The sequence below is a fragment of the Falco cherrug genome, chromosome 12, assembly GCF_023634085.1.
Source record: "Falco cherrug isolate bFalChe1 chromosome 12, bFalChe1.pri, whole genome shotgun sequence".
Taxonomy (NCBI): Eukaryota; Metazoa; Chordata; class Aves; order Falconiformes; family Falconidae; genus Falco; species Falco cherrug.
This window is the reverse complement of record NC_073708.1, coordinates 24,247,731-24,364,831: the sequence shown is the minus strand read 5'-3', so window position 1 is coordinate 24,364,831 and position 117,101 is coordinate 24,247,731. Positions and strand designations below refer to the sequence as shown.

General features: G+C 51.7%; 3 protein-coding genes across 3 annotated transcripts; 2 read left to right on the top strand and 1 right to left on the bottom strand.

The window, feature by feature from the left end:
• Positions 1 to 1,342: 1,342 nt before the first annotated feature.
• Positions 1,343 to 101,545, top strand: ZSWIM5 (zinc finger SWIM-type containing 5). The gene is given in 16 exon segments (XM_055725013.1): positions 1,343 to 1,475; positions 1,477 to 1,617; positions 1,619 to 2,042; positions 70,997 to 71,353; positions 80,031 to 80,179; positions 80,807 to 80,957; positions 86,335 to 86,514; positions 88,823 to 88,999; positions 91,300 to 91,446; positions 92,419 to 92,556; positions 93,074 to 93,334; positions 93,763 to 93,898; positions 95,661 to 95,818; positions 98,085 to 98,248; positions 98,549 to 98,630; positions 99,062 to 101,545. Coding segments are annotated over 16 exon segments (3,645 nt in total). The 5' UTR covers positions 1,343 to 1,358; the 3' UTR covers positions 99,925 to 101,545.
• Positions 101,546 to 102,571: 1,026 nt separating this feature from the next.
• UROD (uroporphyrinogen decarboxylase) lies at positions 102,572 to 106,182 on the bottom strand. The gene is made up of 10 exons (XM_005437376.4): positions 105,947 to 106,182; positions 104,959 to 105,071; positions 104,797 to 104,876; positions 104,571 to 104,633; positions 104,288 to 104,485; positions 103,884 to 104,045; positions 103,619 to 103,756; positions 103,376 to 103,476; positions 103,047 to 103,113; positions 102,572 to 102,849 (listed from the first exon to the last, which is right to left on the bottom strand). The coding sequence occupies exons 1-10, from the start codon at positions 106,180 to 106,182 to the stop codon at positions 102,685 to 102,687; spliced, it is 1,323 nt and encodes a 440-aa protein (XP_005437433.2). The 3' UTR covers positions 102,572 to 102,684.
• Positions 106,183 to 106,283: 101 nt separating this feature from the next.
• LOC102050680 (E3 ubiquitin-protein ligase HECTD3) lies at positions 106,284 to 116,536 on the top strand. The gene is made up of 21 exons (XM_055725014.1): positions 106,284 to 106,610; positions 106,701 to 106,861; positions 107,233 to 107,325; positions 107,600 to 107,735; positions 108,155 to 108,270; positions 108,547 to 108,660; positions 109,081 to 109,163; positions 109,545 to 109,710; positions 110,185 to 110,266; positions 111,194 to 111,376; positions 112,055 to 112,107; positions 112,440 to 112,504; positions 112,938 to 113,041; positions 113,375 to 113,494; positions 113,857 to 113,946; positions 114,306 to 114,512; positions 114,931 to 115,060; positions 115,479 to 115,553; positions 115,786 to 115,867; positions 115,990 to 116,061; positions 116,326 to 116,536. Exons 1-21 carry the CDS (start codon positions 106,284 to 106,286, stop codon positions 116,408 to 116,410), a joined length of 2,544 nt encoding a protein of 847 aa, XP_055580989.1. The 3' UTR covers positions 116,411 to 116,536.
• Positions 116,537 to 117,101: the final 565 nt, after the last annotated feature.

Sequence of the window (117,101 nt, the reverse complement as noted above, 5' to 3'; positions counted from 1 at the left end):
CTATTAGCATGTGGCTTATTCTATAAAATGGAGATCTCTCGTTGCTTTAGCTCTGCTGGCTCTCACTACCTGCCTGAGATCTGGCTCCTTCCCTCTGAGTCCTGCGAAGGAGAGACCTTGGGCTTGGATGTACCCCCTGGCATAGCAAAGGTGCATAATTATTTCCTGTTCCCTAATTGCATCGCCCTGTTATTCCAGGAAATGTACTCTTGCTCTGTCAGTAAGAGTAAATAGAAGATCTCTGCAACAAGGGAGTAACTGGTAATGGTCTAGATGTGACTGAACTGCCGATAGAAAGGAAGTGGTCTTAGATTCTCCAAGCACTGAGAATAACAGCAAGAAAAGTGAACCCTGAGATAATGTGAGCTCTGCTCTTCTTTGGAGGTTTGTCACTTAAAATTAGATGGGACAAAAGAAAATTTTGTAAAATCCTGGTAATGGTGTCCCGCTGGACGCAACAGCAAAGCGACCAGCCCAGCAACCGCGCTGGTGAGGAGTCAGTTCTCTGGAATTTGGGGTGCCAACTCAGGCAGTATGTGCTGAAGGACCTGGCTTTAATGCCACCCCACCGAAGAGCACAGCAGAGCTTCGTGGGAGCCAGCCCTGCCTGTGTTGCTTCATCTCCTCTCCCAGAGGCCAAGTGTGCCACAGGACCCGGGTATTTTCTCTGCACCCAGGGATGCTGCAGGCACGTGTGGGATGAGCATCTTTAACCACAGGGCTCTAAAAGAAAAAGCAAACCCCGATGCCCACTGAAGGGTAGGACGCTGCTCTCTGCTCAGCTACCCCGTGTAAACCCGAAGGTGGTGGTGTATGGGTTAGGCCAGGCGCTGAGGCCGAGGACCGCAAGGCTTGCGGCAGCAGCGCTCCCCGGTTGCCACCGGGCAGCGCCGGTGGAGCGGTGCCGTGCCCAGCCCCCCGTGCCCCCTGCCCAGCCCCCCGTGCCCCCTTGCTGCCTCTGACTCAGCACAAGCTCCGTGCGCTCGGCTGGCCCGACACCCCTCGCCCCCCAGCGCCGTCGGGACGGCCGACCGCGGGGCACCCCCGCTCTCCGGGCGCGGGGGTCACAGCGTCCCCCGAATGTCCCTCCCCCCGCCCGGGGACACAGCCGGGAGGGCACCGGGGCGATCCCCAGGGGCTCGCCCCCGCCCGCCCCGCGGAGCCGGTCCCGCGGCAGCCCGGCAGGTGCAGGTCAGAGCCGGGGTCCGGCGGGGGGCGGGCAGGGGGCTGCGGAGCGGCCCGCCCCGGCGGGGGCCGGCTCCCGGCCGGCGGGACCACCCCCTCTAGTCTCCACCCCCGGCCCCCCCCCCCCTCCTCCCCGTCTCTCCTCCCCTCGCCCGGCTCAGTCGGTCGCAGCCATGGCGGAGGGAGGAGAGGGAGAGGAGCTGCTCCGCCCGCCGCTGCCCGCCGGCGCCCCGGGCCCCAAGCGCCTGTGCTCCCGAACCTGCCCGGCGGGGGGCACCGGGGCCGTTCACCCCCCGTCCCGGGGCCGCAGGGGCCGGCGCGGGGCCGGGCGCGGGGGCCAGCGGGGCCCCCCCGGCTCTGGCCGGCTGCTGCCCCGCGGCGGCGGCGGGGACGGCGGGGGCGGCGGGGACGGCGGCGGCGGCGGCGGCGGCGGGGCCGGGGGGGCGGCGGCGGCGGGGCGGGCAGCCTGCTGCAGCCCGAGTCGCTGCTGGACGCGGCGGCCAAGCGGGTGGCGGGGAGCTGGGCCTTCGAGCGGGTGGAGGGCCGCTTCCAGCGCATCCCCGAGCCCGTCCAGCGCCGCATCGTCTACTGGAGCTTCCCCCGCAGCGAGCGGCAGATCTGCATGTACTCCAGCTTCCAGCCCGGCCGCGCCGCCGCCGCATCCCCCGCCAGCGCCGCCGCGGGGGGACCCTCGGCCGCCGCCGCCGCCCCAGCCCCGGCCGGCGAGGAGAGCCCCGCCGCCGGCCCGCCGCCGCCCGCCGCCGCCCCCGCCGCCGCGCCGCAGGGCGAGGGGCTGCCCTTCCGCCGCGGCATCCGCCTGCTGGAGACAGGCGCGGTGGACAACGTGCTGCAAGTCGGTGAGTGCCGGGACGAGGCCCCTGGGGGCTTGGGTCGTCGTGCCCCGCGTCCGCCCCCCCCGCTCCCCCCCCGCCGCCGCCGCCGCCATCCCCTCCGAACACTCCAGCCTTTTGTCTGGCGCGTTGTGGTTTGACAGGAAAATCCTGCCCCGGGGGCAGGGACCGCCTTATCCTCCTCTGGGGAGATGCCGGCTTTAGGTTTGGGGGGGAGGGCTGTGGGGGGGGTGGGCTCCCGGCGACGTGTGCGTGCCCGGTGTCACCGGCGTGGGCACTGTCCGTCCAGTGCGAGTGGGAAAATAAAGCCACCCCCCCTCCCCGGGTGCCCGTGGGGGTTTGCAGGAGGGCGCGCAGCCCCCCCCCCCCCCCTCCGCCCCGGTTTCCCCTCGCCCCGGAACACCCGCCGCGGTCCCGGCCCTTCCACCCGCACACGGGTTTATAAACATAACGCATCTCTCCGGCAGCTCTGAGCGCTTGTCTTTGTCTTCTCCATCAGGGGCTTTCCCCCCCTTGGAAAATCTCGGGGGGGCCCCCGCGCCCCCCTTTCCCCTTGCCACCCCCCCCGCACGGGCACCCGCGGCCGGCGGAGCGCGGCGGGACCGGCCGGGGGCGGGGGGCGCTGGTGGGGCCGGGGGCCGCCGGCCTCTGGCTCCCCGCCGGTGGCGAGGGGCCGTGGGAATGACGGTGGGAATAATGGCATCGTGTGTTGTCTCCACGGGCAGGTTGGCTTTTGTGTGCGCTGGCGGAGGGGGATTGTCACAGAGGAAATGTTGGTGTGTCCCCCCCAGTCCCTGTCCCCATCCGAAATCCCCCCTTATATCTCTATATATTCAAAGAGAAACAAATGGTGGTGTTTTACATAAAATAATCCGCTCCTGGTTGTTGCTGGAAGTGATTGAAATGCGCGTTCCCATTAAAATGACATTAGGCTGGAATTTGTTTTGCAAATGCGAAATGTAAATTCATCTTGTGCCAGGGTATGGCGTGAATGAGTGGAGGGAGGGTGGGTTTTGTTGTAAGGAATGGTTAGTTCGGCTGTGGTTGTTTAAAGAGCCCTCCTTCCTTTTGGGGAAAAAAACCCCTCTGCTTTTAAAAAAAATAAATTAAAAAATCCATTTTTTACAGTTTACATTCAGAAGAGCGTTATCAAAACATTTTTCATTTGAGATGTGGAAATAGGAGAGAGCGGAAGAATTCTCCTTCCGCCTCTGAGGATATGCAGTAAAAATTCCTGCAGCACAAAAGGTTTTTCTCCAAGGATATGATTATATACCCTCTTTTGGGGTGAATTAATATTTTTGCCAGGGCTGTGTTAAGATGATTAAGTATTCTGTTTAAAACACTTGGAAACTCAAAACCAAATTTTTTTTTTTTTTTTTTTGAAGGAGAGGAGAAGCTCTTCAGGAACTTTAAAATTAGGAGGGGAGGGAAGAGAATAGCTGACTGTGGACGATGCTTCGTTGACCTGCCCACCAAGGTGTGGATGCAGTGAGCAGCCGGCCTGGGAGTGGGAGACAGAGTAACGGTTGCCTGAAACCAGGGCTGGTTCTGTATGAAGGCATTTTCTTTCGTCATGAGCTTTTTAAAACGTATTTGGCTTTGAAACGTGGCTCTGACGAGGCTTTAGGCAATGCTGGGTGAGTGCTGGGGTCAGGTATGTGAGGAACAGGCAGGGCAGTCCCATCCCAAAGCGATGGCCAGTACCGGCATCCGGCATCACGCGTGCCCTGTCTCCCTGCGGTTCCCGCTGCTGCTTTGGGTGAGCCAGAGGATGGTCCTGGCTTTGGCGTTTCATATCCCCTGACAAGTCTAAACCATCTCCCCAGCTTTGAAATCGGAGCTCGCGCCCATTGTCCTCCGAACCTTCAGCTTTTTAGATGAAGCAGCATGTTCTGGAAGCACTCGCCGCAAAGTCGGTGGGTGATTTATCTCTTGTTTTTACAGCCCGAGAGGGGCGCGCGGAATGCTCGCCGTGGGAGCTCGCCTCGGAGCAGGGGGGTTTGGGTCTTGGCTGGAGTGCGGCTCTTCTTTGGGCGGCAGCGGGTGGGTGATGCGGGGTCAGACACCTCTGGTTTTGTCCCCCGAGCAGCCCTGTCACAGCAGTCCCTTGCAGCCCTGAGCCAGAGGAGGAAGATTTACATCAAACAAAAGGCTGTGAAGGGCTTCGTGTTTACCCGGGGTGGACGGGAGGCATAGCGGAGATGTCCTCCGCCAACTTTCCACATCCATCCTGCAGATGCTGCTGGAAGGTGAGGTGGAAGAGCTCCAGCCACTGGAGACACAAACACTTTGTGGCTGTGTGTGTGTTTGCAATTAAGATAGGAACTTGGTTGTCAGCTTATATGGGAACCATTATGTCTTGGAAAAAAAGTAAAACCCCAACCCTGGCTTACTTGATGTTCACCAGCGTTAAATCAAAACTACTGTTCCCCTTGAAGGATCTCTTTAATGGACACCGCCAGCTCCCGGCATCACGACCTGGGGTTTGCACAGTTGAGATTTGCTGTTAATAAAGATCAGATGTTTGTACAGTTGAGTTTCTGACTCAGACCTGTGAAAAAATAAGGATGGTACGAATGTGAAATTCCTTCTCTCTGTGGTTGGAAAAATCACTTTGAAAACCTGAAAGCCAAAATCCGAGAGGAATGACCTTCTGGGAGATGGAAGATGGCGTGGAGGTGTGAGGGTTGTGCTTGTGGGGCCAAACTGCTTTGGGCTCCAGCTCCCTTGTGCTTACAAGGCTGGCAGGTCTGAAAAAAACATATATGCCACATTATCAACCTATAATTCCTTCATGCTTAGTAAAACTTAAACGAGGCTTAAACCCTGATCTCACTGGAGTCATTAAATTGATTTTTTTTTTTTTTCCTGCTCAAAGAAAGATCTTGGATGTTGAACACAGGCATCTTTGTCTTCTTAAAAACTGCTTTATTATTATGTGTACAGATCCCGTCTTTGTGTGTGTGTGGTGTGTGGGTTTTTTTTTTCCTTTTAATTTTTAGACAAATGACAAAAGCATGCAGGAAAGGAATGCAGAAATGCCAGGCTTAATATAAAGCATGCAACTGCACTGCATGCCGGGAATCCTAAAGGATACAAAACCTTTAACGACAGCGGTTAATTTTTAACAAGTTCACTTGCATAAATATTTATGAACAAAAGTTTTTACACCATTATCTCTTGGGTTTTTGGAGAGAGAAAAGACCTTTGGTGGATTTTGACAGTTAGCTGTGATCTGGCAGAACAAATTAATGTTTCTCGCCTGTGCTCCTCAGTATGGTATAATACGGTTTGCCTTCGAGTCGTTGTGGCTGCTGATGGGTGGGCAAGTGTCTGTGGCAATTTTAGGTGGGAATTCTCTTTTTTTTCATTGCTTTTATGATTACTCGTGAGAGGAAGCATCGAGCTTTGTGTTGTTCTTTGCATTGCAACCAGCCGCTTAGGAACCTATATGGCATGTGCTGCTTTACCCACAGATAAGCCTTTGTGCCCTGGTGGGGAGGTATGCAGTCCAGCCATAAGTACATAGGCAGAATTTACTTTTGCTGTTAGGGTAACAATGAAGCAGGGCTTTAAAATGCGCTGGCTTTGTAAACACTTGGAGGGAGCCTGGTGGTGTGTGTGTGTTTTTTGGGTTTTTTTTTTTTTAATTTATTTTTTTATTTTCAAGCCTGCTGTTAATTCTGAACACTTTATCTGATGCTTTGCAGGTCAGTCCTGGGTGCCTTCCCATGGTTCCTGGTCTGGTGGTTAAGCTGGGTATCCAGGCATGGGGGATTTTCTGACCCTGCTTCAGCAGCCTTCTGCCTGGGCAGAGGTTAAGCTAGAACTGATACGTGTAAATAATACCTGTAAATGCATTTTAATTGGAGGAGTTCTGATTTGGAAGCCTTTTGTTACACTGTAGATTTCAGCTTCTGTTGTTATATATTTTAATGATTCTTTTTGGAATGCATCTTCAGAAGTAAAACTATCGATGGGTTCCTATGCTCTTAACATGGCTGAAACTACTTCTAGGTTTTTTTCTCTGGAACTACTTTTAGGTTTTTTAGAATTATTTTTTCCCCCCCCTGAAAACGCTTGCTTGTAGGCAAGCATTTGGTTTCCCTCCCCTGTGACCTGGTACGGGGCAGAGTCTAAATTTGTATCCAGTTGTTTTAAAAGTCTAGGTGGCGTGCTGCTTTATAGAGCTGTTTATTTTGGGGAAAACACTTTGATGGGGCTCTCTAGGGCTAGTTGTGGTTGCTTTTGTTTTGTGTAAAGATTGGTCTCCTCCTGGGTCTAGATTTAAGACTGTATCCAGGAGGAGGAGGTTTGGAAGGAGCGTCATGGGTCATGAAGTACTTTTCTGTTATTTTTTTTTTTCCACATTGAAATTTGATGTCCCATGTCAGGGTGCTAACTAAGAGTTTAGTTTTTCTGTACCCTCTTAGTTTTTGGGTGAAGTGGTTGTTGTGCAGCGTGTTTCCAATTTGGTAATTAATTTTTATGTTATTTTTCTTTATGGGTAGATTACTTTGTCCTACCATATTATATTAAAATACTTTAAACCACATAAAAGAGGCCAGCAGAGGTTCACTAGCCCTATCATGATGGAAACTGTTGAACATCTTAAATATACATTAAGGGCTTTATGTTTGTAATTATTTTTTTTTCGTAATCCTTCGTTTTAATTATATATGTTATTAGGCACTAAAACTTATGATCTGTTTATTGCTGTTACCTCATAGGTGAGATTTCTTGAGCTTCTTCTGGGCTGTATTACAGAAACTGGAACTGGAGATGATGAAAACCACCAGAATTTCTTGCTGGTAGTGCAGGGAGAGCTAGGAAGACTTTGACAGCTGGAACTTTAACTTTCTTTTTTAAAAACAGATTTATTTATTGGCTTTTGAGTCTTTTTTTTTTAAGAGTATAAATAGACTTTCTGAAGTTGGGGCACCTTTTTAACTAGGTGGTTAATTACTCCAGGCAAAATGATGCTAGCTTAAAGAGGCTAGAAGACCTGAAAAATAAAGCACAAGAAACAAAATATTTAGTGTTGGCTTTAAGAATAAATAGGTTTGAGGCGTTTTTTGAAGAGAAAGCATGACAAGGCCTGGTTTCTGGCTTGAGCAGGCAATAGGAGTTTGTTCTCAGCTTACCTGTGCTTTATAAAGCTTAGCCCAGGTGAGGAGCTGGCTTCCTCCCCTTCTAGCTCACCCGTCGCTCACAGCAGATTTTAATTTTGCTCACATCTAGAGGGAATCTTTTAGGAAATATTTAACTGTGCTAAAACTGCAGTAACATAAACCACATGTGCCTGCGTGCTTTGTTTCTGAAGCTTTGTGCGAGGGAATGTGCTTTGCTGTTATTTGATGCTCGCTTTGATGTTAGATGTTTTATGATTAGTCCCTCTAACCTCAGATAGGACTTTTGGAAAACTTAAATGAGCTTGTCTATCTGATAGCTTTGTAAAGTCACATTCAGCTGTGAATCGTCTCCTGTGGTGTGTCAGTTTTTAATTTTCTTTGAAAATACAGATATTAAAAAAAAAAAAAATCCAAACCTTGGTAGCATTAGGGTGGAAGAGAGAGTTCATTTCCCCCTGCTGCCCTTGAGGCTGGGAGAGCTGGTGCGGGTGAGGAGCTGAGCAGGGATTTCGGGAGGAGCAGCATCTCTTCATCCTCTCAGGGCAGCCGAGCCTGGGGATTTTCAGTGAGAGGCCAAGGCTTGTTGCTGCAGGGTGATGGCTTGTGCTTAAAGCCGGTGGATTTTCTCCTGGAGATGTAGGGGTGCTGCTGTTTCTCCCGGGGATGTGAGGCTGTGTTCTGTCCCTTTGGGCGCTCTCTGAGGAGCCAACCTCGTGTGATGTACTGGGCAAGGCAGTGGGGAAGGAGCCTCATGTGCTCCCCCATCCCCTCACAGTGCTTGTTTCTTCTGGTGGGGTGGTGGGTAGGTTTGCTGGAGACCTGGGGTGCTGGTTGAACCTGTGTGTGTTCATTGATCTCCCCATCTGTGGCTGGTGTTGGTGACTTTATTTTGCAAGGAGCCAGAGGCAGGGAATAGCTGTCTGAGGGTATCGAAATGAAGTTCTAGTATGTCCTACCTTACATTTGATGCTGTCTGGAAGAGGTTATGTGATGGGGTTGTCATACTCCTGGTCTTCTGGAGATGAGAGGAGGGGAGGAAAGTGGCTCCTCTGAGTAACTGGTTCCTCCCTCTGCTGAGGTTTGGCTTTCTTTGGCATCAGCCTCAATAGAAACCAATCCATTTTCCAGCGAAAACAAGACCTCAAAGATGCCAAACCTTGGGTATGTTAATAAGTGCCATTGGACAAGTCTACTTTCTGGATGGAGCCAGGATGTGGGATGGTGGTGGGGAGCTGTCCCTGTGCACCCACACTGCTGCCAGGGCCCTGGAGGTGCTCTCCTGCATGCTCGGAAGAGCAGGACTGAGCCCCATTTCATTTTTCACCTGGTGTTCACAAGGGTAGGGTTCAACGTACAGGCTTGACCTCTGACTTCTTGTGCCTTTGCAATGGGAGTTGGAAATAGCCCTGATAACATCTCGCGGAGAGATGCTGGTTCTGCAAAACGGCTTCTTGCGGGATGTGGAGGGGGAGAGCATCTTCATGGTTCTACAGTGAAATGCCCCAGGAGTGAAAATTCAATTTTTCAGAGGCTTTTTTTCTTCTTAATCCTGATGTTTAAATATGAATAGACTCCACTTGGTTGGTGTGGTGAGTGTGTTTTATTAAATGCCGAGGATTCACCTGTGCGCGACACCACCACATTTCTCTCCAAACGGATTTTCTAGTGTTGCGTTTTAAGAGCATTTGCTTTTTTGTCTCAAGCTTACGGCTTAGGATTTTGTGCAGGATTGGGGTTAGTCCTTGTAAAACGGTGCATTTAAAGTAATGCACAAATTAATAAAATCCTGGGCTTTTACTTGTCGCATTCTAGGTGCATGTTGCCAGGGATTTTTCCCCCCCCCTTTTTTTTTTTTTGTGTGTGTGTGCATTTCTCACATCATTAAAAACAAAGCCACGAATGTGCTTAGGAGGCAGATCTGCTGGGATGCCAGCTCATAAGAGTTGCATGTGGCTGTGTTGGTCCAGCTTGTCATCTGCAAGTGTCCTGCTGTTGTCGCCCCTGGGTTCAAAATGGGAGGGGGGGGTGCCTGTGTCCCCCTTGCGATGCCCTGCTTATCCCTGGATGCCCGTAATGAGCTGCCTGCACCAACGCCACCCAGCTCGTTTGACTGGGGGCCGCTAATTGTTACTGAGGTTTGCTCAGTGGGATGCGGTGTGGTATCTGCCTGGCTGCTGTCTTTGCACCTGGAGACGGTGCCCGTGCCCTGCAGCTGCTGAGGAGGAGGGATTCCCCGTGGGAACGCCGGAGACTTGGTGTCTGGGACCTTGGCAAGGTCAGGACAGGCTGTGCCTCTGCTCCGGATGCCGTCCAGTAGCTCTGGCCTCCATCCTTCAGCTGATGCCGCCGTGTGGGTGATAGCAAATGGGCAATAGCCATTGCTTGTTACTGGTGTGATGTGTTTTTTTAAAGGCAGGGATCGCAGGGGGTGCCGTGTGCTGCAGCCCTGGCTGTGGCTGTGCGGCTGCCTTGATGAAGATGAGTGCCCTGTCAAAGGGATGGCAGAGCAACAAATGGATTCCCGAGATAAATAAAATTTGCATTAATGAACTACAATGGCTTTGGATGCCAAATTTAAAGAAGTGTGTCTGGAGGATGAAAAATAAATGTATTTTCTGCCTCACTCGCTGGTTCTCGTCTCTTTTGATTTTCTTTATCATCAGAAAGAAATTTTTAATTTTTTTAAAGCCAGTTGTGTTTATTTTGGTTACAGTTCATTGGCTGCTCTGTGTACAGAAGCTTTCTCTTGAAAGTACTGAAACTATATTAAAAGTGCTTTTGGCTGTCATCTTTTATTTTGCTTCTCCTTCATTCTTTTCCCAAAGCTGGGTTGTTGCTGTATCAAATGCTCTGAAACTGTCTGGTAGCATTTTCCCTGCGGTGCTCTGTATAAACTGGAAATAAAAAGGGAAGAAATTGCAGGATTTGGATTTCTGCAGCTTTTTTTTTTTCTTCCCCCTCTGTGTGTGTGTGTGTGTCCATCCCATTGAAGTCTGAGCAGCTGTCTCCATCCGCACAGCCCGCTGATGGCATGCACAGATCTGTTTCTTGTGATTAAAAGGAGAAATAATACCCCAGTGTTCAGAGAGGGGCTGGGGGGTGAGTGGGGGCCTGGGGAGCAGTGCTTCTCCCCTCCTGCCTGCTTGGCCCAGGACTAAGGGCTGGCAGCCTGGCTGCTCTTCCCTGCATCCTTGAGGTTTTACATCCCTGCAAAAGCAGCATCCCAGGCCGATAGCAGTGAGCTGCCCTGCGGCAGCATCTCCACCCGGGGGTGGGGTGGGGTGTGGGTGGGCTTCTCCATCCTGCACCGGTGACCTGCAGAGGCCCCAGGGTTTTTAATCTATTCTAAGGATGTCGAAACATTTCGGTGGCGCTGCAGCCGCTCGCTACCGGCATGCTTTGAAAGATACCCAGCGAGTGTCAAGCATCTGTCTGTGAAGGAGGAGGAAATCCTCTCCCCCCCCCCCCCGCCGTTATTATTTTCTCCCGATTGTCTTCGCTTGGTGTGGATTTGGCTATTATGGGTTTGTAAAATAGAACTATATATGACCTTTTATCTTACAAGAAATAGGTTAAGCCATTTTTAAAGAAAGTGGTGGAGTCAGCAGTGCTGCTAAGGAGCTGCTTTCGCATGGTTGATAGGCTGTGAAGCCGTTCAATGGACTTTGGTTTCAGAGACAATATCTGTTTAAATTAATCTTTGTCAGATACATGCCACTGCAGACAATTCAAATTCCATTTGCTTTCTGATCTCATAACAAAAAAGCACCTTACACTGGTTCTTTTATCGTAAAATTAACTTTTGTCTGTGTGTCCTGGAAACAGGGGTGGCATAAAATCTAGTTAAAAGGCTCTGTTATAGGAGGATTCTGTTTCTTTGTACAAGGCGGACTTTTTTTTTTTTTCCTTCTTTCCCCTGCGTGCATTTAAAAAGAAGACGAGTGTTTGAGATAGATTAGGGAGAATGCCAGCAGATGGACCAATTCTGTTGTTGCTGCTGGCAACCATCTAAGCAGCCATTTTGAACAATGCTGATACCGGGGTACTGATAACACAAAGATGAGGATGGGATAAATATCCAGCTAGTCCCTTTCTCCCCGCCTGCTCCTCCTCCCTCCTTTCACGCCACTGCTGCAGCCCTGTTATTAGAGAACCCGATTGTTTCCAGAGAAATGCTTCATCCTCTTAGCTGGGCTGGTGGATGTCTGGTGTTGCATGTCGCCTTGGTGTATTCCTCATGGTTGGTGGAGACACTGGCAGACTGGCCTCTCCCCGGAGTGCCTGCTGTGTGGGTCCTGAGGGGAATGGGGTGACTGGGTGCTTTGCAGTCTCGATGCTCTGTGCCCTAGTGAGGTGTTTGGTCCTTCCTGTGTAAGTGCAGACGGTTCCTTTCTCCCTTTGTGCACATTTTAAATGCTTAATTATGAAGTGTGATGGCATCTGATGGGTGGATGTAAGGGTTTCAGGAGGTGCACAGTGACCTAAATGAGTTTGGGATATTTATGCCAAAACATAAAGGGGCTGTGATTGCAAATTGAGGGTATCCCCTTTGCCCATACACTGGCCTCCCCTTCTCCCACTCTGTTGTCTGCTGGCTGTTTGGTATCTGGGTCATGTTCATGACCTGGACCTGCTGTTCTTGGAGTTTCTCAAGGTCCAAGATACCTGGTTACACTGCTGGATCTTTAGCACTGGACCTGGTGGCCTTCTGTCTCTCTGTTTTGTTTCCCATTTCTAAGGAAATAACCCTTTCATGGATCAACAAAACCCAAGCAAGCTTCATCGTTTCCCAACAAGCAACAAAAAAACCCTGTTCTGTGTCTGGCAGGAGGAACTGGGCCAGGGTGGGCACGGGGTCATTCTGAGAAACCTGCTGGGCTTTGCCATGAGTTCACTGTAGCGTATGGTCCTGAATGTGTGATCTGCAGAGGGATCTCAGGGGATGCCCTGTAGCCTTGGCCATTTGGTACGGTAGCATCCACAGGGCATGAAGGAGCTCAGTAGAGCTGCGAAGCGTCTTGGATGGGAGAGGTGCCTTTGGGATCCGGGGTTGCTGTAGGAAGAGCAGGGGTGGTGGGTTGGGAGGCAGCAGGTAGCTTTCAGCTGCAGTTGGTGGCTGAACACACTGTGAGAGGAATGGCCTGTCCCCAAGGCCTCTCTAGGTAAGGCTGCCACGTTGTCCACTGCAATCCCTCTGCAGCGTCTGCGCCGTCTGGGAAGTGCGAAGTGGCCGAGGCTGGGGCTGAGCGAGGCAGCAGAGCAGGCACGGCGACAGGAGTGCCGGGCAGTATCGATACCTCTGCCTCTGGGTCTTGGTGAACTGCTTTGGTTCCAAACTGCTTTACTCTGCAGTCTTTAAAACGTTCCTGGGGCTGTGGGGCCACACGTGAAGGTGAGCAGTGATGAGCTGGTGTGTTCTTGCTGCCTTTCATGCACGAGTCTGCAGAGCCCGGGCTGGAACTGCTGTTCACACTGCAGCATCTCCAAGACCTTTGCGCTTGAGGTGATGCTGTTACTGCAGCTTTCTTTCCAGTTAAAACTTCTTTGGGGTTAAAAACTGTAAAGATAAGTTTCAAATAAATCTGTATAGATTAGAATCGAGGAACATATATCTAATTATACACAGTAGATGAAGCTTTACTGTAAAGCAGCAGATGTAAGAAATAAAAAAAGGAGTTAGGCAAGCATTTTATGGTTTCCCTTTTTAATTCGTCCCCTGAGTCTGTTATGTTTTGAGGTAAAACATACTACTTTTTTTGCTGTTGGGAAGTATCCCCCTCTTGAGTCTCACCTCTTTTAAGCCTGCCTTATTTGATCCATAGCTGTGGACTAGCCATATTTAACTTACTCATTAAAACAAGGGGCATCTGGCCTGAAGGTTGAAAAACCAGGCTGTAAACTTCATTTCGGGAATGTTACGGAGTGTTGGGAAGTTGCTGAGGTCAGCTGAGCTCTCTGAAGGCTCGGACTGAGAGATTGGGAGTCTGAGCAGGTTGGCTGTCTCTGAGGACAGCTGGTGCCGTTGACACATGCTTTTAGTGCATCAGGGGGCTCCAGCGCCTGGTGTGGTCTCCAGCCACCACTTCTTGTGGTGGCGCCTGCTGTGTTGCTCAACCTTTTGCATTAGGAGGTAACTTCTGGAGGCAGGAGGATGGGTGAGGAAAGAGTGTCTGTTTTAAGTAGGTACCTTCTTTCAAAGGGGGTGAGAGGGATGATGAAGTGAGCTCTCCTGCCCATTTGGCTCATGATGGGGTTGGCCCTTAAAAACTCCTGCAGGTTTTGATGGAGAGAAGCTGTGACCAATGTGTGACCAAGAGTGATGATGAACTTGGTGGCTTCTGGTGTGCTGCTTCTGTTCACTTACTTCCCATTGTGGAAAATATTACTCACCAGCAGGCCCAAAGCAGGTGCTTGTGAGGGTGGCCAAGAATGAGCAGTGGGTTTTACAGTGCTTTTAAGCTATGCACTCTGAAATGGTGCAGAGTGGAGCTTAGCCCCATTGCTCTTTTCCAGAACCTCCTAGATGGCATGGAAATGTGCATTGCCTCCTCTTCCTAGACGTCTCTCCACCTCTTGCCTCTCTTGAGCTTGGTTCAGTCTACTTTAGCTTCATGGACCCTATCCTACTTTCAGGTTCCTTGGCTAAACCGCCCTCAGGTGTGCTTGGTAGCAGCCAGCTTTTTTGAGCTTGAGGAGCATGTTCAGATGATATTTTATATGATGTTGCTGGTTTCAGGGCCAGGATGCAGCACCTTGCTGTTAAAACCTGCCCACAGCCCTCTGGTGCAAGGACAGCGCTTCTGAAACCATCTCACCAAATGGATGCTGGAGAGCAGCATGAATCCTTGCTTTCTGCTGCTTTAGGGTCGGGGTGGATGAGGAGGTGATTGTCAAGGTCAGGCTGTCCCTATGCAGGTGAGGTGTACTGGGAGCAAATATTTGCTTCCCAGTTTGGAAGTTATTGGTTATTTGGGAAAAGATGGTTTCTGGTCACCTCCTGACTGTGTTGCTGGGGGAATGTGGCAAGAGTGGGTATCTTCAGGTGCATCGCTCTGTCCAGTCACAGCCCTCATGCAGCGCAGACACCCATTATCTTTAAAGTTCATCAGAGTGACATGGTTTGAAAGATTCCCATGCCTTCTGCCTTGCTTAAGCTGGAGGTTATTTGCCAGTGGCTGATGGTGGGCTGCCTTCCCCATTGGATACCTGAGGGGCAGGAGGGGAACTGGAAGCTTGTAAGAACTGGTACTGTGCTTGGTGGGAGACGGGGCAGAGGGAAGTTTTGCTCTGCAGACTTTCTGTCTGTGTTGTGATAAAGATCTGTGGTTACTTAGGCCCTGGAAAATCATAAAAACTTAGAAAAACTGGACAGTGCAAAGGTGAACGATTAGATGTTCCTAGCCATGGCTCAGCTCCTTGACTTTCACTATAGGAAAGAAGTTGGGTGATGTGGGGGAATGACTTCATGGGAATTGTCCAAACTTGGGGCTTTTGCTTGAAAGCACTGTTTTTTCCAGGAGTGTGAGCTGCTGGGTACTGAGGGCTCTTCCTAAAAACACCGTGGCTTTGTTCTTGTTTGCACTCGAGTAATGCATGTAAAATAAAGCTTAGGCAAAAAGGACCAAGCCAAATGAAGTCAGCACAGGGAATCAGAGTTGTGTTCCTCTGGAGACCTGCTCCTGGGTGAACAGAGAGTTAAGATGTCACACGTTCCCTCTGCCGATGGTGGTCATCACCCGGTGAGCCGTGCTGCTGGTGCCACCCAGCTCCTCTGGGGGTTTGCAGAGGGGCTTGGCAGTAATGGCTCCTCCTTGCGTGGGGACACAGTGTCGTGGAGAGCATCCCAAGCGGGAGATTGATGCTTTCCATCGGTGATGGTTTGCTGTCTGCGTTCCCTGTATCTGAAAGAGGCACAAGGCAGTGGTGAGGTTTTCCCTTGTCTGCTGGCCTGGTTTTTGGCTTGTTTCTGGTGGCTCCTAGCTCAGTCCAGAGCCTGTGGTTAAAGCGCTGTGGGAAGGACTCATGCCCAAGAGGGTATTTTTTTTGTTTGGTGTTTTTTTTTTTTCCCCCACACCCACACACTGGTCAGCCACGCTAAGGTTTCCTGGACTGTGAGGTTTGATGAACCATTAACCTAAAAATGCCCTGAGTAGGAAGAAAATGTTTCCAAGGTCTAAAAATCTTGCAAAGCTTCTGAAGTAGGAATGGGAGCTGTGGTTTGCCCAAGAGGCTGCTCTTGCTGCTGGCTCTGCTGTGAACTGGCTTTGCTTTGTGGGTGCAAGGGTATGTTTGGGATCTTGCAGAGACGGGAAGGCAGCCCTCTAGGGCCAGGTCAGCCAGAGGGGCTGTCTTCCAAGCAGATGTCCTCTTGGCATGAGCCTCGGCAGGTTTAAGACAGGATGTCCCTGTACTCTGGAGAGCTGAAAACATCAAAATAAGTAACAGGCTGGGAATGTCTGAATCCAGCTATGAATTCCTGGGGAAGAGGATTTGGCAATGGCAGGCTGTATCGGCAGGCAGGCTCCACGTTGCTGGTGGAGGACAGCACCTCGCTGTCCCACGGGCTCTGCTGGTTGCTGAGCCCCCTGCTAATGGGGCAGTGTGGCCACACGGGCCCCTCCCCTCCAGGGCAGTGCCAGGTCCAGCTCCAGCGCTGAAGGAGACCACCACCTGCCTTGTCTGTTGCTTTTTCTGTTACTTGAATGGGGGGAGAAGCAACTAACTACAAGGGGTTGGGACTGTCCGTGGTGTCAGCTGGGTGCTGCTGTACAGTGCTGCACTGGTTAAGCCATGGTTGATATGCAGTGGCGTAGCAAAGGAGGGCTCTGGTGGCCATGGGGATGGCCCAGAGGAGGACCTGGTAGATGTGGTTGTATGTGAAACTGGAAGATGGGCTTCCCCAGGGAGGTAGCTGCAGAGACACCCAGGTGGGAGGAGGCTGGTTTTACTCCAGAGCGCGGTTAGCCGGCTGTGACTTGGAGCCTGTCCATCAAGTCCCAGCGGTCCCATTCCTGAGAGCTTTCCTAGAGCTGCCTCAATGGCGTGGGTGACACTGCAGCTCGGGAAGGAGCTGACAGCAGGATCCTGACCCTATTTTCATAAATAGTAACAGCATCTCTAAAGGCTTCAAGGGCTTGGTTGGGAACGGGGTGGCTGGGTTCCCATGTCTGGCAGTGGTCAGCAGCAGATGTTTGGGGAGGAGATGAAGAAGTGGGGCTGGAGCCGAAGGACATTTCCCTGGTTGAAAGCAGGGTCTTCAGCCAAGGGGCTGCCCAGGCCCTTGGCTGTGACGTGAATGCAGAAGATGGTTTGCGACAGCAGTCCTGGCCCCACATCTCCTGCAGAACCAGGATTATCCCTGAGTCTCCTTGGGGCATAGCATCCCTGCCGTGTGAGCAGCAGGGTGGCTGCTCCCCTGGCAGGGACAGCTGGCACTGCTCTGGGAGGCAGTGGCGATGCAGAGCTGGTGGGGCTGAAGAGGCTTTTGGAGAGACTGGCACGTCTCCACCCCACTTTGGTGCCATCCCAGAGCTGCAGGCTGAGGTTTGGGAGAGGGAGTGAAGCTATTAAGCGCTGTGGATTTAACAGGGTGTGAGAAATGTGTAATCGGAAAACATGCTGTAGCACCAGGCTCTACTCTCTTCCTTTCCCATCACAATCTTCTCATCGGTTTGACTTTGCTAAATATTTTAACACTTCTCTAATTGCAGGCCAAGTTAAATTCCCTGTGCTAATATTTGAACAGGGTTAGTGGTCTGGAGATGGCGGCATCTCTCTGAGGAGCTGCTTCATCTCAAGTTGTCCTGGTGCATTGCATGTCCCTCTCTGGGATGCCCGAGGTTCTGTCGAGGAATAGCCCTTAGTGTAGGGATATTTGCTGGAAAGATGAAGAGCTCTTCATCCTCATGGCTGCAACTTGTTAGTGTGTGGCTTGTTTGCCGTGGGCTGCAACAGAGGGATTCATAGCCTGCGATGGAAGGTGTGTGCAGAGGATGTCCCATGGACCATGCTGGATGAAACCTGTGCTGCTTGGTAGCCCATGATGCCCAGCCTGTGAGATCTCTTTGCAGCGTGGGCTTTGGGCAGCATTTTTGCATTTGGAGCATGCAGCTCTTATCAGGAGGTTGGGTGAAAGGTTTTCCTCGGAGCTCAGGAGAAAGTGTTTATTATTTAAAAGGGTAACTTGGGGTGAGAGAGAAAGAAAGAGGAGCAGCCTAATCTTGCAATTTAAATGTATTTAAAGATTCCCTCTGTTCGAGTTTGCTTCCTAGCCTTGATCAGGAGGAAATGCTGTTAGCTACAGAGTGGAATAAATCGAGGGCACCCTTATCTGTGCAAGATAAATTACTATTGTTTAGGAAAGACACTCCAGGGATTGAAGAATTTAATTAAATACACAGGGATTATGAATATGCATGTAAATTAGACAATCTAGATATGACATGGCTACAACTGCAGGGAATTGTTTGAACTTAAAAGTGTAATCATTCTTTTTATCGGGATGTGGGGATGGGTAACAAATGAGAAGATTCCCTTTCCCGTTTGCCTCCGCCTGGCTGGTCTCAGGTCATTAAGCAGGGGGAATTACCTGTCGCGGATCAGCCCTCCACAAGCCTGCAGAGATGATGTGCTGGAGCCTTTCTCTACCCTAATGAGCCGCCGCAAAAGCTGATGGAGAAATGGGGGTTGCGGCAAGGGGCTGCCAGCACCCTGGCCCAGATAAGGGGTTTGGGAAGGTGGGGGGATGCGGTTTGCCTTCTGCTGGGAGAGGGGAGGAGAGCACTGCTGGCTCTCCTGGTCCTGCCACCAGAAAGGAGGCTCTTCTCTGAAGGACTTGGAAAGATATTTGCTGTGGTTTCAGAGTGTCTCCCTAAAAATCAGGGGGTTAGGGAGCGCAAGCACTGATTGCCCAGTATTTCTGCCTTTTTCCCAGTGCTTTTACTGGAGTGCCCTCCTCTGATTTGGTCACCGCTGTTTAGAAATCAGTTTGGAAATCACAAAATGCTTTTTTAGAGAAGAAGCTCTAGGTCAGCTTGAATGAGAGGCAAAATTGAAATGTTTCTTAAGATTCAAGACTCCCAAGAAATGCAGAATGAAATGCTGGAATGTACTTGTGCTGCCCTCCTGGCCAGCTCGGGGCTCCGGTAGCAGCCTGCTTGAGCCCAGGCAGGTTCTTAGAGGACATTGACTGCAATAGCTGGTGCTGCCTTGAATGTGTTCAATCTGCAGCTCTTAGAGGTGGCATCTAATAACAATGCAGAGAAATATTTTTCTTTTTCCCCCTGTGTTTCCTTTGTTTGACTTCACCTCCGTTCGCTCGGTTTCATTGTTCTGCTAAAATCAGATTTCTCTGTAGTTTGAGTCCAGGGCCTGTAACTGAAGAAATAAATTGCTACAAGCCCCCCACCCTGTGAATTATTTAAAATTCTTAAATAGGCAGTGAAACGTGGACGTGAGCTGACTTAGAACTTGACTAGTCATTTAAAAAAAGTAATTAAGGAGAGGCTGGATCTTGACTAGATGTTTTCCATTTTTTGTGGTTGTTGTTTTCCCCCATCTTTCCAGTTTTCGCTTTTCAGTTGGCTGGAGCTGCGTGAGATGGACCTATTTTGATGGGGAGGGGTCCCCATCGGGATCCCCATGGACCAGGGCAGGAATGGAGCTGACTCTCTGGCTGGCTTCCCTGGGGCGCCGGGGTGGTCTGCAGGGCCAGGAGGTGATGCTGCCCTGACTTACCCTTCTACAGGGCATCAGCTTCTCCCACCTTTTCCACCCCCTCGAACTGAGGGTTTATGATAATCAGGAGACTGGTCTTGTCCTCTTCAAGCCACGTGGGAACAATTCCTATTTATCACTTTGAAAAGTGGATCATTTTCCAACCCCTGGCTCCTCATGGGTTTTGATTAAAAAACAAGACACCCCCCCCACCCCAACTGAAAATGTGAAATATCTAAAGCCTCCACGCTGCACATTTTTTCAAAAACCGTGGAAGACCTGCTTTATTTTTTTTTTTCAAGGAAAAACATAATAGTCGGAGAATATTTGTATGGTAGTGGGAGAATATTTGTATGGGTGCGCAAGTGCGTGGAGACAGGTTTGAACCTTTGTAATAAAGTATTTCTAATAAAAATTTAATGTCCTCAAGACAGTGTTATGGCAGCTCATTACTATTAAAGGTCATTTGAAGAGTATTGATCCTAAATGTTACAGCCGAATGTAAACTTTGACTGTTAGAGTTATTAATGTATATTTATGATCTATGGGATATGTGTAAAAGGAAAATGAGAATATAAACGCTATGGTGAGCTCATTTGTTTCAGGATTGCCAAAGGCTGGGCTGATGTGATCCACCTCAGTTTTAAGCGTGCCTGTCTCCTTTGTGTTATATAGGTTAAACCTTATTTATTTTTATTTTTTTAACTGGCAAAATCTTTCAGTCCTGCCCTGGAAAGGGAATGTGTACTTGAATTTCTGGCCATGCCCATGACAAGGCCTGAGCTCTTTATCTGCTTCTAAATGTATATTGGGGAGCAATGTTTTACATTCTGCTTCCATGCCAACACAGAAGTACCAAGGACCGAACTTTGTGTGTGACCAAATTGCTAGCAAAAGTAGGAGCTCTGAGAAGCATGCATCTACTCCGAGTGTAATTAGAAGGTTATGCCAGTGAAAAGCAATTGTGTTTTTGTTTTTTTTTTAAATTGAATTAATTAAAAATGTTAAGGTTAGTATACGAGAGAGCAGGTGGTACTGTGTTTATATTTTTGCTATACTGTAATGAACCTATGTTTGCACATCTGAGGCAAAAGGGCTGTATTCACAGTGAATTTTAAGGCTCTTTGTATTTAAAAAAAAAAAGGGGGGAAAAAAAAGAAAAAGACAAGAAACCTGTGGTGGCAGGAGGAAGATAAACGGTGCTTGTGATATTTCAAAGTCACATTAATCTTTTTTTCTTCCCCTTTTTTTTTTTCTTTTTTCCTTTTAATGTATGACTTTCTCCAGGGAAATTGTCTCCTCATGACTGCAGCGGATTAATGTGCACAGATCAGCTCCAGCATTATTTTTCTGTTTTGACAGAGTGGTGATTTTTATATGCGCATCCCTTTCTGCCAGGATTACAGCTCGTGTTCCTGGAGTTTGGAAGAGTTCCCTGCCAAGAAGTGGCAAGGAATGGGAAGCTGCCTTTCTGATACACAGTGCTAGCAAGAAATTCTCCCTGGGTGTGGAGGCTGATTTTGGTGGTGAGGATGGGAGCCTGCTGGAGGCTGGCAGGGGGAATGCCTGGGGCCAAATCCTGGTGTATGTGATTGGTCTCAGGCCACAGGGCGCTCCCCGTGATGGCATGAAGGTGGTAATGTGGTGGTTAACCTCCCGGTGAGGGTCTGGTGCTGGTAGCGAGGTGTGGGCACCCAGTAGCACAGAGGAGCCAGCTTTGGATGGGCTCATGACTGCATTGAGGCTCCTTCAAAAGATCCTGCTCTTCTCAGAGCTTGTTGGTGTCAGCTTATTGATTTTAAATCACAGTCAAATATACATTTTTCTGGTGAGCTTTGGTAAAGTTCTACTTAAACAAAAAAGTCACAGCTGAGCCAGGTCTGGCCCATCTATGCGAATAGGACAGACTTGGATTTTTCTTCTCTCCCCGTGGCTCCCGCAGTATCTCTGGGCACAAGCTTGATGTTGCATTTCTGATGATCGTTGCATCCTGTTTTTAATGGTTTGTCTAGACAGTGCTGACATAACTATGAAAATAGTTTGGTGACCTAGTCTAGAATTAGTGTGCATAAAGAAATCAACCCTCGCTTCTGATGTTTGCAATCAGTTTCAATGACTATATTGTAGCACAACTTAAGAGGGAGGCAGATTTGGAGTTGCTCCAAAGAGCAAGTCGTGAGCAAAACACATCCAAACAAACCCATGTGGTAAATATGCAATGGGTAGGGAAAATACCGAAATGCAGGTTAGCCAAGGCTTGCTTTGGAGCTGCGTGGCAGGTTTATGGAGTCTGGTGTAAGGCTGGAGTTCCCCCTTGGTTGGCCCAAAGTTTTTCTGGGAAACTCGTAACCCAAACTCTAGGCTTGGTCTGTGTGATCTTGTGCCCTGTGTTTGGAGAAGCTTTGTCAGCATAAAAATAATGTGTTCCTTGCAAACATCAACTGTGTTGTTGACAGTGCCTTGGATTAGGAGTTTGTAAACTTTGGGATTGGTGGTGTGTCCCATCGGTTAGCTCAGAAATACCTGGCACGTCAGTGCTAGTGACTCAGCAGCGTAATTTTACTGGACTTCTTCTATGGTCCTGGATTTGAGGCCAGTTTCTACAGCACTTGACTACTGCTCTAAGGAGCAGGCGACATGCCTGCTTAGATTACTAACCCCCCAGGTATTTTAAGATAACATGAGTCTCCTGAGCTGCAGGGACTCTGTGGATGTGTCTACGGATCACCTCCCTCCTGTCATGGGCTTGGTTCTTGTGGTAATGACTTGGACACTCTGGAAGGAGGGTGCAACTTTAAATGAGGTCCTTGTTTGAAACAGCAGCAACAAAGCTTTGGAACAGCTTCAAGTATTGGTGGGGGTATGCCAAGTGTGGTCTTCACTGGGTTTGGTAGGCTTTGAGAGCTGGCTTGCTGCCCTTGGAGGGGACAGCAGCACATCCCCCCATTCCTGTAGTGTAAACGGGGCGGGAGGAAAAGGGCCAGATATGAAATGTTTAGCTCATTTGTGGGGGAATAAATGATGTGTGAGAGGTAGTCGTCTGACAGAGCAGTTCAGTGGTTCTGTGCTTCATGCATAGCTAGGTAGCACTTGGAGGCACTTCCCAGGTGTGTGAAAACTGGGCAGAGGCCACAAGATCTCCCAGTCCATGTGGAGATGGGAAGAGGTTTCCTGGCAGTGTGAGCAGAGGAGGAGGAAGAGGGCAGGCAGCGTGTGTGCAGGGGTTTTGCTTGTTTTAGGGTGGAAGATGGCGTCGCTGATGGAGCCAGGACCAGCACCTTGTGCCAAGGCTCTTTGGGGGCTTGCAGGTTTGTAGGCATTTAGGATAAAAAAGTCCCTTTGGGTAGCAATGCAGATGCCCATCCTGTCAGCCTGAGGCTTTGCTTTGTTTGTTCAGCAATAGCTTTTATCCTTGGATTGCAATGTGGAACACACTGGAGCTGCAAGTGTCTTGGAGAGGGACGAGAGGAGGAACCTGTGAACAAGGCAGCCCTGGGCAGTGGGCATAGGGTAAGGGCTGGGGACAGTTACCTGCCTGATGTGCATGGAAAAGTCTCCCCTCTGGTGTGCTGAAGGATTTATTGGTGCAAACACGTTAAAATGCTCCTCTTACTCTTCTGCTTTGCAAGAGCAAAGACAGACAGCCAATGAAACCTGTGGATGTGACCTAAATATGGCATTGAGGAAAGCTGGGAAGGGCTCCCAGGTTGCTATCTGCAGGGAAGAGCTAGGTGTGGGCTCTACAGGGAGGGCAATTAGGGATTTGAACAGCTTTCTGAAAGTGGGAGACCCTTCCCCACCTGCCACAGGTGGATGGGAATTGTGCGCGTTGGGGCAGCACTGATCCTGCATTGCGCAGGGGGATGTGGTGGGTCCAGGACCCCAAACCTGCACTGGCTGCTCCCCGTGCTGGGGAGAGCGCAACGGGATGGGGGTGGTGTGCAGCTGTGTGTGAGACCTGGTGTTGGAGGGCTTGGATGCCTGGTGATGGCGTGGTGACTTTCCGTGCCCTTGAGCCTTTGCAGAAACACCGTTGCGGTAACTGGTCATGACATTTCCAGGCCGGTGGGGAGCCTGGCCCGCCTGCCTGCTGCCTTGGAGGAGGTGTTTCATGACTACCATTAGTTACGTGCTGGAAGAGGGAGGAAACAAATCTTAACTGAATTGGAAACCTTGTGAAAAGGTCACACTTCTGAAAAGCTGTGCATTTTAAGACTGCTCAGCTCTGCAAAGCTGCCTTTGAACTGGAAGAGTGGGAGTTTAACACCCTTGCGACAGCTCTAGGCGTATTAAACCCACAAAGCAGGAGGTGGAACCAGTCATGGAGTTAACTCTTGCTGGGTGCGTGGCCTTGGGAGGGGAGAGAAGCCCACCCCTGGTAGTTCTCCAGGGGGAAGCAGCATTGGTGTGAACCCAACCCTCCGACCAGGCACCAGGGTATCCACTTGGGAGGGAGATGGTGTGACTGGGGGAAACTCGTGATGTTGGTTCAGTTTTGTGGACATTAAAGGGCTGGGTGAGGATGTGGTTCCGGTGCTTCCCCAATGCCAGTGGAAATACTCAGCTTTTTAAATTAAAAGATCGGGTAGATGTATTTCTTCTTGGGTCTGGTCAATGCTCAGTTAGTCCTTTTGTCTTGGAGACTCCCCTGGGCAGGCCAGAGCAGCCTTTTTTTCCTGGTCCCTCTTCTTGGGTTCATTGGGCACCTGCTCCTTCCCTGTCCCTCTGAATTGCCAGCTTCCTAGGGTACCAGTATCATCTCTGCCTCTGTCTTCTCTCCTCTGCCATGGCAAGGTGAAGGTCCCCAGTGAACACTGATAGTGAAATTGCTGTTTATCTTCTGCCCTGCTATTAGCATAGGTAAAATCCCTTCATTACAGGCTATTAGTTTGAGATTGTAGGTGCTAATGGCCCCATTCAGGAGAGCACTAGGCACTTGTAAAATCCTGCTGATGCTCAGGAATCGATTGCCATCGATCAGTCCTGGAGCACCCGCCCCCCCGCCGGATGTAAGAGATTTTAATACTGCTTGCGGGGCAGCTGGTCCCTCGTTACCTTTTGGACCTTGTTGAAGCTTATAGATAAGGAGCCCAGACCCTGCCCACCTGTGAAGCTAGGACCTGGTCAGATGTGCTGGGCACAGGTGCCCTCGCTGTCTCAGCTGGAAGCTGCCCTCTGTGCCTGTGCTGGGAAGCACAAACGGGTAGCTTAGCCCACCGCTTAAGGTCTCCTCACCTCGCACAGGGTGGTGGACGTGTCAGCAGATACATCCTGCATCCTAGTCAAGGGGGTAGGACCATCCTCAGCCACCCGGATTCCCAGAGTTGCGATTCTTTGTCTGTATCCCTAGTGTAGAGTGAATGGGAACGGCAGGGAGAACATCTGCTGCAGTGGATCCGGGTGATGATGGCATCTGGAGAATGTGGTCTTTTGTGGTTTCATCTAGCTGAAACTGGTCACCTGATCCTCATTTTTCCAGCTAGACGCTTTGGGAATGTGACATGGGTTCTGCTGACAGATGTTTCTGTGCAACGTCCAGTCTATAACTGAGCTGGAATAGGGCAGCAATGAGCCTGCAGATGGTAGGGGGTTTAGGAGTGATACCTGTGGGCAGCAGGAGAACCTGCAAATGCTTTATTAACAGTCTGAAAAACCAAAGTGTGTCTTGACTGTGGTCTGTCCAGGCACAGAGGGTGAGTGTTCTGCAAATGCAGCATCCCATCTCCACCATATGGCTTTTACTTCCATGGCTAGTGCGAGAGAGGTTTTGTTGGAATTTCCAGTGTGTGTAAAGCATCCCCTGCCAATGTGCCTTCCCTGTTCCTTCTCAGCTGGGACACACCTCCCAGTCCTGAAGGAGTGGGACAGCACTGAGAGAGGTAGTAGACACTGCAAATAGGATATGCTGCTCCCGATGTAATCTGATGATTTATGGTGTTGGTGACAGCCCAGGGCATTGGGAAAAGCACACGGGAAGGTGTCTGAAGTGAAGACCTGCTTGAAACCAAGAGGAAGGAAGAGCAGAAGCATGGATGGATGGAGTCCAAACAAGTTTGACCTCTGCTAGTCTCTGCTCAACATCTGAGCCACTGGGCACCATGTCCAGAGGGACCTCTGATGCTTGCATTGTGAGCTGACGTCATTTTAATTAAATTGTGTCTACCTGGCTGGGTTCCTGCTGGCATAAGGGATTATTCTGAAGAGTCAGCTGGGCTGCATAGTCAGTCAGTGGTCTCACTGCTGCTTGTAGCTGGCACAGGTTTTCCCATGACACATGTTCATTCTCCCCACCACTGGCGGTAGCCCCATCTTTTTCCTGCATCCCAGTGAGTGAGGTGGGAAGCAGATCTGGGGAAAGGCAGGCTGAAATGCTAGGCTCTGGACAACCCCAATAAATGCCCAGTCTATGCCTGTAACATGTTTATGTCTCTGTGTGAGGTTGGGACCACTGCACGAGGGTCAGCCCATGGTGGGTGAAAACTTCTAGCAAGTTCACAAATCAATTGGATGCCTTCCCGGGCTGCAAGGCATGAGCCAGGGAAGAATTCTTCATGGCAGTGAGTCACCTGTTTGTGGCCTGTTGGCAGACAGACCGCTGCACTGCCTCCGATCTGCAGTCCTTCCCTGTTCAGACACCATCGGGTGGAGAAACTGCTGATGCAGCCTGCAGTGTCTGAAACGCGCCGTTGCCATCTGCCTCCCTGACGGAGTTGGAGCAGCTTCTTTTTTTAACCTGAGTTTGCTGAGTCTTGGCTAATTAGCTGCCTTTGGAATTTGTAATGTAGAAAAACGCCTGCTAAGTTTGGGATGGAGTGGGGGTGCTAGGGCACTGTACAGTCACAGGTTCGGGGTGTTGGTTTTGGTGTGTTTTTTTAAGTCTAATTTGAGCAAAACCAGATATGCAGTAGTCTGTGCTTGATTTCTAAATTTGAACTCTGATGGCTTTGCTGTTTTCAAATGCAGTGAAAGCAGATGTTTCTCTTGGTTTCAGCCTTATCCTGTGCCTCTTGCTGGTTCAGCCTCTTGCTGGTTTGTGGGGTGGTGATGAGCTGGGGGAGCCCCACAATGTGCCAGTTTGGAGCATGTTGGCAGCCTGATGGGAGTGGCTGGGAGGTGCATGAGGATGTCCATGGTGTGTCCTGGGTGAGATCTGGCTGTAGACTGTCTCTGTCTTGTTGAGGAAGGAGATGGGCACTTTGGAGGTGCTCTGATTGGAAGAGTGAGGGTGGATGAGCAGTTAGGATAAAGGAGGACAACATGAATCTTGGCTAAGGTGGCTCAAGGTGGTTGATCTTGGAAGACTTTCTGAGTGATCTACAAGGGTTCAAGGACCCATTTTGACTCCCTTTTGTGATCCCTCAGCAGGAGTTAGTGATTTGGAGTGTGGTAGGGATGTTTCTAGGGAGGGTAAGAAGTCCACTTGCTGTGGGAAGGGAACACTGTTCACTGTGGTGTTGGCCCCAGGGTCAGGTGAACAGTATGCTCAAGTAGTCTTTATTGCTTTGGAAGGAGATCAGCATATGAGGTCCATCTGGCACTTTAAACAAGTGCATTTATTTCAGAGTGAGCAGGCTTGTTTGATGCTTGAGATTGAATCATCGGCTTGGATCCGTAACGATCCTTGCCACTCTATCCCATTCCTGTAGACCCGCTGCTGCCAGTGGGAAGGAGGGCACTTCAGACAGGGAAGGCGACTGAATTAGTTTTCTTTAGGTCTGGGCCTCCTGTCTGCTCCGGACATGCTGTCAAAAATTCATCCAGTCAACACAAATCTTCAGCTCATAAACTGGAGTGACAATTAGGTGATGCCAGGCCGAGCAGAGCTGGTGTGTTGCCCTTGCTAACTGAGTAGCAGGCTAGCTAGCTGAGATGCTTCCCCTTCTCTAAGTTGGCATCTAGATATTTCACAGCAGCTAAAATAAATAAGCTCTTCTCCATTTCGTCCATCAGGAGAGGTCCTTGCTGTGCTGGGGGAGGTATCCTGGAGCTTGCTTCCCTGGGAGAGCTGGCTGTGAGCTGCCTGTTGGTGGTTGATGCAGATCCCTCATCCTTGCTGCTACAGTGTGCAGGCAGAGGGAAGGTGCTCTCCTCTGATGGCTGAGAAGGACACAGTCTTCAGAGAACAGTCCTCCTCTGCCTTTCCTGACCACATTTCCTAAAGCTTCTCCTTCTCTTTTTTTAAAAAAAAGTCTTCCTGGATTTCTTTGAATAACTAATTCTGTTTGGGAATGGGCTCTTAATGTTTATCCTTCGGTCTCTCTCTGCCACTTGGTATTGGTCTTTGGGTCCCCTGCTAAGCCCCTCTCTTACAGTCATGTCCCTGCGCTGCAAGAGGATCTGTTTTGATGTCCCCGTTTCCCTAGCACCTCAGGAGACTTGGGGAGTGGGAGAACCTGGCCATTTGCTTTCATTAGCTTGCCTGTTCACTCCTGTGAATCTCCTGCACGCAGTGTGATGAGGAATGGATTGGTGGGATCAGTGGAGCTCTGCACCTGGCCGCTCTGGGAGACTGCCCTGCTGAGATTCATGGGGGGTTATCAGGGCTTGGGGTGCTGTAGAAACCAGGCTGCTTTCTGATTTAGTGCTCATTTGATGTTCAGATGTATATTACTAATTGCAGGCACCAAAGAGCTGGGGAGGTGGGCTTCCCCTTCTGGGTTTGGGACGTTTGTGCTGTTGGCACTAATTCTTTCACACAGACGGGGAGCGTTGCCTCCCTGTCAGATGAGTAAATAGGATGGGAGAGACAGCCCATTCCCCACAGTCCTTAACTGATGAATTTCACTTGAGTTAAATTCAGTGCCGCTGGACAAAGAAAGGGAGCCTGTACAATTGCTAGGTGAAAAACTTGTCTCCTGCTATTTTTGAGAACTTGCCCATAATTGTGCATCCCTGCTGTGGCACATTAACTTTTAACAAAACTAGCACCTGGCAGGAATATTACAAGGTAAGAAGTTGCAAATGGCTCCAACATCCACCTTCTGCAGTACCTTTTAGCTTGGCCAGTCAGCTGTTGAGTGGCAGGAGGTATCAGGATTGCACATATGTTTTGCTGATGCTCTTGTGGCAAGGATTTAGTATCTTTCCTTCATTTGTGTTTTTGTAATTTATCTTCTCTTCCAAATTCACATTTTTCTCCCCCACCTTCCTTTTCCATCTTTGTGTCTCTTCTTCTGTCCCAGTGGCTGTGGCCTGAGGGCCTGGAGGTTAGAGGATTACCCTAAAGGACCTGCAGCAGTAGCCAGGCTAAGAGTACCCAGCCAGTTTTCAGGAAGCTGATGTTCATGCTGTGGGGTTGCATCTCCACTGGGAAAATGCGTAGAGATCTGCAACAGAAAGGGGCTGAAGATGACGTGCTCTTGTCTCTAGCTTCCTGTGGTGTCTGATCAAGCTGGGTAGTGCAGAGAATAGCTTCGTTGCAAAATTGGAAGGACATGGGCAGTGTAGCCTGAAGGAGCACGGAGGATGAAGGTATTCAGCACATGTGAAATGCAGCAAGGCTTTTTTCCTGAATTCGTTATGATTTAGCCAAATAATGACTCTCTCGGCCAACATATTCAAGTTGGAGAAGCTCAGAAGATGGACAGAGTCGCCAGTTTTAGGGAATATCTGGATGTAAGATCTGAGGGCTACAGGAGGACATGAGCCCTGTTTTAGCTTATGGACTATGCACCTGATTTAACCCCACAATGACTCAAAGTGATTTGTGCCAGTGGGACATCACCTCCTCAAGTCTGTAGCAGAGGCCAAGGGCTACATGTTGGAAGGAGCCGAGTTCTCCAGGGCAGTTTGTAGACAGCCTCTATGGATCAGGCTGGGGCTCATGGTGGCCACTTTGACAAGGCTGGTGGCAAAGCCTGTAGTGGGAATGAAGTGGAAGATATCAGCTCCTCTTTTCCAAGCATCGGTATCGGGTTGTTCCAGTTCTCCTCAGGATGCCAGGAGCTGGGCTTTCTGCTTGTAATGGTTAATTCTGCTCTAAGAGTCACATTCTTGGTCGCTTGGGAATTGTGCTGCAGAAGTGTCTCCAAAATAATAAATGGCTTTCAAACTCAGAACAAGTGTTATAGATTACACTTCTCCCCCACTTTCTTCTTTTTGTCTAAACCAAATTCACATTGCGGAACTTTAAAAATATACAGTCTAATCTCCCTGAAACCTAAAACCATTGATCTTTCCTGTGGGGCTTCATGAATGCGTTTCATTTTTGCAGTGTAGCTGTCATCTTGAAAATCTGTGATTAAAGTAAGCCTTTTCCCCCCGAAAACTCCATTTTTGTCTGCTGGTGAAGCATGGAATCAGTGCAAGATTCATAGCAACTTTCATACTGGGAAGAAATTACTATGCTTGTTTGCCACAACTCACCATCGGTGCCCTTGTTCATGTTTAGGTATGTGACCATAATGTTTGGGGGATGGGGGAAAAGAAAGACTTTTTGGGATGAAAAAAGGCTTGGTTGCAGTTAATTTTTTTTTTTCTTAAGCCCATCCAAACAAAATCAATTTTTGGGCCACGGGAAAGTGCCCTCTTCTCCTGCAAAGACGTAGATTGTGTGTTGTAATACTTGGCTAACGTTGTGTTTCCCAGTGTTTTGGTCCCTGTAAGGACAAGTCCTCAAATCAATTAGATGCTGGAATGAAGGATCCTGGAGGGAGAAGCTTTGCCTGCGTGTGATGCTAAATGTCTGTATAATATGTAGAGGTGTGTTGGCAAACGGGGAAGGATCCCATTGAAGGGCAGGGGAGCAGGTACATGCCATTTTGTGCTGTTGGGATGTCATCACACATGCACAAGTCTGCTCATGTGTCATCAGTTGGCCTGTTTGATCCTTTTTCTTTCCAGGAAACTAAAGGAGAGCACGTGTCCTAATGCGAGCAAGGGAAACATGGTTTTGCAGAGTTCTTGTTCCACACAATGTCTTTTGGCAAGGTGCTGGTCTCCAGCCACTCCATCACTGAAGCCATGTAGGGGCTTGTTGCGGGGTGAGAGCATCGGGGGCTGGCCTGTGGATGTCAGTGCCAGGGAGGCTGTGCAGCATGGAAGCGTACAGCACTGTGTCCTCATGGCATCAGCAGTAGAAGAATCTTCTCCCAAATGAAGCCGCTGCTTTGAAATCCTCTTTACACCTTGGAGGCTGCCTCCTTTTGCAGGAGGGAGGTAGCACTGGTCAGTGCTGTGTCACAAGCAGCCTTGGAGGCTTTACTAGGGAGGGGTGGCTGAGGCCAGAGCTCGCGTGGGATCTCTCCGAATTCTTCTTTTTGAGCTTTTCATATGTACAATAGACTTGATCTGAAGTTCGCATGTTTGATACTTGGCATCTGTCTAGTGTACAGCACAGTTGTATAAGGTGTCCTGGTTAATAGCCAGTGGGGAAAATACACAGTGCTAAACTCATCCTTCCAGTCTCTCGGGAAGGAGGTGGGACATTTAATCCCGATAACAGGCATGCTCGTGTTTGGTGGCTGCAGGGTCTTTCTTCTTGTTGGAGTCTGTGCTTTTAACCTCAGGGCAGAAGTTTGTGAAACTGCAGATTTACTGAAGAAGAATTTTGCTTTATTGTACCCTCTGCTCGGTCTTTCAGTAGTTTCCCAAATTATATGGGTGTTTGAGGATTTACAGCACTGGGCTGGAGAAGCGCTAGGCAGGGCAGGTAGGAGACTGGTTAAATTGATCGTAGTGAGCCGTAAACATCACCTTGCCTTACAGGTATTTACATAAGTTGAAATCAGAGTAAATATTTGTATTAGGATAGACCCTGCCATTATGCCAGCTGATGTATGGACTCGGGAAGAGGTGATGTCGCCTGCCAGTGTCATCTTGGCAACGTGAAGTGGGGGGTGAATGTTCCTGTTTACCCACTAGGTCTTGGGGTAGATTTCTTTTTTGTAAACATGGTTGTATCAGTTGAATGTGGGGTGATTTGGTTGGGGTTTTTTTTCCTTCAGCTTTGAGGTCAGAGTTATTTGCCCTCCAGATTAAAACCCAGCTTTCAAAACCAGAGTGAATTTATGGAGTGTGGTGCATTTTAATTAGAACATTTAATTAGGAGAGAATTCATGAGTGTGGGTCTTGTTTTAAAATGATCAAAGATGTTAAATGAAAACAAAAGGGAAAAAAATTATGGAGAAGGATAAAAGATCATTTATTTTGGGTGTCTTCTCTACCCATCAAAGGAGATCACTTTCTGTCCTGTGCTTTTTGTTCCAAAAATAGCTAAGGTGCTGCCTGATTTCTGCAGGTTGATGTTGATCTCTCTTTATAATAACTATGAAAACAAATTGCACAGTTGGGAGAGGAGTGTCAGCAGGCAGCTGAAGATAGTTCAGGTGTGTAAAATGGCTACTCCGTGTCACCGCCAGCTGCCCTGGAAATAAAGCTGTGGGTTTCTCGCTTGTGTTTAATGTCTGTGTAGTCTCCTCAGCCTCGTGCTGGCGGTCATTTTGCGTGTGTGCCAGATTAATCTCCCGAGACTTCTGCCCATCTCCTCTCTGAGCTGCGTTAACATCTCCTTGCTTTCAGTATCAAAGCATGAGCAGCCAAAGTGGGCATCGTGCTTTTCTGAAGGGTAGCGAAGGAAGCAAGGAGGTGGCTTACCTGACAAGCTAGGTACTGACGCCAGGCCGAAAGACTAACCTACACATCCGTCAAAGGGTTTGCTCTCCTGATTCCTGCTCAGGTACGTGCCTTCCTAGAGATTTCCATGGAAGCTTAAAACCCAGCATCCCTTTGTGGACCTGAAATACGAATCTGTATTTTTAGTATAGAGCAAGATCTGATGTCCTCAGGAAGTGAAGTCACCAACTTCACTGCATCACCCGCTTCTGCCATGGAAACAGTTGGTGAATTAATGCAAGTTTTGCACAGGTTTAACAGCCATCCTCCTCTTCAGAGTGAGGGGTGGGAGGAACATTTTCTATTAAACTCAGAATTGTTGTCTTAAGTTATTAATTCCTTGCATTCTAATGTATTTATCTCTGGCTGCAGTGAGGAATGGAGAGCTTTGAAATCTAGCTAGCTCAAAGCATGCTTTCTGCACTGAGGAACAAAGGAGAAGCATCAATTTAGTAGGACACTGGGTTTAAAGACTACTTCACATATAGTGTGTGAGTGGCGTAGCGGAGCCTGGCTGCTGGTTTTGAGGGTGTGCAGGTCCTTGTGTCCTTCAGGAGATGCCATGTGTGATATGGGTTCTGTGTAAATGGAGTGCTTCATCCTTGTGAGGTTCCTTCCTTCATCCTTCATTCCTTGTGCTTCGTCCAGGTGAGGTCAGGGCCACCACTAGCAGTCGGTCACCAAGCTGTCCTGACTGCGTGGGACTGAGGCAGAATGAAGGGGCACTAGGATGGTGGCAGTGGAGGCTGTAGGTGCTCCACACCAACATGCTCTGCTCATCTGCCTTTCCCAGGTGTTATAACAGGGACGAGAACATTTTGTTCCTAAAAATCCAGACTTTGAGACCTGGTTTTACCATGAGCAGGATTAGATTAATGACTCTTAAGTGGGTTTTGCACTTGGTTTGACTCTCTGTCAGCTTTGCATTGCATCTGCTTTGATAACCCTGGGCTCAGAGGAGCACGTTGCAGGGTGCAGCGTGTGCCCCAGCGCAAAGCACCTTCCTGCCCGTGGGTGCGTGGGTGTGTGCCATGGGGACAGGGTGCTGGTTTGGCCACGGGGCTGTGAGCGCCGTCTCCTTTGGGACCTTTTCAGGCTGTCTTGTGTGGTTGGCCAGGGTTTCTGAAGCTGTTTCCATCTCCAGTTCCTTGGGCTTGCTCTTGGCCAAGAAAACATCAAGATGCTGAAATTATAAGCCAGGATCATACTATTTATGTTGGAGGAATGGCGCAGTTTACATAGATGGGCTCTTTGCAAAATCAGCTTACTCTGGCTTTTAGCGGTTGAAGTGAACAGCTGTAGCAAGTTAGAGATGGTGAAAGAGTCCAGCTTGTGAGCCGTGTGCTTCTCCATCACGACAGCGGGCTCTCGGTGAGTTGCAGATGTCTCTGACTGGTTTTTGCTGGGGTTTGAAGCGGGAGTGGTTTGGGATGAGGGATGGAGCACCATGCTCCCCATGAGGAGCTGGGATCCTGGGGCCCCCGCTGCGTTGTTTATCCCGGTCCCGTCTCCAGGCCCGGCGGTGCCTAATGGGCAGGGCCCCGCTGCCTCCATCCAGCTCACACTCAGCAATGCCGTGGCCCTGGCTTGACATTTCTGGCCTTGCTGGAGACCAAATCTCCTTGATGTGGGTGTCTGAGCTCTGCTTTTCCCCTCTTCTCCATTCTTTGTGAGCCTTGTGGTGGTCCCACTGCCACCCCAGCCTTGCGCCCCACGGCAGACACCCTCAACTGGGAGCAAAGATGGGTCTCAGCTTCAAAATCCCTGGGAGCGAGTGTGGACTGGGAGGCCAGTTTGGGAGAGCTGGGGGAGATGGGGCTGCCTTCTGGTTTTGGCTCTGGCCTGGACAGGTTTGATGCACAAGTCTGGTCTGCCGGCGGGGTCTGGAGGGGGCATCCCTGTCTAGGCATGGCATCTGGCAATGTGCGGGAAGGTGATGGATTTCTTGGACCATGGGACAGCTGGAAAAAAGACAACTGTTGGGCAGATGTGTCCTCTTTGAAGTGGCTTGAAGGGTCTGTTGGCCCTCAAAGAGAGAAACACTCCCTAAATGCAGCTGCCTTGTCTTTCTGGATGTGAATGGTCCCAAAACCTCGGGGAGGTCTTGCAGGGTGAGCTCAGGCTCCCGCACCCAGATCCCAGACAGGCACCGGTGCTGCTGGAGGAGCCAGCTCCCTCCCACCGGCACTCTCCACGGCCCAGGGGCTGGAGGGGGGCTCTGCTCGCCTTTCCCTTCCAGCCTTGGAGCTACTTTGGACAGGGCTGACCCTCCATGTCCTTCTGCTTTCGGGCTGGCGCCTTTGCCCAGCATTGGTGGATGTGTTGAGTAAGGGAATAGTTTCTCATACCTGATGACACCTTTTGTCCATAGAAGCCATTTCTCTGATGGGCACCATACCTGCGTTTGTAGGGAGCAGGTTGGCCAGGGTCTGGAGATAAATATTTTTAAGGCAGCGAGGGAAGGAAGATGTTGGAAATATGATTAATGGCAACTTAAAACTTCTTTTTGTTGTTATTTGATCTTTCTCCTGCAAACTCAGCAGCTGACTTCTGCAGAAGATAAACACATGGGAGCAGAGTGGAGAGGGGCTCTTTGGTCTTCAAAAGCAATTAAAGGTTGAATGTCTGACTTGAGACATCTTGAAGAGGCCCAGACTTCAGCAGGAGGATGTTCATCCTCTGTAAAGCAGGCCCTGTTTAAGGGCTCTCAGATGGACAGCAGCAGTTGCAAGTCACTTGGGCAAAGTATGATTTCTTACAGCAGGGGGGTGCATGGAGCTGTGCTGGTCAAAGGCAGCAGCTCACATCGATGTTCTGTCGTATAATGTGTATTAGGCTGTGTTTTGCATTCACTGCTGTTGCTTTCCAATAGCTTGAAATATAGCTGACATTGATAGAAACTGGTGGGTGTGATCAGAACTTGGGGTCCAAGTGACTGTGAGGAGATGTTCTTGGTGCCATGAGGTCTCTGAGATGATTGAAATGGTGAGATGAGTCAATTGGTCGTGTTTTTCTGGTACACAGGAGAGTAGATGAGTCTGGCCACCAGCGTTCCTGTAGCACTGACGTGGCAATGGTAAGTTCCCAAAGGGTAGGGGCTGCTGCTGGTGAGCTGGTGCTTGAGGTGTTCTTGGAGACGACCCTGGAAGAAATTTGGGGTTTCTTTGAAACATGAAGGGGCCTCCACATGCTGAAGTAGCTGGCAGGAGGCCACTACAGGTGGCACAACACAGGCCAGAAGATCTCTACTTGGTTGCACTTAGTTTCTGATAGTGCAGTCTGGCCAGAGATGCTGTCTGTCCGCGCAGGCTTGTATGGGCTGTTTGTCCTTTCTGAAAGGGGTCCTGCACTGCCCCAATTTGTGGTGGTCTCCCATAGTTTAGTCCTGATTTGAAAAACGATCTAAAAAGACTTAGTAAAGCAGCGACCGAGTCCATCAGCTGCATCTCTGTGTGAAAGGCTGAAAATCATCTTGAGGGACGTGGAAATAGTTCTTGTTTGACTGCTTTCATGTGCGAGGAAGGTGAACGGGGGGGGGGCAGGTTGCTGCATCCCCTGACACCCTCTGCTTGTCTGTGCAACAAGAAGAGTCTTGCATTCAGTCAAAGCTGAGGAACTGTGAAAATTTTAGGAAGAGGCTTGGTGCAGACTCTTGTTCCTGGTCCAAGGAGCGTGGTATCTGCTTCTGAAAACAGCCAGGGGCAAATTGTCTAAGATCCAAGTCGGAAGCAGAACAGCAGGGCCCCTCATCGGTGCCAGTGAACTTTTGATATGCTTACTGGCTGAATCCCACATTTGGAAGGTAAATCCTGGGGGGAAATTGCATCTATTACCCAAGCAAATGCTGTTTGAGAAGGATTCCTCTTGCCTGCTGTCTGCCATCTAAAAGTTATGTGTCTTTTTCAGTATAGTTCTCCAAGATCTCTAACAGTCACTGGAGAGACCGGTGCTGCCTGGAGGTGATGTGAACCCAGTCATTTGGGGTACGTAGATGATTTTCTTGCAGTTGGTGGTAGAGGAGCCCTGTCCGCTGGCTTAGACCCTCAGTGGGTAGGAGATGAAGAATCCCACCACCAGCCATGTGAGTGGGAAATTGACTGCTCCATTTTTCAGTGGAGTTAGCTAAATTGGCGCAACATTCCCATAGACATGAGTCCTTCCTGCTGGCTTGGCACCCTGAGACCAGAGATGACCCCGCTATGTGCGGGCTGTGCAGGTCAGTTGAATCGATGGCCAGGACCCTGTCTGAGTGTTGGTCATACGCTCTGTAACACACACAAGCATTAGCATGAACAAACCTTGAGAATGTAAAATCTTGCAGAAGTAGGGGGATGTGCTGGGAAATCTGGAGGAAGAAATGGGTGACTTATTCTTTGGGAACATTTTTCATCTCCTCACATCTGTTACTCTGCCTTCTCCTGCCTTTTTTCCCCCAGATTTGCACTTTATCATTAAAACCAGGAAAGAAAAATCCCAATATGCATATGACATTTTATAAAAGTGCTCTCTGTGCTCTTAAAATCCAACAGTTTTGCTGCATGGTGTTCATCTGTAATCAATTAGAAGGTTTTCTGATAAACAGAAGCTGGAGGTTTTACTCCCTGGAGCTTAGCACTCTGCACAAGGAGGTGGGATTGCCTGGCACAGTCTCCTTTTCACCTGAAGAAGGAAATGGGAGCAGCAATGAATGAAGCTCAGTGAGGCAGAACGAGATCAAAAAGCTCCAAACATGCTTGTTAGCCCTATTGTAGCCCCATTTCAGTGGTACTAAACCAAGTGGTCCAGATGCAACTTCCAGCTCAGGAAGTCCTGAAGCTGCTTCCTGCCAGAAGCAGGGGAGAAGCTCCCACTGTGTCCTCCTAGGGGTTGTCAGCCTCTGTTGGAGACAAGGTAGAGGTGAACACAGTGATCCAGTGCAGACTGGCTCATTGTTTTGGGGTCCTCTGAGATGTGCTGCCAATGGTAGGATTGAGACCTCAGGTACTGAAATGAGCCTAGCCTAGTTTCCCCTCTAGACCCACGAGCTGCTCACCTCTCCCTCCTGAAATCAGCCCAGTGTTACACAGATGCCTGATTATAAATGTAGGGGAGCAAAACTTCATTGGGAGGAAAGCTTCCATGGGACAAAACTTTGCTTTCACACTGCCCAGAGCATGCTCTGGCTCCACTGCAGCATGAGGACTTCCACAAAGGCCTTCGTTTGCAGTTGCCCCATGGGCTTTGAAGGAGGCAGTGACTTGGTGAAGGGGAAGAAGAAAAGGAAAACTTAAGCTGAATACTGGGAGGAAAAGAAATATCTCCAGCTGGGAATAAATGATCCGAGTATTTGATTTCTTAAAAAGAGGGACTGAAACCTGCTGAGATGACAAAAACTAGGTTGAGCCAAAACTGGGACATGATCAGGCATGGAGTGATCGGTTCTGGATGTTCTTGGCCACCAAAACAGGTCTTTTCCCTCCATGCTCCTAGGAGAGCTGGCTCTGTGTAGGAAACCTGTCCGACGCTGGCTTCAGCTTTGCAGCAACTGGGAGCAGCAGCGGCATCCTGTCTGGTGGCCTGAGCATTGGGATGTTTCCCTCCTTGGAGGGGGCAGGGGCATAAAAATTACAAATAAAAGGCAGAAGGGCTTTCGAGAGGGTAGTAGAGTGTAAGATGGAATATTAAGCCCATCTCCAACCATAACTAAACCTGCAGTTGGAGGGTCTGTCACATTGCTTCAGACCCTTGGAAAAAAAAAAATCCTCAGTTGCTAGCTTCATTAGTAATTAAATGTCCAATTACTGTATGTAATGTTTCTGCTTTGCTGAACTCCACAACTGCATTCATAAACAGCCCTAAGGAAGGCCTCTAATCTGTGCCATTGTTCTTCAAGTGGTTTGCACATGCAGAAAAAGAAAAGAAAAATCAGGCAGACATTTATAATATGGAAAGGAAAGGGGGAAGGGGTGGGAAGAGGAGGAAATCAAATCAGCATCTTCCACCTCCCTCCCCCCCTCGAGGCAGGATCTCTGCCAAGCCCACAGAGAAGCCCTTAGGCCCCTTGAGCATGCAAATGCAATTTTCTATCCAGACAACACACTATTTTTTTTTTTTTAATTTTTTTTTTAAATGAAGTCTACCCCCCCCCCCCCCCCCAAACCTCCTCAAATCCCTGAATGCACAACAGAAGCAAGAAGAAAATTACAATGAGAGGAGGAGAGACTGGGGGGGGCTGGGGGTGGGTGGGGGTGTGTGAGAATAAAAGCAGCAGCAGCCCACAACCAGAAGGGGAGATGGAGGGAGAATTGAGATGAATATGCAGTGTCCAGAGTTTAAATAGACATAAAAGATAATGAAGGTGGGGAGGGGGGGAGGAGGGAGGGGAGATTGTAATCAAACAAAATTATTTTGGTCCTCTTCAATCATCCCTGGTTTGCAGGCTGTCATTTTATACAAATTAGAGCAGGGGTAATTTTATGAATATTCACTGGGATTGAAATCACGTTTATTAAAGGGAAGGCACCCTTCTTGGGGCCCGCTGTGCCACTCGGCTTTTGTTTGCCTAGAAAAACAGGAAAGCCACTCGCGCGATGGATGATGAGCGTTGGATCTGTGGCCCCCCCCCCCCCCCTTCCCCTTCCCTGGAGGGGCTGGGGTCCTGGCTGGTCCTGGCTGGATGCTGGAGGTGGCTGGGTGCTCTGAGGAATGGTTCCCCCTCCCCCAGGGCAGGGTGGCCCTCACCTTTGGGGCAAGAAGTGGAGGGCTGGGTGGAAATGACCTTCTGGGGGATAAGAGCTGTAGCTTTGGAATTGGCTCTTCGCCTCATCTGCAGGGTGGGGGGACGGACACAACACTGCAAGTGCTCCAGCCTTTAATTTCCAGGCAAGCCCTTATTGAACCAGTAATAGCTCGCAACCATTCAGGATTAAATAATTGCCACTTCCCCCCCCCCCCCCCCCCCCCCTTCAAGCATGGCTGCTGAATTGAATTCTTCTTCCTGCTTGAGAGTCCAACCCAGGTCTGTGTTGCACATGTCTGGCACCACGCTGGGGACGGTTCCTCTCATACATAACCAATCAAAGATGTATTCAGGGCCGTTGTGAGGAAACCGGGGATGATTATAAGTCGAGAGATCCAAGCCTTTTGCTGACTGCTCACCCTCGCATATTATGAAATTTCTTAGAAGGGCAGACAAAGCCTTTTGAGCCCGTGTGCGGTGATGGCCTCGCTTGGATGTCTGGCTTTAACTGCTTCACAATGTCGGCCTCTCGTTTTGGAAAAAAAGGCAAACGTATCCTATTGTAGCATGTCAAGTACCCAAACGCTGCCATTCAGCAGCCTGGTGATGGCTGTAACCCATCCTCGGGTTGTCACGGTAATGCAAGGAGATCGTGCTGCCACTTGGTAGCCGTCGGCAGGAGGAAGGCGAAGCTGACCTAAAGAAGAAACGTTCATTTAAATATTTGATCGTGTCTTAGCTCGACAGTGGGATGGCTTGTCCCTTCTCCAGGACAGCTGGACTGCAAGCGAAATCGGGGTGACTGGGTGTCGTGTTTGGTTATCGTTGCTGAAGCCATCTGAACACCACATCTAAATTGTGGTGCTGTGCTGGGGGTTGCCCAGGGAAGGAGATGCGATGGCTGGGGGGCTTGGGACCATTTTTCTGCTGCTGGTGTGAGCGTGTTCTGCATGTATATATGTATGTTTATGTGTATACTTCCCACTAATGGGCTTTCATCCTGATCAGCCAGAGGAAGTAACAGGATGAGGCCATTGGTGCTGTTTGTGGTTGTGTGAGCACTGAGTGTGTCTGTGGTGACCTGTGTGGCTGGCTGTGCATATACATATTTTTTTTACAGATGTACTCAATGATCTTAAAGGTCTTTTCCAACCTAAATGACTATGATTCTGTCAGCCCAGGTGCTGGCAGTGCTGTGTATCTGTGTGCCAAACCCAGGTGAGAGCAAGATATCACTGAGTGGGGACCAAAAGCATTTTTTTCTTTTTAGGGCTTACCTTTTTTATTTTTTCTCTTTAGATCTAAAAAGATGAATTCAAATCTGAGGCAGCCAGCCCTGCCGGTGCAATGGTTACACAGGTAGTCAGAGTCTAGCTTGAACCTTACAGTAGGAACAGATAACCTAATTTAAAGGGGATGTTTGGGGATCTTTTTGCTGGATGTGGGAACATCACTGGGGCAGAGTGCGGGAAAGTAGTTGCACATGTAGTGGTAGAAGTTCCTTCTGGAATCGGAGTGACTTTAGCATCTGCCTGCGCTGTGGAGGGTCCTGCCTTCTCCAGATGATAAACCAAGCTCAAATGGCTGACAGATATTCCCAGCACTTTCCCAGGGCTCAGCAGAGGCCTCAGGGGTTTGGTCCGGTAGCACAGACTCTGCAAGAGCAGCCCTGGTAGAGCAAGGGCATTGGGTTCTGCTCCCAGCAGTGGTCATGTGTTGGGCCAGGACATCATCTCGGGTCCCTCTGCTGCTGGGCCAAGTAAAACTTGGCTTTCCCCTCTTCTGTTTGTCCTGCCCAAACCTTCCCATTGAAGATACTGCCCCACCAGTGCAGCGCAGCTCAGCCTGGGGCTGCTAACAGGTCAGGTCATCTCCGCCATGAGGGGAGGCTGTGTGTACGCGCCTCGTTGGAGCTGCAACGCTATCTCTGGCTTCCCTGATTCAACACAGCCACATATATGAATAATCCTTTGAGGCTCTGACGTGGGTGGCAGCGAGTGTTGTTGGGGGTTGTTGGCCACGTGGCTCCTGGCTTAGCACCCTGGCTGGGGGACCCCTGCCTGTGGGTGTTCGGAGGCGCCCTTGGATTCCTGCAGGCCTGATGTGAAGCAGTAGAGCTGCCTGCTTGTTTTTTATCTAGGGTTTTCCTGTTCTGGCAGCATTTTGTCTTTGAAGCCCCCATGGAGAGCCCCCCCGTTGAGCCATGCTCAGGGAGCTGGATAGGACCCGAGGCTCTCTGTGGTGTCGAGGGCAAGGAGGAGGAGCAGGCTGATGGCGTGAAGGCACAGGATGAAATGGCTCTCTGTCTGTTGTTGTTGTTGCTTGGATTGGTGAACGTGTGCTGGCCAGACCCTGCAGACCCCAAAGCCCAGATGAACCAGAGCCAGTGCTCTCCTGTGTGATGGGGGTCCCCAGGGGCCTGTGGGTGGTTGTGAAGTTGAGGTTCTTGGAAAGGGGAAGGATGTAAAGGTCAACCTCATGGGCAGCCAGGTAGCAGCATCATCGCTGCTTTTAGATCTTGTTCTCTTTGGTGTTTGTGTTGCCTGGCTTCTCTGGGGCCTTTCCACCACACATAACTTTGGCAGCCAGGCTGGGCTTGTTTTCTTCTCATTTGGATCCAGGGACCTTCAAACTTCTGAAGTGTATCTGAGCTTCTAGGGATTATGACAAAACTTTTCTTGCTGCTGGGTTGTATTGATAAGGAAACTTCAGCCTGGACCTGTAGGATCTAGGTTGCTTTAGGGTCGTCTGAACTGGAGACATACAAAGACTTCTTGAGTTGGGGTAGAGGAAAAGGGACTATTCGTTAGGTCTGTGCTGGGAAGCCTTTTTCTGTCTCCATGTAGGGAAAAAGAAATGTGGTGTGGTTTTTTTGTTAAATATTTCACTCTGAACTCAGCACTTGTTTGTCATCGTCCTAGTTTTTGAGCAAAGCTAAGAAGAAAAGTTCTCAAGTGGTTCATTATTTTGTTGTGGTACCAGGGACAAGGAGTCTTTCCAACAGAAAAGATCATCCTTTGTCTCATTAAGTTTACAACTTAAAAAAACGGCTGGCTATTTTATGTAAGGACCATTTTCTGAGGCAGTTTATTGGGTTTTGAAGGGTTTCATTCCTCAGCGCTTCTTTTGAGTGGAAAGTTTAAATATGCGTCATCTTGCTGGGGCAGGGTGATAAACTGTACAGCAAATCTGAAGAGCCTTAGAAAAGGGCTGTGCAAAATGCAGATGTAGGGGATTAGGAAACAGAACTGCTCTACATCCAGTGATAAGTAAGGTCAAACTCAGCGGTTTCTGAGCAGTTGCACCAGGGAGGAGCGGGGAATGATTGCTTGTTGGCTTCCAGAGGTGGAGAAGTATCTGGAGCTGGTTTGTGCCTTGGGTGCTGCAGACTGCAGTGGGGGTCAGCAATGATGTCCTGCAGAGGCTGGGGGCAGGAGGGCGGTGAATGGCATAGCAGCGTGCTGTTGGTGGCTGTCATCTTGTCACCTGTTAACCAGGCAGGGCAAGGTAGTGAAAACATCCCACAGGTTTTCATATTTATCAAGTGTTGCATACTCCAAAATGGTTGGCATTTCCATGGATAAAATATGGCTGCTGGCAGCTATCTGTTGCTGCTGTTTGGGAGATAAAAAGGGAGAGGAGGGACTTCCAAAAAATCATGATGCTTCCAGGTAAGGAAAACCCAACATGCAGCTATAAGGGAATGTACCCAAGCTGTCAGTCTTGGAGGTCAGAGAGCCCCAAACCAAAACTCAGAAGTACAGCTTTGGTGGCTGTGAGAAAATCAACTCCTGCCTGGACGCGCGGCCTGCTGGAGCAGGGAAGTTGGGGAGGGAAGCCCTGCACTGTGGCGCTCATCTGTTAGTGCTCTGATTTATTCTCCTTGGCCCTATTATTCTTGGCCCAATTCAAGGCTCAAGGTTTTGCAGTTTCCCCAGGGCTCAAGTTGCTCTCTCGTGGCTGGGGGCCACCACACACCTTGAGTTTGTTGCCGGAGGGCCTGCCTTGCTCTTGCAATGCTGATCATCACCTGTCTGAGCAGCTTTGCAAGGTTTTTGTTTTGCCTGCCTCTAGCTTAGGGCTTCCTGCACAGACCTCTCCCAGTGAGATGACTTCCGTGCCTTCTCCTTTGGCTTGCTCGTCTTACTTGCTGCCGTCGGTCCCCTGTGCGCTGGGGTAAGATCTGTTGACGTATCCTGAGGCTAGAGTTACTTTCTGTTTCCGAGTAGTTCCCAGGGCACAGATTACAAGTGCTGTGATAAAAACGTTGAGTTGGATATCTTTATTTTTTTTCTCCTGTGATCAGGTCTTTCATCGCTTGCCTCTTGCTAACCAGGGAGCTCTGGGAGCTGGGCACATTTCAGAATTTCCATCCACCCCAAAGCTGCACAGATTTAGTCCAGTGCAGTGTTTGCCGTTGGCCCCAGCCTTAAGAGTCTTAAAGGTCTCCAACTCCCTTTGACTTAGGGAGTAGCTGTGCAGGCTCAGCATTTTGCCAGAGCTTGTTGGTGGACCAGAGCACCTTCCAGTTCTGCTTTTTGCTTGTGATGAGCCTGTATATACATTGACTTAAAGTTGCAGCACTCTGGTCCACTTGATGCTTTTCCCCTTCTGGTATCTCTTGCCACTCAGTGCTGCTGTTAACGTGTGATGAGAACTAACGTGTCTGCAGTGTACAAAAGAAACAGTGTGAACAAGCCTCACGGGCAACAGAGCTCTGTGAAATAGGTTCATTGTAGGTGTAAAGCTGATGAAAGGGAACGTTAGCGCTCTCTCCTAAGGAGCTGCTGTATCTTCTCTATTGAAGAAGGTGTCTTCCAGGAGGTGTCGGGGAGCAGAGACTAGTCTCTTGAGTGATACACAGGATATCTTTTGCTTGGGATCCCTAGGGTGCAAAGACCTCTGCATGCCCCATCCTGTTCCTGCCAGGTACGTCCCACCAAGATGGGAAGCCGGGGATTTGGGTCTCCTTTCTGTTCCCAGCTTCTTGTGGGAGGGCACGGGGAATCCTGTAAGACTGTTCTGCTGGATCTCTTTTGCCATTTCTTTCTCCTAGTTTCTTTTCTGAAGACTATCCAAAGACATGAATATTTTGTGATGGACTGTGAAGGACTTGAGATTGAAAGCTGTGAAATGCACATCAGCCACTCCATAAACATCAAGAGACGCTGTGCAGAAGTGCGGCTACTTGAGTTTAGCCAATTCTGTATATCAGGTGATCCTTGCAGATTTATTAGATGTTTCAAAATGGATTTGAAAAAACTGGATTTAGTGTTTCTGGCGATTCCTTGAACCATCTTGTTTTTCAGCCAACTTGCATAATGTGCCAGTCATGGGCTGCAGTGTATCAGCCAACTTAGCAAATGGTTTTATTTATAGCTGAAAGAGTGAAGCCAAGGAGTATAAATCCTGAAAAAAAGTATAAACTGTATCGTGGAAATAATAAACTTCAAATTCATGGAATTTCTAATGTTCCACTGATGACTAAAAAATCTGTTTAATGGCCGCTGAGTGATACTTGACTGCAAAGCAGAAACCCCAAAGTTGTCTTAACTCAACAGTGATATTTTTTAGTGTGTCTTTATGTGCTGGCGCTGAATCGCTCTGTTGAATGATGGAAAGTTGACCTTCTCTGCCGCATTTCTGCAGCGACCAGATAAGATTTCAGATCACAGCTTCAGTTTTTCTGTTGATGATCTATAGCTGTAGCCCAAGACTTGCTATTAGATGCCGGGCTGTTTATCTAGAGGATCAGCCGTGTGCCTGGCTAACTTTTGGGGGTGTGGAACACATTCAGTGCAGGGGAAGGAGCTGACGAGTGGACAGCGGATCCTGTGCTTTCAGAGCATGGCTGGTCAGCTGAAGGAGGTCCAGCCGCATGTTCAGAGGTACCAGTATGTGCTGGGCCTTGAGAGGTAAGAAGATCTGGACAGTTGAAGAGGCATCCTCCTCCATCTCTCCTTTCCAGTGAAATTGCTAATGATAGTGTATTTTTAAGCTGGTGACTGTTGCATTCTTTTCTGAGGTGATTCATTAAAGTTTAAGGACCTGATTGCACATCCGTTTCTCCTAGGTCAGTGTCAGGGCAAATGTGTTGCAGGGGCCTCCTTGCTGCATGAATTATTTATGTGGGAACATGTAGGACTGGTGTGTGCATTGAGCAGCTGTTGGTTGGCAAATCTGTGTGTAGGTGCGTTGTCCTGGGCGGCGTTGGCCAGGGGTTGTTTGCCACAGCTTGAGCTCAGAGTCCCCTTCCCAGGTGGGAGGTATGGAGGGGGATGGTGACAGCAGAAACCATTGAGGCTTCACGGTCCCCAAGGCAGGGGGTTGCAGTGTGATGTTTTGAGCACGTGGGTGCTGCTTTGTGACTGCAGCGGGCTCAGGGCGCTTGTGTGGCCATTCCTCCAGCCGGGCTGACCGGCACCGATGTACTCCATGGCAGCCATGGTGTGTCTGTGCCCACTATATCTGCAGGCAGTGGTGGAGCCTTCGGCCAGATCCTGGGTCTCTCATGGTTGAGTGCCCCTGGCCCAGGACAGGAGCTCTCCTGGTGCACCAGGGTCATTACTCTTGGTTGCTCATCAGTTCTTGTGCTTTGTCAGCCTGGACCAGCCTGACATTTCGTGCATGTCGCTGCTACATTGCATTGGAGAGATGGTCTCTAAAAACCTAGTTCTATGTTATTTATTTAATTTAATTTAATTTATTTTAGGGCTGAGTTCAGCTATGCAAGTTTGCAGTTTCTCTGGGTTCTGGTGATTGACATTGTGTTTGAACACCGCATTCAAAGCTAATACTTCTTGCAGATGCTGAGATAAGTATCTGTAAATCTTTGCTTTTACCATTATCCCCAATTTTCTTGTGCAGTGCCTGCTGTCACCATATAAGAGTATTTATCCTGCACATAATCTCATTGGAAAATAAGGCTTTGAAACAGAAAGGAAAATACACATTTCAGGTGGTGTTAGAAATGTCAGTCCTGGATGCTTAAACAGGCCTGATTGCCTCCAGGCTTTGGGGCATTTGGGTTTTCAGCCCCCTATTGTTAGATCTAAAGCTGCTTATTGGAGTCCAAACAGGTTAGAAAGACATCTTGTTCTTCAGATCCTCAGAAGTCTGCCTCTCCCCCACGGCAGGGGATGGCCTTCTTACAGCCCAGCCAGTCAAGTTTTAACCCTTGGCTTAGACAGCACAGGGCCAAACAAAGAGCCGCTGCTTTCAGATGGAGCAGGATAAAAAGCTATTATTTCATAATAATACTCTGCTCTTCCCTTCCAAGGATTTCCTAAGGACCTGGGCAGTCACCTCCATGGCTGAGAGCTGGGGAAGTGGCTGTGTGTGGGCATCTGAAGGGTTGGACACGAGGCACCACCTCTGTGCTGTGGAGGCTTCAAGCCTAGAGGTCCCCTGTGCAGCTCATACCTGTAGGAGGCCAAGGTGTAGCAGGGCAACGAGGACCTTTGGGGCCAGGAGAGCCTCCTGATTTGCATTACTTTGTACCTATTTCCTAGCTTTGTTCCAGCTCCTTGGCCCTTGCCAGTCCTTGTTGGGTCTTACATTGGGCTGGTGGCTGTGGGATCAAGGATGCTCTCTGCACCATTCAGATTAACTCCTTCATGCCATCCCTCAAGCAGGGAAGAGGGGAAGATCTCACTGTTCACTTAGACACCACTATGGAGGTGGTGGAAATGGAGCTGACGTTTCCTGGGCTGGTTATACCCAACCCTCTGCCACCATCACAGCATCAGGTGGGTGACGGGGTGGGATTGAGGCATCTTTGTACGGAGGCAGGTGCTTGCAGCCCCGTGTCCCAGTGGTGGGAGGAGAGATGGGGGAACAGGTCTTCCCTGTAATATATGGTCCTGTCTTCGAGTGGTTTAGACCCATCTCAAGTTAAAGATGGGAACTCCTCTTCCCAGTGAGATTGCGAGTCTTTGCTCTTTCATCCACCCTTTCCTGCCATTGTGCTCCTCTAGGGCACAAACAGGAGCTCTTTTAGGTTGTGGGGTTTTATTTCCCCACCTCTTCTTCAATTGCTTCTTAAAATTGGCACCTCCAGGGACATTGTGCGCTCTCAGCTCAGCGCCTGGTATTTTCTGCCCAGCCTGGGGCTGGCTGTCGCTGGCAGTCAGTGGCAGCGGGTGAGCGGTGCTGAGGACCTGCTGTTCCCATGGGTTGGGTACTGCTGCAGAGGGAGCACAGGGCACTGCCCTCTGTGCCCACACAGCATCCCTCTGAAAAAGCTGCCTCTGGCCAGCATTGCAAATGGGTGGATAGATCAGATACTGTTTTCTCCCTCAAACAGTGACAGTTAAGTCTCTTTCCTTTGCAGGGACAATTAGTTTCTTTCCTTTGTGAGAAGTTTGGTTGGAGTGGGCTGACCTCTCTTCATGGAAGGAGGGCCCTTGTCCCTTGTGTCCCTGGGAGAAGCCGCAGCATGGACCGTTTATGGTTTTTCCTTTTAACGCAGTGACGGCGGCTTTGTTTTCTACATTTAGTTTGCATCTAAGACCAGGACATGGCTCATGCTGTGTCCCTGATCCAGTGTTTAAAGCTTTGCTGTGATTTAAGTTTGGCCTGGGCCCTGCAGGGTTTAGCTTAATTTTTAAAGCTCTCAATGTGAATAATTCCTCGCTGAATGCAGATCGCAAGAGGGGATATTGATTTAAAGCTTTAAAGCTGGTGGTTATGGATTTAAAAAAAAAAAAAAAAGAGGAGGAAAGAAGGAGATTTACTGTAGTCAGAGCTGGTTGCCTAAATGTTAGTCCCTTACAGACAAGCTTTTGCTCAGCTAGGTGTGGGAGTGGCAAGGAAGCCCAGTGAATTTTAGCTTTGAATTGTTGGCTCCTGAGAATCAGCCCTGGGATACAGTCGGATTGCGATTGCCCGTGCCAGGGAAGCATTTGCTGTAACTCCTGGGTCTGGACTTTGTGCAGGCACAGACATTGCTGTGGGGTCGCAGCAGCTGACCTGAACCTTTCCCCAGGCACAGGGGATCAGGAGGAGGATGCACTGGGTCAGGGTGATGCTGCAGCACATCTGCACATGGGTGTAGCTGGGGTGGCAGATAGGGAGCAGTCAGCAGAACAGGGATGTAGGGGTTCGAAAAGAAAATCATGGGAAAGGAAGCTTTGATAGAGAAGATGCTATGAAAGACAGAGGGAATTAAAGGCAGGGAGTATGTGCAGTTAGCAGGCAGGGCTCTGAGGTCACTAATGCTGGTTATTTGGATTTCAAAGAGGATCCTATTAGTTACTGTGGCAGAAAACCATTAATCAGTGGGGCGGGAGGCAGGAGCTCAGGCTGGATGGAGAAGTCAGTTTCCAATGTCCTTGGTGTCCTGCCGGGCTGGCGCTGCAGAGCATCCTGCACAATGATGGGTTTGTCTCAGGCAAAGCGCTTCCAGCCAGAGGTGCTGGGCGGGATGGGGAACAGTGAGCCCCTCTGCCTGAGATTGGTGGAAGGATACAAGGATGTTGTGTCCATGCAGACCCCTTTGCAAAATCCCATCTTGCTGCTGCTGCCCCAGGAGGTGCTGAGCTGCTGCTCTTAATGAGTGCAAAACCCAAGTTACTTACCTTTGGCAAGCGCCCTGTTAAAAGTTTCTTGTCACTATCCCACAAGCAATAAATGGGATTTGGAAGAGGATTTGGGGAAAAAACCAGCATTTCCAGGTCTGACTGTTTGTGATCCCTTGGAAGTACAGTCTCTGGCCTGCCTTTTTTTCCTATCAGGAGTTTTCACATGTGCCCAGGAGCCATGCCCAAAGGAGCTTTAAGCACAGGGCCTGAAGCCACACTGAAAGTTTGTGAGCTGGACTTGTACAGCAGCCTGGTGCTAGAACCACTTTAAAAACCTCTGAAAGAAGCCTCTCACTGTTTGGAAGGGCCATTTGCTGTAGAACGATGCCATAAATAACGTAGAAGGAGACTTGCGAGTTGTCAGAGATGAGGTCAGGGAAGGCTGGCTTAGATAAAATTAAGATGTGGACATGGTAGCTGAATCTGCAACAAAACTGGTTTGGCAGTTTTTCCCCAAGAAAAGTGGCCGAAACTTCCTCATTTGAAGTGTTTAAATTTTTGCCAAAACCGGTTTATCTGGGATTTGATCTAACGCTTCCTTTTTATTTAAATCCTCCAAATACCATTAGGAGGAGGATACTTACCAACAATTGTTATATCCAAACTCCAGAAACTCCAGTATTCTCTTCTTCTACATTTGGATTTAAACCCCTAGTTTGACCCATTCAGACTTTGAAGGGACTGATAAGCAGAGATTTAAAAAAAGCAATAAAAATGGTCTTGTGTATAAATAATGGCCATCGCTCTGAGAAACTTGATTAAGATCAGTGAGATCAAGTCTCCGACTGGACTGAGTATGCTTAAAATCCCTAATTGTCTGGCTTTTTGTCTGCAGCATGAAGTTTATAAGAAAAAGGACAACTCAAACCTACTATTTCAACACCCCTGGCATTCATGAGTAGAGCTGGGTTTCAGAGACTCCCCTGCCTTGTTCTGGCTAAGTCCTTAAAATGGAAAGCTGGAGATTAACGTGGTAGGCCTGGGGTCATCCCGTTGCAGAATACGTAGTCTCAGACACACAAGATCTTTTTCTTCAGACGTCCCTTCTGGTTGTGATGTTTGAGCCTTTGCTTTGCGCCCTGGCTAAGAGCAGCGTTAATCATAGGACTGGAATTTGTGACTTAACTGAAGAGGCGTTTTAATGCTTTTCCTGTCATCGATCAGCAGGCTGGAAGCCACTGTCTTGGTGGTGTTGTCACGCTGACCTCTGTGATGGTGCTTGATGGGTTCCCATCCTCCTGGGTGCCTCCCAGCCCAGGAATGCCTTCCAGTGTGCCTGCTTTCTCCTTTCAGATGGGATGCTCTGAACTTGGACCCCCCAAAGACAGAAAAGAGGCTTTTTGTGCAGCCTGCAAAGGGCTCTTCTGTCTGCAGCAGAGCACGGCAAAGAGACCTTCCTTCTGAATCTGTACTTCTAGAACAAAAAAAAGCCCTTGCATCAGAACTTGCTATTTATATTTCTAGCTTTGAGACTCCTCAGCTGCATTATTAATGAAGCGTTTACCAATTAAGATAGATGAGTCTGCTCTTGAGGGTGTTTGTTAAGGTAAGGTACCTTATTAGCATATCTGATAGATACAGTGCCAGGTGCTGATTAAAACCTCATTGACTCCCTAGGGACAGAAGTCTTGAGGAAGTAAGGTGGAGAAAGTTGTCCCGTTTCCCAGCTTTGGCTGTGCGGGGAGCAGGAAGAGGAGCTCAGCATCCCTCCCCAAAGGCAAATCCCAGACCTTGTGAGCAGCTTGAAACAGGCACAGGGAGGAAATTAATCAGCCCGGATCAGAAATTCCAATAGCTGGAGCAATGCAAGTGTGATTAATGCCTCCTGAACACAAGAGGTGGAAAGATGCTGGTTTTGCTGCTTTTGCAAGGCTAGCAGTCTGTCAGGCAAGTAATGCGTTTCTGATGTTGACCCTACAGGTTTCGGAGGTCTGGAATTGATGCTTGCCTATTTTACAGTGATTCGGCAGCTCACTAAATTAGGTTTGCAGGCAAAATGATACTGCAAGGAGCAGTCAGCCCACATATGAAACCAATTTCCCTTTGAAACAGCACTAAGGAGGGCGACCAGAAGAGAAACGAGATCATCTTTAGGTCTCTGATGACCTACAAGAGCTGAGAAGTGTGTGTTCGCTTTCCATATTTATTATAATATGGCAAAGGAACTATATTGTAGGCTTTAATGATCCACATGTGAAGAGCATCTTAAAATAGACTTCAGATCTTCTTGGAACATACATATGTGTTTATGATTTTATGGCTATAAAAATACATATTTACTGAATACATGTACTTTGTTTCTCCATATGCTAAATATAGTCATGTATGAAAGTTATATAGAAAATGTAATTTTCCCCTAAATTATCCCGCTGTCAGTCTGCTTCGATTTTAGCGTTGGCAGAGGCGAGGCGCGAGTTGAGATGGGTGCTGTTGTGCTGCCGAGCAGGTGTCTGGAAGCAGTTTGCCTGAGGATGGGGATTACTGGAGGCGGGGTTGGTGGCACCAGCTATTATTAAGATTTGCCCAACAGTTCACAATATAAGACCCTGTTTTCAGTTTTGCTTGTAATTTTGTCAGGGTTCTAATCATCCACGCTTTCAATTTCCATGCAGGATGTTAGCCTCAAACTGGTTGTTTTTAGCCGGGGGGAAACAGCAGTGTAAAATGGTCCTGTCATTTTGGAGAGCGACCTTGGAGAAGAATCTTCGTTTTGCCCCACTGAAAAAGTCCAAGGAGCTTTTCTTGGAGCTTGCTATCAAGTTCAGTGCAAGAGGAAGGGGGAGGAGGTGCCCATTTTGCGAGATGCCTTTGCTTCCCCTCTGCAAACGTGGCCAAACCGATGAAAAGCTGGAATTTGCGTGTGCTCAGCAGAGATTTCTTTGATTCCAGTGGCTGGTAATTACCCGAGTCCCTTCACAATGAACAAGGCTTCTTCCCACATGGCTCCCTGGGGAGGCAGGGCTGGATGCTGGCCATCCCCAGCCAGTGGCTCCCTGCGTGCTAGCCTGGGGCAAGCTGCAGCAGAGCAGGCTTTTCCTCTAATAGCTGCTGAGGGGAGCTTGTCCTAATCCCAGCTGGGCAGGCAGGTGGGACTGGGGCTGGCAGGAAACATGGGAAAATGGAGATGCTCTGGGCAAAGGCAGAAAATGGGATAGTGACTGGAGGAGGGCTGGGAAGAAGCATGGGATGGCGTTGTGCAATAGGGACACAGCAGGTCAGTTTGTCTCACTCCAGTATTTCCTAATTGTGCGGCTTGAGAAATGGCCCTTCGCCGTGTGCTGTGTCTCCAGCGTGCAGCCTTTGCAGAGGTCTGCAGAGACGCTTGCACCACGTTTAGGAGATCAGCAGCTGGTTTCTCTAAAGAGGGCCTGAAATGTAACTGTTGCTAAAATCAGTTTTTACAATAACCACAAGCACTTTAAAAAAAGGATCGTTCCTCTTGCAAACTGCAGCTCAAGTAGTCACTTTAAAATAAACACACTTCTGTAGTGTCTGCAGTTGGGCCTGGCTGGAGAGCCTGGAGTCTGCCTCGTGAGAAGTGTCATGACGCTTGAGTTCGGTTTTGTTCGTTTTTGGAGTGTTCTGCTGAGAAGGAAGGAGCCAGGCAGGCAGCAGAGCAGTCCCTGGGTAGGATCTGAGATGGGAGGCTCCACCATTCCTATTCCCACTCTGCTGGGCTTGGAGCAGGAATTTGGAGAACCCTGAGAAGCAAGTCACCAGCAACGTGTCTCTGGACACGAGATGGTTGAAGAAGATGCTGTCCCTTCATTGCTCATTCCTGTCTGCTCATCTGGGACCCCATCGTTGATGGATGCGAGCGCTCCTGGTTTGCTACTGTAGCAGAGCGAGCAGGTCAGTTGAGCTCTCTTGGACCTCCTGCTTCCTGACTTGCTTTTGTCCTAAGATGGCAGCGTGGCAGGATGCACCACTGTCTGTGGTGATGTGGGACAGCGCCACTGCAGATGTGCTGAAGCTCCAGAAATGACCACGGTCACTCCAGCACATAAAGGAAGACTTCACATTTGCACCCCTGAATGCCAAGGAGGAACCTGCTTCTTGGGTTTGAACCATTGCTGCATCCAGCTGCCAGAGCAGGAATTTATAGCCACGGGGAATGCAAAGTAGCAACGTATAAACTTTAAACAGTGTGAGTGGGTTTTTCTTTCATAATCACGGTTTGCTGTCAAAGGGGCATCATGGTAGAGGGCTGCCTGCCTGCTGCTTTGGCCTGTGTTCCCCTGTCACGTGTGTGCCGTGGTGGGGTTGGATGCTTGTGGGAGCAGGTGAGTCCGGCCGGGTTTGAGACAAGTTTCTTTCCTCAAGGATGTGATTTACTGAGAGGCAGCAGGAAGGAGAGTTTGTCGGGGAAAGCCTGCATGAAATGGGACTGCATTGTGGTATTCCAGCTCTCCCAGGGGGAGCTGGGTGGCTGGCATGCTTGCCGATGTTTTCAAGAAGGATTCCTTGTAAGCGCTTGAGGAACATTTGCTCTAAATTCACAATCAAATTCTTTCTTCTGTTGTACAAAAATGCTACCAATGAAAATAGACAAGCGCTCTGGGTCATTTCCAGATGCCCTTAGTGAGGCAGAAGTGTTTATTTTTTATGGGCCAATTTTTGTAGTCTACCAGAACGTCTTGTACTGTCTAATGCTGCATGGAGCAATAGCTCTGCAGTGTGTTTAATAAGAGCAATGTGCTCTCAGGGATATTCAAATCAAAGTTGGTTTCCTCACATGTACGTGCTCGATAGCGTGTGTTATAAAACATCTGGGTCCAAAATTGCGCTAAAGAAATCAAACAGCCAAGTCAACCTGAAAGTCGTACCAGAGCTCTGCCTGGAGAATCACCATGTGCAGCCCTCTCCTCTGCTGCAGGGACCTTGAGCAGATGGCCTGGCTGTTTTTTATTCCTTTTCCTCCTCCTCAGGAGCTGCAAGTCAGGAGTAAAAATCAGCTTTGAATTTTCTGTCAGCATGAGGAACCGCAAGTCAAAAAGGGGCTCTCTGGCCGCGGTTCCATGGCTGCGTGGGAGGTGAAGAGCCCTTGGCTCTCCTGTCTCTGCATCCGCCCTTCTCCTGCTGCAGTTCTTGGCTTTACCTTCCAGGTCTGGACCGCCTGTTCCCGGTGGTGCTGGAGATGGTGTAGGAGGACGTTGGTGGCAGCAGCTCCACCACAGCATCCCAGCTGTCTTGCATTTCTCCAGCCCAGGTTCCTGTGTCTTGGAGGTGTGCAGTGTGATGCTGCTGACTCTGCCCTGCTTTGGGGCCTCTTGCGCCTTCCACCTGGTCTGTGACCTGCTGGGTGAGTGTATGCCTCTGACATGAGCGACGATGGGTGTCTAGGGAGAGAATATATGCAAGGAAGGCTTGTGTGCATGCTTCCTCGGAGCCCTCACTGTGAGCTCTCTTGCTGTTGGGCATACTCCTGGCAGGGCTCTTTCATCAGCCCCACAAGGTATGGGGGTTGGTCCTCTTCAGAAAGACCCTTGTCTGCCCTCTCTGCTTTTCCTGGGTTCTCTGCTCATTTGCCATGGGGAAGGAGAGCGACAGGACAGGGAGCAGATGGAGGACTGTGCTGCTCCAGCTGGGTTCGTCGGTCATGGCACCACAGGTTGGGGCACGGTCACTTGGGTGAATTTTCTTCTTTTATTTGACCTTAAAAAAAAAATCTTTCCCTATGGGGTGGGTTTGTCAGGGAATAGTCCTCAAGATTTAATGTTTCCTATAAGAAATCCGTTCAACAGTGTCTTTTATCAATGGCTCCTGTCCTTTGAAATTTCAGTGTCCCTGTCATCGGCACGTCCCTGTCTGGTGTGACTGGGTTAGAAGGCTTTGCTGCAGAGATGGAAGAGGGCTGTAAGCAGCTCCATCTCACTGAAGGAGCTGGCAGAAAAAGCATCTGTCGGGGAGCTGCGGTGCTTTCTCTGTCTTGGCTATGACGAGGATAGCAAGACCAAGAACTTGGCTTTAAGGGTTTCGGAAGTTACTCTTTGCAGACTGGAAGAACATCTCCCCCTTGGCTTGGAAAGGCAACGGGTTATGTTTTAGATGAAGCCTGTTCAGTGCGGCTGGCGTTGCACCATGTACAACAGGGAAACCAGCTATCTCCCATTTTAAATAAGGATGGGAGATGCAGTGGGAATCGGCCCTGGAACAGGCTGCTTGTTCTTGGCGTGGGCAGTTTGCCTGTGAAGCATGTCAGTGTGGGTGAGGGAGCTGGGAGGGGCTGAGGGGCTCATGTCCAGCACTTGCATGGGGTCGTTCCCTTGGCACCACATCAGTAATTTGAACGACATTGAATTACTTGCTGTTACCTGCTTGTGGATGCTGTAAAGCAGTGCTTAGCCCTTCCCAGTATGGCTTTCTGAAAGGACCCAGCCCCAAGGATCTTGGACCTTCCTCCCATTCATGTTGACCCTGTATGCTCTCAAGCTGTGTCAGTGCACGTGGGGGTGGGCTGTGCCTGCAAAGAGCTGGGCTTAAGCCGGAGCTTCTCCAGTCAGTGCTGGCAGGTTGGGGTCCTCTGAAAGGCTGTCCCTGTCTCATGCTCTTGTACGTGCTGTGTGTGCTTCATGGTGGTGCTGGGAGGATCAAACTGAAAACATTGGGCTGACCAGAAAAAATATTTCCCTAGAATGCAACACCTGGGTCCCCCCACCCCATGACTGATGTGCTAGGAAACCAAGGGCCCTTCCCTGTGCTTGTGCATCCCAGCTGTGCTCTCTCCATTCAGCAAGAGAAGGAGATAGAACAGGGTCCTTTTGGGGGAAGCAGGGGAACTTGCTGCTGATAGAAGTCCCTGTACCAGCACAGTACAACTGCAGACTGCACTGCTTTGGTCTAATTCGTAATGTGCAGGTGGCACAATGGACCGTATGCAGCACCACTCAACCATGCAGCTGGGGGTGTAGTGGTGGAGATGGGTTGTTTCTTGTCCGTGCAGCTGAGAGGGAGGAGTCCTGCTGACTCCTTCGAAGATGCAAGCCTTGGTGTGACTGCCCTGCTTGGGAGGCAAGCCAGCCCTTCGGTCTGATCCACTTGCCCTCATGTGTGTATGGACTGTCAGTGGGAACAGAGGTGGTGCAGAGCATGGGGTGAGGCTGGTGTGCCAGCAAATGTCCCAGAAGACTTTGTGCCCCTTCTAGAGGGGCTTCATGCTCACTGCAGCCAGAAACTGGACAATACATCCCCTACTCGACCTCAGGTCATTTTTTATACAGCTCAAATGTCGTGTGCTGAGGCTAAACTTAGCAATGTGGACAGAAATCATATGGGTTGTGGTGAGTCCATGCTTTACCTTGCAGTGTAAGTACAGTCAAGGGCTTTCGTCAGGAGCTGGATGGCTGAATAACACTTGAAGGAGAAAATGTTTGTGCTAAGACCTGGTGTTAGATCCCCAGTTCTGAACAAGCCTTGCAATTGTCTTTATTTTTTGTGTGTGTGTGTCTGCGGAGCGAGAGCAATAATTAATGCAGAATTGCTCTCCTGGGTTCTGGCAAAGCCAATACTAATTTTCCGAAGTCAGCTCAGAAGAACTGAAAGCGCAGTTTTAGGCAGGGTTGCGGGTCAAACGTTTCTCCATTTGGCTCCTGCTACTTTGATTGTCAAACATCACTTGGAGCTTTTCAGTCAGCATTGAAGTGAGACTGTCAGTCTAAGCCGGGGAAGTCCTGGACATCAGATGATTACATATTCCAAAAAGTAACCTTAGCTTGACCTTGGGAAGGGGGGGTTGGTCAGCATCAGATTTGTATATTTTTACACAGCTTTTCATTTTTAACTTCTTACAAATGGGCTTTTTTCCTTTACAGATTTTTCTTTCTGCAGCGTTTTGCAAATGCACCGGTCATTTCCTAACAAGCCAGACTTCAGCTTGCTCCTTAAAATGCCCCTGTGAGGCCCAGAGGGGACATTATCCTGGCTTTGCAGTCGGGGAAACCAAAGCCCAAAGAGGACGAGAGCTTTGTTTCAGAGGTGCCGGGCAGTCAGGATCCTCATTACAAGCGATGGGAACTGGGGTGGGTTTCGGTGGTACTGAGTCTCCAGCCCCTGTGAGCTGGGTAGAAGACCCCAGGCGTTTGGAGAGCTGGAGCTCCCGTCTCACCCAAGTGCTGTTTGCCAGGAGAATGCTCATCTTGGAGAAGCATGGCGGGGGTCGGTGGAGGGGTCTGTGCCTGGGACTGGTGTGGGCTGGGTGGGTTGCTGCCATGTCAGCTCCCCGGCAGCACAGAGTGAGGGTGAGAGGGATGCTCGGAGGCTGCCAGCCGGAGGGGCCGGGAAGAGGTGAGTGTTTTAGGAGGGGACCTGGGTCGCTTGACAGAGCTGAGACCACACAATGGCTGGTGGTTTCACGTGTGTCTCTGGAGCGGAGAGGGGTGATGAGATACATACCGTTTGCATGCCTGTGCTCTGGCTTGATGTGGTCTCGCAGAGCAAATCAAAGCTTTTGCTTTGAAGGCAGTGGAGGGGGAAGGGACTGTCTTTGTTCTGCTCTTTGGAGAGTGCTGGAAATCCTTCAGCCCAGAAGACTACACCCTTCATTACCCTCTGGGTTATTGGCCCCAGATTGGAAGTATGGCTCTGTCATGTGAAGTATTTGATTATTTATACAGTTAATGTTTAACAGAGTCAAAGTATTAGAATTAAACAGGGGACGAGCTTCCAACTTTGCATGGTTAAGGGCTAATAAAACTTCTCTGATCCAGTGTTGTCCTTTCACCAGAGGGTTTTTTTTTTTCATTAGCTTTGGAGTGTTGAAAAGAGATCTCCTGTATTTGAGGTAGATTGATCTGTTGGCTTCAGACAAAGGGAACGTGCAAAAGCGTCAGTTGGTGCAGGTGCAGGCGACCGAAAATTTCAAGGTGAGTTTAGTTGGCATCTTCAGTGGCAGTAGCTGGGTTCAGCAGCATCTGCCTTGGAGACCGAGTGATGCCTGCAGCCCGCCCCGGGTGCCAAGGAGCAGAGCGCAGGCTGGGTGAGCAGTGGGCTGGGATGGGAGGTGGAGGGCAGCAAGGGGCTGGACCGCCCGGTGCTGGCTTTGCTGCTTGCACCAGCCTCCGCCGCACTGTTTTGGGTGTTGACTTGCTGCGGGAGAGCCTGGAAGTGTGGACTGGTGACACTTAGGTCATCGCATCATCCAGGGGGGTTTGAGGTGGGATAGCGTTTCCCAAGTGTTTGGCATGGGGATTGCAAAGGTGTGCCTAGGGCAGCCCCCAGGGCTGGCGTGGTCCGCAGGATGGTAGGAGAAGGGGACAATGGTTGTGGCTGGCTGAGCTTAACAGTGTGATGGGATTGATGTAGCAATGTGTTTGGTTTTCGTTTCTTTTTCGTTTAGTTTACTCAGACTTACTGGTCTGGTGGTGTCTCCCCCCAGCATACTTACTATCCATTGCCCAAATCCAGTGACATCTTTTGGCACTGAGCTCTCAAAGCTGCACCTCTTGCCAGTTAGGTGATTGGAGATGGTGAGCATGCTAACATGGGTTTTCATATGTTTATTGAGGGGAAGACTGAGGAATCGGGGCATTGTGGCATCCTCGAGATCCTGCAGGGTGGAGTGGATGTGACTGCTCCAGAGGTTTCCTCAGTGCTATTGCATTTTAGGTTGATTTTTAGTAAACCACCAGGACCGAAGGCAGCCATGACTGCGAGCTTGCCACTTGTATTTTAGGTGTCCTGATTATCTGCTGTGCATTTTCTCTCCCTCTTATCTCCCACGCACTCGTGCCTGCACAAATGCCGAGTATACTGTGAATGTAATTTGCTTCTACTTTGGCCTGGTGTATCGATGTGATTGATAACTCACGTTGTGCTGGCGACAGCCATTTTTAATCCTTTCCTTGTGACTGGAGAAACAGGGAGGGATGTATGAAAGCAAGGCTGTTGGAGTGGCTGTTGCATGGGTGGAAGATCCACAGATGACGTTTTGCTTTTGCGAACGTACATCGTGAGTGTGACGGAAACTCTGCTCCTCATCATCCTTCGTACCATTTCTTCTCAGTGCAGACGATGCAGGAAACTGTACTAAAGAGTTTTGTGCCTCCAGTTCTGCCTGTGGGCATCACCTGCTCATTGGCTGGATGGAGTGAGGCGCTGCTCTCAGCTCTCGTGAGGGGTATTGGTCTCTCCATCCACGATGAGTTTGTTTAATGGAGTGGTTTCTCCAAACAAGGAACTGAATTGATTTTAAAAGAATACACCTTCCCTGCAAGATGTCAAGGTCATGATCCATGAGAGCAGCCTGTAGACAGATGTGTTCATCACTAAGATATACTAAACTTTTATTTTGAAATTTCTAGTCTTATTTACATTTCACCTGCTAGGTCCCAAATGTGGTGCTTCCTCCCCTTGAAGACGACTGAACCCTTGACCTGCCGTAGAAGGCCTGTGGGGTTTCCATCTCCTGCGGAGGAAACGCGCAGTGGGGAAATAGCAAGTGGAAAGTGTAATCTAGCGTAGAAGTATTTATTTTTCAAAGACAAGTGGCAACCTCCTGTCCCTCTGTTGCCCTGTGTGCTCCTCATCTATTTCAGATTTTAATAAATTTCTTGTTTATCTTGAGGAAGCAAATTAATAAGTAATGGCAATTGCTCTTTAGAGAGAGAGGTTGTTGAAGGTTGCATTTGTTTTAATTTGGCATGTGTGTTGTTGCAGGGACTGTTTGCTGTTGAGGCAGGCGCATCGGTGTCAGAGCTAGTAAAATATGACAGTTGCCTGCGTACGCAAGCGTTGGGTGTAAGGTCTTGTAAGTAGGTCTTTGAGCAAGGGCTCAGCGGGGAATTAAGCTGGTCTTGCTGGGAGCTTTGGGGCTCCCATCTCCTTTAGCAAACCAGGGTAGGTTTGAAACACAGCATGACTAGGCAGACACATCTTCCCTGTACGTCGCTGGGCAATCCCAGCGTTGCTTTTCCAGGCCAGCATCGTCATTTAGTGTGTGGTGCCGGTCAGGTCTCAGCCCTTCTTATATGCCAGAAACACACAGCTGCTTCGTTCAGACACCCACTCGAGGTGATGCTGTGTTCAGTTGGAGGCAGCCTGGCCCTGAGCATCATACATACCCCATCTGTGGGAATGTGGACATGATGGTGGAGCTTGGCTGTGTGTGCATCAGGGGGATCATCACCAAACATCTAAACCAAAGTGCTTGAAAACCCTGAGCCATGGCAAGAACATTCAAATCTACTTAAAATGCTAGGAGCTTTGGAAAGAGAACTGAGTTTCATTTCTATACCTTTCTGTGTATTTTTAAGATCATGCTTGCATCTTTTTGAAGTGTCTGTGACAGCCAGGCTTCTCCTGTGACTTTACAGGTTGGGGCTTTTCCACCCTAAATGGTTTGATGGTTGATGTTCATTGACATGCACTGTGGGCTGGCATCCTGGGAGGGGGCTCGCAGGAGTCCAGCTCTGCCATCCGCCATCTAACTGGGAGACCTCCCCCCCCAAGACAAGATGCGTCACCCATAGTGTGTGGCTGCTCCCCCTTTTCCAAGGGTGTCTGTGGACCCTCTCTCAAGGATCAGAGGAAGCTTTTCCCTCACTGCTTTCCAGTGTTTAAGTGAGAGCACCATGTAACACTTGGGTTAATTATAGCAATTCCTAAAACTCTTTGCTGAGAATGTGGGTAAACCCACCTTCTCTCAATTAACTGGCTTCCCTTTTCAAAGGGAAGACGGGAGTCAACTCCCCAGTTGGGTTTTTTTCCCACTTTGTTTCTGTTTCATTATGCTGAGCTTACTGCGGTTTTGGTTGCTTTCAATTCCAAATTGAGATAAATCTGCTGATAACCCTCTACCGCGTATGTGTCTGCTGCCAGGAAGCCCTGCCTGGCTCATCCCGTGGAGCATCAGGGCAAACAAGGAGCTGTAGGAGGCTGCAGGGGTGGCGTGTCACTCCGGTGGGGCTTTCAGGTTGTATTCAGCCAGCCCACAGGTAGTTGACTGAGGTATTGCAGGGCTCCCAAGGACTTAATTACTGAAACAGATCTGTGGTTAGAGGAGCTGGAGACTCTCCATCCACCACCAGAAGGATGTCATGCCACATAACAGGAGAAAACTGCCGCTAAGTGTCTCACATCACACTTTTCCCTTTTCCTTTTGGTCCTGTGTATTTAGCATTAACTGCACAATATAGGTTTCCTTTTGTTTTAATTGTGATGAATTCCACGGAGAAGGAATGGATCGCTCGCTCTCATTTTTCTTTCTACTCTAGCCCCAGCCAGCCCGATGACAGATCTTGTCATTGTGCTGTGTCATTTTAGATGTTTGCACTGCACCAAAAGCAAACGGAGGAGCCTGCAGTCTAGGCTGTGGATTGAATAACAATGTTTTTCCAGGAAAAAAAACCCTGTGAAGTTTCTAATCAGAAACATGAGTTTTGCAGAGACAGCCCATAAACCGCTCCTGACCCACTGAAGTGATGGTGCACATCTCCCTGGGTATCAGGTTTTGCGGCCCTTTGTATTTCTGAAGGCTGTGAAGCTGTGGAGTCATCTTGAACTTGAAAAGAAGGGCTCATGTTTTCTCATGCATGGTGGATCCTCTGGGACAGCTTTCCGGTTGTAGGCTCCTTGCTAAAGCCAGAGGTTGGGTGACCTGTGGCTGGGTGATGCTGGGGGCAGCGTGTGTCCAGAAGGAGAAAGGGTAGTGCTGAGGGGCTTAAAATCACGGAATGGGAATCTGCATCTTGTGAAATGCCTGCGTGCTAAAGATGGTGAAAACTGCTGATGCAGGAGAGCAGAGCATCTTTGTCAGGCATCTGTCTCCCGACCGCCTTCCTTTCAAGCAGAGAGGGCTGCTGGGGAAGTGTCTGCTCCGCAGAACTCCTGCTGCCTTCCTGACTTTTCAGAAGGGTCATGTGAAAGCTAATGTGATCAAAAGGGGGTTTAAAGTGTTATTTAAAGCGTGATGACTGTTCTGCAGAGGGTTTTCATCATGCAGGATTGGGCGATTTGACTGCTCATCAGCTGTGACCCCAAACTTTGCTGTGGGGTCTCACCAGAGAGGAGATACTAGCGACTGAGAACTTGCATGTGGTTGCCTCGCTTGGGTTGGTCTTGTCCCTCTTTGATTTTTCTTACGGTGCCTGAGCACGCTGCCTTGCTGTTGCACACTGAAGTGTGTTAAGCTTTGTGGGTGGCGGTGGGCAGTGTATCAGGGATCCCTTTTGTGATACTGTTTGTGGATCTTGGGGAAATGGCCATGCCCAGGAGATGGCAAGGAGTCTGGCTGCTCTGGCACAGCATCTGGTCTCTGTGGAGCTGACTCTGTAGTTGTCTGAGTAGTTGTGGGTGTGATGGATAGTTTGGTAGGACTGGAGGATACCAAATAAAAACCCGGTTCTTGTGAAAGACGTGGAAAACTCATCCACCAGCAGGTTGAGTTGGGCTTGGCAGCTGCCACAGCACACTTGGATGCTCTGCAGGTCCTTCCACTGTCAAGAGTTGATGCTTCTCAGATACCCTCAACACACTGGGCATAAACAAAAGCCTTGTGACCCCCCAGGGATACATGTAAGCACTGGCATCCCTCCTGTGGGGGACCAGCAGGGGATGGGGGACCTTGATATATGGGGCAGGACTCTGGGAAGAGCACAGAACCAAGATGTATATGTGTGAAACAACATGACAGCAGTTGTTCCCCTCTCCAAAGTGTGGTCCTGCTGGAGATCCCCCCCCTTTCCCAGCTCTGTGCAGAGATCCCAGGGACAGGAATCATTTGCCTTCCCCAGCACAGTGGGGCAGATGTTACACCTCATGATGCAAACTCCTCCAACCTCTCACTAGATGGTTCCTCTCACTTTGCAGCTTATGGGTTGAAAGCAAGCTAGAAAAAAAGGGGTTTTGACACAAAATCAAGTTGTGTGACTTTCCTTCATCTCAATTTTTTCTGGGTGTTGAAATTCATCATCACCATTCCCAAGCTTGACCCCACCCTTCACCTCCTCTTCTGGGGTTGTTCTGGTCAGGGTTGTCACCAAGGAGTGGTGACCAGCCCAGCCACTGGTGTGCAGCAGTTACTTGAATGACTCCCTGTCCTGGAATTAAAGTCCCTTCCTTCAGGAATAATTAATACACTCCAAAAGTTTCCCAGAATTATTCTGGAATGAAATGTCCACAGAGGAGGCTGATCTGGAATAGTAATTGCTGAATAATTTATTCTGCAATGAGTAGTTAATTTCCCTATATGGAGCTGCCCTAATAAGCTCCAAAATTTAAGCTTTATTGGTTTGGGGGCTGGGGGGAAAGGAAACCACTAAGTTTTTGTGAAGCTACTGAAGTAAGCTAAGCCGTTTAAGTATAATAATATTTCTACAATATAAAAAATGTTTGGCTGCGGTCTCCTTAGTGAAATCCAATATATATGTTAAAAAAGGTGGGTTTCTTATAAATGGGGGCTGTAAAAGTTGGCAGGAGAAGGAGGTCATCCTGGTGCCTGCCCCAGGGGTCTGTGCCCAGCCCCTGAATGGAGAGCAGAAACGGCAGAACGGTGTCGTCTCAAAGATTTTTCCACTTCGGAGGAGCAGTTAAAGGTGAGGGTTTTGGAAGGAAGTTAATTGACCTTTTCAGAAAATCTGTTGCCGAGGCCATTACCACAAATGCCATTGAAACGCGTCGTAAATATAATGTTCGTTTAACCAACATTGCCAATAACTTAGAAAGTCAGACTTAATCCTCCCTTTAAAAAAAAAAAAAAAAAAAAAAAAAGCTATTCTTAGTGGAAGAAATGTCTTTTTTGGGAAGAATTTGGAGCAGATTTTCGTATACTGAATCTAGGCTGCCTCATTCCCTTGGAAGGCTTCTGAGGGCCAGGAAAATTATAACTAATAACTTCCCTATAAATTGTAGAGCTGCTATTTTAAGATCTGGTGTCTCAGGGAGGATTGGGGTGGCGTCCTGCTTCCCTCCATTGCCGCACAATGCCCTGGTTTGATTCTGGTCCTTGTTAAGCTGGCTGCTGGTCCTGCCTGTGCAAAACCAGAACGTGGGAAGAAGACAAGTCAGGAGGCTCTCTGCCTTGGTTTTTTTGCTTTTGATTTTCCATATTGGTGGATTGAGTTTGGGTTTTGGTTTGGAGGTGGCCTGCTCCAGAGGCAGGTTTGAGTTACAAAATACGCATTGAATGCAATTTATCTTTGTGTATTTGGAGACAAAATCTAAAGCCAAGCCTGGAAAAACAGCCAGCATGGGAGGGAGGCCATGTCTTGGAAAAGCAGGTCAGCAAAGGGAGCAGATAGGTAGAGAGAAAAGGATGTCTGTGGCCTTGGAGCAACTTCTTCGCTCCCCAGAGGGTACCCAGGGATGAGCCCTTAACCCAGGAGCAACAGGTTAATAGCTCTGGCGTGGGAGGCACTTCGCTTTTAGGGGTTGGGGTTATGTTCTTGTGGGGCTAAGAGTTATGCAAATTGCCACATAAAAAAAGGTGACAGAGGGAAGAGTGCGGCTCCGCTCGCTTTCAGCTGCAGTGAGGATCAGTGATCCCATCGTGGTGACACTTGCATGGAGGGATAAGAGGCGTTTCCTAATTAAAACTCTTTTATGTACTAGAAGCCAGCTTCTCAGCTGCTGGAAATCTGGGTGGCTCCATTGAAGTCGGGAGGTGACCCCAGCTCAGCCTCACATGTGAGTTTTGGCATCTCCCATCAGTTTCCTGGAGGCAGCTGGGGTGGTGACAGCATGGGGCTGGGTCTGCTCTGTGGCAGCCTCAACTGATGGGATGCACAAGCCCGGAAATTCCAGCAAAAGTGAATTTCCTCTCTGTGGATGTTTTCACTCATGCTTGAAAACAACCCTGCATCTGCTGAGAAAACACCTGAGCTGCACCAAGGAACTGTATTGCTCCTTGTTCAGAGGCAGCAGCTCATGAATGCAGAGAGGAGAGATGCTTTTGGGGTGGTCACAGAGATACGTTGCTTTTTCTCTCTCGATTTAGATGGTACATTCATCACTTCTATCAAAAAATGTACTGCACAGCCTCATCTTTCTAATTTCTCATGGTTTTGAGAAAGCTCTTTATATCCAGGCTTACCATAGCAGTAAAGTAGTATGTAGCAGCAAAGAGCAGAGACTTGACAGCATTTTGCCACCAGTTATTATGTGGGCAGCACATGTTAGCAGAGATGTGCTGAACTCATCCTCTCTTCAAGCCCTTTCTATTGCTTATGCTGCTGCAGAACCGGCATTCGGGTTGGTTTGTGTTAGATCTGAACTGCTAGCAGAGGAATTCAGCTTGCAGGGCTGCACCTTAGCAGAGAAAATCAGTCCGAGCTTTAAAACTGGTTATATTTTTTTCCTTCTTCCCCCAAACCATATGTCTTCAGAGCAAGGGTTGTGCATCTGGGTAGATTAAAAACCCATTTGCTAGCTGGCGGCGGAAGGATGTGGAAGGTGATGCTGGAAAGGCTGATCTTCGCTTTGGGGCTGGCAACAAAGACCCGAAAAAGCTGGGTCTTCAGGGGTGAATGGGCAACAAAGAGCACTCCAGGCTGGGGAGAAAATGGGGGAACAGTTGTGCATATTTTGGGGGGAATGTCACAGATCGGGACCAGTCATCTGTAGCACAGCCATGGTCCAGCTACCCCCAAGGCTGGGTAGAGGGAGGAAAAAACCCTCCGTTTCAGGCTCCTAGATAAACAAACACTAGAAATCTTGTAAGGGTAATAATGGAAATCACTGGGAAATTGAGTTAATACAAGGGCATCTGTGTAAGTGAATGCTCGGGACAGGGAAACGGCTTTGTCCTTTAACTCTAGTAATGCTGGAGCAGATGGGAAGCGCAGTGCACTTCACGCATTAGCTGCCTCGGATAAAGAGCAAGGCAGAGGCCGGTCCTCTTGGCTGATTAGAGGTTAACAGGGATAGAAACCAGCGGATTGACTCTTCATTTGCAGGAGGTGTTGTGGGATCAGAGCAGATGGCAGAGAGAGCGTCCCTCCAGCTTACTCAGCTGCTCAGAGGAGCTTACGGCTCCCTCCAGCACAAACAGCCTGGCTTGCATCTCCTCTCTTTACAGCTGCAGCTCCTGCCTCTTCCCTGGCCTACCTGAAGAGACAGTATTCCTCCTAAAGCGTGGTAGTTGGTTTCCGAGGCTGTAGGTATGTGTGGGGACGCTTGCAGCCATGGTGCATCCTCTCCAACTCAGCAGTATCCCTTTGTTACAGCTTCTCCAGTGCCAGCTCCGCTGCAGGCATGGCTCCTGCACGGGGGCTATTAATGGTCTTTGTTAGCTCTGTGAAGCCAGAGGTGTTTTTCCAGGGTGGTAATGACTGGGCAAGGACGGGAGCATGGTGGGGACTGGGAAGGAGGGCTGCCGGGGGAAAAGGTACAGCAGAAGAAGCAGAGCTGCATCCTGCGGGGACAGCATCCTCCCGGCCAGCCGTCGCCTGCTCCTTCATCCCTGCCAAGGTCTCGTTCAACACCTTTGCCTGTGGTCACAAAAAGAAATTGCTTTGGGGAGGAGGGAGGATGTAAACTCCTAACAGCTAGGCTCATTGACTTGCAGGAAGCCTGGATTCCCTATTTTGCAAGGGAGAAATGGCAATTGATTCAGCCTTACCCTCTTCCTTTTTGTCTGCCAGCTCTCTGAAAAGGCACATTTTATCTGTGTGTGACAACACCTGCCTAGGGTGCCTCTCATTGAGCTGAGCTGAATCAAAAGAGCAACAAGAAAAGTGGGTTTAATTGCACACATCTTCAGCAGAGTCTTTCTTGCACTGGCAGCACAAAAGGCCAGCCCCGTGCTGGTTGAATGGAGCCCGGGAGGGCTGGAGCGAGCCGTACTCTCCGTTACTATCGGAGGCAGATGATTCACTTTGCTGGAGCATTGTCATGTGCAAATGAGTTCATGAGCCCATCTCCTTTCCAACTGCAAGGTCAGGGACTGAGCAATTGTCAGCATCAGCCGGCTGGAGGAATTGATCTAGAAGCTGGAAAGCTTTGGAAGATTTTACTAACCTCTGCTTCCCACCACATGAGCACACCGACACCTTCCTCCCATGGGTGTTGTCTACATTACAAATATTGACCGATTTTAAGCTGATGTTTAGAAAGCTGCTGTTTCGAGGCACGGAAATGTGACCGAGAATGGCTTATAAATAACACTCGGTGCAGCAATTATTATTCATTGCTAGTTATGGCTTTCACACAGTGGAAAAACAAATGGTTTTTCCACTAGGAGCTGGAGCTGCAGTCCATTTAATCACTAAAGAGCTTGGAATCGCTTTAGTTTAAAATACCTTTCTTCTGTGGTTTGGAAATTTAAAAAAAAATATTTGGGTCATGTTAACCTAGTGTATACGACTTGCGCTGAGAATTTCAGTTTCCCTCGTCTACATCTGCTGAGCCCCATAAATATCCGTGCGTTTGTGTCCGTTTGGTTTTGCAGAGCTCCTGCCTGCCTGAAGGCAGAGCTGCCCAAACACAAATTTGAAGTGGATTTAGTCTGACTAGAGGTGGGGTCCTGGGTGCTGAGCACCAGGCATAAGAGCAGTGAGGAGCCAATCTGCTGTCTGCTTGCAGCCACCCCGCTCTGGCCGGCGTGCAAGAGAATGCAGCTGGTGCCTTCAGGAAGCTGTGTGGATGGACTCTCCATCACCTTGCTCCTAATGGAGGCTGCCCAAAACACCAGCCTCAGTTACTGGGAGGTCACTTGAGGTTTTGACAGCCAGATGCTGGGGGTGAGTTCTTTAGATATAGTGTCCAGCTGCATCCTGCCAGTGGTCCTTACTTGGGGGGATTGATGTGGTTGCATGTTTCCTTCTGCAGAACTGTTTCTTGCCCTGTTTTGAGGTTTTCACAAAGACCGAGAAAAGCCTGCAGAGGAGGCAGAGGAGCCACAGTGACGTGACGAGATGCACCCCACGTTATCTGTGCATTACTGGTCCCCATCCTCTCTTGCACAGCAATGCCAGTGCAGCAACCTCAGGGATGGTCTCTGCTGGTTCAGTGTTAGGTCCTAGAGGTGGCTCCTCCTGCATGTGAAGCCTTCCTCCTGGGTCGGATCGCGCTAACGTTCTGTGAAAGGCAGGCGAGTGCTGCACCTGGGAAGAACAAGCTAATTTTTCCGAATGGCACAAGTTTGCGAATGACAACTGTGACTTCTGCCTGGGTTGCGGTGTGAAATCTGGAGGATGGCTGTGAGCAGCAACTGCCGGAGGGAGCAGAGCTGAGCTCTCGAGTTCCCGGCTAGTGTTGTATCTGCAGGGTCCTCCTCTCCCTCCTCCTCCCCGCGGGTGTTGGAGGGCTTTTTGATGACACAGTTATGACAAGGGAAGGGATTATGCCTGGGTTTTGTTTGTTTCTGGGGTTTAAATTTCCACCTGTGGTCTGCCCGTCTCTGAACTTCAGGTATTTTGATGTAACCAGCTTGAACGTTGGCTTTACCTTCAGTGGTTTGCTGGAGGACCCAAGACTAGGGTTTTCCACAGCCAGCCTGGTGGCAGGTTGGAGCTGCAGGACAGGCTGGTAGTTTCTCCCAGCGGGTGGCTTGTGGACATCCAGGTTCATAATGCCCAGCTGAAAGTCTCTGGCTGCTTTTAGAGAACTAAAGAGTTTACAAAGCTCCTTTTGGTTGAGTAGGTTTAGAGATCAAAGAATTCTCCGTCTTGGTTAAAGATGCTTCTGTTGAAGCCTTAATGGTCTCGTCTTAATAGCGAAGTCTCCTGTACTGGAGCTCCTGCTAAAGGCTTGATCCTTTGTAGCTGTTTCAGAGGCCGGGGATGTTTTGTGGATCTGTGCTTCTCCCAGCCTGTGCAGTTTATCAGCTCCAAAGAGGAAAATGTTGCCCAGTTGATGAAGTTTGGTATGTGGAGCTCTTGAACTCCCAGAAGACATTTCTAGGGTTTCTTTTAATTTAAATCAGAGGTACAATGTCCTGTGGCACTAATGCAAGGAAGATCCTTGCTCCAGTGTTTTGTCCCCATTTGACAGGTAAGCAGGATTGTGAAGGAGACATTGTGCCCTGTGTGCCTGTGAACATTCGTGGCACCTTTCTGTGCTCTTTCTGGGGCACGTATGAATGCCTAGCTCCTTTTGCAACCTGAATCAAAGAGACATCCACTGGGAAGCATCTGTGGTAAAAGTAGGGGAGGCTGTTCTGGGGCAGGGAGGCGGCGACATTTTCTTGGGACAAAGCTAGGCTCTGATGGGGCGTAATGAGTCTGTAGTTACAAAGATGGTGTTTAATTAGTTCTTTTCCATGGTTTTCAAGCCCTGGCACTGTCACTTTGCTGGCAGCAAATCAAACACCAAGTTAGCTTATGTTAAGGAACAGAAGATGAAGTCCTAGATAAGCACTCAGCTGTAGGAATGTCTTAAATTGAAACGTGCAGGGGGGACCTGGAGGAGAGTATGGTTTTGCTCTCAGCACTATCCAGACCCTGTGTCTGTGGCCAGGGCTGTGTTTTCTCTGCTGGAGTGCTGGTTTGCCTGCCCCGTGTGCTTTTAGGATGTGAGATGAATGCAGAGGAGGGTATGGTGACAGCTGTCCTTCTCCAGGGTGTCCTGTAGGCTCTTGGTGACTGGAGCATCAGGGTTTTGTGTGGACCAAGAGTGCGTGCTTTGGTAGACAATGGTAGACAAAAACCATAACCTACCTTTTAACTGCCGTTCTTCTCTGGGACTGGGACACCCATTGCCGCTGAGTTGGTGTGCTCATGGGTGCCGGGCTGCAGATCTGGCCACAGAGCAGCGCGCAGCATGGTAGCTGCAGGCTGACCTCTGTTAATGTAAATATTCCCAAATAATGCCTCTGTTCCTGCCAGCTTGTGTCTCTCCCGCTCTCACTGTGTTTAATTTCTGCTAAGCTTTTGATAAATGTTTTGTATAGAGTTCCTAGTTTATCTTAAATAGACCTGCTGCCACCATAGCTAAAATCTAAAGCAACACTTGACTTAGGGCTTGAGTGCCAGTTGAACTGGGCAGTTGCCGATGTGCTGAACAGTCCTGTTCGGCGTGCAGACCCTGGCTGCGAGTTGCAAGGAGTGGTTCTCGCAGTGGATGGGGGAACACAGCTTTTAGGATGCCTGAGAGCAGTCTCGGAAGTATGCAGACAAATTTCCTCTCTCAGGGGGCCGGATTCACGCCATGATTGATGTATTTTCAGAGTTAAACTTGCCCAAAACATGTCGTTTGATTAAGTGAGTTCCTCCAGCCTACACCATTTAGCCCCAAGTGGGGTCTGGCCCATGATCCTGCAGAAGTAAGCGTTTCGAGGCAGTGTTTATGGCTAGTAATTTGTCTTAGAGGGTTTTATGTATATGTGCGTATGTGCCTACGGGTGTACATATGCATATATACATACATTCTTCCTCAGGAATGTGGTTTCCAATCCTTTTATCTTGTTCAAAAAAGTAAACTAGGGAGAAACTGGCACTGAGTCGGAGCCGCCTGCCAAGCATCGCAGACCAGAGAAGTGGTAAAACATAAACACTTTGGAGTTTATCCTCGGGATTTATATAGTTTGGCTGCTGGGGGATGGACTGCGGTGGAGAGCGGCTCGGCAGCCCCTGGCTGTGCTGCTCCCGCAGCGCCGAGCCCGGCACCGCTGCAGCTGCACTTCCACGGCAGCAGCGTGCGAGCGAGAGGGTAGTGGCGGGCCGTCCCTCCTGCTCTGCTGGCCACGTGGGGTGGATTTCAGGCGATGGCAACAGAACAGGTCTGCTTTCCCCCTCCCCTACGCTAAAGTAAAAGCAGATCTCCTTGACGCTTAATCAGATTTGAATGTGGTTTTTGGCGAGGCTTTAAAGAAACTGGCAGTGAATAGCTGGTTTTGATGCCATTTATTAAAAACCTCTGGTAGAATTTGTCTCGGAAAGCCTTTGTGAGAGCTGGCAAACGCACAAGGGTTTGATGCAGTTAATGTATTTTAATCTTCACCCCCCCACCCCTTCTCCTTTTCTGTCGCTAATTGCAGGGCTCTCTTCTGTCTGCCGCCTTCTCGGGGGGATGGACGGCAGCTCTGCAGGGACCTCTGTACAAACACGGGCTTAATAAGGTTGCAGTGGCACAGAGAAAAGTGAGCATCCTCTTTCAGGGAGGAGGGCTGGGCCGGGCAGGGTGCGTCCCAGGTACCACGCCAGGCTCTCGCATGGGGGCACTGGCTGGCCCCGGCCATGTTAATTAACCTCCTGGTGCCGCCTCATTCTCCTCGGAATGAAGGGGGGACGCAAAGATGTCCCTTTTCCAGGTGACTGGGCAAGTGCAAAGTTGGTGTTGGACCTCCCTGGCAGCTGGGAAGGACCCTCCTGGGAAGGACTTCCTGAGCTTTCAGATTGACGTTGATGGGCATCCACTCTTTTCTCACTGACTTTATCCCTCACTTGCTTGGTACATCCACCTTCCTCGGACCCAGAGGACCTTTTGAGCCCATTTTGTGCCTGTGACCCGGTTTGGGACTTGTTGAGACTTTTTTTCACAGCTTGTGCCTGAAGGTGCTGTACCCCCTCGCAGCACGGTGGGGTCTGTCGGGGGCACCGTAATGTTTGTGTGAGTGATTTGGGCTGTCCCTGCAGCCCAGCACACGGATCCTGCTGGTAAGCAGGTGGCTCCCTGGCAGCAGTATTTCAGGGAAAGCTCAAGCTCTCAGGGCAGCAGCAAAATATTGTGGAGCTCAAGGAACAAACAGTTTTCCCCCAGCCTGCAGTTTGGGCTGTGCATTGCTCCTGTCCCTGCTCCTTGCTCCCGCTGCGTGCAAGAGCTCAGAGCTGTGGCCGTGCCCTGGAGTGCTCTACCTGGTTGAGGGACTGAAGCTGGAATTGCGTTGCATTTAATTTGTGGGTTTTTTTGTCTGCCTCATCAAAGAAAAGAAAACCTGGCCTTTTCCTGCCAGCACTCGCTCGCGTGAGTTGCAAATTCAGCAACAGGGAGGCGTGGATGAAGATGACTCCCAGGAGAGAAACAGTCTGAGAGACTCTTAAACGAATGGGAACTGAGCAGCTTTGCTCTTCCCCTGAGGTTTTGGCTGTTAAATAAACTCGCCAGTGAGTCTGGCTGCACGTGTGTGTTGGTGCAGAAGTGTGTTTGTAGGCAGGCTGTCTGTTGCTGGGTGTAAGTCACCAGGACGGCGTGCGTTGGCTGGTGCGCTCCTTGACCTAGCGATGTGTGAGCAGCCTTGGCTAGCCTAGTCCTCCTTCCAGAGTTTGCGTGGGTGATTGTGGTCGGAGGGAAGCTAACGTGGCCTTTCCCTCTCCTCCTTTCCCTCTCCAGGGTTCCACCTCAGTGGGACAGTAACGGAGCCAGCAACTGCAACAGAACCAGAGATGACCTACAAGGTGGCCATCAGCTTTGACCGCTGCAAAATCACCTCAGTGACATGCGGCTGTGGGAACAAGGACATTTTTTACTGCGCCCATGTTGTGGCGCTTTCACTGTACAGGATCCGCAAGCCAGACCAGGTCAAACTCCGTCTTCCCATCTCAGAGACCCTTTTCCAGATGAACAGGGACCAGCTCCAGAAGTTTGTTCAGTATTTGATCACGGCACACCACACCGAGGTGCTGCCCACCGCCCAGAAGTTGGCTGATGAGATCCTGTCGTCCAACTCGGAGATCAACCAAGTGCACGGTAATTCCTCCTTCCCCCTGAGTGGCTTGGCATGACTGACTCTGCGTTGGGGCCTGGGGTGGTTGGTGGTTTCACATTGATAGTGCTGACCTTCATTTTGCCATGTTTGGCTGTTGCTGCGTGGAGAGGCGGCAGTGTCAAACTGATGTTAATGCATGGGTGTTGGGACCTCATCAGTGCTGGCCGTGCATCCCCGTTCTGCCCTCTCTGTTCTTTATCTGCCAAACACTGGCTTCAACAGGCAAGAAAAGGCAGAGCAGTGCACAAGGCACAGCTCGGAGCAGGATGGAGAAGCCAAGGGTGGAGGAAGGGAGCGTGATTAGTCCCCAGCACAGAAGGATGTGGTGCTGGGACCCTGGGGAGCAGGGGCTGCAGTGGGGACATGGCTTCTCCAGCGTGCAGAAACAGTGTCAGCCCAGCCCTGCATGTTTCTAAGTCAGATGCAGCTGAGCTGCTGGGAGATAAAGCTTTAATCTCCATGGGTGTTAATTTACCCATAATAAATGAGCACCACTGTCCTGACCTACTGCATAAAAGCAGCGGGGGCGTGTGTTTGAAAGATGCTTTTGACTTCCAACCCCTGGAAAGCCCTGGCTGGGGGACAATGCCCATCCCAGCCCCACTCCAGTTGCCCACTGGCCCAGGAGGTGGCCTGGACTCCCTGGAGAGTTGCCCTGAGGCTCCCTTCCTCAGCACTCTCTCGCTGTGTCTTTCCCAGCCCAGGAGCTGAGGTTGCCCAGGGGCTGTAACAATGAGCTGCTCCCCACCACTCCTGTCCCACCAGCTGTAGAGTGGAGATAATGAACACTTATCTGCCGGGGAAGGGCGTTTTGGGGATTAACACATGCCTGTTAAGTGCTCCGAAGATGAAAAGCCCCCTATGCAGCCTAAAATAGGATCTGAACTGGTTGAATCCACATGTAGAGGTGTGAGGCCAGGGGTCCAGCTCCGTGGTAGGGGCGATGGCTGCTCTGATCTTAGATATTTTCCACTCCCTCTTTCTGGTCATTCCTGCTCCTACCTTGGGAGAGGCTTTTGTCTCCTCCACAGGGCTACATCTGCTGCATGGGTGGTTGTGCTCTAAATTACTGGCTTTTGCGGGGGGTTCCTCATTTTTTGCCGTTAAAAAAGAATGAGGAGCTATGGTACTGCAAGAATCTGGTGAGGTCCATTTCCTTCCTGAGCTGATCCACTGAAGCTGAGGTTGGGCAAGATCCCTTCTTGGCCATTGTTTGAGGCTGCTTTCTCCTAAGCAGATTGAAGAAAAGCTTTTAAGACTCTGAATATTTATTGCTCTAGAGTCAGCAAAAGGCTGGTGATTGAGAGTCTTACAAAGATACAGATGTTGGCTCCGGTTCAATATCTGCCTCTTGTTTTTACAAGTGGTTTTAAAAAACAAAGCAAAAATTCTCTGTTCCTTCAGACTCATGCAAATTCACACACTCCAGCATGTGATTTTGAACCGACAGAGACACGTTGACTTACCCGGCAGGAGGTGGCACCTATCCGACACCCCTGTGACTGCCTAGCCGGGGTCACAAGCGAGTAAATGCCTCTGCAAGCAGGAGAACAGCCTTGTCTCATCCTGGAGGGGATGCACATCAGCCTTAGGATGATGAGATGATCTAAAACTCATAGATGTTGTACCCTGTGAAAAGGAAGGCTCAAAAAAGCTCACATTCAAGTTCAGAACGATGTTGTCCAGGGCTTTGGCTCTTGATCCTGGACAGTGTTGCAAGCTTTGCCCTCCTCATCCTGCCAGTGAAGCACAGCTGCGGTGCAATTACATCGCAGAGCTACTTAGCGACAAGCCCAGTGTGAGGAAGGGCTGCAGGCATATGGGGCTGCATGTGTGAGAGCAATTCTGGGGGCTCCAGTTGAAAGGGATCCAAATTTTTCCCTCATCTTGGCCTTCCCCGCTGTGGTTCATGCATTCATAGAGGGTCACTGATCCTGGGACTTGAAATTCTTCAAGGTATGCTTTATGTAGAGCTTTATGGGCTTATGTGTGTATTTCTTGGCCATGTCTAGTTCAGACCCTTGGGTTCACCCCTTGATTCACCTTGGGGCTGAGGCCAAGGTGGCTTTTGGCAGGGCAAATAGTAACCCACTGTGTGCATTGGACACCTGAGGTTATTACACCTTGGAGAAAGAATAGCCTCTCCAGAAATCCTTTCCTTTTTACCCCATTTCTTCTGAGGAGAGGTCTGTTGAGCTTTAAATCAGCATCAGGTTTTCGCCATCTTCCTCTGGTCACCCAAAGGGCTGTTTGTTCCATGTGGATGGTGAGCACTTGGGATGGAGGAGCTGATTCTGCACCTTGGGAGCACTCCAGGCTGGTTGGGGAATGTCCCTTGTGCAAGGGGATCGTCTGGTTTTGTGAAAAAGGCTTTCAGGGCTGTTCCTTCTCCCCCTGCAGAGCCTGAACTGCAAAGAAAATTACAGGCCATTGTCTGGCGGCTGTCTCGGGGCTTCAGAGCTTTGTTCCTTGCAGGAGCCTGTAGCCGCGGGCTGTGCACCGCATGCCGATCTTCCCGGCTGCCTTCCTAGAAGGAAATGCAAACTATGCAGTAATGATGGAGTCTCGGAGCGCAGCCAAGGCGCTTGCGTGTTCTCGAAGGATTCGATCCGAGCAGAGAGCCTAGGTGTGCCTGCTGCTCTGCTCCCCACTTGACCTCTGGCTGCTCAAGTGGGTCACGTTTCTGCTCTCAGAGCTGGCGGCGAAGGGCTGCGTGCTCCCAGTGAGAGCATCTCACGTGTCTGACACCTCCACACTCGGCATCTAAGCGGCAGCTGGAGCGAGGAGACAGGGGTGGGTTTCACTGCTGCTGGGTCCGCTCCCCAAGTGTGTTCCTGCTTGGGGACAAAGTTAGCGGCATGACTGTCCAGCACGGAGCAAGGCTGCAAGGTTGTCATTGCACCAGCTAATGTGACTTGCTTGGCCTTTCCTGGTGGGGTGGCTGCTGTGGGCAGCCAGGACCTGCAGCTGGAGAGCTTGGATCCAACAGCCAGGCCTCCAATGGAGCGAGGAGTGTCTGGTGGTGGCCACCTTGGCACCCTGCTCTTCAAGAGCATCAGCCCAGGGCTCACGTTGGTTTGCAGTGGGGCCAGCCTGGCTTGGGGGAAATGCAAGCTGAGGACGTGGCTCAGGGCCACCAGCCATGGTTGGACGTGCTGGAATAGGTGCCGCTTTGCCAGTGTGGGATCCATGTTCTGCCACCATGAAACATGGGAAGAGTAAGTCCCTCTGAGGGGCAAATGAGCAACAATGAGCGATTGCTTTGGTACAGTAAAGTATTGCAGAAAGGGCCAGGAGGTATTGGAGAGGGCAAGGCTGTGAAAAAGGGCTGAAATGGGAATTGTAGGCGGAGTGGGAGATTTCAGGGACAAAAGCAAGCCGTGTGGAGGAGGGGGAACTCAGAAGCACCTATGAGTCCTGACAGCAGCGCTGGGTTTCCTGCTCACACAGTGTGGATCCAACACCCAGCAGCAGCGGGTGTGCAGGGTCCAAGCCATCCCACAGACTTGGGAAGTGGCATTCCTCTCCTCTTGTGTTTTGGTGTGTGCTTGTAGGGAGTGATACGAATTTATTTTAAGAGGAAGACAGGATCAGTGTGGGTTATATAGAGGGAAAGCTGCTGTCTCAGATACATCCTTTGAGCCTGATCAGGATGTCTGGGCTTTGGGGGCAAATGTTGGATTCTTCCTGAGGGCAAAAGCAGTCTGTGGCCGAGGGAGGATTGGAGGCTGATGGAAACCACTGCAAGGCCAGAGGCGGTGGTCATTAAAATCTGTAATTAGAAGCTTAATGACAGGAAAGGTAGCTCTGAGGACTGACAGTGCCTGTGGACCCAGAAGATCTGGGGCTTAGAGGTGTCCTTCATGCCTTATTGGCGAAGTCTCTCCGTTCCTTGCGTAAGGAGAAGGAGGTTTTGGCAGGCCCGGTGCTTGCAGCTCAGTAACTCACCCTGCCCGAGCAGCACTCAGGCATGTTGGCGAGAGCTGCTGCCCTGAGGCCAGGAGACATCGTCAGGGCGGTCTGTCCGCCCCACGGAAATGCCAGTGGGTGACACAGTGTCTGTGGTGCACAGCTGATGCCATGGAAAGGCTTGGGATGCTCTTCTTAGCCAGAAGTGGGAAAAGCCACAAAACCTCTGCTGTCTCAGAGTGCAGGGCAGCTCCCTCTGAGGACAAGCCGGCGGAGAGTCAGTGTGAATCACCGAGGGGCCTGTGTGGTCCTGCAAGGTTTCAGGAGCTTCCTTGGAGGAGAGGACCTTCAGAACGCTCTTAGAGTGAATGGTTCCTCAGGCTTTGGTGTGGGAAAACCACATCTGCTTATGCAAAAGCCTAAGGAGCAATCTGCCTCATATTTTCACATTCATCTCAGATGTGTTCTTGACCACCTTGAGCCCTTCCTTAAACTCGTGAGCTGGTACTAGTACTGTCCTTCACCTGATGGCCCATCTTGCTCCATGTGCACAGCAAGTCAGCTGCCAGGTCGGCCATGCGGGAAGTCCCTGCCTGCTTGTCCTGTCACACTGAGCCAGGGCTAATGGTTGAGGAGTCCTCAGGCGGTCTTTAACTTTGAGGTCATCCCACGACAGCATCTGGAGGGCAGTACTGGTAAATCATTTGAAATTCTGCCTTCCCACTGGGGAGGAGGAGAAGGTCAGGTCTCCAAGGGATTCGTGTTCCTGGTTGCTGAGCTGAACTTAAGGGAAAATAACACACCTGAGTGCTCGAGAGAAAGTCTCCACCGGCGGCTCTTCCCCTTTGTCTTGCAGAGCCACCGGGGTGGTTGAATGACCTCAGAGCACGTGTGGTGCTTGACAAGCAGCTTCCAAAGACAGCTGGACCCGGTGCTGGTACCAGCTAAACCAGAGATCTCCCAGCACCATACTGGGAGCCAGTTTGGCTTCACTTGCCCCATCACTGTCAGATGGGTGTGAATCTTCAGGCTGCCCTGGAGGCTCCATCCAACCTGCCTCCCCTTGAAAACGAACTGGGAGCCTTGGCGGAGATTGACTCCTCGCTTTGCTGCTATTTTTAATCCCTCGTTAGAGTTCATTTCCTTTCTGGTGCCTGGTTATTTTCTCTCTGAGGTTTTCTGCTGTTTGTTTATTTGTCTCTGTCCTCCCCACCCCCTGCCCTGAGCCGTTCCTTCACGTCTGTTTTCTCTCTGGCCGCAGGAGAGGCAGCCCGGAGGCATTCGGCAACGCCACCACGTGCAGTCATGAGATGTCCCTTGTGAAGCTCTGCCACGACGGCCAGCCCTGCTCTGGGCGGCTCTGGCTCGGCTGGCTGGCAGAGCTCTCCCCAGCACCGCCAGCCCCTGGGCCAGCACAGCCAGACCCTGAGCCACCAGTGGGTGCTGGGCACAGTTGGCCGAGACAGCTGTGAGGGAGATGCCAGGGCAGCCACCTGCATCCCTGGGTTGCTTTTACCATCCGTTTATCAGCTCCAGGCACTGGTTAAAAATAATAATTATCCCTTTTTCTTTGTGTTTCCACTCCTGCTCTGGATGAGACGGGCTGGGAGTGCTTCCCATGCCGCCTGGTGGATGTATCTCCCCTTCCTGGGTTCAGGAGCTTGGGTTCGGGATGCGCCGATGCCTTGGCATGACCCACGAGGTGCGACCACCTCCTCAGCCCTGCAAACCTGCTGCTTTCCAGTCCAGGAGTGCCTTTTGTTTTCTTTGTGTTGGGCAGCTAATTTCTGAGCAAGGCACTGAATTTTCCATGTCTGGCTTCACTGTTTTCTAATTCATAGATTTTTTCAGTCCTTCTTTCTCAGTCTTTGTATCGGCCTGGGGAAGTCTCACTTGGCTCTTAAGCAGTTAAACCCCGAGCCCGCAGCGAGGGGGGGTCCTGCTTGGAGTGTGATGGATTGCCTTTTTATCTCTGTTTCTACAGCCAGTGTAAATGGGCTGGTCAAACACTTTCCACTCAAGATGTGCAGTGGTGTTTCCTTAAATCTGAATCCGGCAGGACCAAGATCCAGCACATCTGAAACAGGGCTCTTTGGAGCAGGAATGCTGCTATATGAGAAATGTGTTACGCAGGCGCCAGGCTGTTTTACATGCCGTTCCCTGCTCCTTTGGAGCCGAGACATGGAATCACTCATCGGCTGCGTCACGGCGTGCCGCTGCCGAAGCCCCCACGGTGTGAACATTGGCAAGGGGAAGTGGACAAATCCTGCCATTAATATTTAAACCCAGCACAAATCCCATTGTTTGCTCTTAAATGTTTATCCAGCTCCCGGGCGTAATTGGGCAGCCCGTTATCTGTCGGGTTGTGTTGCACGTGTGGGAATCTGCTATTACAACCCTCTCTCTGAATCTTTTATAGGAGAGCAAAATACATTTACAAGCAAATTTGGGTTTTATTTGGAGGCGCGGGAGGTGCGTTACTAATTTGGCTGCAGCCTGAACCCCAACGTGCGAAGTGCTCAATGTGTTGCGTGGGAGGAGGAGGTTTTATTTAGCTTCCTGCACGCTTTCCTCGCTGCTTGGGCTTTCCGTTGCTAATGCTATGTGTGAGCAGCGAGCACTGAGGGTAGCCCCGGGAACCTCAGAAAATGCATCCACCTTTTGCATCTTGCTAACACCTCCACCTTCATCTGTCGCAGTGACCTCAGTGAGGGACCAAGGATGAGCTGACCTTCGGTGGGATGGGTCACCTGAAGCATCCACGCCCTCCTGGTCCCTTTAGATGCAGGCAGGTGACCCTATAGAGGCAGCTGAGATGACCTGGCCGAGTCTGGGGAGCTGCAGCTGGGAGCAGTGGGCGGGTTAGTGGCGAGGAGGATATTATGAGTGTGAGCGTCTGGGATACCTCGGAGATGGGTCTGGATAAGCGCTGGTGGTAGACAGATTAGTCATCGGTTCCTGATAGGGGATAATCGCTGGCTTGTCTGCTCTTTATCTGCAAGATAAGGACCGGGTTGGGGGAGGGAAGGAAAAGGCACTGAAAAGCTGACAGGCCAGGATGGACTGTCCCTGGTGTGGTGGTCCCTCGTGGCTTATGGTGGGGTTTGGCCACTGGTGGCAGGGAAGTGGCATCAGGGGATGCGCAGGGCTGTAGGCGAAAGTCCTTGTGCTCATCCAGGGGCCGTGATTTCCTTTCTGCTGCTTCAGCTCCTGTCCCAATTACGTGGTTCTGTCAATGATAAATCATTCTGCAGAGGGAGCAGCAGCATCCTGGCCCTTCAACATGGTGCAGACTGCACCTAGAGCTTGCTGGAGCCACTCTTGGGCAGTGACTGTTAGCAGAAATTAAAGGAATTTTGTAAAGGACATCAAATACAAATGGCTGTATCTTACCGGGTCAGGAGCATTCTCAGCCTTTGCCAGAGGAGCACAACCCCTTGGGTTGACGTCCTCTCACTTACAAGCCAAGAAGAGACAGTTGCCCTGCTGAGCATGCATCCTGGGGCTTGATTTTCATGAATTGCACTTGAGTTCCTGGCTCAGCAGTACATGGGGCTGGGCTGTGCACAGCATCCCGGGTTGTCTCTGCATGAAAGCGATGTCTGCTCACCAACCAGTTCCCAGTCAAGTGGGGAAGACATCATTAAGATTTAATTGGGAACATGTCAGCTACAGCATCCCTTGGCTGTCCGTGCAGCACCTTGCTCTTCCCCTGCTGAGCCTCTTCCTTGCTCAAGAGGGAGACGAGATGGGAGAAGCAAACCAAAGTGGAGTGCCAGGCCCTCCTTGGCACTGGTGTTCCCTGAAGAGTTTCTGCAGAGCAGGACTCAAAAGCGGGGAGCAGAAAAGCTGAGTTTCTGTTCCCTTTTGTGCTCCTGGCTGCTTGCTGGAGTCGTGCTGCTGCCTGCCCAGTAAGCCTGGGAAGCTGGGGCATTGCTGGGAGGTAGGGCAGCACTTGGGGAAAAGTGGGAATTGAAGGGGACAAAACAAGGGGAGGTGGATTCAAGCTGTTGTTTAAAGCACCTGTGGGTTTTTTTGTCTTTTTTTTGTTCTCTGGAAGATGAAATACAGCCTGTGAACACACACGTGTGCCTGCCAAAGGCCCTGCTGTGGTCACAGTTTGCTCTTTGAAGGACTATTGATCCTTTGCTCTTTCCAGCGGAGGGTCTCTCCCTGGCAGGTACACTGATGCAGAGGGACTTTTCCCCTGTCCCAAAGCAAATGAGAGGTGGGATCAGGTGTTTAACCCGGGGCTCTGGAGCCCTGATGCAGTGGTACCTTTGTTAGACTGTTCCTAATGTGAGGAAGGGCTTGCAGGAATTGGAGCTTTATTGATGCTTAAACAAATGGGTGATGTGGAGCAGGAGGAGGAGCACCCCAGGCGATCCCTGGAGCTGGGGAGCACCCCAGGCTCTGCAGCTGCACTGCCTGTGCCCCCAGGGCTTTGAAGGAAGGAAGGTCCCTGCTCTTCCTTGGCCTCACTTCACATGGGGCGCAGAGGGAGAGGGGCTAGGCATTAGCCCTGTGGTCGGGATCGCTTCCCCTGCTGCCACTGCTGTGGAGGGAGAGCATAACACTGCCAGCTGGGGCTCACTGCCTGGAAACCTGGTTGGTTTTGCCTTGCCTGAGCTAGCAGAACAGAGGTGGGTCCGCATAAGATAGAGGTAGGTCCATTTCTTGTTGGTGGGACTGCAGACCTTGCTGCTAAAACACACTTGTCTCTTTTCTTCTCCTTTCCCACCCCCCCAGGCGCTCCTGACCCCACTGCTGGGGCCAGCATCGATGACGAGAACTGCTGGCACTTGGATGAAGAACAGGTCCGAGAGCAGGTGAAGATGTTCCTATCTCAGGGAGGGTACTACGGCTCGGGGAAGCAGCTCAACTCCATGTTTGCCAAGGTGAGGAGGAGCCGGCTGCTCTCTCCCCTCTTCGCTTGGTGTGTCACGTAGCCGGCAGCTCGCCGGCTGCCCTGGCAGGGTGCCTGTCACAGCTGGGAATCTCTGCTCCAGTGCCTTCTCGCCCGGTCACGGAGCAGGCGGTTGTAATCCAGGCTCTGGGTCAGGCCTGGGTTGTCTCACCCACTCTCCTGGCAGGTCCCTTCCTCCCACACGATGGGATTGCCGTGATCCCTGCACAAGGGAGGGCTTTCCCCCGTCTCCCCATCAGCACAGGGAGGTGAAGGCCAACCCTGCAGAGCCTACCAAGACCATGGGGAGATGGCACCAGCCTACTTCTCTTTCTTTGCAGAAGGGCCTTGTGTTCATGTTGTTAAATTCTTGGTCCTCTTCACAGCTAGGCGGTGGCTGCTACTCAGTTGGACTCCAACCAGCCCCTTCACAGACTTTGTATGAGTGTTATAGCGCATGACTATATGTTACACACACACACACACACATATGTATATATATGTATATGTTTACAGTCTGGACCCCCAGACAGGGAGCTGTGGGTTACCAGCTAGGCCTTAAGCATCTCGGAAGGACCATGGTTTGTCTTGCTAAAGACTTTCTCTCTCTCCTTTCCAGGTCCGGGAGATGCTGCGCATGAGGGACTCCAACGGGGCCAGGATGCTGACATTGATAACAGAGCAGTTCATGGCCGACCCTCGGCTCTCCCTCTGGAGGCAGCAGGGAACGGGCATAACGGAGAAGTGCCGGCAGCTCTGGGATGAGCTGGGTAAGGGTCACTGCCTTGCAGACAGCAGCAGCAGGGTTGCCTGCACCGCTGGGCCAGCAGATGTTGTTCCAGAGTCCTTTGGGCCTCTTTCTGGGGGGAAGAGGCCCTGAGAGATGCCAGGAGCTTACTGTATCCCCTGCTGGGAAAATCCTGGTGGGACAGCTGGATCAGGCCCAAACGACACAGTTCCAACACCTTAAACCAGCCCCTCTCCTGTGAAGGGGTCAAGGGTGATGGGTGTGCATGATGGTGGCTGGTCCCATACTTGCAGCAGCCTGGTCTTCAGCGTGCTGCCCCGAAGCCTTTGTGAGGGAGGACATGGGGGCTGCTGAGCCCCTGGGGCTGGATGCAGCCTGGACGTGGGAGTGCTGTTCCCGGAGGAGCCGTGATCTGAACAGGGAGAGGCAGCTCTCAAATCTCATCCCATCTAACACATTTCTACCTGCTCTGGTGCACGTTTCCAGGGTGAGGGGGGCAGGATGGCCAGTGCAGAGCCTGGCTTTAAGGGAAATGCAGTTCTGGGTAATTCTAGCTAAGCACCTTAGACATCGGCTCAGCTGGCTGACACCGTAATATCATTAGAATAAAACATTTAGATGACGTGAGCCCAGGGAGGTTGGTTTTGTGGTGGAGTTAACCCAGAAGTTCTAGGCTCTCCTGGACATCTGGATCTTGAGTGAATAGTTTGACTTATGCCATAGTTTTACAAGTGAATTTGAGCTCTGCAGCCTGCTGGTAGGAGATGCTGTGTGAGGGCAAGGGCTCATGGGCTGGGACCAGAGGGATGTTGTAGAGCTGGCAGAAGGATGAGGGTGGTCCAGGTTCTGGAGCACCTGAGACTGCAGTTGGGATCACAGACCCTCTTACCAAGTGCCCAACGAATGCAGACTTAGCTGTGAGAGCAGAGAGCCTGGTGAGACTGCGCAGACAAGGGCTAGGCAGGGGTGGGATGTCTTGCTTCTGTGTGAAGTTCCCTGGATGGAAATACACATGCCAGCTCTGGAGAGCTCATCTGTGCTTGCTTGCCAAGAAGCTATTTCCAGGATTTTGGGATGCTGCAGCTAGATGGTTGGATATGCAAGGATCCTGGAGAGGTGGCCAAATCCACCAAGCCAGAATTTCCACATGGAAGAAAGCAAACACATAGGTGAAACGTGGATGGGTGGGTGTCTGGGCAGGCCTGGACACAGGAAGGAATTTGCCCAGAATTACAGATTGTTTGGCCAGATTTCAAACCAGCTATATTCAAGCTGAGAGCCCTCCCTCCCTTCCAGCACACACAAGGCAGGAGTGGTTGGGTTTCAGTCCTGATTTAACCATGCAAGGACCAGGTTGGTGTGCATAGTTTTGGTCGGCAGAGTGGGAGGAGGTGACAGCACGTCCCCATCAGCAGATGGCAAGGTGGCTAGGGACTGTCAGGGCCCCGCTAAGGCTGGATCAGTGTGACAGCAGGTGAAGCGTGGTGCCAGCCAATGCACGTCACAGCAAGCGGCTCGCCTGGCATAGGCACGTCACGCAGGAGGGTCTGTGCATCTCCACGCTGAAGAGGAGCCCCTGCAGGGGACATGGTGATGGTCCAAGAAGTGGCTCCAGGGCAGGATGGGCATGGACTGTACTCAAAGCAGGGATTATTCCCCCTGGCTTACAGAAGCCTTTTGGATTTGGCTTTGGGCAGCGTTTGCTATAGGAACAGAGCATCCCTCTGAAGGAAGGGTAGAGGTACAGAGGGACCAGAGCTGCAGTGAGCTGGTGTTCACCAGTAACAAACACCAGCAACGCGGAGAGATGTCCCAAACCATCACTGGGTGGTAGTGGAAGCTGGGGTGTGCAGGGCTGTTGAAGGCACATTGTCCGACTACCTGTGGGCTGCAGATACCAAAGCTGCCTGGTGCTACCGCTGCTGCTGAAACGGGGGATGAGGGACCTGTTGCCAGCTGCCGTGGGAAGCCCCGGCACAGACCACGTTCCGTTGCCACATGGAAGAGAAAAATGGGCCTTGCGGAAATTATTTTGGGCACGTGTTTAATAATTAATCATCGATTTTAGCAAAGACTGCATCACAGACTTGCGTGGGATTGGAAGAAGATCAGCCTTAAAGAAGATTGTGGATTTATGCTGGGGAAAATGTGAAGGATTTTGCAGGATTTCAGAGTTTTAAAAAAAAAAAAATTAAAATTAAAACAGCATCGTTTACTTGCGCATGTGCTGCCAACTGAACATCTATTGCCCCGTCTGCTGGGGACCCAAAGGAAAGACCTGCTGGATGGAGAGCTCTGCGGCGTGGGAGTATTTGCCCTGGCGCATTAGTACTTACGATTAAAGCCTAATTACAAAAAATAGACGAAAAACCAGCTGAAGTGCAGCCTGACCTTAATCTGCCTGGAGACGGGTTTATTTATCTCAGCCACTTGTTTACAGTGGGGAATTTCAGCAGATTAAGCTGGGGGGCGACCCTGTGGGAAATGGGAGAATTTCTTTGATGGTTTGGAAACTTGGGCGCGGGATCGGAGTGCCTGTCCTCTCTGGGGCCAGCAACCAGGACCACTGGGCTGGGAAGGCTCTAACATTGCCCACCCCCCCCCGCCCCCAACCCCATCATCAAAAAGCATTTTTGTTTAGAGGCTTAGCTTAATCGTGATCTGCTGCTTTGTTCCCCGCTTAACCTCCTGCTATCAGAAAGTTCAGATGAAGGTTTCTGCAGCATGTGAACAGACAGGGAGTCTGACCCGGCATGGCGTTTAGGCTCAGGAGTCACTTGTGCCGTCAGCTGATGTCACTTGACCATAGGGCTCAGAAAACCCCTCTTTTCCATCTCCCAGATAACTATCGGGGCTGAGACAGATGTAAATTCCTCTTCCCTCCTTGCCCCCACCTCCCCATCACATCTTCCCTTCTTCAGGAGAGCCCAGGGGCACAGTATATTTTGGCAGGCAAAGGATGCCTCGGAGGGCTCCCAAAAATAGGCTGCAAAGTCATGAGCTGAGCTGTGGGAGCCAAAAATCCAGCAGGCACATCCCATTCCTGGGGACAGTGGAGCCGGAGCACCAAGCTTTGTTACCGCCTGCCAGCCCAGCCACTCTGTGCACCATCAGAGGCGTGAGCTGAAATTGCTGGAGGCTGCTTTTTGCACAAGCAGCCCCAGAACAGGGGAAGAGGGGCAATGACAATGTGCCAGAGCGTGGGTGGGAAGGGGATGCCCGAAACCAGTTGGAGCCTGGGGATGCCCATCGCTAGGAGCCTAGCTCAGGGCTTAGCTTGTGAGCACCTGAGGAGGTGGGGAGTTTTATGCCCTTGCGGTGGCAGCAGACAGGGCTCCCTGCTCAGGTGAGGGACAATAACCAGAGCCTTAAGGAAGACTCATTTTCTGGAGCCGAGACCTGATTTTTCAAAAGATGCTGTGTCCATGCAACCCCCATGGAGCCTGGGAGTGAGTGACATAGACATGCTATGGGAGAGATGGGCCCTGAAAGTCCCTAAGGAGATAGCTCTTCTCTTGCACACGCATTAATCACTGATGTTGCAACTCAAGTCTTATTCCTGCCTGTTCATCAGAAAGGAGCAGGGTTTTGGCGGGGTTTTGTGGGAGTGGTGGAGCTGAGACGTGGATGGAGCTGGACCAGACAAGCACTGCTTTGAATATTTGCTGATCTTCAGTGCCTGCAGTTGCCTTTCTCGTGCCTGTTCCTGGATGCGATGCTGCTGCCACCATCTGCGTTGTGACGCCATGACGTCTGTCCTGCCGAGCCAGGCTGCTCTGAGGAGCTGGACATGCACAGCTTCCACGCCTTATTAATGATTTGAACCAAACATGTCCACAGATCCCACCTGGCAGAGGACAGGTCCCAGGAGATGCACCCCAAAAGCATGACCAAAGCCCAGCTATAACCCAGAGGAGCAGGGAGACGCTGGAGTGGAGCCCGAGCCAGAATATCACTGCTCAGCCTGGTTTTGCCTCGTGCTTCCTGGAAAAGGGACCGGCTGCTCCAGCTGCCTGTGTCAAGAGTCGCAGCCTTGCTGGGTGCTGTTTGGCTCGACTGTGTGGCTGTGCAGCTGGGGAGCTGCCACGCAAAACACAGCGAGTGAGGGAGGTGGTTTGGGCGCTCGCCGTGCAGCAGAGCCCTGTTGGGTGATGTCCTGCCGCTGGCTGGCACTTTGGGATGGGAACTTTGGCTCTTGGGAGTGATGGAGAGGTGAGGAGAGCAACTGGATGGATGGGGAGGAGGAAGGTGCTCCAGGTCTCTGCTGGGCCCATGTTGGAGAGGCAGCAGAGGGTGTTTCTGCAGGAGGCTGAGCTGTCCTGCATGCATGGCAGGATCTGATACTGGCAGAGAGAGGAGCAACTCAGGCTGCTCAGCCCGAGGGGCTCCCCAGGGACACCACACACCATAGCTGTGCCAGCACGCAGCCATCCCACCCCACGGAGCAGGCACAAGGGAGGGGACATGCTGTATCCTGGCAGCCTTGCAGGGAAATTTGGGCAGAAATGCAATTAGCCAAAGGAGAATTCATGGTTCTCCATTTACCTGGGTTGTTGCAGGCCCTTTCAGAGCAGTGGGTGACTCAGAAGGGTCAGCAAGGCTGGGTGAGCAGCACCAGTGTCAGCCCTGTCTTATGAAAGGATCTTGATGATGACAGATGTCCTTGGGCCTGGTTTGGCCTCTCACGCAGCAGGACAGCACCGTCAGGCCTGTGAGATCCCACGGTTGTCCCAGAGTGTGTCAGCATGGGCGTCCTACTGATGGGCACCTCTGCTTGGGAGATCTGGAGGGCTCACGCCTTGGGGGGGGTCTTGCCTGCGAGACATCAAGCCAGGCTCCAGGTTCCTCTGCAGGCTGGGGGCTACTGGGGATTAAAAAGAGAAAAAGGAAGAAAAAAAAAAAAAAGGGAAGAAAATACACCAAATCTCCTTTTTAAATAGTAGAATGCAAATGGCCTGAAGAACAATGGCAGATGAAATAGCATTCGGAGTGGGCTTTAAAGCACTTGGAACGTGGGTAGGATCAAAATCAGGTTAGTCTTTGGAGATACAGACTCTGCAGCTTGCCAGGGTGTTTTTAAGCATGCTTTGATGTGTAGTTCAAACACTAGATTTGTCCTGGCAGACAGAAGCACTCACAAATTCGTACACAGCCGCTCTCTCCTTCCCTCCTCCCCACTGTCCCCCATCTCATGAGATTATAATTTAGCTTCATTACAGAGGAGTTTTACTTTTATTTAAAAGCTGTCTAAATCCCCCTCCTGGGTCTGTGCATTATGCTGAAATGAGTTTACCAATGCCGATGAAACCTTGCAGGCTCTCAGGATGAGCGTGGCAGCAGAAGAGCTTTGCCCCGCGGGTATGGTGGTGACACCTCCTTGATTTCTTGGCTTTGTTTAGGGGCGCTGTGGGTGTGCGTGGTGTTAAACCCACACTGCAAGCTGGAAGAGAAATCCTGCTGGCTCCGGCAGCTGCGCAAGTGGGGCGAGATGGACGTCTGTCCCCTGGAAGACGGCAATTACGGTAATGAGCTTCCCAACATCACCAACGCGCTTACGCAGAGCTCCGGTCACAGCCAAGGTGAGTCTGGGCAGGGAGTGGAAGTCCAGCCGATGGCCACAGGGGTTGCATCTGGGTCAAAACTCGCACCAAAGTGGAGAGACCTCAGTTCACCTGCTGGTGATGTCTCTGGGAGTCACAGGAATACAAAACTTTCTGCTTCACAGCCTCTGGTTTTGGATACACGTGGAAATTTTTGGCTCTGCTACATCTTGGGTGAAGTCACCTGTATTTTGAACATCAAACTAGATGCCATTTTAAAGCAGCTTGACCTTGGGGGAGTTTAGACCCCTGCAGACTGCGTAGGTTTGGGTATGGAGTTTTACAGAAAATTGGTGCTGCTTGAATCAGAGCGGAGCTGAGCTCGGAAGCCCTGGCTGTGAGAGTGAGGAGATGGAGATGGTGTCAAGCCCGTTTCCCAGCCCTTGAGCCTTGCTTATGGGCTTTGATTCAGGTGGTAGATAAGTCATTAGCCAGGAATATTAAACGCAGTTCAAGTGCAGAACACAAACAAGCGATCTAGTTATGGGGTTGTTCCTTTGTGCTAAAATATTTTCTCAACCCCTGACAAAGCATTTGATCCCTTTATATTTAAGCACTTTCCCCGCTTTTGCCTGAAGTAGATAGGCATTAATTGAAAGTTGCTGCTCTTACCGTGCCTCCATCTGCTGCCCTGGAACTGCCCTTTGTGTATTAAGCGTGGCCAACGTGGGAAGAGGAGAGGGGGACAGCAGCCATGCCGGGGGGGAGATGTCACTCTTCTGGGTGGGATTACTCCCTCAGCAGCAATTCGGGAGTGTGGCCGTCCTGCCAACCCAACCCAGCCACAGTCAGGACCGCACGCCCTGGCTGCTCGCTGTGCCTCCCCCGTGCGCATCCTTGGGGAGCAGCTGAATTTAAACCTGGCCATGCTCCATGTCCTGTGCCAGCCCCGGGACTCCCCGCTGGTGTTCCCGGCTCTGCTGAGGATTCGCTCCAGTGTTTGGGGCAGGTTGTTGGGGCTGAGCAGGGGAGTTTATGAAGTGCACGCTGGGGGTGTCCCCTCGTCCCCATGCTCTTGCCTCTCCAAGCCAGGGGTCTGAAAGCAGCATGGATCTGGAGGTGTCCTGGAGTTAGTGTTTGTGCATACGCAAATACCGCTGCAGACTGTTGCCAGCCTCTTTTTATTACTGAAGGAGAACAGCTGATTCCTGAAATCCTCCCTAGTAAAGTGAGCAGCATTGTTCTCTACGTACAAACACCTGTTTAATTTCTCTCCACCTCGGGGTGCCTGCAGCATTCAGGCTAATTGCTTGTTGCCATCGTTTCCGGAGCGTGTTTATCCAGCCTCCTTGGATCAGCTTTGAGCAATGCCTTTTGTTTTCCACCCTTGAACGCATTTAAGTCGGCCCGTCCTGCGGGTTGCAGGACCTGACGTTCAGTGTTGCATCCCCTTTGGGGCTTCCTGTTCTGCCGCCTGCCAGCTGTGTTTGGCCCTCGTGATCTGGCATGGCTGGAGCGATAGCAGGATTGCTCCAGACAGGCCTTTTCCTCCCGACAAACCACTTGTCTGATCTGTCTGGATAGAGTGAAATGCTCATACAGCATTTGATAGCTTCAGAAATGTTATTGAAGTTACAGAGCAGCTCTGAAGAGGAGCACAGACATCTGCTGCAGAGCAGCAGTGAGGTCTCTGGTGATGCTCTCTCCCCGCTTCCAGCCCTCTCGCGCAGCCCGCAGAGATTGCTGAAAGGCAGTGGTTCCCCTCATCACCCAGAGGCAGATGAGACACACTCGAGCGGTTCCCTTCACGGCTTCAGGTGCTGCTGGTGTAAGCAGCTGTGGTTCAGTGAAGCCAGGACTTTGCTTTGGAGCAGAAGAGGAGAGCTGGTGGTGCTTGTGGGACAGTAAAGCTGAGGAAGGCCAGCCCTTACCCTGTCGGTAATGTCGGTGATGCTGAGCGTCACGGGTAGGAACACACTGCCACGTTTCAAGGTATCAGCCTCATATGTGGCAGTGGATTATCATCAGAAAGCTAATGGATGGGTAGTCCCTGCCTCCTCTCACCTCTCTGGCCAAGGCAGTCAGTCATTCCAGCAAGTTGCTTAGCAGTGCTGTCTAAGGAGATGGCAGTTGCCATCAGAGGTGGGACGGGCAGCAGAGTTACCTAAAGGCCGACTGCTGTAGCTCAGGAGCCAGAGCCCCTGTTCAGTCAGAAACAGCTGGAGTGGGACCAGCTGGGGCTTTGTTCACATTGTAAAGACATTGCTCTGTCCAGGGAGCTCGTGGCTGGGGGCAGGAACAGGCTGCCCATGCCCCACCAAGGCACTGATGGTTGTTCTCTTTGCAGACTCGCTGGCCAGGCCCAGACGAACCGTATTCACCCGGGCGATCGAGGGCTGTGACCTCCACTGGCAGGACAGCCACCTGCAGCGCATCATTAGCAGTGACTTCTACGTGTCTCCCTCATACCAGCGGGAGGGTGAGAGCCTCCTCTTCAACTCCCAGGGGCAGCCGCTGTGGCTAGGTGAGCATCCGAACCAGCAGCCCCTCTCATGGCCTGGGTGAGTGGGGTTGCTAGCGGAGAAGAGCCACCCAAAGCATCAAAGAAGCTTTGCTACCCTGGGTCCTTGCAAGCTTCTGCATCCTAGAGTGAAATTGCCTCCGTGGTGCTCAACCTGAGGAGTAGGGCAAGGAGAACTCAATGTCCTCCCACACCCCAGCCACAGTCCTTACAGCAAGCCCCACATCTTCACAGTCTGGGTTCCCCTTGGGCAGCTTGGACCAGGCTCATCATGTCCTCTTTCATCGCACCAGTGTTTAGCTGTCCTCAGTGCAAGCTGTCACTGTTCCTAGTACAGTGGGACGGAACACTTGAAAGCTGACTGGGGAGCACAGCTGTATCCTCTGGGTTTTTTCTTCCCTGCTGTCCCCCTCTCTTTAGTCTTCCCTTAAAGGCAATTAGCAGACAATACAATTAAGTCTTGTGTGAACTTAAGGCATACTGGATGAGTCAAACCCAGTACGCTGCTGTGTTGTAGACCTTTAGTCCACGCACCTCATGCCACACAGCTTCTCTACTGCAAAGTCATAACCCTGGGCAGGTCTGCAGACCCTTAACAGCTACGTGTCTGGGATGGGAATATGGGAGACACATGCCCCCCCACCTCCAGGAAGGTGGATGTCTCACCCCTACAGCCCAAGAGGTGAATGTAGGGACATGGAACAGGTCAAAACCCAGCACTGCATTGGTGTCCAGTCCAGGAGCCAGGGTCTGCCGTCACCCAGCCAAATGGGAAGAAAATATTTAAAGTCATTCAGAGATGTGGAGCAGCAGGCCCTAAGCTGCTGTTAAGGCCAGGAGATCAGTTATAAAGGGCCCATCTGAAGGCTGATGGTACACTTCTGCTAGCTTAGCTGGAGCAGGAGAGGACATTTCCACTCTGGGAAGAGTTTTGCGTAGCTGCTGCAGGCAGCAGGTCTCCTCCTCACGCAGCCTCCGGCAGCGGTGGTGGGTTAGTGCTGCCCTGGACTCCATCTAGCAGGGACACAGTGGCCACAGCTCCCCTGCCCCTAGCATAATCTGGGTTCTGATGAGCCCTTTAGCCCAGCTGGTTGGTGCATGTTATTTTTCTGATTTATTTGCTGTGATTTTTGGATTTTGTGCTTTTGCTTTCGTGGCACCCCATCAGGGACTCAGTGCTGGGAGAGGAGTGTGATTTGTCAGCAACTTCTAGTGATGAATTCAGTGAGAAGCTGAATATTTCATCCATTTAGCAAATGAATAGAGGGAGCAACAAGAAGCTCTTTTACAGATGATTTTGTTCTGAAACTTGTGTATTCCTTGCGAGTGACCTTTGGGATGTGGAAACACCACTTGTGGAGGTGGTTGTCTGCATTTCCAAAGCTTTCTGAGCTCTTTCAGGAATAGAAATTATTCCTCTACCATAATTTTAGATCTTCTGTGTTTGCCTTCCCCCCCCACCCCACCCCCTGCCTCGGTAGGACATTTTGCAAGAAAATGGGATTTTCGCTGCCTGTTAGGCGGCATGTCATGTCATCTGCTCCTGCTAATTTCTCACTCAGTCATAATCCTCTCCACAGTTGCTTGTGATTTCAGGTGAGCAATGAGCAGCAGGAGCAGATGAATTCCTAAGCAACTGTGAGTCCTGGGGCGGGGAGGAGTGTGTTCATGCAACTGTTCCTAATAATAAAAAAACAGGTAGGAGAGCTGCAGAGGAGATGGGGTTTCTGCAGAGCTCGCTCCACAGAGGCATTAAGGAAGCAGTTCAAAACATTACCCCAAATCTGCCAGTGCCCCCAGCGCAGTGCTAGATGCACAGCCTCACCCCACTTGTCAACTGTGCCATGAGAGTAGGGAAAGGTGTTGGACGAGATGCCAAGAAGTTTTTAGGTGCATAGCAATGAGAGGAATTACTGTAAGCTGTGCAGATTTTAGGAGAAATGAGTGGCAGAGTTGTAAAAGCCTGTGTTGGGAGCTGCCGTATTGCAGCAATGGTGTGTTGGAAATGCTTCCATTAGATAAGGTTTGTGGAGGTGGGGATTTAGGTACTGACGTGGCTGCTGTGGGTTGAACATGGTAGGAGTCCCGTTAGTGTTCCTGGTAGGCATCTCTGCCAGGAGCGGGGAGAAAGGGATGAATTCAACACAGGGAGCAGGAGTTTAGCTGGGGCGTGGGGAAGATCAGTAGAAGAAAATGCCCTGAAGCCTGATGCTGTCGGGTTCTCTCCCTCCATCAGTACCATCCCGTGAATTTCTGTGCTTGTCTGGCTCAGCCATGCCCCTATGTTTGTCCTTGCCTTGCAGAACACGTCCCGACCGCCTGCGCTCGGGTTGATGCCCTGCGCTCCCACGGCTATCCCAGAGAAGCTCTCCGACTAACCGTTGCTATAATCAATACCCTGCGACTACAGCAGCAAAGGCAGCTAGAAATATATAAGCATCAGAAGAAAGGTATGAGTAGACCTATGGGAGAAGTGTCTCATGAGGTCTGGCTGGGGTGTACCAGCTGGTTGAGAAAGTCTTCTCTGCCTCAGAGGGTAGTGCTGCCTCATCCAGAGTGGCAGAGGCTGATGGTAGGCAGAGCTGTATGGGATTATTCACACCCTAGAAAGACAAACTGGTCCATCTGGTTGCTTGAGCCAAACTGCATTGGTACCCACATGCTAAGGACACGGGTGTGCCCATGTGCTTTATTCAGGCTGCTGGAGCATGGATGTTCTTGTTCCCACTATCACTGTGCCTGGTTGCCTGTAAGGATTGCACAGGCAAGTGATAATTGCATTAAAAAGGAGCTGCTCGTCTGCAGAGCTGCAGTAACTGGTTGTGTGTGCTACATCCACCTTGCATTCACTGAGTAAATTGTACCAGGAGGCAAACCCAGCATTTCTCCTTTTGCAATTGCAGTTGGCAGGGAGCCGGGGTCAGTTACTACAGGGCTGCTGGTAGTCAGTGACTCCTGGACCTTGCTAGCTCAGCCAGCTTGAGATAATCAAAAGATGGAGCTTTTAAGACTCACTGAGAGTCTTTGTCATCTCCAGAGAGACTTCTGCTTGTGTTTCCAAAACATTCAGGCTACCATTGCAAACGAGTCCATAAGCTGCAGGTCTGACTTTATAGACCCCACCTCAGGACTGTACAGTCCCTTGTGTCCTCCTGGAACAGAGCACAAGCTGCTGCATCTTATGTGGCCTTAGGGGCACCTGTTTTTGTTGGGTGCCTGCTCTTCCCTTTGATGACTGTGGCAGCATTCATGGTGGCTGCTCTGAGCTGCTTCTTGCCCTTGTGATCCTGAGTCGACCCTGGAGGTCCCCGTGTACCAGGCCATGGGGTAAGAAAAGGCCTATGGTCTCAGAGACCCCTCTGGGTCCAGAACCTGTCTTTAACATCCTCATTTTTACTGTCTTTCTGTTCCATTTTTTGCAGAGCTGCTGCAGCGAGGAGCAACAACCATCACCAACTTGGAGGGCTGGGTAGGCCACCCTCTGAACCCCATCGGCTGCCTCTTTCTCACCCTGACCGAAGCTTGTAGATTAGAAGAGGAAAATTGCCTTGAAATTTCAGGTACCGAGTGCTCCTCCTGGCTCCCTTCCCGGTGGCTGCAGCCGAACTGAGCCTGTCAGGCAGACCCTGGGTGCAGGTGTGGGGCTCAGGACCCCTGGGCTCTGAATCTCCCCTCTCTCTGCCTTTGCAGGAGCAGCCAGGGCAGAGCTGCAGTGCAGACAGGGATAATTAGTGCCCCTGAGTTTTCCCAACCCCGGGGTTTGCAGCCAGAGAAGAGCAGGAGAGCAGCTTAGCAGAGCTGGGCTGAGGCGTGCTGGCCCACAGGAAGGCTCTGGTGTCAGCCATGCACCCTGTTGCACATGTCTTGGGTCTCCTGCATCTCCTAGTGAGAGCACGAAGGAGGGTGGAGCCCACATCTCCTGCAGGGAGCTTTTATCCATCATCTCTGGGTGACCAAAGGCAGGCAGCAACGGAAGTGTGTCTTGTTTCTGAAGTTGGAAGGTTTTTCTCTCTGCCTTGGTTCTGCCACCTAGGAAGGCTCTTCTCACCCTGTTGCATCTCTTCCCCCTTCTTCCAGATGCTGGGGACTCCAAACCCCCAGTGTATCAACATGTGCCCGTCGCAACCGGCAGCCAAGACAGTGGCGAGTCCTACCTGTCCCTGGCCTTAGAGGTGGCCCTGATGGGGATGGGTCAGCAGAGAGTGATGCCCGAAGGTCTCTATGCCCAGGACAAAGTGTGCCGCAATGAGGAGCAGATCATTGCCCGGCTGCAGGACCTGGAGCTGGACCCAGTGCTGGTGCAGACCCTGCGGAAGCAGTGCATCTTGCTGCTGGAAGGTGAGGGCTTGGTCCATCTAGCTGTCTTCTGTATCTTAGCTGACTGTTGGTAACATCTCTGGGGTGCCCTTTCCAAGGTTTACACCTGGCTGACCCCATCCTGGCTTCTTCCTCTGTGGGTGCGGTGCTGAGTCTGTAGGATGGATGCTTTGCCCCATCATCTGGTAAAGCAAGGGGTTGCTGACATTCCGGGAGACCACCTCGGAGTTGGTTACAAAGAAGGGTGCTAAGACGTGGCCTGAGTTTCTGAGGGATTTTTGACCTGAAAAGGTTTTTAGAAAAGGAAAGATCAGCCCTTTGCTCTGAATCCAGCTTGAGTAATGCACCAGACAGCTGCTGAGCAGATCCTCAAAGCTTTGGGGTAGTACAAACCCCAGCTACAGATCCTGCGGTGCTTTTTATGGCTGACGGCCTCTGCTTCTGCCTAGGTGGTCCCTTCAGCGGCCTGGGAGAAGTCATCCACCGTGAGAGCGTCCCCATGCACACCTTTGCCAAATACCTGTTCTCTGCCCTGCTGCCCCACGACGCAGACCTGGCATACAAGCTGGCTTTGCGGGCCATGAGGTCGGTGCATGTTTTACTCTGTCTCTGCGCCCCTTCTTGCCTTTCTTCTGTGCTCCACCAGGAAGCTGGGATGCTTTGCAACCCTAGAGCAGCGATGGGAGAGGAGGCAGGCTTGGAGTTTGCCATCCCTGAGATCTTGTGCAGTGTGTAGGGCCCCCGGGCACAGCAGCAGTGCAGAGAGGCTCCTGCTCTCTGTTTAGGTGATTCCTGGTTTACAAGTCCCATCCATAGGGATTTGTGTGTGTCTGACAATATCTGCTGGTCCAGCCTCCACCCAGCCCCTCACCCCAGGCTGGACTGTCACCTGCCTGTCTTGGTGACTGGTGTCCTCTGCTAGGCCAGGCCCCAGGCAGACATGGTGCTGTCATCTGCCTGCTGTCTGCCACTCCTCAGGCACCCTGCAGCCCTCCCTGCCCGCGGGAAGGGCTGTTATCCCAGCACAGATGGGCAGGTGATTTGGCCTGGGCCCCAGGATGTTGCAGAGCTGGGCAGAGAACACGGTCACACTCTGCTCTCCTTTAAAGCCCAGTTCTGTCTGGGAGGGGGGACATGGCCGGTGCTGAGAGCTGCCCCGTCTCCCTCCTGGTGTGTGACATACCTCAGACATCGGCACGTGTACTGAAGTTTTTTGGCAGAGGCTGGATGGGGCTTGAAAAAGCTGGAATTTCTCAAACAAGTCAATGCTTGAAGGGCCATCAATCCCAGAGCATCCCAGTGCTCTCTCCCTCTGACACCGTTAAAAGTCCCAGCCCAGAGCTTCGTCTTTTTTGGACCATTTCCTTGGTGAAATGGACCATCTCTCCCCAACACTGGGGGAAATTTTGAAATTCCCCTGTCCTGGGAAGAGCTGCTCAGGAGGACAGCCAGGCCTATTGAGCAGCCCAGGGCCTCTGCGGTGTGTGGGGGCACCAACCTCCAGCCATTGAACAGGACCAGGACCAACTGCCCTAGGGGTGCGCGTTGCTCCTTTGGCATCTGTTAGTGCCCATCCCCTGCTCCCAGCTGGGACTCCCTGTGTTGGGGTGTCTCTGGCCTGGGCTGGGAAAACGGGGCTTCTGCTGCCCTGTGGGTCCCCCAAGTCTGCAAGCAAGGCGAGCAGAGACAGTTAGATGCTCTCCACGTCCACGGAGACAATTTCCCTCCTGCACACCTTGGCTGGCCATCGAGTTAGCAACACCAGCACTGACTTGGGGGTTTAAGAGGCAACGTGGTTTTGTCAGCACAGCTGGTGATGTGAGACTCCTGCTCCCCTTCCTTAGACTTTCTTTTCCCCTGGGTTTTCCGGGCTTTTATATATCCCCACAAAAGCAGGTAACCTAACCCGGCTGCAGAGGCCCTGGGGAAATGTGCCGTTGCTTCTGATCATAACCGGGCATTTTAAGAAGAACCAGATGATACAGCCAGGAGTTCTTCTGGGCACTCTGACATGAAAGGAGCCCGGAGGGAGGAGGGATTTGGGTGGGGTTTTTTGCCTTTTTTTTTTTTTTCTGAGGCTTGTGCTTTTCCTTACAAGTTTATAAATCACTTCACGGATCATTCTCCTCCTTTCAAGTCGGTCTGAGATTGATCCCCATGCCCATGTGTTGAGCATGCAGCCTCGGGAGCCCCCACACGTGCACGGCAGCAGGATGCTTTCAAAGGCGTTGCTGCGGGCAGCTGCCTGCAGGCAGCCCCTGCTTTGCCTCGCCAGTGCCTTGGGAAGAGCAGGCAAAGCCGGGGCTGGGCTGGGGTCTGATGTTGCCTCTTCCCATTTGCCCTTCAGGTTGCCTGTCCTGGAGACCACGGCACCATCCGGCGATGTGACTCACCCCCACCACTTGGTCTCAGTGGTCCCCAGCAGGTACCCTCGCTGGTTCACCCTGGGGCACCTGGAGTCGCAGCAGTGCGAGCTGGCCTCCACCATGCTCACGGCAGCCAAAGGTTGGTGGGGGGGCAGCTCTGGGACAGGGGTGGTGGGTTGATGCTGCACAAGAGCATCGAGAAGATTGTCCTGGAGAACAGAGGGAGCTCCTGCTTCTGCTCCCTCAGCAGTGGCAGACAGCAGCTGGGTGGCCCGCTGGCAGCCTGACCGAGCAGGGCACAGTAAGCTGGCTTCAGCGGAGCCCTCTGGACTCCAGGATCCCCAGGACTCTTGTCCCAAAGGGCCCCAAAGCTCATGGACTGGCAGGTTGGGACAGGAGGTTCCTAGGAGGTGCAGGCAACCCTGCAGGGATTCCGGCCGCAGTGGTGTGGAACCTGGGTAGCACCCCTGAGTGATGCTGGTCTGTGCCTCCCTACAGCATGGTCAGCTGCCGGGTCAGCTAGCCCTGCCAGATGTGTCGTGGGTTCACGGCATGGTTTTGTTTGAAGCTGCTTATCCTTTTACCTCTGCTTTGTCTCTTCCTGCCCTATGGTAATGATCTTTCACGGGCTGTAGGAGAGAGAAGACCTCCCAGTGCACCAAACCACATGTGGGTTTCAGCAGGGCTGGAGATGTAGACAGCTGTGCTGGGTGGGACACCTTGGTCCTAGCCGCAGAGGGCTCCTAAAGCACCTCCTCACTGGTCTCTCGGGCCTCTCTGGTCCCTGCCCAGGCACAATGATGAAGGCCAGCGCAGGCTTTTCAATAAACATCCCTCTGTCCAGAAACCACAACCCCAGCAGGACGGTAAATGCCTTGTGCCCCATGAGGGCTGGCAAGCCAGGTGGTTACTGCTGCCTGCTGCTGTCCCACACAGTCCGCAGCAGCCTCCAGCTCCCAGTACTGCCAGCCTGATGGGGAAGGTGCCACTTCCCCGGCAAGGTGGAAGGTAAATGAGCTGTCAGAAAGTTCTAGCCTCACTGCCTTGACAGCCTCTTCTCTCCTTCCAGCCCTCCTCTGCTTGGCTGCTTTTGAGGGCTGACGGTATTCTGCCCTGCCTTGTGGTACTGTGATGGAGAGCTGGTACCTGGCTTATCCATGAGTTTCTTCTCTCTTTGAGCACCTAATGGGGATGAGGCTTTTATGCTAGGGGCGTAGGGCTGTTGGATTGCATCTGTTTTTCCCACCGCCCCCTTCCGAAGTGTTCCCCCGCCACAGCATGTCCTGATGCAATCCTGTGTCCTTGCAGCCTCTCCTGCTCCTGCCCCAATGAGTCGTTTTAGGGACGCTTAGATTTCGGTGGTGGTGCAAGTGGCTGCTGTGGGTGGCAGGTGATACCTTTAGCTATTAGTCACCTGACACGTCCCTGCGTGCCCTGGTGCAGCACTAGGTTTTTCCACACTGCTGTGCGTTACGTGGTTTTCTTTGCTTGAGATTCATCTGCTCAGTTTATGAGTATGGGAGTAGAAACAAGAACCTGGAACAAAGCAGAGGGATGTGATGTGGCATGTTTGCATCTCTGGTCTGCACCTATGCCAAAGGTCCTTCTCCCCATCCTGTGTCCCACAGGACCGTTTCGCAAGCCAGAGGCAGGATCATGATATTAATAGGCCTTGATGGGTCCCTCTTCCAAGATCCTGCCCTGTCTCCCAGTGCCATCCTGTATCCTTCTAGCACCCCGCGCCTCCTGTGGCAGGAAACCCACAGCATCACTGGGTGTTGTGCCAGGAAATCGCTTCTTTGGGGTATCTCAGCCTGTCTTGGTCATGAGAGCTGTGTTCCTGACCTGGGACATCCAGGACCAAGCTGCAGCAAGTCTGGGTGACCCTGGCCCAGCTGTTGCTAGCCTTGCAGAGAGAAAGGACTTATTTGGCAAGACAGTATGTGTGCAGCAAACAGCTTTTCTTCTTCTTTTTAATGTTCCTAAATGGAGACTAGCCTTTCTACAGCCATTCAGCACTGGGCATCTCCCCACATGCCTCCTTTGTTGGGAAGAGTCTGCTTTACAGCTGTCAAGCCCAGAGTAGAACACCCAGGTGCCTGGAGATGTCTGCTGATGCTCCAGAATGTGTCTGGGATCACTCTGGGTTGTTTGTCCTCCCTGTGAGAGGTTGATACTGAGTGAGGATGGGTGCTGTAGGATGTGTCACCTCCTGGGGAGGATGCCCCATTTTGCTATTGGACTGCAGGGCCTGATCCAGCATCCCTGTGCATCTGTCCGCATGTGTGTCCAGAGGGGCTGACCATGTTGAAGGGGCTGTTCACCACCCAGTGCAGGTGGGATATGGGGTGCAAGGGCAGGGTGGGGGGAGGCCAAGCCATCTGACCATTCTTGCCTGCACTCAGGGGACATGCTGCGCCTACGCACAGTGCTGGAGGCCATCCAGAAGAACATTCACTCCTCCTCCTTGATCTTCAAGCTGGCCCAGGATGCGTTCAAGATCGCCACACCGGCCGACAGCAACTCGGACACAACGCTGCTCAACGTGGCACTGGAGCTGGGGCTCCAGGTATGGGATGGGGATGCTGGTAGCCCTTCTGCCCCATGTGCTGTGGCAGTGGCAGTGGTGATGGTCTTCCACCAAGCAGGTGGGCCCCCATGGAAGGAGTAAATTCATCCCTGCATGGCCCAGAGCAGGGGAGCTCAGGCCTGGCAGGCCCCTGTGCCTGCTGTGGTTTGGGAGGAGGTGAGGCAGCACCGGGGAGCCGGGAGCCAGCCAGGACAGAGGGATTTTTGGGAAGCACCACTGTGTTGGGTGGCCTCATTGAAGCCCCGTGGGGCAGCTGATCATCCCGAGTTTGCTTTGCAGGTGATGCGCATGACCCTGTCCACCCTCAACTGGCGGCGGCGGGAGATGGTGAGGTGGCTGGTGACATGCGCCACCGAAGTGGGTGAGTGCCTCGCTGCGCTGGGAGAGTCCGTCCCGCATGCAGTGAGAATGGGGCTGAGCACAGAAATCCTCAAGCCATTCCTAGCCCTGGGCATCGGAGCTCTCTTGGGTCTCCTGTTTCTTCCTGGTAACTGGGTGCATCTCCGAGCGCCAGCTGGCAGTGCTGGGGTCACAGCGGTGGCTGGCTTTGGGACCGGGACAGGTCCCCTATTCCCCGGCCAGGCCAGCGGTGCCCGCTGTGCCCTGCAGCATGGCAGCGCAGGGTAGCCACTGCCTGTCCCCCTCTGCCCTGTCCCTGTTGGGGCGGAGGCAGCAGCTCAGCACCGCCACAGGCTGGCTTCGCCCTGGCTCCAGGCACCCGGTGACTGGGAGGAGCCCTGTGATCTGCACCAGGCTCCAGGGCTGTGCTGTGACCCCAGTGTTCTCTTGCAGGGGTGAGGGCCCTGGTAAGCATCCTGCAGAGCTGGTACTCGTTGTTCACTCCCACGGAAGCCACCAGCATTGTGGCGGCCACAGTGATGTCCCACAACACCATTCTGCGCCTGAGCCTGGATTACCCGCAGCGGGAAGAGCTAGCCAGCTGCGCCCGCACCCTGGCCCTGCAGTGTGCCATGAAAGACCCGCAGAACTGCGCCCTGTCCGCCCTGACCCTCTGCGAGAAGGACCACATCGCCTTCGAGACTGCCTACCAGATCGTCATTGACGCCGCCTCCACCGGCATGACCTACACCCAGCTCTTCACCATCGCCCGCTACATGGAGCACCGGGGCTACCCGCTCCGGGCGTTCAAACTGGCCTCATTGGCCATGACACATCTCAACCTGGCCTACAACCAGGACACGCACCCGGCCATCAACGACGTGCTCTGGGCCTGCGCCTTGAGCCACTCTCTGGGCAAAAATGAGCTGGCGGCCATCATCCCACTGGTGGTGAAGAGTGTGCACTGTGCCACGGTGCTCTCGGACATCCTTCGCCGCTGCACCATGACGGCCCCAGGGCTGGCCGGCATCCCTGGCCGCAGGAACTCGGGGAAGCTGATGTCCACCGACAAAGCCCCTCTGCGGCAGCTGCTGGACGCGACGATAAGCGCCTACATCAACACCACCCACTCCCGGCTCACCCACATCAGCCCGCGGCACTACGGGGAGTTCATTGAGTTCCTCAGCAAGGCCAGGGAGACCTTTCTCCTGGCGCAGGACGGGCACATACAGTTCGCCCAGTTCATTGACAATCTCAAACAAATCTACAAAGGCAAGAAAAAACTGATGCTGCTGGTGCGGGAACGGTTTGGGTGAGCCCTGGCCCCCGCTACACTCACTGGCAGGGTCCAGCCGCAGCACGGGGACTTGGGAGAGAAGGAAGGAAAGCAGAGATCACCTTCCTCCCATCAGCAGAGGCTGCTCTGTTCTGGTCTTCTGTTTCTTTTTGTTTGTTTGTTTTCTTTTCTTTTTTTTTTCTTATTTTTTATTTTCTTCTTTCTTGGATTTAACCATTTCACACGCTGAGAGGATCCAGAGATTCCTTGGGCACAAACCAAAATGCAACCACGGGGAAAAAGGATGGTTCGCTCAGCCCCCTGCCCTCCCTTGCCAATACCAAAAGCTAACCTGGAAATCTAATACCTCTTTCCTGAAGGAAGCGGTTGCTGGAGGGATCTGAAGGTTGCAAAGTGCAAAAAAACTTCTAAAATTATGTGGGGAATTAAAAAAAAAAATAAATGAAGAAAGCGAGCAAAGAAACCCGCGACACTAGAACCTCATGCGTCACCAAAAGCAATGGCTTTGCAGAGCGCTTCTCCCGCCCGCCCGAGACATGCGAACTCCTCTATTTGTGAAGATACTTCAATAAAAACAAGTTAAAGTAACTGTTCTCAGGGATTGCTTACTAAAAGTAACACAAAAAAAAAAAGCATTTATGATACTGTAAATACTATAGTATATGTGTCAATTATTAAATTGTAAAGTTATAATTATTTATAATTCTGTCTTTTATTTGGGGAATACTTGAAATTGTCGTGGGCTGGGGCGATTATTTTTATTATTGCTATTATTATTATTGTTATTATTATTATTATAACTATTATTTAAAAAAAAACACACACAAAACAGAACCACAGACAAAAAGAGGAGGAGGCACGTGAACATTTCTCAGGTTCCCACGGCATCGTCGGCAGTGAGAAGGGTGCGGGGGGAGGCGAATGTCCGCTCGACTCGCAGCCCTGGGACGGACAGACGGACGGACGGAAGGAGGAGCAGCAGCCCAGCGCTTGAGGACAGCAAAGGAAGGGACTTGGGGCGACGCTTGCTCGGACACGCATGGATGCTGGTGATGGAGGACGTGAGTGCATCACCTTGTACACAGCCGTCTCCCAGCGGGCGCAGGGTGCGAGGTGCCCAGGCGGCAGGCGGGCACTGGGGCTGTCTGGCTCCTGGGGAGGGAGGGGGGGGCAGGCGCAGCTGTGCCACCTCCCTGCACCGTTCTGCGTCCTGGCTCCGTGGTGCGGCCAATGCTCAGCCCTTCCCGGCTTCACGCTGCGCCGGGGGCAGACTCTCCAGCCCTGGGCCGGTGGCTCTTCAGTTTTGGTTCATTTCTTTGCCAGTGGGTCGGGAGGGCTGGGGGGGGGCCAGGGCCGGCCTGGACGGTGACTTGTAGTTAGAGAACGTGGGCTAGTTATCTGCTGTCTGATTTGACTTTTAATTTTTTGGCAAGTGACTTGTGTCTGCGCTCCGGCCAGGAAACCAATTGTACTCGGTCTCTGTCGCCACTGAAATAGCGGTCTTCAACCAGTCTGTTTCTTTTTTTTTTTTTTCTTCCTCTTTTTTTTTTTTTTTTCTTTCTTTCTTTTTTGCGTGCGTGCGTGTATGTGTGTGTGCGACCTCTTCATCTGATGTTTAATAATAAAAGGGATGAACGTTACCGCCTGTATCTCTACTGCCTTTCTCTGAAGAGGGAGGGGACACCACACTTGCTGGACAGCCTGGCGTGGGCAGGGCAGGCAGGGCAGGGAGGAGGTGGCATCACAGCCTCCTGTGGTACCCAGCTCCTGTGCCCCAAGGAGGGGGACAATCCCCTACCACATTCAGCATCAGCAGGTCCCTGCCCACGCTGGTGGCACTGCCCCATCTGTGCCAGCTACCGCAGTGTTGGCGACCATGTCTTGATCAGCCAGCCTGGACCGCAGTGAGCGTGCTGCAGTGTGGGATGGGATGGCACAGAGTCATAACGTGGGGTTCCTGGGTGCTGCCAGCACCCCGTGCTGCTTTCTGTGGGGTTTGCTGAGCTCCAGGCAGATTTGACTCTGAGGATCAGAGAAATGGGGAGGTGTGCATGGAGGAGAGATCTCAAGGCCCAGTGGGATGGTCCCAAGGAGTCTCTGAGAGCTGGAGTGATGGCAGTGCTGGCACCATGGTGTCTGTGCTGCCATCCCAGCCAGTGTGGCAGGGTGCTGGTGGTGCTAGTGTCTGGAGGGCTCCTGCCACATGGCCACCTGCCCCCCAGGTGAGTCCTGCTGGGTCTCCCACTCACTCAGGGATGCCCTGGGTCAATGGCACGTTGCTTGTTCCCACCTGAGCAGGACTGTGAACACAGCTCACGCTGGGCCTGTGGCAGCAGCAGGCTGTGAGCCCCCAGCTCCCAGACTGTGACCTTGCCAGCCTCAGGCAGCCCACCTCCCCTAGCAGGGCTGAACACATCTGTAGTGCCAGGACTGCCAGGACAGGTTCATGTCCTCTCTTGCCAGCCCTTGGCACAACGCTGGGCCCCCCAGCAGGGAGATGCATTCCCCCCCACTTGGCTGGCATCCCTGTTTCCTCATTCTGACCTGCAGGACAGGGCTCAGCAGCTCGCCCTGACCTCACGTGCCCCACTGCCAGGCTGCCAGCACTGCCCATCTCCTTCAGAGACGTCCAGTTCCCCGTGCCCCAGCCAGAGCCACACGGCTGCTGCAGACAAGGTGCTGGTTTAATGCTGCAGCCCAGCCTGGAGCGAGCCCTGTGACAACACGCTACTTGGGGTGACTGTGCCCAAACCAGAGTCCTGTCCCCAAGCCTCCGGGCTCAGCTGTGCTTGTTGATGTGGCAGGAATGAGCATGCACGGCCTCCACAAAGGCACCCACGTGCTCGGGGCTCATGTCAGGGTACAGGCCGTGGCCCAGGTTGGCGATATAGCGTTGTGTGCCGAAACCCTCCAGCATCTTCTTCACCAGCTCGCCGATCTTCTCCTGTAGGCACAGTGGGAAATGCACTGTGTTAGCCCCAGCCAGCCCAGGGTACTCCACCCCCACCAGCCCCCAGCCAGCCTGGGGAACTGCTGGGACGTAAGCCAGCACTGCATGTGGAGAAACCTGTGAAACGGAGGCGGGAGGCCTTTAACACAGGCTGGAACTAGCCCCCATCGCTGGCGATGCCCACCGCTCACCTTGGGTGCATAGAGTGCGCAGGGATCCAGGTTCCCTTGCAGGGTGACATCTTTCCCTGCCTGTGCACTGCAGCAGGGAGAAAGCAGGCAAGTTGTTGTGTGTTACGCAGAGGCTGGGGGCAGCCGGGTGCTTGCAGCCCGCACCCCAGGGCACATAGGACCCTTCATTGCAGCCCCTGGTTACTGTGAGCTCCACACAATGTGGGGCCCAACTACCCCCACCTCTGGCGCGGAAATCTCTAAGCCTGGGATGGCTCAGGGCGGGTGAAGAGGTCAGGGTACCCAACCCGAGGTGCTACTCAGACACCTGAGCGCTCCGCCAGACTTACCGAGCCTCCTGGGGCCGGATGGTCCAGTCAAGGCCAACCACCTCGTAACCAGCACGGGCCAGGTCGTGCAGTGCATAGTGCGCATCCTTTGCGAAGATGATCTGGGAAGGGAGGAGACAGGCAGTAACTCCGCTGTGGGTCAGGCCCCTCTCCACAGGCTAGACGGGGAGGCAGCAACCAGGGGATGCAGCCCTCTACAGCAGCCCCCAGATGCCAGGGTTGATCCAGGCAGCCCCAACTCACCATGGGCACCAGGGGCAGCGCCGCTTCCTTCAGCTTCCTCTTGACAGCTTGGGCGATGTCTCGGATGTAAGGCAGGGCAAATTCCTGAAACTGCTCCGGCCCCAGGTGCCCAGCATGGGACTCAAACAGCTGGAGCGCCTGCCAGAGACATGGGACTAGGAGAGCCGCACCTCAGTCCTTCCTCCTCCTCCTCCTAGAAGCTGGACCCTCTCTGCTCCCTATCCCCAGTTCCTGCCTGGCCCTGTCCCCATGCCCCAGGACACACCTGCGCTCCAGCAGCCACCTGCCCCAACAGGTAGTCAGTGATGACATCAGCCAGCAGTCGCAGCAGTCGGTGGCTTGCCTCGGGGTGACGATAGAGCCAGCTCTTGGCCTTGGCCATTGTAGTAGAACCACCACCTTCAATCATGTAGGACATGAGCGTCCACTGTGGGAAGGAGAGGAGGGTGATGGAGGTGGAAGAAGACACGAGGGGCTGGTCACAGTGCTGAAGGTAGGACTTGTGAGCAACCCAGAGTATGGGACACAGCTGCTCCTGCACTGAATGTTCCCCACTTACACACAGCTACAGCACCCACAGTTTTGGAGGTGCCATGGCTGGTATCACCCCAAAAGAAAGAGCAGAGAAGGCCAGCTAGGAAGCCCACATGGAGGAGCCACGTCACTTACAGGTGCCCCGGAGAAGCCGATGAGGGGCACCTTGCCCTCCAGGCGGTGTCGTGTCAGCGTGATGGCCTGGAAGACGTAACCGAGCTCTGCAGTCACATCCACCTTCTGTCGCAGTTTCAGCAGATCCTCCACCTCCTTTAGAGGCTCTGTGAATGTGGGTCCTTTGCCAGGGACCATGACAACCTCCATGCCCAGTGCCTGGGGACAGGGGAGAATGGAAGAAACAGGAATAGGGTGGCCCTGAACCCAGTCACTGCTTTCCACCACTGGTGACAGCTCTCACCTGGGGCACCACCAAGATGTCAGAGAAGATGATAGCAGCATCCAGGGGGAATCGTCTGAGCGGCTGTGGAGGGGAAGAGGCAGCATCAGTGAGAGGCTGTGACACCCTGCCCATGGAGGCCCTACAAGCACATGGGGCAGCAGCATCCCCAAAGTCTGTGTAACTTATTGAGGCCACCCATCTGGGCGGGGAGAAGGGCCACACAGACCCCCTAGGGGATGCTCACCTGCAGGGTCAGCTCACAGCACAGTTTGGGGCTCCGGCAAGTGGCAAAGAAATCCTGTGCCGCCCGGGTCTCCCGAAACTCTGCAAGGGACCAACTTAAGCATTACAGGGTACGTGCCAGGCGCCCCTCACCATCCCCCTCCCAACTCCTCCACTTGCTCACCGGGCAGGTAGCGCCCTGCCTGCCGCATGCACCACACCGGGGTGTACTCCGTCTCCTCCCCGCGCGCCGCTCGCAGGAACGTGTCATTCTTCAGCTTGGGGAAGCCTTTGGGGCTGCAGACACAGACTGTCACCCACGAGGGGTCTGGGTGCCCTGCCTGACCCCCACGGTTGGGGGCTGGGGGTGCCAGGGCCGGCAGCTCATCCCCACTCCCCGGTGACCATGGGGAAGGGCTTGCACCCAGCTGTGACAAACGTGACAAATGCTCCCCATGGCAGTCCAGGGCCTCTTCCTGCTCCAGACGCCAGGGCCCTCCCCAGGGAGAGGTGATGCCTGGCCCAGGGCCCCGCAAGATTAAGTTATCAGGGCCAGCAGCTGCTCCTGCCCGGAGAGATCTGGGGCCGGTGGGGTGCGGGGGCGGCCAGCCCTGCCACCGGTGTCCCCAGTCCCTATCTGTGCCATGCAGCCCCTGGAGGCCCAGTGGCCACCAAGGTAGCCACCATGTGTCCCCAACCTCCCTGCGGCGGTGCCACCGCCCAGGGGCTGCTGGAGCCCAGCCTGCCTGCCCCAGGGACGGGGACCCCGGGCTGCCGCGGGGGATGGCCAGCACCATCCTGCTGTGACAGGTGGAGGCCATGGGTAACAAGTCACCAAAACCTCCAACGTGGGACCTGTGACTTCTAAGCCGCATCAGTGGCCCTGCTGATCCATCCCCGTGCAGGGTCAGCATTCCCAGTGCCCTACCAGTGCAGGGGCAGCCCCCTCAGTGCCTCACCAGTAGCACCAGTGCAGGACCCTGGTGCCAGCACTGTATCCCCTAGGCCACACTAGTATGCCCAAGACAGGACCCCAGCGACACAGCACCATCCCCGGGGCCACACCAGCGTCCCCAGTACAGGTCCCCAGCGGCACAGCACCATCCCCTGGGCCACACCAGTATCCCCCGTGCGGGCCCCGGTGCGCGCCCTCCCCAGCCGCGGTTACTCACAGGAGCCGCTCACCGCCCTCCATGCTCCTGCGCCGCTGCCCAGCCCTCCGTTGCCTCCCGACACGGCCCGCCCCGCCCCGCCGGCGCCGCCATCTTGCCGTGGCCCCGCCTCTCCGTACGCCGCCATTTTGCCCCGCCCCCTCCACGCGCCGCCATCTTGCCCTGCTCCGCGCTCCTCCGTACTCCGCACGGGCGCCGCCATCTTGCCCTACGTCCGCCTCACCGGGCGCCGCCATCTTGCCTTGTCGGCGGGCGGGGTTTGCCGTAAACCCGCGAGTAGCGACCCCGCCGGTGTGGGGCTCGGCCGCTGCCCGCCGCGCACGGTAGCCGGTACGCGATGCGTGCGGGCGGGGAGGCGCCGCACCAGGTGCTGGGCCGGCTGCGGTTCCTGCTGCAGTGCAGCGAGTGCTTCCGCCGCGCCCGGGCGCTGCCCGCCGCGCTCTGCTACGTGCCGCGGGAGGTGCAGTACAAGATCTGCAAGGACCCCGCCGCCGCCGCCGCCGCCGCCGCCCGCAGCCTGCTCAGCGTCTGGGACAGCCCGGGGCCGGCGCGGGGCGGCAAGCGGGCGGCGCGGGCCACCATCGAGGTGCGGAAGGGCGGCTGCCTCCGCGCCACCGGCGAGGAGTACTGCAACGGCGCCGGGCTCTGGGTCAAGCTCAGCAAGGTAGCGGCGGGGGGCTGGGAGGCCGCGGCGGCCTGCGCTGCCCGCGGCGGGGCCTGCCCGTCCGCTGACGGGGGCCGCCTGTCCCCGCAGGAGCAGCTGGAGGAGTACCGGAGCGGCTGCGAGCTGGAGGAGGGCTGGGTGCTGGTGTGCAAGCACGCCGACGGCGGGGACCGCCTGGTGCCAGTGGAGTCCACGGAGCGCATCCAGCGGCAGCAGCAGCTCTTCGGGGTGGACTACAAACCCGTCATCAGGTGCGGGCCGCCGCTCTCCTGCTCCGGGGCGCCCCGCGGTGCGCACCCACCCCCCCCCGGCCAGGCCCCCTGGGGGTACCGGGGTGCCCCGGCCCCCTCGGCCGCTTCTCCGGTGGGAGCGAGGCCGTAGGGATGTCGGCGGTGGAGTTCACTGGGTTTGGCTCCATCGCTCCGCTTGGCACCTGCCTTGCTGGGTGTGGGCTGCAAGAGGTGGGGATGGTTGAAGAGGATGGCAGATGAGGCTGGAGGAGATGGAGGATGGAGTGCGGTGGGCTTTAAACCCCAGCCTTCCCCTTCCAGCTCCTCCTTGACCACCAGCTCCCCCTTTCCCCTGGGATTTGCTCGCTATCCCCTTCTCTGGGTTGTTTCAGATGGGAGCAGGTGGTGGATCTGACGTACTCGCTGCGCCTCGGAGCGAAGCCCAAGCCCATGGAGCAGGATGAGGCCGCAGTAGAGAAGCTTCGGTATGAACTGTTTCCCAGCTGCTGCTGTGGTTGGGTGCAAGCTACTGTCTCTCCCTGGCTGCTCAAGACAGCCATCTCCTGCAGACCAGGGGGAGAGAGGGGAATACAGGCAGTGGGGAACAGCTCTGCTCTGCATAGTCTTGTCCTAGATAAGCCTGTATGAAGCAGAAAACAGGGTGAGACCAAGGCAAGCAGGGTGTGGACCTGCCTTCCCTCACCTGTTAGCCTGGCTGCCCCTGGCTCTCCAGACCTATTAATCCTTTTTCCATGGTAGGTTTGTGCCCCCAACATGGACTTATGAGTGTGACGAAGACCTGGTGCATTTCCTCTATGATCACATTGGGAAGGAGGATGAGAACTTGGGCAGTGTCAAGCAGTACGTGGACAGCATCGATGTCTCGTCTTACACGGTGGGTTAAAGAGATGAGGCTACACCAGCCCCACTGTGCCGTGGGGCTGGGGGACACGGATGGTACTTGGTGTGCTGCTCTTCTTGATGGGTTGGGCTGCGTTTGAGGATGTGGGAGAGAAGCCTGGGGAGCATCATGCAGCGTATTGTGGCCCCTGAAGGGGCTGTGATTTGAGAAGCAAATGCTAATATTAGCTGCTAAGCTGATTTTAGGGAGGGTTTGATGTTCTGTGCTCCGTGTGTGACCCCAGAGCACCTTGGAGGGTCAGCTGCGATGTCCTGTGTCTACCCACGGCCCAGCAAAGGGAATGGGCCAGTTTGACACCCTCTGGCTCTTAAGATTCATGACAAGAGTAACCACTAAAGGGAAGTTAATCCGACCCCCATCTGATCTTCCTTTCATTCACTGCCCTCTTCCAGGAGGACTTCAATGTGTCATGCTTGACCGACAGCCACGCCGACACGTACTGGGAGAGTGACGGGTCCCAGGGCCAGCACTGGGTGCGGCTCAACATGAAGAAAGGCACCATTGTCAAGTGAGGCACCTCTCCTCTGTGTGCTGGCTGGCAGCTGGGGCAAAGCCCCTGCTCTCTGCATGAGTCCATCATGGCCCAAATTTGCGCCGCACTGCCTGACCCCCTGCCTTTGCTCTGGCTCTGGGCTTGAAAGGGTCTTAGCATTATCACAGGTACCCGGGGATCCCAGCACCAGTTGTGTGTGCTTGATAACAGGTGTGACCAGGCAATGAGGGGAAGAAGCAATGGGTGTTCAAATGCAGTTACTTTCTCCTCATTTCATGCTTCCCTTTGCAGGAAGCTCCTGCTGACGGTGGATACCACCGATGAGAACTTCATGCCCAAGCGGGTCGCTGTGTACGGGGGCGAGGGGGACAATCTGAAGAAACTGAACGACGTTGGCATCGATGAGTGAGTGGTGGATGGATGGAGGTGGAGAGGATAGTCCCCTTGCGGGGGCTGGGGGTGCTGGACACCCTGACCCTAAGTGGTCATGCCAGCACCAGCCTGTCTTAAGAAGCCCAGGGCCTTGGGACAGGCATTTTCCATCTCTGAGCTACAGATTCTGCCTACAGTAGCAGATGACACAATCATCACGGCTTTCCTGATCGGGTTGTGGGACCCGTCAGGATCATGTTGCCTGGACCTGAAGCACCAGCAGGTTCAGGCATTCAGCCTAGGCCATGTTGTAGGCAAACTGGGTCTGGGTGCCTGCCACAGGCTCCCATTTCAGAAGATGCAAACCCTCTTCCCTTATAAGCAGCTGAGTGGATTTTTGACAGGATGGGTAAAGGAGCAGCTCTGCAGCCCTTGTTTTTGCTGTGTTTGCAGGAGCTACATTGGGGATGTGTGCGTCCTTGAGGACATGACAACACACCTGCCTGTCATTGAGATCCGGATTGTGGAGTGCAGAGGTAGGGCTAGGTGTTATGGCCTCATCCATAATGTACTTGTAAGATACCGTACATTAAGAGTTTGTTCCTGTGGCTTGTACTTCTTAGCCCTATGGGGTGTTTCAGACAAGATGCAGAAGAACCATGGGAAACTCCAGGGAGACCTGGAGGTTTGCAAGCCCTCAGCTTTCATCCTATCTTTCTCTGCCTTCAATTGTTTTTGGTTTCATTCTTTTGTGAATATCCCGCTGCTGCTTCACGGAGGTATTTCAGGCTCTCAGTGCCTAGCCCAAGAGCTGTTGGAGCTGGTCACATTCCTAGTGCTTTTACATGTAGACCTCCCGTGCTGAATGGCTTGCTTTCTCATGGTCTTAGCGTGTCATCTGTGGTCTTCCTTGGCAGATGATGGGATTGATGTTCGCCTCCGAGGCATCAAAATCAAATCCTCCCGACAGAGGGACTTGGGGCTCAGTGCTGACATGTTCCAGCTGCCCAATTTAGTGCGCTACCCTCGCCTAGAAGGGACAGACCCTGATCTGCTATACCGACGGGCCGTGCTTATTCAAAGGTACTGTACGGAGGGAGGCAGACAAGCCCGGTGGTATTGCCTGCAGGGGCTGGTGCCATCTCCAGCATGAGTGAGGCTGGAAGCTGAAAAGCTGAGTGACTCCCCCTGGGACAGGCATCCTGGACCCTAGAAAAAATAGCAGAGTCATTTGGCAGCAAAGGGGGCTCTCTGGGGTAACTTCCCTACACTTTCAGAGGAATTTTGCAGCTCAAGTTCAGGGCATCTTTTGTGTCGCAAGTGCAATGTTTCTGTGCAATGTGTGGGACAGATGCATGCAGAGTCCCTTGCAAGGGGTGCAGGGTCCCTGCAGTGCCCAGGGAGTGGAAATTTAGTACCAAAGGCTCTGTGACGTAAAAGACTATGTTGGGTTGGGTTTGGATCAGTTGTTACTTTTCTGCTTGTGTCTGGTCTTGGATAAGCTTGCGCAGATGTCTGTCCCTCCTATGTCACAATACCACCTTCTTTGGGATTTAGGTTCATCAAGCTCCTGGACAGTGTCCTGCATCACTTGGTGCCAGCCTGGGACCACACTGTTGGCACGTTCAGCAAACTCAAGGTGAATGATTCCCTCTGTGTCTCGTGGGGGCTCAGTCTGGCAGGGTGATGCGCTTGGGCTAGGGGAGGTCAGTGCTTGTTGCCTTTAAAACAGCTCAAGGGAAATACCTGGCTGAGCTCAGTTCATTAAAGCTGTGAAAGGTGATATTGTTTAGGGGCTAGCTTCCTGCTAAAACGCTGATGTAGAAACGTGTAGCTATGGGGTAATAAGTATAATCAAACCAGAGCACTTTGCCCTCAAAAGGACTTGGACCATAGCAACACTGGGCACGTGAGCTGGACACACATCCCCTCCTAGATCTCGGCCCAGGACACTCTGTTCCTGCACTTGCTGCCAGCAGCTTTGAGCTGGCTGTGTCCAAACAGCAAGGCTTTTACCAGTAATTTCTTTCTGACTTTAATAAGCTTTTGGTTTCCATCTTTCTCATAAGACTGAGTTTGTCCCTCCAGTTGTCTGTTTTCTTTATATCCTCTCCCAGAATACGTGTGCTAGACGTTGCTGGGGTAGCCCCATTCTCTTTGTTTCCAGGCCTGGTGTCAGAAAACACTGTAATTCCTGTGCCAGCTCAACACAGGACCCAAAGCGTTTGAGGATTCTTGTTTAGAGGGGCTTGCTTTGATTACAAATAGGAGGGATAGTAAGGCTGATGTTCTGGTGAGAGTGAGGTTGAAGGAGAGTCCAAGCAACACTGGAGTGTGAGCATCAGATGATGACTGATGGAGAGAGGATGGACTTAGCCTTAAGCCAGAAAGCAAAATCTTTCAGAGACAGAGGTAGAGCAAATACCGTCAAGGAGGATGTGTCGGCGTGTGGAAGGCAGTGGACCTGGGAAGGGGAGAGACCTGGCGGTGCAATGGCTTTAGTAGGAAGTTGGTGACGTATTTTGGACACTGGGCACTTCTGACATTTGGACATACCTGTTGGCAGCATATCAAGCAGTTCTTGTTGCTGTCCAAGAGGCGCACAGCTCTCATTACCCAGTGTCTGAAGGACTCGGAGACCAGCAAGCCCAATTTCATGCCACGGCTCTATATTAACCGACGCCTGGCTATGGAGCACAGAGACAATCCTGCCCTGGACCCCAGCTGCAAGAACGCTGTCTTCACCCAGGTACTGTCCCTCCTGGCAGGGTCCCTACTGCTCTGGGGAGAGTGGAACATCCCAAAACCAAAATGAGCCACATAGAGGTGGGTGGAAGGGACAACTTGGAGCTGGAAGTACCTGGAGTTCCTCAAGGCATCTTCATATGACTCACAGGCTCTACAGTTACATGTGCTGATGATCCCATATCCAGGAATAACATCTAGGAGGGATTTGGGATCTCTGAGTTGGAGTCTCTATCGTGGATGCTCTCTGTGGCATGCTGCTAATGCATAGCATAACAGTCTTGTTACACTAAAAGGGCAGCAAAGAATTCTTGTGTGACCACAGTAATGCAGCTGCACACAGTCCTGTATCGTGGTTTTACAGCAATGCTGATCTTCCTGTTGTCATTCGCCCCCTACTTCCAAAAGACCTGTTGCTCTATGTGTGCCCAAACATCCCAGGCTGCTGAGGTTTAGTATGTGTTCAGTGTACCTCTGAGGCCAGAAAGTTCCATACAGTGATTAGCACTGTAATTTATGTTCCCTTTCAAAAAATGAAGGGCTCCTAGACCATTTAGAGATCAGCTTCAGTCAGTATTTAAACGTTTGGGGCAAACCAGATCTCTTCCAATTTCCTGCCTTCACCTGGCACCAGTATCCCTGGACGGGGGATACCACCCTTGATCTTCTCTGCTTGTTGCAGGTGTATGAAGGCCTGAAGCCCTCGGACAAGTTTGAAAAGCCTCTAGATTATAGGTAAGTAGCATCTGGGGGCTGGGGGGGCGGGTCATGCAGTGCTGGGAGCTATGTCCTCTGTCACAGCAGGGTGTCTGGGAAGCGTGTCCATGTCCTGTGCTCTGGAGACGGTTTGCTAGGGCAGGAGCGAGCTCAGCCGCGGGATCAGGGCCTGTTCCCCAAGGTGTCACCTCCCTACTGAGGATGAAGCTGTTTCTGGAGATTGAGATCTTGTCCTGTCCTGAGCCCAGGCTGGTCCACCCCAGTCCCCTGGTGTCCCTGCTGTGGCTGCTGCCTCCCCAGCATCTCCTTGGCGCTGAGCAGCACCTCAGGCAATGCCTGGTTCTCCACAGGTGGCCGTTACGTTATGACCAGTGGTGGGAGTGCAAATTCATCGCGGAGGGCATCATCGACCAAGGTAGGGGCTGTGTGAGGCAAGGGCTCCTCTGGAGCCAAGCTGGGGGTTGATGGGGTGACTGTTGCTGTAGGGGCTCTTATTCACTCCCAGTATTACTGCGCATGGAGGAGAGAGGGAAGGCAGGTTGCCTTGTCCTGCCACCCCTGGCCATGTCTCAGATAAGGAGTGCTGCTTGCTGGGATGGGGACCAGGCCTCCATTAATCACTAACAGCAGCTTTGATAGTGCCAGTGCTCTCTCTGGCTGCTCTGCAGAGGCCAGGCAGGGATGTTATTTCTCATGTCGTATTTATTCTGGTGCCATAAGGCTGACAGGAGCCTTCTGGTCAGTGCTGGGCCAGGTTGGACCGGAATTCTTCATCTTTGCTCCATAACTCTAGGGTCAGCACATAGGGAGTTCACATCGTTAAAAATGTCCTTCTTTTGGGGTTGCAGGTGGCGGTTTTCGGGACAGCCTGGCAGACATGTCGGAAGAGCTGTGTCCCAGCTCAGCAGACACCCCCGTGCCTCTGCCCTTCTTTGTGCGCACGTCCAACCAGGTGCTGTGGGTTGGGGTATCTGAGGCAGATCTTTCTGTGCTTGGCAATGCAGTGCTGTCCCTGTCCCCCTGTGTGCCAGAAACATACCTACTTTCACTCGTGCGAAGCTTTTCCTCGTGAAGGGTTGGGTAGATTGCTTTGTGTCATCTCATTTTAGGATATGCTGACAAGCACCTGGATATTAGTCTCTCACTAGGAGTATTGCCAAGGAGGATGGAGGGTTTAGCCCACTTTGGCTGTGAGAAGTGCCCAGAGGCACTGCAGGAACAGAGTTTGTGGTGTTTCACGCTGCACTGAGATCATGACTTGGAGTTTTGCCTCTTGCCTCTGTAGGGTAATGGCACTGGAGAAGCCAGGGATATGTACGTCCCCAACCCCTCCTGTAGAGACTTCGCAAAGTACGAGTGGATTGGGCAGATCATGGGAGCAGCTCTGAGGGGCAAGGAGTTTCTGGTAAGCTTTCAGTCCTGTCCCTGCATGGAGGTTTGCCACAAAGGGAGTTATTAGCCCCCTTCTGCAGCCAGTCCAACAGGAGCATGGGAGGGCTCTGTGTTCATACACTGGGACAAAAGGTGTTTGACAGGATTTGGGGCACAAGGGGTTAGGAGAGCGCACAGCCTGAGTTTTGGGAGGTGCTGCTGGGAGCTTGGGAGAGGGTGTCTGGTCCCTGTTCAACTATGGTGAGCTCAGAATGTGGACAGGAGGAGCAGGGAAACTCCTTTGTGTCTGCACCCTATGTCTGTGTTGAGCCCTATCCCCATCTTTGGGGATGTCTTCTTTCACACAGTTTCAGCAAAATTCCTATCCTCTTTCAGGTCCTGGCTCTTCCTGGCTTCGTCTGGAAACAATTAACAGGGGAGGAGGTCAGCTGGAGCAAAGACTTTCCTGCTGTGGACTCTGTGCTGGTGAGAGGGACTGGGAGGCCATGCCTATCCTATTCCTTGTGGCATTCAGCAAGGTGGTGATTTGTGTCCTCATGTTGTACTTGCTTCCTCCTGCGATGTGTCAAAGAAACGCACACAAAAAGGGCACTCTTAGTGTTTAATGTATCCTGTAACTAATGTAGAGATGTAGCTACGCTAACTACCACTTCAAGCACACAATGCCCCAGGGTCTGCTAAACAGCTCTAAGGCAGCATATCCCATGCTGTGCTCCTGTCACAGTCACTCCAGCCCTTGTCTGGGAAGGGAGGAGATGAGGATTTGGGCACGCCACTGCCCACTGGGCCCTTCTCTAACAAGCACTTATATGGGGTCTGGGCAGGTGAAGCTCCTGGAGGTGATGGAAGTTATGGACAAAGACACTTTTGAGTTCAAATTTGGGAATGAGCTGACCTACACAACGGTACTGAGTGACCAGCGGATGGTGGAGCTGATCCCCAATGGCAGTAGCACCGTGGTGTGCTATGAGGACCGCAAGGAGTTCATCCGCCTGGTACAGAAGGCTCGGCTGGAGGAGAGCAAGGAGCAGGTAACGCTGTCCCGTAGCATCAGTAGTTATTGAGTCCCCAGATACATACCCCCTGCCCACCCCACCACCCCCACCCCCCGCCCCAAGTCTGTTTCTGGTAAAATGCATCATGGTTAGTATCCCCATGTTCGTTGGTGCAATAGTAGGCAATCCTTTTTGGTGGGGTCCTGGCACCTGTGGAGTTACTGATAAGCAAAGTGGCTTGTAGCAGCGTGGGACAAATGGGGCTTTATTCCCAGCTCTGACACGGGCTTCCTCAGCAAACTGAGATCTTGGTGCAATCCTGTTCCCTTCTTCAGGTTCCTTGGAGTATTTGCTGAGCAGTCACATGGCTTGCATTCAGTTGAGTCCCTAGGCTCAAGCATGAGCCAGGGAATTGGGCAAGACATGCTGCTTACCCACCCTGTCCCCTTTTCAGATCATGGCCATGCAGGCTGGGCTGCTGAAGGTGGTGCCCCAAGCTGTTCTTGACCTCCTCACCTGGCAGGAGCTGGAAAAAAAGGTCTGTGGGGACCCTGAAGTCACAGTTGATGCCCTGAAGAAGCTCAGTAAGTGAAGGGCTCTGCTGAAAACTCTTTCCCTGAAAACAAGGCTCTCTTTTTCTGTGCTGGCACAAGGAGAGGTGTGGCAGCTGATGTTAGCCTTTATTACAGTGAGAATATGGGCCTGTATACTTCCTGCCTTTAGCTGGGTGCTGATGGGGGCAGGGGTGTCCCTTGTCTCCATGATGGGCCTCAGAGCAGAGGCTGGGACATCCCTAGGCCACAGGTATCTGAGTCTCTGTGGAGCAGAGATGTGGATCTGGATGTGCTTTCTGGGAGGGGCCTGACTGCACGCGTCCCTTGTACCTTGAGTCTGTGTGCTTTCACCTTGCAGGTACCCAGAGGTTTCTTCCTGAGCTGGCAGAGAACCCCTGGGTGGAGCTTGGACTATTAATAAAATCCTTTTCTGTATCCTTTCTGCTAGCTCGGTTTGAGGACTTTGAGCCACTGGACACCCGTGTTCAGTACTTCTGGGAAGCACTCAACAACTTCACCAATGGTGAGTGATTTGCTTTGTCCCTGTGCACCTTGTGCCATGCCAAGTCCCAGGATGCTGGGTGGGAACTGGGAGGGTGAAACTGCCCTCATTGCTGCCTGGGGAACAGACGGGAGCCAAGGAGAGCAAGCAGCTGGGCTGAAGGAACTGCTTGCTAGCGCTGGGGATACCTGGAAGTGGCTGTACTCAATCTCACATCCTCTAGGTCTGCTGATGTCTTTGCTTTTCTTTACAGAGGATCGCAGCCGCTTCCTCAGATTTGTCACTGGCAGAAGCCGCCTTCCAGCACGAATCTACATCTATCCAGACAAGATGGGGTGAGTCTGTTCTTCTGTAGACCGCAAGGCTGACAGACCCCACACCAAAGGGATGTGTGGTCTTGGTCTCCCCTCCCTTGCTGGACTGCTGGTTCTGACCGGTTTGTCGCCTTCTCCCCAAGCTCTGAGACAACAGATGCTTTGCCAGAGTCATCCACCTGCTCCAGCACCCTCTTCTTGCCCAACTATGCCACGTAAGTTTTGGTGCTTCCCTGCATCTGGGGGACTGTGTGTCTGGGCTCTCTGCTTAACCTTGGTGCCGACCTGTAGGGCCCCATCGCTTTGCCACACTTAATGTCCCCCTGCCTCTACCGTGTGGCTGCTGTGATTCTCTCTGTGGGCAGCTAGTGAAGCATAGCCTCCATCTCAGAAAGCATCTTACCTCTGAGCTGGCAGATGCAGCAATGGCAACTCCTCCTTGTCTGTCTTTCCCCCCACACCCCTCCTGCCATCTCTAGAGCCAAGGTATGCGAAGAGAAGTTGCGCTATGCTGCCTATAACTGCGTGGCCATTGACACAGATATGAGTCCGTGGGAAGAGTGATGTTGCAGCCTGACTGACCAAGCAGCATGGACAATCATTTGACAAAACCGTGCAGTGGGAAGAGCTCCTTTTTCCCCCCAGGATGTGTATATATAATAAACATACAGGTGTGAAGCCTGGCTCCCAGCAGTGGTAACCAGCACCTCTTTGGACGTGGAGGTTTGGGTCTTCAGCAGGGTGGGAGCTGGCTTGGAGTGTGAATGTGACTGCAATAATGGAACCCTGGCCCAGCCCTCATACATCAGAAAGGTCTGGTAGACTTTTGTAATGAGTTTCTTCTCCAAGTGTCCCTGTTGCAGCTCCACAACTTTCGCTCTTCCCAGGCTGCACTCTGCTCAAAACCTGCTGTGCAGCTTTGTTGCCCTACACCAGTTACAGCACAGGACAGAGAACTGTGTGCTGCTGCTGAGACCGCGGGGATGCTCAGAGATGCTCAGTGTGTCCTAGCCTGAGTGTCCTGACCACGTTCCCTTACCTTGTTCCTGCTTTTACTTGAGGTCAATGGAAATGAGATCATTCATCTAGGTTTAAGAAGAAATGGGGCAGGCTGATGGCAGGTGCTGCAAGGGTGTCTCTGGCCACCAGGTGTCATGACAGACCTGCACAGCAAGACCGTGGGTGCTGTCACAAAAGGGCTCTCAAGCTTTTACATCGCACAAATCTGTTCCTGTGACCACCCGTGGTTCCCCGC

Excerpts from the sequence above, each read along its gene's own strand:
- LOC102050680 (XM_055725014.1), top strand. The coding sequence starts at position 106,284 with ATGCGTGCGGGCGGGGAGGCGCCGCACCAGGTGCTGGGCCGGCTGCGG. Across the intron at positions 107,736-108,154 it reads TCGATGTCTCGTCTTACACG|GAGGACTTCAATGTGTCATG; the intron begins GTGGGTTAAAGA and ends GCCCTCTTCCAG. Across the intron at positions 114,513-114,930 it reads TGGAGGAGAGCAAGGAGCAG|ATCATGGCCATGCAGGCTGG; the intron begins GTAACGCTGTCC and ends TCCCCTTTTCAG.
- UROD (XM_005437376.4), bottom strand. The coding sequence starts at position 106,182 with ATGGCGGCGCCCGGTGAGGCGGACGTAGGGCAAGATGGCGGCGCCCGT. Across the intron at positions 104,634-104,796 it reads GCTGTGAGCTGACCCTGCAG|CCGCTCAGACGATTCCCCCT; the intron begins GTGAGCATCCCC and ends TCCCCTCCACAG. Across the intron at positions 103,757-103,883 it reads AGGTGGCTGCTGGAGCGCAG|GCGCTCCAGCTGTTTGAGTC; the intron begins GTGTGTCCTGGG and ends TGTCTCTGGCAG.